At 34.8% G+C, this 120,934-nt stretch overlaps 11 protein-coding genes and 1 pseudogene across 19 annotated transcripts; 8 read left to right on the plus strand and 4 right to left on the minus strand.

The window, feature by feature from the left end:
* Positions 1–1,812: 1,812 nt before the first annotated feature.
* On the plus strand, positions 1,813–7,239 carry LOC143468219 (calnexin-like). The gene is made up of 15 exons (XM_076965270.1): positions 1,813–1,969; positions 2,091–2,173; positions 2,317–2,451; positions 2,625–2,772; positions 2,964–3,032; positions 3,389–3,591; positions 3,663–3,773; positions 3,891–4,041; positions 4,656–4,850; positions 4,997–5,137; positions 5,970–6,082; positions 6,152–6,224; positions 6,294–6,402; positions 6,473–6,569; positions 6,670–7,239. Exons 1-15 carry the CDS (start codon positions 1,883–1,885, stop codon positions 6,707–6,709), a joined length of 1,755 nt encoding a protein of 584 aa, XP_076821385.1. The 5' UTR covers positions 1,813–1,882; the 3' UTR covers positions 6,710–7,239.
* An 87-nt stretch (positions 7,240–7,326) lies between these two features.
* LOC143468220 (uncharacterized protein C18orf63-like) lies at positions 7,327–13,422 on the minus strand. Of its 3 annotated transcripts, XM_076965271.1 has the most exons (12): positions 12,579–13,421; positions 12,080–12,295; positions 11,706–11,852; positions 11,278–11,437; positions 11,091–11,194; positions 10,743–10,934; positions 9,108–9,263; positions 8,912–9,019; positions 8,681–8,794; positions 8,346–8,385; positions 8,027–8,203; positions 7,328–7,953 (listed from the first exon to the last, which is right to left on the minus strand). In XM_076965271.1, the coding sequence occupies exons 2-12, from the start codon at positions 12,185–12,187 to the stop codon at positions 7,514–7,516; spliced, it is 1,746 nt and encodes a 581-aa protein (XP_076821386.1). In that variant the 5' UTR covers positions 12,188–12,295; positions 12,579–13,421; the 3' UTR covers positions 7,328–7,513. The 3 variants fall into 3 exon arrangements, with proteins under 3 accessions (XP_076821387.1, XP_076821386.1, XP_076821390.1); XM_076965272.1 differs by lacking the exon at positions 11,706–11,852 and having other exon boundaries at positions 7,327–7,953; positions 12,579–13,422; XM_076965275.1 differs by lacking the exons at positions 11,706–11,852; positions 12,080–12,295 and having other exon boundaries at positions 7,329–7,953; positions 12,579–13,419.
* Positions 13,423–18,290: 4,868 nt separating this feature from the next.
* On the plus strand, positions 18,291–26,693 carry LOC143469067 (beta-1,4-galactosyltransferase 4-like). The gene is made up of 8 exons (XM_076966623.1): positions 18,291–19,187; positions 19,550–19,990; positions 20,670–20,789; positions 20,887–21,003; positions 21,141–21,351; positions 23,245–23,395; positions 24,770–24,890; positions 25,441–26,693. Exons 1-8 carry the CDS (start codon positions 18,984–18,986, stop codon positions 25,507–25,509), a joined length of 1,434 nt encoding a protein of 477 aa, XP_076822738.1. The 5' UTR covers positions 18,291–18,983; the 3' UTR covers positions 25,510–26,693.
* Positions 26,694–29,874: 3,181 nt separating this feature from the next.
* LOC143468218 (protein SCAI-like) lies at positions 29,875–38,640 on the plus strand. The gene is made up of 15 exons (XM_076965269.1): positions 29,875–32,826; positions 33,609–33,704; positions 33,793–33,879; positions 34,362–34,460; positions 35,056–35,152; positions 35,344–35,439; positions 35,562–35,655; positions 35,801–35,973; positions 36,405–36,506; positions 36,774–36,861; positions 36,992–37,076; positions 37,208–37,362; positions 37,465–37,638; positions 37,815–37,915; positions 38,004–38,640. The coding sequence occupies exons 1-15, from the start codon at positions 32,729–32,731 to the stop codon at positions 38,142–38,144; spliced, it is 1,686 nt and encodes a 561-aa protein (XP_076821384.1). The 5' UTR covers positions 29,875–32,728; the 3' UTR covers positions 38,145–38,640.
* Positions 38,641–38,658: 18 nt separating this feature from the next.
* Positions 38,659–51,494, minus strand: LOC143468217 (uncharacterized). Of its 4 annotated transcripts, none has more exons than XM_076965265.1 (30): positions 51,186–51,494; positions 48,636–48,808; positions 48,276–48,413; positions 48,036–48,168; positions 47,717–47,873; positions 47,288–47,429; positions 47,079–47,212; positions 46,693–46,830; positions 46,473–46,602; positions 46,158–46,295; positions 45,781–45,942; positions 44,908–45,671; positions 44,485–44,771; positions 44,172–44,284; positions 43,715–43,894; positions 43,439–43,603; positions 43,151–43,297; positions 42,814–43,041; positions 42,585–42,718; positions 42,267–42,392; positions 41,836–42,078; positions 41,569–41,739; positions 41,285–41,427; positions 41,033–41,168; positions 40,679–40,762; positions 40,347–40,542; positions 40,161–40,270; positions 39,935–40,042; positions 39,714–39,854; positions 38,659–39,140 (listed from the first exon to the last, which is right to left on the minus strand). In XM_076965265.1, exons 1-30 carry the CDS (start codon positions 51,464–51,466, stop codon positions 38,958–38,960), a joined length of 5,385 nt encoding a protein of 1,794 aa, XP_076821380.1. In that variant the 5' UTR covers positions 51,467–51,494; the 3' UTR covers positions 38,659–38,957. The 4 variants fall into 4 exon arrangements, with proteins under 4 accessions (XP_076821380.1, XP_076821383.1, XP_076821382.1 ...); XM_076965268.1 differs by lacking the exon at positions 51,186–51,494 and adding an exon at positions 50,459–51,116; XM_076965267.1 differs by lacking the exon at positions 51,186–51,494 and adding an exon at positions 49,588–50,418.
* A 5,613-nt stretch (positions 51,495–57,107) lies between these two features.
* On the plus strand, positions 57,108–64,672 carry LOC143468801 (anaphase-promoting complex subunit 2-like). The gene is made up of 18 exons (XM_076966201.1): positions 57,108–57,309; positions 57,397–57,491; positions 57,628–57,769; positions 59,357–59,517; positions 59,844–59,988; positions 60,116–60,260; positions 60,416–60,535; positions 60,612–60,729; positions 60,908–61,083; positions 61,210–61,301; positions 61,431–61,562; positions 61,782–61,850; positions 62,395–62,526; positions 62,639–62,768; positions 62,944–63,040; positions 63,156–63,351; positions 64,057–64,164; positions 64,301–64,672. Exons 1-18 carry the CDS (start codon positions 57,199–57,201, stop codon positions 64,400–64,402), a joined length of 2,271 nt encoding a protein of 756 aa, XP_076822316.1. The 5' UTR covers positions 57,108–57,198; the 3' UTR covers positions 64,403–64,672.
* Positions 64,672–69,587, minus strand: LOC143468802 (tRNA-dihydrouridine(16/17) synthase [NAD(P)(+)]-like). 2 transcript variants are annotated; one of them, XM_076966203.1, is made up of 15 exons: positions 69,352–69,587; positions 68,916–69,072; positions 68,702–68,814; positions 67,933–68,066; positions 67,729–67,865; positions 67,345–67,463; positions 66,772–66,864; positions 66,496–66,575; positions 66,312–66,366; positions 66,072–66,191; positions 65,774–65,920; positions 65,592–65,676; positions 65,311–65,457; positions 64,906–65,094; positions 64,672–64,810 (listed from the first exon to the last, which is right to left on the minus strand). In XM_076966203.1, exons 1-15 carry the CDS (start codon positions 69,571–69,573, stop codon positions 64,701–64,703), a joined length of 1,908 nt encoding a protein of 635 aa, XP_076822318.1. In that variant the 5' UTR covers positions 69,574–69,587; the 3' UTR covers positions 64,672–64,700. The 2 variants fall into 2 exon arrangements, with proteins under 2 accessions (XP_076822318.1, XP_076822317.1); XM_076966202.1 differs by having other exon boundaries at positions 65,774–65,936; positions 66,070–66,191.
* A 4,498-nt stretch (positions 69,588–74,085) lies between these two features.
* Positions 74,086–75,642, plus strand: LOC143469264 (cytosolic Fe-S cluster assembly factor NUBP2 homolog). The gene is made up of 2 exons (XM_076966903.1): positions 74,086–74,593; positions 74,910–75,642. Exons 1-2 carry the CDS (start codon positions 74,126–74,128, stop codon positions 75,225–75,227), a joined length of 786 nt encoding a protein of 261 aa, XP_076823018.1. The 5' UTR covers positions 74,086–74,125; the 3' UTR covers positions 75,228–75,642.
* A 6-nt stretch (positions 75,643–75,648) lies between these two features.
* LOC143469262 (splicing factor 45-like) lies at positions 75,649–79,242 on the plus strand. 2 transcript variants are annotated; one of them, XM_076966901.1, is made up of 10 exons: positions 75,649–75,789; positions 75,864–75,959; positions 76,068–76,219; positions 77,248–77,384; positions 77,584–77,655; positions 77,751–77,829; positions 77,909–78,002; positions 78,318–78,464; positions 78,661–78,759; positions 78,867–79,242. In XM_076966901.1, the coding sequence occupies exons 1-10, from the start codon at positions 75,697–75,699 to the stop codon at positions 79,044–79,046; spliced, it is 1,149 nt and encodes a 382-aa protein (XP_076823016.1). In that variant the 5' UTR covers positions 75,649–75,696; the 3' UTR covers positions 79,047–79,242. The 2 variants fall into 2 exon arrangements, with proteins under 2 accessions (XP_076823016.1, XP_076823017.1); XM_076966902.1 differs by having other exon boundaries at positions 77,769–77,829.
* Positions 79,243–85,510: 6,268 nt separating this feature from the next.
* LOC143468813 (pancreatic secretory granule membrane major glycoprotein GP2-like) lies at positions 85,511–95,401 on the minus strand. The gene is made up of 11 exons (XM_076966218.1): positions 95,272–95,401; positions 94,868–94,944; positions 94,206–94,270; positions 93,468–93,593; positions 93,058–93,263; positions 91,958–92,127; positions 88,341–88,473; positions 88,107–88,225; positions 87,737–87,905; positions 86,758–86,929; positions 85,511–86,354 (listed from the first exon to the last, which is right to left on the minus strand). Exons 3-11 carry the CDS (start codon positions 94,267–94,269, stop codon positions 86,173–86,175), a joined length of 1,341 nt encoding a protein of 446 aa, XP_076822333.1. The 5' UTR covers position 94,270; positions 94,868–94,944; positions 95,272–95,401; the 3' UTR covers positions 85,511–86,172.
* Positions 95,402–101,896: 6,495 nt separating this feature from the next.
* On the plus strand, positions 101,897–111,601 carry LOC143469470 (organic cation transporter protein-like; annotated as a pseudogene). The gene is made up of 14 exons (XR_013119116.1): positions 101,897–102,366; positions 107,707–107,817; positions 108,091–108,217; positions 108,295–108,398; positions 108,475–108,629; positions 108,895–109,019; positions 109,107–109,298; positions 109,432–109,514; positions 109,578–109,660; positions 109,857–110,010; positions 110,098–110,206; positions 110,355–110,473; positions 110,586–110,700; positions 110,905–111,601. The product of XR_013119116.1 is annotated as an organic cation transporter protein-like (transcript).
* A 2,549-nt stretch (positions 111,602–114,150) lies between these two features.
* On the plus strand, positions 114,151–120,418 carry LOC143469261 (inorganic pyrophosphatase-like). The gene is made up of 9 exons (XM_076966900.1): positions 114,151–114,363; positions 116,414–116,475; positions 116,667–116,840; positions 116,917–117,030; positions 117,114–117,213; positions 117,450–117,660; positions 117,796–117,865; positions 117,942–117,984; positions 120,181–120,418. Exons 1-9 carry the CDS (start codon positions 114,180–114,182, stop codon positions 120,213–120,215), a joined length of 993 nt encoding a protein of 330 aa, XP_076823015.1. The 5' UTR covers positions 114,151–114,179; the 3' UTR covers positions 120,216–120,418.
* The last annotated feature ends 516 nt before the right edge of the window (positions 120,419–120,934 follow it).

The following is a 120,934-nucleotide window of genomic DNA, read 5'->3' on the forward strand; positions in this document are numbered from 1 at the left end:
ACTGTAACACTCATTTTTTTCGTCTTTTTTATTCTTATTTGCACATTGGGTTTAGTGGCCGTGCTCACCATTGATCGTCTTTATCTTGTGTTAACATCATTCTTGCACATTTTAAGCCCTTAGACTTTGCTGCTTTTCCCGTCATTGTCTGCTGGCTGAATTGAGATATTTCTACGTTATAATGGTTAGCATTTTATTTTTTGTTCGACCACTCATAATGTTGAAAAATAAACGATACAATGTGCTACGAGGATGATTATTTGGATTTGTACAAATCTAAATATCATAAAGGTCGACCCAAATCTATCCATATCAGCACCAAATGATAAAATGCTATCATAAAGTTGCCAAATTTTGCTTGCAATGATTTTCAGTAAGAAAAGTTTACTCTAGTTTAACTGAGTCAGGAAAATAGATCATCATTTCATATCAAAGTTAATAAATTTGAAAGCAGCATTGTATTTGGTTTCGCTATTGTTATTATTTGTGTTCACCCGGTTATTCCACACAGGTTGACAAACGATATTCAGCCAATCTATTTTGGTTTAGGTTCACATCGATCTATCCCTACAGGTATAAGCAATAATCTATCTTGCAGTTTTATGAAACTGTTAAATCCCTTAAACTTTGGATAAAGTAAATATAGACAATTAGACATGAAATCTTTAAAAAATTTGGGCTACAGCACTCGGGTCTAGTACAAAAATGTGCAACCAGATGACGTCACAATTCGAATAGCTGGGATCTAGTATACAGAGGCATCATGTGGTTGTGCAGTTGTATACTAGACCTCAGCATTCTATTACTTCCATAAACCTCATTTGAATTCATGTATCATATAATACTACAAACAGCAGTTATTGCAGTATTGAGATTAACCTACATGCCATTATCCAATGACATATAATAATTAATTGATCTCTTTCTCATGAAGCCTATAGCTATTAACAGATGGAAAATCCTGGAAATTGTCCCACCCACTTGACTAATCCGAATCGATTACTTCGTTTAAACTGTTGCGAAAGATGCATTGTCAATAGCATCGTGATTTCCTTTAGTCGTTATCTCTTTTATCGTACACTGCTACACTTTTAGATCAACTGCCTAATTCGTCATAATAGGCTAGAAAACTATAACTGTAATGAAAATAGCCAATGGCGGTTTCAGAAACGGGGCCACAAATGACTTTAATAAGACCTTTAGAGATGAAACTTTCAAAAATTCTCTTGGTGGTCGTATAACACAATTTTTGATAAATTGCACGCTTTATAAAGGACAAAGTGACCTTGCTTAATCGTCAAATTAACAATGGGAGAGGACGCTGTACAACGTTAATTACAAATGTCATCGTCAGGTAGGATGATTTTCCCTAAAAAGGGTCGTGTTTTGAGACCGGTTATGATAAGAATTCGCAAAATGTACACAACTTGTAATAGAAATGACACACCAACAACGCAAGGTCTAATGAATCATTCTTTATTGCCACATGGTCTCGTGCTTTCAGTTCTTGGTAATAATGCGGTATTCATCTCTGCCGCCCTCTACGTGGCACGCATGACTGGTTACATCCATTCAGCGACCACCACGACAAAAGCAAGTTGCGCTATCGCGGAATGGCAATATCACAATGCCTTGTTCGCATCGTTTTCGTTTGGTTACTTCGTAAAGCTAGTTCAGTAGGTTTAATTTTGGAAGAAATAATTTTAATTTGAAAGGTAACGTGATTTTGTCCAAAGGCTATTTATTTCAGATGAAAATCTTAACAGTTAGCCGTCGCAAATGAGGAGATTTGCTGGCCGAATAATTTTGTCGTTTCAGTTTTTAAACAACTTCTTGTTTGTAGAATTAGGCCTATTTATCTTAACGTATGTGTATATAGAAAATGTATAAATTTATAAGTGTGGAATTTTCTTTAATCTGTCTGATTTTAATTGCTTTGTGGCAGTCTGGCTCAGCAGAAGAAAAACCTGTAAGTGCAATGTAGAATGGATGAGGACAGTGTTACATGCTGCCATATGCATGTCTAACAGTTATAACCATAAAACCTATGATCATACTATCGTTAAATTATGCAAGTTATCTTTTCACAGAGTGCCCCAAAGTACTCGACGCCTCGGCCAAGTGGTAAAAGTTACTTTGCAGAACCGTTTGACTCAGATGATGCATTAGAAAGGTATATACGTATACGTTTATATGGCTTATTTGTAGTGAATCAAAAAAAATAAATTTTTTGTATAATACAGCAACACATAATGTTGTAACTGGCAAAACACAATATACTGGTATTTTTGAGTTTGTAATTGACAAATTTTTTAGTTGGGTTCATTCAAAAGCCACAAAAGAAGGTGTTGACTCTGATATTGCCAAGTACAATGGTCAATGGAATATTGCACAATCCCAAGAAAATGCTTTGTCAGGCGATTCCGGCCTTTTGCTGAACCGAAAGGCTAGGTATGTTTATCAATATTTTGTTCTAAATGTAATATTAATTATTTACTAATAAAGCAAAATTTTGTATTGATAAATGATTTTATTATGCATCACTTAAACATCAAATGTTGTAAATAAAATGTTGAGTGTACAGGCTGCAAAGGTTCTGTGATAAATATTTCTTATATTCACAGGCACTATGCTATATCTTCAAAGTTAGACGAACCATACGAGTTCAATGGTAAACCATTTGTAATGCAATATGAAGTTAACTTTCAAAATGGCATTGAATGTGGTGGTGCATATGTCAAGCTTTTGTCACATTCAGAAGATTTTGATTTGGTAATTGTTTCTTTTGTGCTTAAACTTTGCATATGATTGTTGTATGACTAGACAAATTTATGAGAAACCCAAAAGGCGTAAACCTAAACTAAGCACATTGTGTTCGTATGAAATTGTATACGAAGATATATCCTGAATGAAATTTACCTTAAATGTTTACAATAGCCGTAACACTACATTTACTTCTACAGGAACAGTTTCAAGACAAAACTCCGTACACCATCATGTTTGGGCCAGACAAGTGTGGAGAGGATTACAAGGTTGAGCATTTAATTTCTTAAGATTAATTAAACCATGTTTCCACCATTTTTATAAATCTTGTAGTATATATTTGCCATCAAGATTTTCCACATTCATTCATTCTTAGAGGTTATCCAAATTCACTTATACTGCACTGTGTATCTTTAAATTAAGATTTGCACTTGCTTACATTATTTTTTTGATTAATGAACCAAAAACAACGAAATGCTCAAAATTTAAGCAAACATTTTTATCAAATATTTCTGCCTTAGCCTATTCATTCATCCTGGAGGCTGGGGTAAACAGTTCAACCTTATAAGAAGTATATACATATACCTTTGCAATTGCTATATTAATAATTGTTATTACTGCTTAGCTTCACTTCATCTTTCGTCACAAAAATCCCAAAACTGGTGAATTCGAAGAGAAGCATGCCAAGAAACCAACAGCAGACTTTAAGTCATACTACACCGATAAAGCTTCCCATTTATACACACTTGTTGTTAACCCTGACAGTACTTTCAAAATCTTGATTGACCAGACAGAAATCAACTCTGGAAGCTTGCTCAAAGACGTGAAGTAATTATGACACTTCTATATTCTGACCTTAATTTTTTATCATTGTCGTTTCATTTTGTTCATCATTTTAGCCCTCCTGTTAACCCACCAAAAGAAATTGAAGACAAGGATGACAAGAAGCCAGAAGATTGGGATGAGAGAGAAACAGTACCTGATCCAGATGCAACTAAACCAGATGATTGGTATGTCAGCTTGTTATATACAGTAAATATTCATTTTGAGCATGGATTGATTTCAGCAACTTGTATCTTGTTTTTCATTTAAATACGGGATAATGTGATTACATTTGTGGCTTTCAGGGATGAAGATGCTCCTCAAAAGATTGTTGATCCTGAAGCTGAGATGCCCGATGATTGGTTGGAAGATGAACCGCTTTACATACCGGATCCTGATTCTGTTCGCCCTGAAGATTGGGATGATGAAATGGATGGTGAATGGGAAGCACCAAAGGTATCTTGTTTCTGCTGATCAGTGTAGAATCATGCTCATGGGCTTAATTGTTTGTGTTAACTTTTTACGGGATTGCAAAGACCTGAAAATGGTAAATTTTTTTTTATTATGTAGCCTAGTAAAATTTCACAAAATCTATATCAATCATGTCTCTAACTTGTGTAATAGAGGCTCAAACTGAACACTACTATTTTTAGTGCAAAATGCATCTCTTATTTCCATGCCAATTTTAAAAATTTTATGTAGAAACTTGCATACGTGCCTAGTGCTAGGGTAATTAATATAGATAAAATGGGTAATACATTTTTTGTAAGTGTCTAGCATTTTCAAAGATATGTCAGCTTTTACCAATTTCATGGTGCCTTAAAAACTTTAATTTTAACTATTTTAAGGCTTGAGTATCATTAAAATAGTGTTCAAAATGCTGTATTTAATTTTTGCATGGATGCAATTTCGTGTACCAAACTAACCACCATCTTTCCAGTTATGATTGAAAGTAAAGATGGAAAACCATTTTTATTGTTAAGATGTCTTTCTGTTCAGTGTCTGTTTTTTGTTGGAATCTGTGCTAGCATTTAAAACTGAGTTCATTAAATATTCTGTTATGTTATTAGATTGACAATCCCAAATGCAAAGAAGTTTCGGGTTGCGGAACATGGGAACCGCCAATGATTTCCAATCCTGAATATAAAGGCAAATGGAAAGCGCCCATGATTGCCAATCCAAACTACAAGGGCATATGGAAACCAAGAATGATTCCCAACCCCAATTATTTTGAAGACCTGGAACCTTATAAGATGACTCCAATTGTAGGTTTTCTACATTTATATAGTAGCATTGCACAATGCTTAAACTTTTTACATTTAGTTTTTTATCTCTTTCACAAAGATAGGTCAGTGTTTCATAGATATAACCTAAAAAATTTATGAAATTGAACATTAATATTTCATAAAAGGGTGCAGTTGGCTTGGAACTTTGGTCGATGAGCGATGGCATTCTCTTTGACAATATTCTTATCACTGATGACCTTAGTGTGGCAGCAGATTATGCCACGAAAACTTGGAATTTGAAGAAGATGATTCGTGCTGAATCCGAGGTGTGAAGTGCATGTTAAATGTGGCCCACTAAGCTTTAATAGTTTAATAAGTGCAGTTTAACCTAAGTGTAATGATTACATATTTAGTAACGATTACAATAGTAATGATAACAATGCTTAGTAACAAAAACATGTATTTTGCATCAGGCAATAACTTGAAAGATTAAAATTATTCATACAAGTTTCTTACATGTTAGTTACGCGCCTGTGTAGTACAGGATGTCTAAAAATTGAGAATCCCTTATTATATGCACAAGTAGCTTCCTCTTAGGTTAGATTATCGCAAGAGCGATTCTGCGGTCTTATTTGAATAATGAGTTAGTTACAATCAGAACGCTACAGCTCCAAATAAATTTAGAAATACAAAAGAATATTGAAACAAGAAAAACTGGATAAGGTAAAAAAGAAGCGAAAACATTTGAAGAAAAAGGTGAAAAGTCACATGCATGGCAGAATTTAGTTTGTGGGTTTTTAGTGGTGTTCTTTGCTTGCCTTTTAGTTTAGCATTATACTGGCAATAACTCTTAATGATAAATACAATATTCAGAACAAAAAGAGAAACAAAAAGAAGAAAGGACATAAAAACAAACTGAAGGTTTACGAATGTAGTTTTAGTAGATAGGAAAATGGTTTGGTGTAGGTGTTTAAAGCTGAATTGTAAGTAGCGCTTAAAATGACTTTGTACAGGAGTCAGGTGTTCAGTTTATTAGGTTACACTTGAAGGGAATGCGCGTTTATATTTTTGTATTCCAAGTTGTTAAGCTGTGAGAATTTAACTTATATAGTATTAGCAATTGGATCAAAACATCCTAAAAGTTGAAACTTTTTGCAGCCTGGACTTGTAGCTGGGCTCTTGAAAGCAGCAGAAGAAAAACCTTGGTTGTGGATTGTATTCGTCCTGGTTGTTGGCTTGCCACTTGTGCTTATTTATTCATTCTGTTGCGGGTAAGTACATATGCAACAGCTTCTGCACAATCTTTCATCCTTATGATAAACAAAACTTGTTTATGGCAGTGGCAAGAAGAAGGCAGATCCTAAGAAGACCGACGAGCCAACACCTGATGATCCTCATGACTCTGAAGCAGAAGTAAGTCTTTTTCAGGATGTGTAGAGCTTCTTCGCTTACTTTTTTGTAATACGTTAGTTTTTTGAACAGGATGAAGGTGATGCTGAAGAAAAGAAGGAAGATGCATCGGCTGAGAAAGAAGATAAAGAGTCTCAAAATGAAGAAGAGGAAGAAAAATCTGGAGAAGATGAGGATGAGGGTAAGGAACTTTTGTTTCACATTTGAGTAAAACTCCATTTTTTCAAAATTTAAACTCACATGATTTTTAGGTGCTGGAGATACAAAGTCTGCGGTGACCAAAGAAGATCTGGAGAAGGATGAGGATGATGAAATTGAGGCTTTGAACGAGGATAACACTGTGGTTAGGTGAGATCTATCACTTTGACGGTCCTATCGGACGTTAAGTGCTTGTATTGGTAAAAACGGCTCAGGTGACCTTATTACGATTTTTTCTGCTATTTTGCAGAAAATCACCTCGCAAGAGGAAACCACGTGTACAAGACTGATGAGTAATGACCAATCATATTTGCAAGATTCAGCCGTTAATTATGAAAAAAAATTAATTCAGGATATTGACTTTGTCGTGGCACTGTGCATGTCTTTAAGGTTTAAGCTCTTGAATTACTTGTATACAAATGTGTCTCGCAAATTCCACAATTAACTTTTAACAATAGCGATCATAGTTTAGTTTATTGTGAATAAGGTACTGGACATTTTTCGCCGAACCATGTATGTATTCCGTTTTGTTCGTTCCTGGTTATCATGCACGGTGATCTTAGTAGGCGACGTCGAGTAAATTAGTCTCTCTATGCAACTACAAAAGTTATAGCAGTTGTTAAACGTAATTGCTGCCATTAACAGCAAAAAACTTCCGTGAATAGCAGGTTTCATAATGCATGGCTTCTTCACAAATGTATATCTTGTATGTTCAGTAATAACTTTGTGCTATTATGAATTTTGTATGTGTGGGTTCTTGTTGCCGTTGTTGTGGACATCCAGTGCTTGTTACACAAATAAATTTACCCATAAAAGTCTACCATGTGGCTAGAAAGCGATCTGAGTAATTTATAATTTCTGCAGAATTTGCAATAAAGGACTGCAACGTTTTTAGAGTCGAATATATTACGAAAAGTTCAAAAACCACTGTTCCAGAATTCTATAACTGCAAAAGAAACGATCGAAACATCTTCGAAAAACTAAAATGTTGTTGAATTTAAAACACTTAACAAACGCGTAATTTCAAAAAAGAACACATCAACGACAGGATTCATCTCATCAATATGCATTCGATTAATAAACGCCATAGTATTTCATAAGCTTTGTTTCGAAGCAGAGGTAAAAAATTGATTGAACATCGATTTTTTCTTGCAAGTTGAAGATTGTTGCGCCGCAACAGAAATCGCATTTACGTTGTTTTTTGACTTCAAGGCCGATGAGAAGACAGTGTCAAACTTGCACTTTTTTCGAGATTTTGCTTCAGGTACAGCCATCGAGCTAGAAGCGCTCGCAAACAGCTGGTCAAATTTGTGCTTCATAGGTTTTGCATTTGATGTGCAAAGAGTAGTTTGTTGTTGAGTAGACACTCTACTCCTTTTAACACAGTCTGTTCCACGTATAGCGCTAGCAACCACATTTTTCGGTGGCGCTTTGCTGCTTGCGGGGTAAATGCTCTTTGTAGAAATTTTCTCCTTAGGGGTTTTAGGAACAACTTGGTCGGGGTAAGTCTTACATGAAGAATTAACTTCTTTGGCTGTTGAAATAAAGAAGTGCGTTTATATTCTGTCATTCTTTTTTTAAACAATGTCTGCTATCGCTTTCAGTACCTTTTGACTTTTGCATGGGTATAAATTTATTTGTTGGTGGAATAAATTTAGTTGAAGTAGGTTTTTTCGTAACAAATATAGGTTTATATTTCCCTTCAGACGTCATTGGAAATTGGGACAACAAAGCTTTGGCACGCCCATTAGATGAGTTGGCCTGCGTAGGAACTCTCTGCGTGTCTAACGCAACACAGCCAGTCATAAATTGTTACAAAAAAAATAATAGCATTTTACTTACAAACACTTCGGTGGTACAACCGTAGAAACAGGATAGTACACACTGTCCGTTCTGTTATAGAGTTAGAGTATGTAAAAAGATTACCTGATTGGTTATCAACTTTCTGAGACGTTGGAATGACGTTCTGCATAAATATTATAAAATCAATGGATAAAGTATTGCCTCAATTTTCTAATCAAAAATCTGTAGTAAAAAACATTCCCTTGAATAAAACTACTTAAAATCAGCAAGTAAATGGTGTGAAAGAGTTAGAAAATATTGTCGTGCAAGCCTTTTATTTTAAACACGAAATATTACCCATTTGATTTGAACATAGTTTCCTACGTTTTAGCAACGGGACAAAATCTAAAACCATTTAAAGTTTTACAAGCTTATTGTTGTTAATGAAACACTCAAAACAGGTTTTACAGTTTACTTACCGCGTTTTTCTGACGGTCATGAAATTTTGTCACGTTTGGCACAATCCGTTGAGAAGAACTACTGGGCAACATTTCTGCGCATAACTGGACATTTTGTGGCAACCCTGGCTTTAACTAAAACACATACAGCGCAATCTAAAACTTCGTAAAAGCGTAAGCAACGTAAAAGCGTAAGCAACGTAAAATCGCACACAAATTGCCGGATAAAGCAAAACGCAAGCTTTTACCCACCTCAGCTAAACTACATAGTTTGGTGACGGCAGAACATGCTTTTGTTGAATATGTTAGAGGAATCCCACATAATCTTGGCAGTTTACATCGCACAGCAGCTATAAATTTCTAAAGAAAATTTACACATTTGACGATAATGAGCCGGCAAGTTAGAATATCAGCTAAACGCAGCTTTCAAAGTCATCATAGCTCATACTTTCGAAATGTTTTCCGTGTCACAACGTGGCATATGTTGCACAGGGTGGGTGCGGAGGCATATTAATGGATAAGTAAAACAATCTCCGCCAATGAGTTTGAAATACACGCTACAGAAAAGACCTTTGTCTCCTTGCTCAGGTACAGTATAGCCATACTAAAAACAATTGCAAAAGTCGAACAGTTATTACATTGCATCGCAACAAGATAAAGTATGAACGTCACATGGCAATGAAAGTTTGTGGGTAAGTTAAAAAGCTTAATCTTTGCAGTTGACTACCTGTATCAAAAATCTTCCGTTATCAAGGTGCGTTAGAATTTTGCTCAAGTCACACGGCCTGCAGAGTGCAGACAGTGTTTTATTAAGGTTAGACTTTGGCGATTGTTTTATAAAGTTTGATTTTGTAATTTTTGAGATATTGTCATACTTTCATAATTTCGCTCTCTCTCCGCATTGAAGCGTATCGTTTTCGTTTGCTCATTCACGCACAACTAACTCGACTAACTGTTCTCTTGTGTTCTCCTCTCGCGGTCAGCTGGTTTTCCGCACAGCGGGGGCGCGGCGTGACAAGAAAAACTTCTAGAAATGTATCACTTGTAGAAATACTTAATTTACATTAAATGCACTTTTTTAGTTTTGCAATTGTGATGTATACAGGAAGCCAGATGTTTTTGCTACTAACCTGTAAAAATTCAATCAGTTTACGATGTATAGTTTTCGAGTAATTAACGATTGAAAATTTGTGTGCAGTGTCGGTCACACATAGTTAAAATAGTAATGTCGCGCACCCAGTTTGGATAGGGTAGCGACGGTTTTGGTGCTCAAAAAGACCTTTAAAAACACTGCCTGCAGGTATGCCAATCGCCCTTGTAAGCAATAAACATCACATCTGTTTCAAGATTGACGATATCTTCTAAGTAATACACTAAACACCGCTGTCATACGAATACACCTAACCAGCCATAACGGAGTGTTACAATGCCTTCCTGTAAAACAATTTCCATATAATAGACGCTTCCCCGTTTGACACTCCCAAAATTGTAATAACAGGGCGATTCTTTATTGACCAATAAAAGTTAAAAAATTTATTGAAATTCTGTTTACAAAAATTTAACTTCAAAGAAAATACAAAAGAACTACAAAACCAGAAATACCACAAAACGACTTTAACTCCTTAAAATGTGATGTAGACACATTGGCCAAAAGTTTATTGAGCCAAACTTTATTATTATTATTATTATCAAAACTCTATTTTGATAATAACCTCGATATTCGATTAATACTTGTGCTTTTTAACCCGATTGTTATTTGTCCCTTTAACCCCGACTGATATTTGTGGTTTTTGGTAACTCGGGATATTGCAGATTCGTTTTAAGTTGTTCAGGACTTTAAGTTTTCAGTATGTCCCATAGCCGCAATTTTGTTCCAGCGAGATTGAAGTTAATAGGGGTAGTGTTTTTCGGGGTTAGGCCTACGTATAGCGCGGTGTTTTACGGAGCGCAGTGTTTTTCCGAACCTTATACCTTACTTATATATACCTTATGTCTGCCTATACCTATACCTTACCTACCTTATAACCTTACAATAAGCCTGTATGTTTGATGATACCTGTTGCTTGTTTCGATTGGGTATTACCTGACTCTTCCAGTATCTGCGTAAGCCTGCATAATCCTTAAGCACGTTTCCATTGATGTCACCAGCTGGTACTTTTCGACTGATTCCAACGAGTTCTCCTCTACTCATGGTAGGAAGGACGTGACACCAAGCGTTGTTTATCGCGCACCATGGTATTTCGTAATTGGGGTCCTGGTTAAATTTTTCGATAGCCTATATGAAGACAATCGTTCGCATGTTAATGTAACCCTTTTCGATATCGCATTTTGTTGCATAGGAGGCGACTTTATTTGTCAAAAAGTGTTCAAATTTGCATGCGCTCTTTAGTTTTTAGCAATGCTACATAGAGATAAAAACATGACAACTTACTTCCGGACAAATCCCAAAGCTATCAAGTTTCGGTGGTGGCAACCTGATACAATGTGGCTTTATTTTGAGCACTAGCTCATTTTGTGCAATGGTTAAATCAAAATCTGGTACCACAAAAAGATGGTTAAAGTTCAATTGCAAACACGGCTATGTTCGCTTTGAAAAAAGCTCGGACTTGTTTGCTTACCAACGGCGTCCATCTTGCCATTGCAATTCAAAAAGTCTTTGTGATTGACGAGCAAATTCTTTACTTGATGCCAGTCAGAAGATAACCTGAAGCAAGAGGTGTAGCGCACACATCGTTCTAGTGTTAGGCCTACATTCCTCGTAAGTGAAGCATTGGTAACCTGAAGGAATAATAAATTCCATAATGTCGACTCCGTATAAAAAATGTAACCTGACAGTATCATCTGTGCCAGTTATATCGCTTTGCGAAGCTATTCTCCTAAAACGACGCTTTTTATGGCAGTCGGTATGTTGTAAGCTAGTTCAATCTGCCAACTATTTCCTGTTTTGAAACTTTCTCTTCTGACCTAGTGCCACACTTATCTAAACAAGCAAACTGCAAGAGTCTGCACTTCTGTCTAACACTCTAACATATCTCGTAATGCTCACCTTTAAATTTAGTTTTTGACAAAAAACACCAAACTTCTTCTTATAAAACTCTACGTGAGCGATAACGTCAATGAGCGTTTTATCTGTAGTATGTGGGGCTGCAAGCACGTCATGGCAAATAAAAAGAAGTTGTCTGCATTTCACTATCTGTAAAATAAGCACAATACGTTATTTCCATCTTTCAATTTACCTAACTATGTTCGTTACTGAACCTTCGGGTCTTTTTGATGTCTATGACCAACGAAACTGGCTGCCAATCTACCCACAAGATTAGTTTTAGAATCAAAGAAATCAAAATAGACCTTGGAAGTTTTATGCTTCTTTTATTTTAAATGGGTTGTCACATATTAGTACGGGACCTTTGATAAGCTAACCTGAGAATGTAACGTTAAGCTTGCTTTTCCATCAGGAACCATCAACTGCACATGGCAAAACTGATTAACAGGTGGAAGTTTGGCAAAGTAGATTTGTGTTTCGGTCATAGCCTAATAAGTTTCAGTTACAGTAATTGCGAGGATTCTCACAAGCCAGCATCAAATACAACCAAGCAATTTTTTTTGAACAGTTGAGTAGAATAATACCAAATTTGCCTAACAAAAATAAAAAGGTTCAGGTCAAACGAACCACAAATACCGTAATTAAGATTTGTTGAATGATCCCCTGGTACTTGCGCAAATAGGTACGCACCATAATCTACCGTAACGATATAGGCTACCTGCATCACTTGCGGTACCGTATAGTATAACTTATATAGTAAGAAAAACAGGTTTAAGGCAAGCTATTCATATCCGCAAAATGCACTTATGATTTATATGGACTACATTATTGTTTCTTGGACTTACGTTGTGCTTACGGTAAATTAAAGTAACCTACCAGTAAAGACAGTAGCCATACAATCTCCATGCGCCTGTGATACCGGGACGCTGCAAATCGCTTTTAAGTTTCAATTGGTTCAAGTAAGGTCTCATATAATATGCCATGTAATTTTTGTCATACAAGTAGGCCTACGGTATGAGTTCTCAGCAAGCTCCAGCATGAGTCAGACCATGTCATATACAGTACATTTAAGTTAACTCATTTAATCTTACGGTGTTTTGTATGTTTTCATTCGTTTTCTTAGACTGAATGTTTGTGTTTCTGATACAATTTACCTGTTGGTTAAAAGTTTAGGCCTAAACATTGTTCGATCTACTGCAAATATCGCTGGGTAAAAGTTAGGCTAAGCATAAAGTCTAAACCTGGCGTTCTGGGCTCTCGTATCGTTTCCTTTTCGATATTAACTGAAATACTTGCCTACCGGTACTACGCCATTTAATTTAACAGCCAGTACTGAGTACGCGCGTCTATCGCTGAAGTGCAGAAACACGTGATGCATTTGTTAGACCCCTGCTGCCTAAATTGTGACCTTATTTCATTGTGCACTTCTGTACAGGACGCGCGTATAGGCCTAGGTCTATTTCCTGACAACTTGTCAAGTAGCGTGATTAGCCTATTCGTTAAAAATAGTTCAAAGAGTACCAACTATACAGTAGAAGTAGCCCAAACAAAACATTTAGTAACACGGACATCGTAATAGCAGCCCAATCTGTAACACCGCTACAAGTAGGTTAGCGTTACCGGCTAGCCCAACCTTTGTCCAACTTTTTTTGGCGTGCACTTAAGCGAAAGAAGAAAGACAAATTCACAGACGTCTTCTTACTTTGAACGGTTTTACCATAGACATCTATAAAAACTATTTACTATTACTATGTTGCCAACGTAAGTGAACACTGAGTTGAGCAGTAAATACAGGGCGCTGCGCCATACTATCCAATTTCAAGACTTAAAATAGACTACCAGTATGGTACTATGGTAACGGAACATTTAACCTAGCGCTGACAAATGTCTCTGCCCGATTTAAACTCTGTGGTAATTCCTCACCGCTTGGGCTCAGGTTACCCAGCTTATCTTTCTGCATTGTTTCATTAAGTAGGTTCACCGTGCAATACAAAAAAATTAGAATAGCAAAGAAGAGTTTCTGGATATATCCGGTTAGCTGGGCAGGAACAGGAACTCTTTTTTTCCCTATTACCTTCTATATGTTTGCAATTTTGGTTGCCAATTTAAACAAAATTGTACATATTAGCATTATCACAAGTACCTAGGTTATTGTGTTTGAAGCATTACTTTCAAATTGTTTAGCTTAAATGTGTATTTTGATCAAGGGGTTCCTTCAGCTGTTGAAATCCAATGGTTATGACATTGCTTGTTAAATTAATAACCACATTTTCTGTGGGAACAACTTTATAAGCTGTACTTGAATATAATTTCTTAACAACGACGTTCATTCAAAAACAAAGCCGAAACTTTTGCTCTATGTGTGATGAGTTAATTTTGAGTAAGTACAGAAGACACCTGAGCAATAAAATTAAATGTTTGTATTGCCGTATGCATATCTTGGGTGCGCAGTTGGCCACCAAGATAAAGATTGAGCTCCATACTTTTTTTGCTTAGACTGCAGTAACAAACTTATCAAATGGTTTGGTGGAAAAGTTGTGTCTCTGGGGTTTGCTGTACCAAAAGTATGAAGAAAACAGAAAGACTGCACCACAAACTGTTATTTCTGCCTCACCAAAATAGAAGGGTATAACTAGAAAACTCAAAAAACATTAGGTCTATATACCTTACCCAAATCTACCATGTGTTATTCGCCCGTCTCCACAGCCTGCCGAACTGCTAGTATCAAAGCCTTTGTAGCTGTCTGCAACGGTTGAAAGATGATGATGCCTGAAATGAAGTATATCTGACTCTATATGATGTTGAAGGCTGCATGTTTATCTCGGCATTACACTTGTTTGACAGAACGGCCAACAGATAAAACTTTATTGACAGAAATAAACAGATAAACTTCAAATGACATATGGTTGAAAACACAAACACTTATAAAGGAATATAATTAACAAAAGAACCTTATGTTAAACGAGAAAACAAAAAGTTATAGTAAAATTGTCCTATCAGGTGGTTCGACCGCCACACCTTCATCTGGTCTACCAGTAATAGCTAAGTGATACATCTGCTGAATGTTATGAAAACTCAAACACTGACGTTGATCTTTGTCTGAGTGAGAAAAGACAAAGTTACATTTCATTATTCAAGAAAATTTGAGTGATCTTGTACATGACTTAAATCTACATAAAAAGAAAGGTGACCTCTTGTCATCAGGCTAACAGCAATAGAACTTACTCTTGGAGCAAAGGTTACATTCTATCGACAAAAATTTAAAAATGTATCAAATCCAGTTTTTGCTGATGATAATTACTGCAACAACATTCCTGGATTGTTTGAAATAATAAACCATGACCAAAATGATTGAAGACTCTTTGTAGACAGTTTGAATGAATGTATGAAAGCTGTGCTTTTGCATGAAATAAACGATTTACCATTCGTACCATAAGTGTCATACTCGAAAACACTAAAAGAAGCCAATATTTCTTTGCGGCTTATATTGAATGAAATAGATTACACCATCAATAGACGGTTGGTTTGCGCTGATTAGGAAGTAGTTGATATGTTGACAGAGCTCCAATTGGGCTACACACACTGGGTTTGTAGCGAACATCACAAAAAGAAACACTAGCCCTTCCGAAATGTTGATAACTCTGGTTAATGTTATGATGTCACTGCGATACCATTAGTTTTACAGGAAAGAATAATCCTTCCCCCCATCAAAATGGGAGAAAATAATTGCATATCAAACTGGGGTTTTTCAAACTATTTGGGAAAGTTTTTAACAAAGACTTCAACTTCTTACAAGCTACCTATTCCAATTTGTCAAATGCTAAAATTAATAAAAATGTTTTCGTTGGACCACTAATACGAAAGCTGCTTCACTAAATCAAAAGCTTGACAAAACGTTGAAGGAAGATGAATGGTTGGAACTCTTTCAAAGAACTGATGCCAAAAGTTCTTAAGTTCACGTCGCTCTAGCTCAGGGGTCGGCAACCTGCGGCTCTTTCATCTTTCTGATGCGGCTCTTATTAATTTTATTGCTACAGTAGAAACAAACAGAAGAACACTCGTGTCTTTATCTCACTGAGCACATTATAGTAATCACTAGGGCAACCAAAAGTCAATAAGGTCAATTTTTTTAACCTGCTCAGAATGCTATGAAACAAGCACAAAACAAATTTCAGCTGTGTACGACGTGTGGTATAGAAGTTATTAGGTCAAATAAAGTCAAAATGTTACGTTAGGTCACAATACGGTCAATTTGTTTCTTTAGGTCTTCTTTTTAGGTCAAAATCTATTAAACTTGTAATTTTGTAACCATTTTGCAATATTGTTCTTCCGTTTTTCTCTTTTTTTGTACCGCAAACAATTCCAGTGCCCCAAATTATACTTAGAACCAAAGCCACAAGAGAGGGAAGCGTAACATCATTACTTCTTAGTTACATACACTACTTATACTACAGTTTTTAAGTTACAAATAGATTTTGAAGTATTTCAAAATCCTCGACTAAGTATCAGTTCAGTTACCCGTAACTATTAGTTTTTAATGTCCTATTGCCTCATCCATAATTTTCGTTTGTTGAAATGAGTAATTATACTTGAGTCAAAGGAAGAGAGACATATATAACCTACTATATTTTAGTGTTAATGAGTTTAAAAATGTTGCTGAAAAAACACCATTTAATCCACCCTGCATTTGTTGATGCTGCATTTTTAGATGTTGACTTCGAATCAAAAACCGTTCAGGAATTAGGTTATCATCCAGCACAACAGAAGAATCCACTGAAAAACTGAACAGCAAATAAAGCAAGTGAACATTTAAATGAACGCAGGATAAATAGCATCTCATCCTACGCATAGTGAAGCTTTAGAATTTAGATTCCCCAAATGACATATCACTTAATTATATCGTTAGCCGTTTGGCAATGCCAGCATTGATAGTAATGGGTGAGCTAATTCCCGATGATCACGACATCACCAAAGAAAAAAACAACTACATAATTCTGCAGAAGATTATTAAGCTTTTATTGGAATTATGGTCTACAACTCTACATCGACGATTCGTTTGAAAACAAAGCTTCAAAGTGCCGAGAGATACGCTTATGGCACTTATGCAAGTGGAAGAAAACGGAAACAAAAGATATGGTGGTAATTATTTTAGTGTAACCTACTAATTCGTATAAAAGCAGCAAACGGAATATTGGAGTATTTTAAAAGAACTTAGGGGAACGTGGGATAAAGCGGATCATTCAAGGATTGAACCATTACAATCCACTAAATTAAGGAAAACATCTGATTTTTCGTTATTAGTATGAACTCTGATATATTTCCCTAATATTTCAAATGCTTCTTCATTGGCTTTTAGCTTTCCTGCATAATTTTTTTGTCATTTAAATACAGTTCAAATAATCAATAGTAATACATTAGTAGACTAGGCTATAAGCTCTCTGTAACCAACCGCCCTCCCCCCAAAAATATTCTGGCGGCGCCACTACTCAGATTTTTTCTTGTATATATAGGCTAATCCTAGGAGAGTTGCTACGTAATGCTATGTAGCCTTATGCTCATAATGCCAGACGTGACCATACAACCTGAAGATCTATTTGCAAAATCACATTGCGCTCACGAGAAATTACTCAATTGCCTAGAATTATACATCTTGAGGCTTCTTCTATTATAAACCTAACAATGAAATTATCTTCTTAAAATTGCCTAGAATTATAAGCTATATATTGAGGCTTCTTATACGACACATAATTTCCTGTGATAGCCATATCACAAACGATGGTACAGTGTGTGATTTCAAGGCACAGAGACATTTTGATTTGAGATCATTATTTAGAGCTACTCGCAATAATGAGACAAAAAAGAAGATGAAAAGGGGACTGCCAAAAACACTGAGATGCAATTACTTTTGGAGGATCGATTAACATAGTTTGGTCTATATTATTGCTTTTATTTATCAACGGCCCGATATCTCTGTGGATATAACCTTTTCTAATTGATTTATTAAAAAGAGAGGGATTTTCGGCGTTATAGGCACTGGGTTTTGAAACTTAGCCATGTCTCAACAGTTCAAAAGTGTATGGTTTATCTTCACCAAGTAAATTAAACGTTTTACAAAACCTTGTGTAGTTTTTTTACATTGCAGTTAATTGGTTAGCATTTTCCTGAAATGATTATGCTTAATTTTATTGTATTAACCATATCTATAGATATGATTGGTGAGCCAAAAAATGACATTTTCTGCAAATACGAAATTTTTACGTTGCTTGTACATTAAAGCCTACGTTTAATTCAGATGAGAAACAGATATTTATAGTGTTATTTCCTTTACTTACAGAATTGTGCATTTTTTAATACTTTTGAATATTAACAACAACAACAACAATATTAACTACGAACTGGTGAGTAAAACAATTGTTTATAAGCTGTCACTATTTCAACAGAAAGAGTCGCATGTTTAAAGCTATTTTTACAATTTTTTGTTAACCGAACTTGAATGCAATAAGTTAATAACATAGTAACCTAAATCACACCCGTGTTTTGTGTTCGATAAACAGTGGCTCTACCTGGACGGAACTTGGCGCTACCGTTAGTTGCTATTACGTGGCGCTGCCGTTGTGATGTCGTTCGGCAAGGCATTGACGACGCTTGCTCCTGTTCAGTGAACCTGGTGAACAATTCTAAATTCAGGGAATGCTTTATAAAAGTATGCGAAAACACAAATAAAAAATGTGTGACAATCAGAATTGCACAAAGGCTAGCCTAGCTGAATAACCTTGGCTCGAGCGATGAGGAATCGTCGCCGGGTTCATGGTATGGTATGATAAGTTGATAACGTTTATCCTCGGTCTGAGGAAAGTCTTTGCGCGACATCCCGCGATTTTTAATCGCTTGAGCCTCTTAGCCTAAGTCGTGCAAAGAATTTGCTCAGTCAGTCAGTCAGTCAGTCAAAGTTTTATTGCCATCTACCAGTCTTGCAGTCTATCGCCTGACTGAATTTCAAAAGTAAACAATGTTAGGCTAGTTAATTCCGGCATGTCCGTAATAGGCCTATTATGCACCACGGAAGCGTTTTATTCTTTGAAAGAGTTAGACATAGATCCCTATGTATAGGTTATAGGCCTACAGTATAGGCTATCTCGGTATCAGTAAGCTACCAAGTACTGGTAGGCATTTTTATACTAGACCCCAGCTGCTCAAATTGTGAGTGTTATTGTGTTATTTCTAGAATTTTTCTATTTGAAGAAGCCATGTTCATATGCAGCATGAGCTTTCATCAGGCATATGAAAGTAGGGGCAGTTGAAAAGAGCATAATATTAAATATGCAGCCTGTGGTGATACACCCTTCTGGCTTAGAAAAAGTGAGAACGTCTGAGCCCTCATGTATTGCAAGCTTGCTTGGAAATCTTCTCAAGAAAAGGGTGCTAGCGATTATTATTATATTTTGTCTTCAATTGCCCATTTTATATTATTTATACACGTCACAGGTAAAACGATTTATCTTTGTTGTATACCGGGTATATGTGTTTATGCAATTTACTTAGTGTATTAACATTTAATTATGTTTCTGTGCTTTATGTAATGTTTAAGTTGATTTCGGAAGTCGTAGACCTACGTTGTATTGTAGTTCCATACAAAGAAAAGCGTCAGTTAGTTTAAAACAATAAGCATTTTATTGTTGTTAAACAAAAATAATAGTTGAATAAACTGCCTTAAGCTATATATTTGTGCATGTGTATAAATTTGCATGTCTTAATTTCTTATTCAATATTTTCAGCTACTGTGAAATGGCACTGCTTTTTTTACAGTTTAAGCACATAAAATTAAACTTCTATTTTTTTAACTGTAGGTAACCAACTACTCGAAAAATGTTGGTGTAGTTGGCATCTCAAATATCCGTGTGGCAGTGACAGCTGTACGTGGCGAAGCTAATGATTGCACAAACAATATTTGTGCCTTCTCAAACTCAACTAACTTATCAAGTTCCAAAAGTGATGGTGTACTTAGAACAAGCACATTAAGTAAAGCTACAGACTTTGCTAACACTACTGTCAAAACATCTTCAACTATGCACGTATTATCTTCCAAACCCAATGAAACTTCAAGCATAAAAGTTAATTCTTCATCTTCTGAAAATGCCAAAGCATCTAATACTACAGAAAATAAGAATGGAAACACTGAGACCGAGAAAAGAAAAGAGGTTGCTCCAGATAGGAAGGCTGAGGCAGTTCAAGCTGTATCCAAAAATGCTGAACTGCCTCTGTGCCCATTAGAACCACCCAATTTGCAAGTAATTAAGTTGTTTTATTTGGTGTATTTTTTATTGTTCCATAGGAAATGTCATTACAAGGATGTTTAACAAGCTATGTTGAAAAATAATTTACGACAGTACCTGATTATACAACTATATTTTTGTGGTTTTCTTTATGCATAAGCTTAAGTGATTAACAGTAACACTGTTTCAAATAAGTTTGTTATTCCTATATAATGCAACAAACAGTACAATGGAAGCTTGTTAACTCAATTTTTAGTAAATAACTCAGATTTTTGGACAAATCAAAGCAACTCAGCTGGACCTGTCAAAAACCTTAATTAAATTGGCTGCATGGAAAAAGTTGTCTAACTTAAACGCTCAAGTGGTATTTACTCAAATTTTAGATTAACTCAAAGCGCTACTCCCACTCTAAGGCATAAACAGTGACTATTTTGAAATTGGTCAAAAAACCATTCATGTCATGAACAAGTTGTATTACAGCACATATGAATAGGATTTGGTATGTAGTTCATAGTGCCAAATGTCAAGGTAGTGCCTATTCTTGTTTTCTCATATATTTCCCACCAATTTATTATTATTTAAAGTAAACCTAAAGGGTCCCTTCATCTTCAAATTAACAAGCTTTTACTATACTTGTTGGTGACAAAAAAGGGCTTTTCAAAAAGAAGTTGCAAATGTTTTGGTTATATATTAGGGCCACTTGGATGTATCATTTGCAAGTGAGCCACATACTATGGAACAAACAAAAGAGAGCAATCCTTTAGTAAAAATTGGTGGAGCATATTTACCCCCTTACTGTACTTCTCGTTGGAAGGTACCCATAACTCTTTATCTTATCAATTAATTCTTTAAAATGTTTATGAATATTTGTACAAACGATATGCTGTGATATCCATTACATTTCTTTTTAGGTTGCAATTATAATTCCTTTTCGGGACCGGGACACACATTTACAATATTTCTTGCAGTACATGCATCCAACATTGCAACGCCAGGAACTGGATTACCGGATATATATCATTAACCAGGTATATCCTGTTCTTTTGTAAATATTTGTGTTCATCTGTGTCTTCATTCATTCATTCATGCAAACAATGGCTCCTTGTATTGTAGTGTTTTAAAATAGTTTATACATCTATAATATTTAACCGACTCTGTTTGCTAGTATGGGCCTGGTAAGTTCAACAGAGCAAAGCTGATGAATGTTGGATATGCAGAATCCATAAAAGATGATACTTTTCAATGCTTTACTTTTCATGATGTTGATCTAATCCTGGAGAATGATAAAGCCATTTACAGTTGCCCAGAAAGGCCACGTCATCTTTCAGTGGGTGTAGACAAGTTCAAATACGTGCTTCCATACACTGCGATCTTTGGTAATTTTGTTTTAATTTTATCCAACCATCATGATTACTAGATACTGTTGTGCTTTCGTTGTTTGACTTGCTCCCGTAGGTGACTAGAAATTAGGTGCATATTTTGTAATTAATACAACACTAGCTCTTCACGCTCTGTTATGGCGTTCAAATGTTTAGAGACATATAAAACAAAATTTTGGTTGGTTTGGTTTTCAACTTGTTTAATATCAGGGCTTGAGTCCTATTTAGAGTTTTTCAAAAGTTGCTAATATATGTTGCCATTGTTACTGGCCATAAAGAAAGAGGTTGGTCTAGCACTCTAGCCAGTTACGCCTGAAAAGCGTTTCATGACATTCCAACCCATTCAACCGAGCATGCGTAATAATACCATAAAATGCGTAAAACTAACTTTTCGCAGGACATGGCTTCGAGTTGCATTCGCCATGTTATGTTAAATTTAGACGCGCAATAACGTTAATTGACCGGCCGGAGATTTAGTCTGGGTCTGACTTTGCCAGTTAATCAACTTTTCCCACAACATGTAACGTTTCTGTTGAAAACGTCGATTTTGTGATGCTTCATTTTATTTATATAAAATCTGCTACTGGGTTTCTTTCTTTTACTCGATAGCGAACTATCAGGAACTCGACGCATAATATTATTCATTGAACCTGATGAATGGTTTTTAGCCTGAATGGCTTACCGGTTGAAAAAATCCGTTAGCGTTTATTAAATTACGGACTAACGAGTTCAGAAGCTAGTTTATATTTTTCATTGAGTTCAATACCAAATACAACGAAACACAGTAAACAGTGCCTGTTGTTCCACTCTGGTTGAATCTTGTGATGGTAACCATACGTGATTTCGTGATCTGGCTACCTTATGCTTCACTTCCGTTGCATACTAGTGACTTGTTTTTTTAGGTCATATTTTAAGGCTAAACTTAGGGATATACATTATAGAATACCGAATTCAGGAGTTTTAATAAAGTCTCATAAGATTCGAATTTCTGATTCAGTTTTTGTCCCATTTTCCGAATCCTAGAAATAGTTAATAAATGCTTATACCGACTTTATTTACTGCCTCATTTCCTTGTGTCACTATTTTCGTATGAACACAGTTTTGCAGTCGGAAGCTCGGAATTTTGTTACTTCTAACCTCTGCTATCAGAGCATGCTGAACGTCATGCTATAGTTATAGTATGTTATCAATAATGTATACCTGTAAACTGTTGTTGTAGTTAGTGACTACTAGCGATGTTTGTTATGAAAACTGTATATAATTCGAACTTAACCTATCACGATAGATATGCGACTATTTTTGATACACTTGACATGTTTCACAGATTTATGTTAAGACTATTCGAGAACAGGATTCGAAATTCTGGATTCCGAATAAACTACTCTAGACTAGAGCATTCTAGAATCGTTATTTATTTTGTCTTGTACATCCCTAGCTACACGCAGAAGCGCAGTCGCAAGCCTTAACACGCGTTTACGATTTCCTCTGCAATATACTGTTAGTGAATCTTCCCGCTTGAAATTTTCAAAGTCAATGCTGTACGAGTTTTAAGTTTTGTTTTCCACGCATATCGTAAACGACCCCGTGCTTTTATATTTGGCACAAATACTTATTGATGATAGCAGCAAAGCGATTTTACGTCAATAGTAGGCAGTCCATTTTCGCTGGCCTTTTCTGCTTTCTTGCATGCATAGCCTAATAAACTACACAAGCCGAAAACTTCACTACAAATAAGATGATCAATCAATACGTTAAGGCAAACGTAGCGTTTGCGTAATGCGTCTATTCCAGAAAATCAAGCGCCGTGGTTCGATATTACAAACTGCTTATGTAGCACTTCAGTTTTTCTTTCGCAGTCTTAAGGGTAAGTGCTGCTGCTTTGTTTAATAGGCGGTGTCACCGAATTGACCAAGGAACAGTTTACGAAAGTCAACGGGTACTCGAACAGCTTCTGGGGCTGGGGTGGTGAAGACGACGACATGTACAATAGAGTTAAACTGAAAGGAATGAATATCATGCGATATCCCGGCGGCATATCTAGGTATGTTGGAATTTGGATTAAGATCCTGTAATAAATGCTCAATTACTCTTGTCCAGTGCCACTTATTAAGACTAAGGCGTTTTATTTCCTTTAGTTATGTCAGAAACCATTCAAGGCTGTCACAATCACAATACTGTGCGGTATTAATTCCGTAGTGTTGTTGCGTAATGCTGTAGAAACTTTTACAGGTCCAGTTTAGACAATACTACATTGAGCAGCATTACGCTTGCATACGATTTTTTTTTAACAGTACTTGGAGAGAAAAAATAGGGGAAATAGAGAAAATACCAGCATGACAACAAAGAGGAAATCAGCAAATCGTTGAAACGTGGCTTTGTTGATTTCATGTTTTTTTTTTTCGATAACATCCAGTTGCGTATTATTACTGCCATTTCACATGACGTATTTTCTACAAAGTGTAGGAAATAATGACCCTAAAAAAAGACACCGGGCTTTTTTTATTAAAATCAGGTATCAAACGAACAATCTCTAAATTCTCTTGATCAATTATTTTACAAAATGCGCTCGAGACTTTGCCAGCAGAAGTTGTAGAATGCCGACTGTGGTGCTTGGTCTATTGAAGAGAATTATGCAAACTAAAGTGTAGAATAACACGGATGTGTATCGTTTATGTCATCTGGCCACATTTGGTTTTTCTAGTTGTGTTTTTCGCCGAAATTTCAAACAACGGTTTTTGCCCTTCTTAAGTGACCGTATAGCGTACTTACCGATACACATTCACAAAGGACCACGTAAGTATGCACCTGCAACGGAATAATTCCACTCCACAAAAGATAGCTATGTAAATAGCTTCATGTAAAAATGAAAAAGTTTATAAAATTATGTAGTTGGAAGATTTTTGTATCATGGTCGGGATTAGTCTGGCGATGGGATTAAGGTTAATACGTATTTACAGCTTTAAATAGAATAACCTAAACAAAATTTACGTCTTACTCTTTTCTGTGCATGAGTAATCTACTAACTGTTAGTTACAAGTTACTACGAGCCTTAGCAGCGAAGAGGTAAAACTCGCTTGGTGATGTTTGTCTCAATAACATGTTCCTAGTTGCTGGACCAATTATGCAAGCTGTTAACGAAGGGAGGAACAACATGGCTATTCAAAAGCGTTGTCTAACCTGTCTTAAAGCCTAACTCAAATCTACATTTCAATCTGAATGTAACTTCAACAAAACCCTAAATACTGGCTAAAATTTGATTTTCGTCTGCCTACTGTTTTAACATAACCTCCTATTTTTAACAACCGGGTGTGTTTCCTACTTGCAGTGAAATAATCACTTTTACTTTTATAGCAGCCACATGATCCAATAACGCTGCACGGATTGGTTTTATCTTTAATTGTAAATGTATTTGCAGATATCGAATGATATCCCATCAGCGTGAAAAGGGAAACGAAGTAAACCCCCAACGCTTTGACCTGATCAGGAAAACTGGGAGTACTATGGCAACTGATGGCTTGAGTTCTTTAAAATACAAGGTATGTTTTAATTTTGGTGATCGTTGTAGCAAAGTTTTTCACGTTTTCTGATGAAACTGCTACCTCGTTTTAAGTAATAGGCATGCGTTGACTACAGCCGGTTGATTGGCATTTTGCTAAGATGTTTCCATTTATAGTATGAATTATTGATTACGCTATACGAAAGCAATTGAGCTCACATGAGTAATTTCATATAAGAGTGATGAGTATAAGCTACAAAATTTTCGCGGACCAATTGGTTGGAACCTGGTGGTTAAAAACGGACTTGCTTGTTAATAACATTTCCTTGTTAACTAATCTCTCACTTGACCACAACCGCAATAAGATTTTAAAGAATATCTATGTTAATAGATTATTGTCTCAATTTACAACTGATCCTCTTAGGCAATCGTGATTTAACTTGCTTTTACCAGCACAGTAGTATAATTCCCTCGTCGTACTATCAGTTTGTTACTGTTAGCGTCACTGTTTTGCCGTAAACCCTAAATAACACGTTTTAACTTTCACTAGTAACTGTGTGGCAATTTACTTGAAACGTGTTCGTGCCTAGGTGATAGCAAGGGAAGATTACCCCCTGTACACGAATATCACCGTGGACCTGTTCGGCCCGGCAAGGTAGAAGGTATGTCTGAGACGATGAGGTAAAGTTAACTCCATTGTCACAGATCAGGATATGGTGCTGCTGGTACCGTGATGGCAGTGACCTTGTGGTGCTGAACTTTTTACTTGGCTTCGTATAGTTATATTAGATATTAACTTGCAAACATGTGAGGTTTCATATTTATAACAACAATGCTTCAAATATATTTTTCGATTTTAAGTTGTTAATGGCTCGTTGCTTTTTATTGCGCAGCCTACTAACTGAGAACCTTCAACGCAACCTCCTTATTTTCTATTTCATATCTTCAAAAATTTGATTCATTTTTCGTAACATCATCCTTGAACATGCAACATTAATTTGCTACCATTATTCTATTTGAACTAAAAGTAGTGATTTTGCGAAATACGTTACTTTTGGCCTCATATTTATTTTTTATTACTTCTTCTTGGCGTATACATTGCAGCCCATTGATTTTACAACAGCAGGTTTTATTGTCCCAACGTTTTTTGGTTTTTAATGTAGTCAGCCATTTCTATCTAGTTTTATGTGCTAAGTCCGACGTTGTGTGAGCTACTTTCATTTTATTGGTCTTCAGTATTTAGCCATTGTCTTCAATCGCTAAATGTGCTTTTTTGTTCACCAATCAGACAAAGCTTTTATTTTTTATGCACTTCCATTCCTTGTGGTGGAAAAATTGCTGCTTAGAGCTACATTGTTTTACCGTTTTATTTCTTCACTTAGCTGAGCGCAAATTTTCACACACGATTTCTTCAAGTCTCCAGTCATTGTGTTATACTATTTCTGGGGAACATTTTGCCCGCTATAACCAAGTTCGTTATGTGTTTGTTTCCTGAAGCATAATATAACGGTGATTATGCTTGCAGTTTATAATTGTAGTCATATTCATAGTCGAAATGAAGCTGTTTTAGTAAAATGTTTTACAAGCAGACGTTTGTTATAAACTATAAAGCGTAGGCACGAGTTAGTAAGTTTTCATAAGTGACGTTGTTGATAACTTAAGCCTATGGGTTTATTTATGCAATCAATGCTAGATTTATATGCATACAACACCTTATTCTTCACAACCTTGAACAGGGCGATGTATCACTGGAAGATGTCGGATTGTTTTGTTGATTATTATTTAGCGCTTTAATTTGATGCGTTTGTTTTGCTGTGAAACAGTAAAAAGCCGAAACCCATCAGTCTACAAGTCTACGTCTTCATTGAACCGACGTTACCGATAAGAGTCGCAGGACCAGTACCAATCGGTAACCGCGGTACAGTAATGCACATTTGCACCCATGGGCGTGGTTTGTTATGAGGTTGCTCTTTCAATTCAATTTCAAAGGAACCGTGCTAAACACATTGATGAATCCGTTCCAGGCACCTGTTACGTGGATTGTCGGGCTAGGCAAGTAGTCAGTTTTATGACCACAGCTAAAGTTCTTGTTTAATTTCCGTAGAGATTAATCACTAGTCTACATTTGCAATGTCTAGTTTCCAATGGTGGTGCACCTACCCCCTTATTTCATTCCGAATAGGCTATAGCTTGTAGTCTAGCAGGCCTAGGTTATAGTGCAAATGCCGAAGTAAGAGATAGCTAAAATGTTATTGAAAGCAGGCTGATATCATATTGGGAATAACCGAAAAAGTCACTTTAAATCAAATTTGTTGTAAACTATGTTGCGAGAAGCAGATTTGTGAAATACGCAGTGTTGATTTTATTGCGTATAAAAATGAAATACAAAATACTGAAAACTATCAACACAAAATAAAATGCTTCTTAAAGGCAAAATCTGAAAAAAAAATTTCAATCATTTTATTTTTCATAAAAAGCATGGTGGGAATGAAAAAGTCAAGCCAGTTGTCACAGCATGTGCTTGTGCTAATTGTCATAATTAGCCCTTATTCCTTTGGAGTTCTCGTGCAGATCTGATGATATTATAATGTTATTAGTGTTCTATTTCTTGTGTTTAACAACAATCGCTGTACTACTGTATATTTTGGCCGTGTTTAGTATACACAACGCAGTTTTGACTACTTCCGAATTACGTCATTCGTACAACAGCGCTCAATGCGTTAGTTCTGATGTTGGAGTCTGTGATTTTACAGTCTACCGAATGCAGCTTTATTTTTTGCTTAGAAAACAGTAACCGTTTCGTTGAGAACCAATAAGAAATAACTATTCAAGACATTAACAGTTTGGTTCTGATACTGCGATGCTTAACTGGCTATCAGGTGTTAATGAATGCGCTATCAATGGAGTCAGATTAGCGATCAATCGATCAAGCAATAATAATTATAATTAACAACTGTTCACAACCGAACAACACGCCTAGTTAGCAGACGTTAATGAATGGGAAAAGCCGAAAAGGCTTAAAACGTGCTCAAAAATAATTAAGGTAATAATTGCTGGTAACAACTAGCACGGCCCCAAAATCCATAATTAAGCCCACAAAACGTAAGTTAAAAATTCCAAGTTAAGCAGACGAGCAGGTGATGTATTCAAGCAACAGATGATTGAAAATTACTTCAATGCAGTACATCAATGGATGGGAAAAGAAACCCTAACTCAGGCAGGAGCCCAGTTTCTGGTAACCATGATAATAATGAAGGACGTTCTTAAAGAGAGCGAGTTTGTACAGCAAAAATGCACATCAATGATGATCTTTGAAAGCTGTGATGACATTGCTCTTCGTTGCAAGATGGAATGTTTTCTGGAACAGCGACAGTGATGTACGGAGAAAGATGCCAATTCCGTCCAATAGATGATAGTGCTGAAAGGAAACCCTACTTTTTCTGGAGCTGATCACTCGAGTGATGTTGGTGGTGAATTCTCAATCCAGTAACTGGTTCCAGACTTTGATCTTGAAAATATATAAAAGCGGTCGGCAGTAATTGTAGTAAATATCCAAAACAGCTTTGAATTGAGTGTTAAAAATTTACAAGTTACTTAATAAATAACGAATATAAATTTGGTCCCCTGATCATCAATAAAAAAATGTAGATTGTTGATTGAAAAATATTTTTTACTTCACTACTGCGTGTGCAGTAGCTTTCGCGCCGCTAATTTTGCACAGCAAGCACAAAAAGGTGAGAAACTTGTGTCCCGCTTTGCCCGTCTTCTCCTACTACAATAATGTAGCCCGCTAGCGAGGTATCTGCTCGTGGACCCCGGAGGACGCTCCCGTTGCCCCGATTGAGAAATCTTGGTCTAAAGTTTGGCAACTATAAATTGGGTGGTAGGTGGTAAGGAAAAGCAGTAACTATTTTCAAGTTGAAAGATAGACACAACAAGTGAAGGTGTATAAAAATTCTATGAAACCCTACACATCAACACAATTACCGTTACAGTATTACTAATAAGCTTAGTACACAAATGTTGCCTACATTCAATAACAAGAATTTTTGCTATAATAGACAAGATTTGAAACTAAAAACAAACATGGGTCTTGCAACGTTTTGTCAAATAGGCCTAGAACGTTTTCGTGATGAACATTTCCCGCTTGGGCTTGGCACTACCTCGAAATTGTGGTGTCTAACCAGAAACAATCCCGAATGCATAAGATGCATAAAATGTAACACGAAAATGCTGAATAGTAAAATTTCTTTTTGATAGTATTTAGCTTACCTCGAAACGACACAATGCCGATAATTATTTTCTCTCAAGTCAAGAACGCAGAAAACCGTAAACAAGAATCTAAAATTTCCAGATCTCGTATAGTTTGAACTGAGAGTAGCGCATTGCAATTTTCGAAGGATGTGTTATCGGGGCCTAAAGCACTTCCCGAATCGCACCTTCCATAGTGGACATTGGAAACCACTCGAAACCAATTAAATTAAGCTTAAGCCTATTGTCTAATCAAAGTTATGATAAGCTTTACTGCTACTTCAGCTATACCTCAGGATATTTAAGATTTTTTTAATTTAACTCGTTTCAAAACTTTCTTAGTAATCTTTAGTTACGAGTTCAAAAATTATTATCTCAAAAAGTGGAGGCTGTAGCTAATATTTACGTAGAAAAATAGAAAGCCCACTGCCCACCTCTGAAAGTATTGGTAGCGGGCCGGGTAGACCGTAAATCAAAAAATTGTCCAAACAGATCGAACGGATCTTGAGATAGTATATTGCAACATTGCAGTTTCTTTTGTTGCTCCAAGTTGTGTAACCACTTAGTGATCAAAAAATTTTTTGCACGTAAATTAACACCAACACTCTAGGTATGTACTTTTCCTCAACACTGTAATATTAGCATAGAATACTAATAACAATTGTTATCATTATTCTATGCCATTCTTAGAAAATTAAGTGGAATCACTTTAGCCTAAAGGTTTCCCATTTAGTTGGGACAGTCCCGGTTTAAATGCTTTGTCGCGGTCGGTCAGCTTGGCCAAGTTTCACTTAAAATGGATGTTTGAAGGGAAAGGTGTTATAACGTAACACAGAATAAGTTATCACAATTTTCTTGAAATCGCATGCATCTGGAGTTGATGTCCATTGATGTGAAATTTAGTAGGTATAACCTACAATTTTACATTTACACAACTTTTGACAGTCTGAAAGGGCATGTAATGCACGAAGTTTTGCCAAATTTCTGACGTTCAGCATTGTTTAGCTAGAAATTGCAGCAGATTTCAGAGCATATAATGCAACAAAATGCTTCTACGTAAGAAAGACCTCAAGAAGATGAGCAAGGCTAGGCTAGGCTACAGTCTGCTAAATTTATTACATTCTGACATTTGTTTTTAAAACTATTCAATTTAACATATTGCGATATTGCTGTTTTTATAGTATATTTTTTGAAAGATGCTAATTTAAGATGCACAAAGCTAATTAGACCTTTTCCAAGTTACAGCCATCATTTTGTTTTGGGTGACAAGATTTTTTCAATTGCACGTACTTAACAACGGAAATTGTAGACCCATTTTAATTATTTTTTAAATTGCAAGCGTTCCTGGCAATGACTTGCCAAAGTTTCACTCAGGTGGGTAGCGTATGAATTCTTTTAAACAGTAAAGAAAAAATATCGAAGAAAGTTTGCCTAGTTTTTATTTTACAGCACCTTGAATCCTATGTATGGGTTTTGTTCGACATGATATCACGTTATGTGGTCAGCGTAGCATGTGACGTGAAATGCATAAAACGTTGTGTTGTATCTGCGAGGCGTTACACATGTAATTTTGCCTTGCATTTCAAGCAAATTTTAAAAAATAGACCAGCATCAGTAAATAAAAACTTAATTACTTTAATTACTTGCATCTTAGATACCACAATCTCTCACACATTTCATGTCGCATGCTTCACTGACCATGTATCTAGATGCTATATCGAACAAGTCCAGACCGTAGGATTCAAATCGCTGTAAAATAAGAACTAGGAAACACAGTTTTCATATTTTTTCTTCATTGTGTGAAGAAAGCAAAAAACTATTCAAATGAGTGAAATTGTTAAAGCTGATGCCTAGAATGTTTGCAATTTAAAAAAAATCAAGGTGGGTCGAATTATCATTGCTACCTATAGGCGATTTAAAAAAATTTGCCATTCAGACAGCTGGACTGCAGAGTATGGCTGTTTTCACCGAGATCTCAAAGTTGCAGTGTTAACTTCTGGTGTACAAGGAAGCAGCTGATGTGGTGTGACTGCAACTCATGGCCCAAGGCTGCCCTGCGTTTGTGCAGGCAAGGATGTGACCTTGTACATTAATAGTCGGGAAAAAAATTGGTGTTTCTCAATTTTTTTCAAAGAGCTATTACTTTTAAACGCTAATTTTGCAATTTAAATCAGAGCTAAATTAAGTGGCTTTGTTTTTTTTGGAGAGAGTGATTTGTCCTGGTGTGCAAAACCGTTTTGGAAAAAATTTTTAGGTGTGCTCTTGGCATACTCTACAGCAGTGATTCCCAAACTGTGTGCCGCCACAGATTCTCAGGTGTGCCGCGAATCTTTTTGGAATTTTAGAAAAAAACTGTATAAATATTTAAAATATGGCCTGCAGACAAGCATATGTAACTTAAAAGTGCTCTAACTGCTTCAATAGCTGATAAACAAGCACATCCATCCACAAGCACATCCAACATCCATCCAATAAGCACATCCATCACATTAACACATGAAAATAAATTTTTTTAAAGCAACTTTTTTCTCTTGTAAGTTTGCCGCGAGTGTTTTATAATTTTTCTAGTGTGCCACAAGCTTAAAAAGTTTGGGAACCATTGCTGTACAGTCTGGCCAAGCAGTAACTCGGAAAGAGTATATTAGATTTCCCCACCAACAGAACCTTTACGCATCATTTTGTGCACCAAGTGATTACTCTGTGTGCCGTACATGTCTAGAGTCCTGTGCTAATCGGTTTTATCCTGAACTGATTATCCTGATTAGCTTCTAAGGTGGCTTGCTAAACCCTAAGTATAGTTTGCTTTCATTGCACCAAAATATCCAGCACCAAAATTTGTGCCTTGCCAACCTAATACTGCTTTAACAAAAGATATGAGCAATACTCATAACGGCAATTACTCCCCAGTAGTTTGATGCGTAAGTCAACTTTATTTTGCCCACCATAAAAACTTTTCAGTAATTCACAAGAAAACAGTCTGGTTTCATATCGGTGTCAAAGGGTCAACATTAATCTGTGGAAGTGATGAAGTTTTGGAGGTAATTTAATCAAAAAAACTGAGAATTAAGGTTGGTGGGGATTATTTTTGGACTGATTCTGTATTGGGACTTTCACAGGTTAGTGATTGTTACTTCTGTAGATTAGTTGGGTATCCTACATCTATGGTTTTCCTATATTGGAATGTTGGGTACCCTACATTTTTTTGTGTTAGAAACCAGGTTTCTGCCTGGGTAGGTTTTCTTTTCCCCTCCGCTGATATATAGCATTGAAGCGGTTTTCAACCACCTGTTTGTTGAACACACCAGTAGTTCATCTGCTTAACTTGACTTTTTTAAGTTATGTTTTATGGGTATAACTAACTATGGTTGACAAAAAATAAAATGATTAATTGAGATCTCTGGGAATTCAGCAAGCCTTGAGTCCCCTGAAAGCCCATTGTGTTTAAAAGAAGTCACCCAAAAATATCATGGATTTTGACACAGGAATTAGGAAGGGCAGGGGTGTATAAGAGACCTGCATTAATCAACGATGTAGTTAAAAGTGTATTCGTTTAACAAGTTTTATTCTTTGAATGGTTTGGTTAATACAACACTTATCAGTATATTGGCAATATTCTACCTTCGAAAAATGTCATATGGCCAAACAACTTTAACGGATGACAAGCCAGTAGTTGAAGAGTTTTGTGATTTGTTGGAGAACTCCAAACAATTGTTTAATGGATTAAGGTAATGTATGCACTTTCGTTACAGTTTGTTTTGTTCTTTTTGAAATTTCAAATATTTTATGTTTAATTGAAGAAATATATTACCGTATATTATGGTTATGATCGTGATAATTAGTATTGATTTTTAAAGTCATTGAAAAATTATTTAAAAAGATCAGTTCACCTTTTTAACTGATAGAAATGTAATTTTTAGTAAGTATATGTCGCCTATTGTATGTACAGTTTTATTTGTTTGAAAATATTTTTTGGTAACAATAATTTACAGAATTATGAGAAACTGATTAATTATAATTTGCCTCAGTTAAACTTCCACAAAATCCTGCAGTTATGGGTTCAGAAAATAACTATTTGGAATTTATTGATATATGCTCCTTTAATGTGCAATGTGTCATGTTTAGCTGGTTGTGTGTCTCAGTAGATTTACATAAATTAAAAAAAAAATGTGTGGTTACTTAAACATGGAAGTAACCCGGTGGTCTCTTTCACATTTGACAACATTTATCATTAAGATAACTTTAATAACTAAAAAAGTAGCTTTTTTATGAACTATCATTTTGTTTTTTGAATTTTGCTGTAAAATTAGTTGTTTTTTTCAATCTAATACATCCACTGTTTTATCAATCACTACAGAGATTAAAATAACAAATTTAGTATAATCTTTAGTTTTAGTAAATTATTGACATTCCTCAGATTCCTTGTTGTGTAAATTAGTGAGTGCTCAATTTAATTCAGGGTGTGTGTAAGGATGTTTTAGATAACATTACTATATTGTTCTTAATGCAGAGACCTCCCTCAGTATGGCCAAAGGCAGTGGCAGCCCCATTTTGCCAAAACATTTGAAACATACACAAAGTTGTGGAAATTCCAGCAAGAAAACAGGTTTTTGTTTGTAACAATTTATGGTTTTCTTTGAGTTAGGTATTAAACAGTTATTAATCAATTGCTTGTTTTGCTGAATTGTGGCTAGGTGTGCTCTAGATAGATCTTACAAACTGAAAAGGTGGCAAATCGGAGAAATTGCTTCTAAGATTGGACAGCTTTATTACCATTATTAGTAAGTCATCGTACCATATAATAGGCCATGGATTGAGTCAGAATGTCTTGTTTTTGTGTTTTTCTTTTATTTCCATTGGTTTCGTCTCTCTTCTTTCTTACTTTCTTGCTTTTATCATGATCCCAGTGGACTTCCTTGAAATGTTTTTCATGTTTGATGTAGCTTAGATTACAAAATCCTGGATTAAAAGTAGACATTGATTAAGTTAAAATATTTAAATAATTAATGTTAAAACATAAGTTACTGATACGGTTTATTGATCTATTACAATATGAGCGTGTGGATTTTCTATCGACATTATCGATTTATATGTATAATTTATATAATTTGCCAAAATATTAAGGTTAAGTTTTTACTTTAAAGCTTATTTAAAGGATTGAAATCAGTACTCATTGCCATTGTGCCCTTTTCATTGCTTAAATCTCGCTTTAGTTTATACTGCTGTTTCCTACTTAATGAAACAAGCATTTTTTATTTTACAGTTTACGGACCAGTGAAACAAATTACTTAAACGAGGCTTATCAATTTTACTCTGCGATTCGATCAAGAAAATATTATAAAAGCATTGAAAACGAAGACAAGTACCAACTAATTAATATTAAAGAAATATTTCAGTAGCAATAGCTAGCCTACTGTTAATGAATACAATACAAATTTGAATATCTAGTTTTATGTTTTAGTTTTTATAATTCAGTTCAGACGAATGCATTATGTGTGTCTTGTTTGTGCCGATAAGGAGCAATGTTTAATGCAATTTCTTTGCATATATGTTATTTTAACATGTGGAACATATTTAATGCTTCACTTAAGCTCATGGTGTTTATTTTTCATTGAGGTATATACTTTTTTACTAGAGTATGTTTATTCTATTTCCCACCTGCAATGTGGGTGAAAATAGATGAATAAAAGCATCTTCTGTAGTTGGCTAGCATAACCTTATTGAGTTACATGGGCTGATTTAACCAGGTCCAGAAGAGTATGGTTAAATAAATTATTCATGATAGCACTTAGTCTGTTGAGAAAAGGAAAGTTTTTTTTATGTCAGCTAGCTTGTCCTTTTGTATGTTTATTGTTTGGTTATATCAGGAAAATAAGTTGTTAACTCGATAATGGTTGGATATGTTATATCTGCAGCACATAATCCAAAATATGAATATAGTTACTTTTGTTTTTTAGTCCAGATCTTTTATTAAAGAAACATCGTTATTATGCTCGCTTCATTGTTGTATGCTTGCTTCTAAATTACAAGCAAGATGTCTGCGAATTAGTCGAGGTATGAAAATATAAGAAGAATTATATGATTATATACAATTTAAATTTATATTTTATTGTGTAAATGCTTAAAAATTATTGATGTGTCTGCTTTGCATAATGCAGTTTTAAGTAAATGCCTTAACGTCTTTAATACCTGTTGTTATAACAGTCGTTTTGCCGAGAGTCTGCATACTGATATTGTTGTTGCAGGATTTTTCAAAACAAGTTTTGGAACATAAATCTCTTCTCCAAAATAAAGAAGATGAATGGGACATGGTGGTCATGGAAGTCAGAGAATTCCCTAACGTTAGTTTACATTCTCCCTGAAGTTTCATGATAATTAATAACTGCGTAAATCAAACGCAACAAACTTATTTCTAAGATTCATTGAAAATATCTAGTTTTAATGCTACTTGTTGTACCACCAGTCAGATCCTGTGCAAGTTCTCAATGCAGAAACATACCAACCTTGTGATTTGACGATGAGACTTTTGCCCAACAGTTTGCCACCTTTAGAAAAAGGTCCGTTGTAGCCAAATTGCAGTATATATTTCAGGCATAAAATGCTCTAAATTAATCATAAAATGTATCTTTGTTGTGAAGTTGTGCTCTATTTACCTAGTTGTATTCTTGTATACTAGTTCAGATAAAAGTGTTTATTCTGTAGGTATCAGAAGAACTGTTACATTGGGAGATGCTATCATTGTTGGAAACTCGCCATCTCAAATGAAGTTCTCTGAATTGACAATCGATATGTTTAGAATGGTGCAGGTCCTAGAACGTGCACCATGTGCTTTTCAAGACCCCCTGCAGCGTTTTCATAAACCCAATCCCTCTCAGGTAAGATTCAGTTATGTTCATAAAAATAACAATAAAATGCTACTGCAGGAGATACAAACGTGGAAAAGTGCTGGCCTAGTTTTATTGATCGGTTTTTATTTTGTTGAAGATGATTGTAAAAGTTTAGAATCTGAAAGTACAATAAAAAAGGTTACAGATAAAGTAATTATTATGTAAGCTTCAAATGTGCTACCTTTAGCATTCCACATAAAAAGAGTTTTCCAAAAAATGTTTTATTTATGTTTCCATATCAGTGGCAGACATTTACTTTCAATTTATTGGCAGGTGGTATGTTTAACTTTGAAATAGATGGAATAAAATAACTGCTTTAAAAAAAAACAATGTCCCAAATTTCGAGGATTACTAAGGTTTATTGGTGACAAAATCTGATAGCAACAGTTCCCTGCAGTACAAGATTTTTCATTTTATAGGAAAGATCTGACAGGTTGTTGAAACGTGAAAATCCACATAAATATCTCCTATATCGACCCACTTTCTTCCAAATTTTTACATTTTTATCAACTGCAGTGAAGGTAATTATTTTTTAAAGCCTTTTGGTGTGTTTGCAATTCCACTATAATGATTTGGCATGTGGTGTTTTGGTCCAGCAGTGAACGTTAAGAATGCACAGTATTAAGCTGCGTTGGGAATGGTTTGTGATATGTATTTTTACAAATACTACAATGCAATGTATTTACTCACATGTTTGGTGTAGACAGTTGCCGCTATTTGGTATGTTTGATTGCTCATGTCATTTCCAGCTGGTTTTTACATTTTAAACCAGCTTTTATTGTTTTTAGGAGCTTCCCCTAGGCAATGCATTACTTGTCTACCTCTCTGCGCATGGTTCAATGACAAGGTCTTCAGGGAAACATGAAACCACTGAAGGTCTAGCACATTTTGAAATTATTGTTAATTAACTTCGTGTTTCTGCCTGTCATTTTATTCTGCCTTATTTATATATGGTTGTCAATAGCAGACATTTTTTAAATATAGGAGGCCATAAATTTTTTCTTAGGTTATGATCTTGGTGGTATAATCACCAATGATCGCAAAGATGACAATACACCTCGAAAACAAACTGCAACAAAGAACATGCATTGGTACTATGTGTTGTAGTCTTCTTATTAAGTAGTGATTATTTTTATCATTTGAAATACGTTTTTGTTAAATTTCAATTTTTAAGTAAATTTCCCAGTTTAATTCCCATTTTAAAATTTTTTTATGTATTTAGTCTTCATCCAGGTGATTTGTATCCATTTATGAGAAAGCCCATGCTTCTGATAGTCGACAGTGATAATGCCAAAGCTTTTGGAAATATTCCAAATTTGTTTGGCCAATCAGTTGTATGCCTAATGGCATCAGATGAGCTCCCAAATTCTTTGAAAGGTTCACTGACTGTTATTTTGCATTTGTTATTGCAATTGATATTAGTGTACAATTTTATTTTTCCTTTTTCCACATTTTCTAAAGATGTTCTATTTTCTATAGATCCATTTTTGCACGGAAGATTGCTGACAAACTTTTTGTATTCACCATTGTTGTCCTTCATGCTTGTATGTGGTATTGCCCAGACCAGTGACCAGGTCTATGAAGCATGCTCCCAAGTTATGGGAAAGATCATGTCGGAAATTCAAAAGGCTTATATGAGATCAAGAACTATAGGTTTGAGAACGGAATAATTTACTGGATTGAGCATTAGACGAAATGTGGTTGTCTTTTGAGTGCATGCTGAAGTTTAGTATTGTTTCAATACGACTTACATTTTATACGTCGAAGGATAAGGAATTAAACATGTTGAAAGTTTATTTCATAAATTGATTTCATTTTTTTATGTTCAGATGAAAGTTTTCTTCATTTCTTGGGGGATGACTTCATGCGACTGATATTGCTTCGCTTTGCATTTTGTTGCTGCACTTTACGTTTGCACAAAGCTTATAAAGTAGGTCGTGGAATGTAATGCGATTTTGTTGCGATTTTGTCCTGTGTGTATGCTCTATGCAGTGTTTAATGGTCAGTCTGTTTTCTAGGAGTCCAAATTTTATCCCAAATCTTACCCAGCCCTGCCAGATGAGGATTTTATTGGTAATTTTACAATTACCAAGGCCATTGTGGATATAGCTGATATGTTGGGCGTTAAAAGCTTGTTTGTAGATTCTAGGTATGCATGATTGTGATATTTTCAAGTTCTTAATCAGAATTTTTAAAGTAAATTTTCATATTCACTTTTAGTCATATTGTCCTCCTACCATTTTAAGATCTTTTTCGTTTTACTCACAGTGTTTTTGAGTGTCAAATGTAACTTGTGTTCGGTGTGTAACATGAAAGAGCACTCGTTGTATGTAATGGAAAAACGCTGGTGCTGTGAGATCATAGTTGTAATTTGTATTAATTAGATGTTAATGTTCGCACATTATTGACATTACTAAGGTGCTAACTGATGAAGTTCAATGCGTTTCTAGGCCAACACTAGGGTTAACATTTTTTACTGGTTATACTCAGTCTGGATATGTTGCATTAAAAGTGTGAATCAGCATATTCCACTCTTGATATCCATTGCTACGTGTAATGTTTGCATGTCATGCCAGTGCAGTGTAAACATTAAATTTACTTGCCATATGTATGTTGAAAGTGGTCTACAATAAAGTTCTCTGCAGCGTAACCGCATTCAGCTCCTGTTTCTTTCATTATTTGTAAACAATTTTATTAGAATAACATACAAAAGACAACAAAAATGCGTAGACTTAGAAGTGCACACAAAACTACAGTGTGTTTTTGTTGCAGCATATAAAAACACATTTTGCTCAAGAAGTAAATATCTTGGTTTCTGCTTGCTAAATTACCGTAAACCTATTTAGAAGCTACAATAAAGTTCCAGTTACTAATCGTTACCACTTGTTTTATATCTCACATCTTGTTCACGTATTATTACGATAGACAACAAAACTTTGTGTACATCATTGAAATGTGAAGATAGCCACAGGTCATGAACTAGAAGATTGTCCCGCACCGGTTTGAAATGTTGTTAGTCTCTGATCGCCGGTGGGGTTGTCCCTACTGCCCTCGTACAGTTTGCTCTGTTCGGTAACAGCATTGTCTCTGTATGTCGTTTGCCACTGTAGTTCTTCTTCTAGCTGTAGTTTATACTTGCTCTTGAAAAATCCATACTGAAATGAAAATGAAAACTTTCATAATCTCACCTTTAATACATTGCAATGTTCATATACCATGTAATGAATGAGTATGTGTAATTTTTCATATCACTTATAAAAGTTATAATGCTTAAAATATATACTGTATACGACTTGGCAAAATAGAACACCCACATGCTAGCCAACAGATATTATGATTGTGAAGGGCTTGGTTGTAGTCTAAATGCACTAGTTACAGCATGAAAACTAGTTATAAAGTTTAATATACAGTGTATAAATACTGTGCAGGCTTTTACTAGTTGTGATCCATCTATCACGGTAATTAGATCTGATTTTTTTGTATTATTCGATGCAAACGTGCACCTGCTTTAAAGTGCTTGCGTGTGACTGCTTACTGCATCATTACTAATGAATTTACGCTGGCTAATAACAAAACTAACTAAAAACTAAAACAATTAAATTAGTTAACATTGATATTCTAATATCACCTAACCCAAAAATCTAGAATTTTGTGATAAATAAAATATGAACTAAAAACAGCAAACATTTACTTGTAAAGTTTTAAACATTTCAAAGTTAAAACATTACCCTTTTAAGCAACAGCATCACTACGACAAGAAGAAGTAAACCAACTGCTATAGCCACCACATATACCCAGAATGGTGTTTTGGGTCCAGACTTTTTATCTTCAATGATAGAAAAGTCTGCATTTAACGCTTGCGTGGCCACCTGTAAAAGTGACGGCTGGTGCTTTAAAAACTCCCACATACTGCATGCAAAATTACTTAACATAGTTTTGAGATAGCTACCGTGGCTTTTACTATTTCAACGTCTTCACCGTCGGGTGGGACAATGTACGGGGAATTTTCAGTGGAAGAACGTGCATTTGATGAAATAGTAACTTGCCATGCTTTTCCCTGAAGTTGTAATAGAGCTGTGATATTAACGTAACTCAAAATGTTTTGATGAAAACTTTATGCTCTCTCAAGTAAAAAGTACTTCTAAAGTGAAAGACGATGTAGTCTTGGAACTAACCTTTAAAAATGTTCTTTTCCATAACCTGAAATGTATCTGAAGATTTATAGTTTGTGATTCTTCAATTGACCGAAGGGTGCAGTGCAATGTCTCACAAACTGTCCCTTTCTCTAAGTGTTAAATTACAAAAGATTACAATAGGATTTTTAATAAAACTTTAATATCGTTTCATAAACACCTTATTACCTTGTTCACATTCGAATGACGCGTCTGTATATTTCTCCAGCGTATTTTTGTCAACTCTGAAGGACTTCGTTCCACGCTGAGCAAAATCTACTTCGTCCGCTTCTCCACTTAGTCCTACTTGTGTAAGATTACTTGTTGTGTTGTTGTAGTTTTCATAGAGTTTATCAGGGTCAACCAGCAGAGATAAATTTGAACACTAAAAATGTTCTTTGTTGAAGTTTCGTTTGCAAAGGTCAACCAACAATATGAAGCATTTGTATATTTATTTTACTATAAATTGACACTACGATACCACAAGATATAGCAGCAAACAAACTCTGACAAATTTCTACCAAACAAGATTGAAGCGGATCACAAACAATTTCTGTCAGATAGAGAATACCATGTCCACTGGGTGTGCTGGTAGGCCATTGAATCTACAGCAACAATGAAAAAACATAACATAAAAGAAATGTAAAACACATACCATAAACCCCAGCATCTGTATCTTTTTAAAAATTGTAAAGATTAACTTCAAGAAACAATGTGGAAATAAAAGGTGTTTGTAATTTGTTCACTCAACGATGTGTAATTTTTAGTTTTGTTTGTAGAAGTATGATTGTGGTAACACGATAAAACAATAATTTCCAAATGCTGCGTAACACAGTCAAACATGTATAAAACGTTTCTGAGTTTAAATAACTCACCGCAATTGATGTGTTGGGAATTCGAGTAGGGCCCTTGTTGAATATTTGGTAGTTATGTATGATTTTTGGCCCAATGTCTTCCCGAGTATGATTGGACACAGAAGAGGAAAACTTCACCTGATCATCTTTAGATTTTCTATAGAAACAAATCACGTCCAATAGCAACAGCATTGAAGAAGGCATCATATTATTAAATATCACCAAGTTAGAAAATTACATTTTTGAGAAATATTTCAAAGAACAAAACCCTACCCTCGAATTGCAAGGTCAGCTTTAAATTTGGTTAACACCCTTGCCGTGCAGTTGTTGTTGACAGGATTTACCTCATGGCTGTTACTTCTAGATTTGAAGGAAAAGTCTAAATACCCTCCTTTATAGTTGTCAGGAATTCCAAACTGTATAGTAAGTACAGGTATCTATAAACACTCTCTTTTTGCATTGGCATTTCATATGAATGACAAAAGTAATCCATAGTATTTTCTTTGAACCGTGACTGTTCTTTGACAATAACTTACACATGGTTTTTAAAAGCTTACTTGCACTTTAAACTTGCAAGACTCCTCTTGCCACATGAGTGGATATTTATGTGCTAATTTTAATTTTAATCGGCCAGACTCAGCTGGTTCTGTCACTTCTGAAGGTTTGGGTAGATCTTCTTTTTCTTTGATTGCATCACTTTCAATAACTCTTTGCATACAACGCTTAGTCTACCAAAAATATGTTTTTAAATTTCTGTCTTTATTACACTACCAAAAAATCAACGTCCTGATGTCTTTATGTTCTAAATTTATCATATTTCATACATTTGTTGACAAGTGAGCTATTTGAATAAAATATAGTGACGAGTGGAATTCCAAATCAATTTCAACGTCATAAGCCGGTTCCAAGCTATTTTTAAGCTCAATCTGAAAATCAATTATTCTTGTGCTTCCCAGTGTCAATGCAACATTATCTGAACCATTGATTGCAACAGATCTACAAACATCACATTGCATCGACAAATCAGAATAGCAGGTAGCATTGTTGCATGGTTTAACAAAGGAAATCTAAAACCAATATAAATGTGTTTTTTTCTTTCATAAGCTATAAGTAAGTAAGTGTAAAATTCGTTTATTACCGTGTATTAAGTTAAATGCCAAAACTGCTCAAGATACAAAGTTTGAAGTTTAAGCCTAACACACCAATTATAATTAAAAAATCATCAACTAATTGGGTAAATGTCAAAAATACATACAGAAGTGTAATGAGGCTTATTGTCAAATACATCAAGTACAGCAGATTTCCAAGATGTGGGCATTTTGTCAGAAAGCTTAAAATTTAAGCCAGTCACTATTGGTGACAGTTGATTTTTAATGGGAAGCTGTATAAATAAGACGAACGGTATTGCTTAAGGTGTCATTGGAGGATATACATCGCTGCTCAAACAATGCAGCACAGGTTTGTAAGCAATGTACATTATTGACAAAAATATTAAATTGACAGACATCGAAATTCGTAACGGTTAACTTCAGGTCAAGTACGCCACTCTGGTTTTTAGATTTAATAAGCTTGCCTTCATGTAAAGACGAAACGTTTCACATTGTGAGGAGTTTGTTGGAACTTCAACCTCTCCATGTATTTTATCTATACGACCTCTGGGTTTAGTGAGAGTTTGATTGACATCAGGTTGCAAAGAATAAGAAAAATCTGTTAAATTTCTTTCTTGGTTAACTGATTGATCTGCACCCTGATTGTGGGTTAGGACTTCATTCACCATTATCATGATAATTTGGAATACTTACTGACTGACGAAGGAATTGACACTCCACTGACCATGAAGCATACACTCAAAGTTGAACAAATGGCAGTGTCATTTTTACCACAAGAGTATGTTTCATTGATTGCATCAAAATTGTGACCAGTCAAATTGAATAAACTGGGAGTGGCACTAAAGGTTACGGCAACATGAATTACAGGTTTCGTAAGAAGAACCACAACTCGGTTGTTACCTGGTGCACCAATGGCTAAATCTGAATAAAATAAACTTGGTGAAGATAAAATGATTAGTGATTTGATCACTTAACTTTCCAGCACTACCACGATTAATTAAATGCGCAATATCAGCAACAATCTACAAACCATTATATCCATTATCATCGATGTCAAGCTGTGCGTTAAGTGAAAATCCAAAGTAAATAGGCTTTTTCTTGCGCTTTGAGGATCGAATAACTTGTGTTGGCTCCGTAGTAATACCATTAGGTTGCCCATTGTAAATAAACACAGCTCCTAACCGAAATATTTGAACATAATTCACATTTAAACTATGCATACCTATTCATACCCATTATTTATTATTTTTTTATTATATGTTAATTTCTTTTGTTGAAAGTAGCTTTTAGTTATAACGTCAACAATAGAACCGTTTACCATCTCCATCAGCTGTAGAAGGGGCACCAACAACCAAATCATTGTAACCATCCATATTTAAATCTCCAGGTGTTGCAATAGAAAATCCAAACCTTGCTCTTTTTTCTTTAAGCCCAGATAACACTATTTCTTTCCATTGCAGTACATTTGTTTTCAAATTCAGATCTGACAAATAGGCACAGCATATGGTTTATATCTATACTTACCTTTCATCTTACAATACGACAGTAAAATATTTCTTTGAGTAATTAAACAAAATTATGTAATTTAAGGTACCTGTAACATATACAAAAACCCTTCCCTCATCTTCATTGCTTCCCATCCATGTAGGAGCACCGACAACCAAGTCATCCAAACCGTCCCCATTGGTGTCAGTGGCCGCAACAGAATAACCAAAATAACTCCCCATTTGTTTGCTCCGAAATTCCTTCATGATATTGGGTTTAACATTTAGGTCTAAAATCAATTTTATTAGTGTGATAAAGTTTGTTAAGATCATGCCAACATTGTCAGAAAAACCGGCATTTCATGAAAGTTAATGTTTTGGAAATAATATACGACGAGATGTTAAAGATTTCAGAGTAATTTCACAATTTAGCGCATATAATTCTATTTCTACTAATTTAACTTGCACCACGTCGTCACAACATTACACATTTAACTTCATGGGTTGAGCAACACATCACTGAAATTTCATATCAAACTCAGAAGAACACAAAGTCCAAGGTTTTACCAGAATAATTGGTGTGAATTATAAACACACTTCCAAAACTCAAGACTCTTGGTGCCCCAAATGCAATTTCTCTCTGTCCATGCACGAAGAACATGCCACTTGTGACTGAGTATCTGTTGTTTACAATTTTAAGTAAACTGATACTTAAAGAATTCATTGTAAGGACCCTATCATGCGCAGGTTGAGGTAGTTTTTATAAAAAAGTGCATCAGATGAGGTTTTCTTGCATAATACGTCACAATCATCGAAGCCTAAAATGTCACATAACGTCAATCTTAACTCATTCTTAAACCTCGCTCATAATTACCCTTACCCCAAATATGCATTGGAATATAAATCAGTCACATCTTCCTCTCCTGCCAATGCAAACGGTTGTGATATTTTTCTTTCAGGTAAATCTATTTCAAATACATCCACGCTTCTCTTCCGCACATGCTGGCTGGATTCAATAGTTATACTAGAATTGATCAAAGCAGTGGAAGTTTTGAGCATTGTAGTTGGCAGTGCATTGGTGGGCATGTTGATTGTATCGGTGACATTTGGGTTTTCACCACTTCCTTTATCTTCAGTATCATATGTACCAACTTTCCTATTTTCAACCTAAAAATTAGAGATAGTGGTTATAAAATGTCATTGGTGGTACTCAAGTTCAAACACAAAAATACTGTAATTAGTTTTCATCATTTTTTGAGCTGACATCAATTAATTTTAATTGGATTTTTTCTGACAAACTTACTTGATTTTCATCAACATCATCAACAACATCAACATCCACAGCTGACTGAGATGTGTTACGTGCTGTAATGTTTGGCTGTGTGGTAGAAAATACTGTAGCCACAACTGATTTATTTTCTACACCTGTGTGATTAAATAGGCCTGGACCAAATGTATTCATATGGTCTGTAGTTTGTTGTGGACTTATTGAAGTTATGTTGTGTTGCTCCAGCTGAGTACTTTGTGTATATTCGCTGTTTATAGTTGTTGCAGTTGCAGAATCTGTTCTGTTGGGCTCAAATGTTGCATCATACCGTGTTATGTTATGCTTTGTTGTTGCTACATGATCAAAGAAAGTGGTTGTATTTGAAACTGAAGTGTATTCCGCAGAAGAAGTGAGAGGAGTTGCAGTTGAGGAAGCCGCTGTCAGTAAGTGACCAGTTATCGCCTCAATGGTTGTCCTGTTGGAATCAGCTGAAATTTCGGAGTAAGTGGAAACTTCAGGAAAACTTGAAACAGTAGCAGCAATTCCACTGGTAGGGGATGCTGTAGTTAAATTCATTTCTACCCTCTCATTAGACAAGTCACTTGTTGGTGTGTACTCTTTCAGTAAATCTCGAAAAGAGGTGGTAACTCGAATGTTTGGCTCTGAAGAATTAAACTGAGTATGATAAGAAACAAAACCTCCAGACCAGTCATCCAAGCCTGGGGCTCCAATAATCAATGCATTGTTATAAAAGGCAGCAGACATTCCCGCCTGACCCTGTTCATTTGTAAGAATTTTTCCTAAAAAATATAAAAAATGATCAAATAAAAAATTAAATGCTGACAATGTTTTCTTTCAATCGAATTGTTTTCTTGCCCATGACACTTAATGGTACAAAGTCTATTAAACCTTGACTTTCCAAGGCTGCAATGCTAGCTTCAAGTCTTTGTTTTATAGTGTTTAGTGCATCATAGTCATCCGTTTTAAATATGTATTCAGAACTTGATGATATATCCGCAAGTTCCATTTCATTTACATTGTTACCAACGCCAATGGCAAACATTGTTATCCCTGCAAAACAAATACTCATTGTTTTCGATATAAAATAAAAAGAACTGGTCAGGCAGTTACAAGCATTATATTATGGGTGCAGCTTCCTTAACCCTGACAACAATTCGTATGAAGATCAATGCAAATAAAGCAACAAATATTTGTGTTCCACTGAAACATCCACTGGTTGGTGTAAGATGTGAATGTATGTGGCTGACATAAGAAAAACACTTTACCTTTTTCTTTTGCTTTGGAAGAAGGCCCAGAAACATTATCCTGAGATTTGCCATCTGTCATAACAATTATAACATGCTGAACATTGGGCCTCATTCCATATTCTTCTTGAAGCATATGATTTGCCGCTAAATCTATTGCTGTTATATAAGCAACTTGAGTTAGAGTAGAAAAACTACAATGAAGTATCATCCTTTCATTAAACCAAAGTGCTTAATAACACAACTTTGTCTGTATATATGATTCATTAAAAAATCCTGTCTACTTAATATGCCCTTACACTAATTACAAACCAAAAAAAACAGTACTGCCTTTACCTTGACCAGTGGTAGTACCCTCTGAATAATAAGGCATGTCCATTATAGCTTTTCTCAAATCTTCAGTTTTATAATGCGCGTTAAGATGAAATTGAACAATAGGTCCACTGGCATATACTATTACCCCAACCTAAATCGCATCTCATTAAAACATTATGTAAATAAAATTGATATAATACTGTACAATTAGACAAAAACAAGAAGAATGAGCATTTCTTACTTGAACGTAGTTAGGACCAATAGGAATTGTGCTGATAATATTCCGCAACCAAGTTTTGACTTTTACAAAATTATCTTTTCCCACACTCACACTGGCATCAATAACAAATACAAGATCCAACTGGCTTGTACTGCATTCCTAATTAAACATAATTTCAATTTCATTCATATACTGTATCTCAAAAAATAAAGCATAGTTGTTGAACAACCGTAACATGTCAAAAAGTAATTATTTCAAAGATTTAGATAAAGTGCTAAATGGAATGAGAACTAATTTTCACTAAACCTGCTGAATGTTCTATATTTTTGTCATTGCATTCTGAAATGCTTTACACTTTAAAGCAGGGGTGTCCGATAGGCCGATCACAAACTGCGTCTGTCACTTACTTGATTTCTACAAGGTGTAAGCACTGACATTGATGTTGGTTCTAAGTCTTTATTAAAAAGATAACATACACCTGAGGAATGTATCTCCCCACTGCAGTTATACTTCCACGTTGGAGCACACGTCAACATTTCACCTGCAAAAGGTACAAGAATGTCATGCTGGAAGCTCAACATGTAAGACAAAGAAAGAAAGGAAATTGAAGTTGAACCTGAAGCAGGATTCTGAACCATTGTAGCACCAATAGATTGTCCTTTTGTATGGAGATCTTCAGCACACTGTCCATTATACAAAAATATATCATCCAGTGCAATATCTGCTGACCAATCATCAATGATTCCTTCAAAAATAATCTAAGAAAAGCAAATCTAATCAATAGAACTAATTATAGTTCTGCACAAAAACTGCTATTTAAGGCTTATAATCTCAATTAAAAGTTGGTAACCAAAGTTAATCTGCAATACACTCTTAACTAAATTTACAACATACATAATGCATGTTGTTAGTAAGATGTTAAGAATCAATGATCCTGTTTTAGAAATATTAACGGTTTATTATATACATGTCAGTTTGATGCAGAAATTCTGCACTATTTGTAAGTACAGTTACTTTTGGGATTTAAGAAAAATGTAAAACATACTTTGTATGGATATTCATTAATAACAGTAACATAGCCTTCTTTCCATTGGTTCCCTTGGTTGCCATCTTTGTTCCAGATTAGCTTCATACCCGTAGCATTAGTAAAAGTATAAGCATTTAATCCCACAATACTATCACCATACATATGGTACCAAAATCTGCAACAAAACACATTAAAAATAAATTTGTTATAGCGAAAACATAATCTGAAACAACTCTGATGCAAATTTTTTCATTGGGAAAGTAATAGAATTGAAAATGGTATTATGATACTTAAAGTTTAAGCTAACAGGATTATGTCGAAAAAGTTTTTTGAAAACCTTAAGCAGTGTCCTACAGTGCTGGAAAACATAATTGTTTCCATCATAGCTGATTTGCCAGTTACAAGGCGTGAAGTTGGATTTTGGTCAGATGCTTCTATGTACATATAATACCCATTTCTGGATGTTGTATCTGCACAAATATTAGTACTCTTATGACTATTTTTTTCATATTTGTACTTTTTCGGTCAATACATTTGAGTCAAATGTAAACAAAAACTAAGCAATAAACATTCTTACTTTCGTAAGTGTGATCTTGTGATGGGCCAGTTCCTGAAGAAGGTGTTTTTGTATTAATTTTATTCCAACTTAAGTCAAATGGTCCCGGCAACAAAAGGTTCAAATCACAAAATTCAAAATCGCATGAGTAAATAAGTTCTGAAACAAGTAAGTTATATTAAACCTAATCACAATTCATGAAGAATATTTGGTTTTAGTTAAAACTTCATTTCTTTCATTTTGCATTAATTATTTAATAGCTAAAAGTGTACCAGTAGCCTAATTATTTTTCACTAACCTTTGATAACTACTTATAAAATAAATAAATAAATAAATACTTTATGAACAAACAAAGCTTGAAGCTCATATATCATTCAAAACCTTTTGGTGGTTTGATCTCAATTGAAATTTTGGAGCAACTTGTTTTCTTGAGCTTTTTTCCTTGCAGTAAGCACTTATACATAGACCCATCATATGCTGCAAGTGCATCATCGCTTGATTTTGACTTAGAATTCTTAGGTTTATCTTGATCTTTTGGGGCTCCCACTAGCAACCTATAAAATCCAACTGTTATTTCAATTTTATGGTAAAACCGTTTAACCTTTGATGTTGGCATAAGAACTTATGAAAATAACTCTTGGTACATGTACTTCAATTTACGATATAACAGAAAGGTAGAAATGTTTTATTTTAGTTAAAAACAGTAATATAACATGCCATCAGACACCATTTAGTGTAATTTATCCATTTCTCAAACCTTGGAACATAACAATTTAACTAACATGCCACGTACACAAAATGTTCCATTTTTTTAGGTAGAGTTCAGTGGTGCATTTTATTCAGCAATACTTAAAGTATTCGATATAATGAACACAGTGAAATTTGTATAAACCCATTTATAAGGTCACAATTAACATTGCCGTACCCTCCATTTTGACTACAAGTGAGCTCTTTTTTCATTGTCGTTTCATATATTAAACAGGATTGATTTTTGAAATTTAATATCCAGAATTATTATTCAATTAATAGAATACTAAACATAGCCAGCAAAATAACTTAATTAACAAGAAATATTTCTAAACATTTTGTGTCTTCTACACAACAGTAAGAAAATCTGTCTTTAAACAATATTTTTGTTTTAATATTTTTAGTTGTAGCTCGCCAGTCAACATGTTGGTCTTGCAGCCCTCGGTCGAAAAATGTTAGAGATATTTACCATAAACACCAACAATTCTATCTCAAAAGTTTTAAAGTTTAGAAGAGATAAAATCTATGAGAAAAAATTGATGAGACAACATGCTTAACGAGAACATAGAAGATTATAATCAATCACCAGAAATCACCACCAGCATCACCAGAATCAGTTTCCAGAATCACCAAAAATCTGCAAAATGCTTTGTCCAGAAGTTATAATTATCTCAACTCTTGCCTGAGCGGCCGTACATTGATGCGATTTTGGCTATAAAGCATTACCATAAAATTCTCGGAAAAACTCTTAAAAATTATGGTGTCATTCACAAATGTAGGAGAAGGTAATATCTAATATTGCGCGGAATTTGTTAGAAAAATTTTTAAAAAGGTTTAACTAAAATTAGAAAAACCCTTGGTGTGAAGACTTAAACAGATGTTTCATTTCACTTGTTTTTTCAGGTTTGTTGTGATAATTTTAATTTCTAGTTCTAATTTGGAATGATTCACCAGAACCGAACAGAAGCAAGCATAATTAAACCCTTGAAATAAAGACGGCATATAATTGTAAAAAATCGATCTGAATACACCTCTTGCCGGTAAAATAGATATAGATACTGTATTACTGTTATCTTAAAGTTAAACTAAATTCTTTCCTCACTATTAAAATTGAGTGGACTCGACTTGGGGAAATCCCAGTTTACGACCAAAAAATGTCCGTAACTAATAGAAAGTCATAGAAATCAACAAAAGTGTTATAGTTAGGGTACTATTAATATGTTAATTAATACTTTATTACGTTATTTAATTTAAAAAATATGTGTTGTTGTCAACAAGTAATTTTTAATGTTTTACTATAGCCGAAATTCAAAATTAACAAAGCTATAAGAGCCAAAGGAATTACAAAAAAATGATACCTGATAGCATATACCAGAACCCAAAAAGGAAAAGATGAACCTGTGAGGACTGAGAAAGAAGACCGTTTTAAACATTCACTTATCACAAAAAGTTTTTACCGTGTTTCCACCAAACAAAGATTTATTAGTCAGTCGATAACCACGTTTGATCTTGAGAGACCCAGCCTGAGACCAACAAGCATATAAGGCATCGTCGATGATTCAAGACATATGTGCCGATGGATAACAAGATGAAAATATCGTTCAGGCGTCATTTTGGAGTCCATACCGGAAAACTATAAACTTATTTTAAGCAATGTTTATGTGTCTGATATGGCTGCATCATTCAAACAGACGCCGTGTCCTGAACTAACGTGACTTGACGATTGTTTCCTTTCGGAAAGCAAGTGAAATGTCTCAGATCGACAAAACCATAAAATAAACATTTGACTGTATACCATCGAACCAAAACGTTGTAGAATGATTCACTGGAGTAAAGGTTTAAATGATCAGTAGGTCTCAGTGCTTGCAGATCATTTATGGTAATAAAACTTTTTAAAGATAATTATCGTTGTATCCAAATTTTTCAAGCTTGTTAGCTACGGAGTTTACAAAAATAAAAGCATACTGTAGCATAGACCTATATTTTCATTTTTTAAAATCATTTTTTGCATGCTTCTTAAAAAAGATTTAAATCGCGACACAATTAAAAACCGCAAGGTTGTGCTGCACGAGGAAACCATTATACAAATGCGATTTTAATGTCGTTTTTGGGAAATTTTAAAAGTAACCAGTTTTTCTTCTTTAAATATCCGTTTTTTAAGATTATAACAAACGGTTGACTTACCACTTCCCTTGATGGTTTTCATGCAAAGACACTGAAAATCCAAAATAGTTGTTTCGAGTTTCAGATACCGTTACTAAGCCTTTCGTAATTTCTTGCATATTAAAACACGTGGCAATGCGGTATGCTTGCCAAAGAAATAAAAGACACTGCCACTGGCTTGTCATTGCGGTATTTCTGTACTTGTTACTCCTAACTCTATTTAAACATCTAAATAGAGTTATTCCAATGAATGTAAACGTAATAAACAAGTTGAAACCATCTTTAATTACACATACCAGCATTTAGACTTATCTGTATTTATAAGTTATAGGTCCTAAACTTCTGCCAGTAGGTATGACCTTATCTTTCAATAGAGAAGATACGGTCAAGTCTTTCTCCTTTAGCTACAGTACCCTTCAATATTTTGGAAAACTATTAGCACACTTTTAAATGTCTAAGGGTCCCAATATATGCTGTACAGTCTGTCTCAACGCCATAATTACAGTAGTTTCTTCTAAATATGGCAATTCCTACTTAACCCTTGGCACAAACCGTTCGGATGATTGATTAAATACTTGAGGACTCAAAAGAGTTTTCTCAACAATTTCCTTTTTGAGGCATTGCCTTCCTTTTCAGGATTATGTTTCAAACGCTTTGCATCTATTATAGTGTTGTTCTTGACGCCAAAGTGTATAAAGCAGATTACAGGTTTTGCAGTCGCCGATTTTGCTCTATTGATTGTATTAACTACTACAAGAAGATCTTCTTGAAAACGATTTCCAAATCGTATCCGTAAATAATCATAGTAACTCGTGACTCGTGACGTAATCGTCACAGTATCCTGTATTGAAGATCGACCAAAGCCATATTTCTAAGCGCAGTGCTGCAAACAAGCTTTTTAATGATTACGTTAGAATAACTGTCAGACGTCTCTTAACAATGACTTGCTTGCATTGAGTCGCATTTCAATAGCTTTTAAGCAAGAGCTTTCATTCAAGAATAAGTTCGATTATTCTTATCTCTGATAACGCAGTGGAATAAACATCTACGTAATTCTGACAAATAATTTTAATATCGCTCCCCTTATTCTTCACGAAAAATGCATGTTTGCAAATGTCATTCACATGATCGATGCATAATGGAGTATAACTGCAACATAGCCACCGAGCTTCCTGACCGTGTTTGACCTTGATGTTACTCAACACTTTGCTGGAACTTTGCTTAGCTTTGCTTTTTGCTGGTTTGATGCTGTTGAAACTGGAATATGTTGGTCTTAGCGCATTAATTATGATAATATTATGATCTCTATATATTGACGCAATCCAAGCAGATTTGAATATTTACTATAAATATTTCCTATATTTAAACATTAAGGCATTTTCCGTCGTATTGTGCTAGGTGTGAGTCTATCTTTATATCTCTGATGCTGCGTCTAAATATTGCAAAATCATTACTTGCTCTTCAACAACTTTCACTGTATAGTCAGCTATAATTAAAACGCAATAACACTTGGTAAATAAGATCGAAATGCGTTGGTACCAAATGGTGTGTTGTTTTTCGAAACTAGCGATTCTTGTTAATGGTACATTAATCTTTGTCTTCTGTTTGAAGAATGACTTCCGCTTCCAAACGCACCCTCTCTCACACAAACTCTTTTGCAGTTTGGAAAGTTCAAAAGTGTTCGCCAGCTGCTTTTATACGATTCATCAGAAAAAGAAAGTTACATTTTTTAGAAGCAATTCAAACGTAGTCAACGATTTCCGGATGTGCCTTGGCCGTCATTTCAAAGTTTCTTCTACTATTACTGTGATTGCAAATAGCATAACTATTACTCGTGGAAATATATGGGCCTATAGTGTACTGCGCTAAATACAATCATTTTATCCTACGCAACATATAGGACGCCGCAATATCCTCGTCAATCATGGTAAATTTTAAATACTTACAGTAACGTAAATGCCCGTTTCCTGAACATTAATTCCTTGAATGTAGGGGAAACTCGTGTAATTTGGACCCCTTAAGCAAAATCTGTGATAATAACGAAAGTCCTTGATTGATTTCTTTCAAACTTCACTTGTTTATTTACATAGGCTACCTTTACATCGGCTTCATTCAACGCACAGGCAATTTGGTGATCATACAAATTACAAAGATATGTTATCTATTGCTGACAAACTTCAATTTGTAACTTTGACTAGTATAGCCTGTATAGAACTATTTTAAAAGTCGCGTAAATTGCTCCACTATGAAAGAAAATGGTTCCTATTTAAGGTATATTTAAAGCATTGCATCGACAATATCCACCCTATTGCACTTCCTGTTTCTGAAACTAAACGGAAGCTAATCTACACTTGACAAATACCGGTGACTCATTTCAATCGACAGTTATTAATAATTTCCGCGCGATTACATGTTCTAATGCAAAACACAGCCAAGGCGGTTAAAGTAAAGTCTTTCTAATTTTTCAGACCTTAAAGATGTTTATTGAGCCTAAAAAACGTATGTGTTTGTCAAAGCTATGTAAGTTATACCAAATGTTTGTTACACAATAACAGTAGGGTATTTTAAAAAATGTAATGGATGGTCAGTGGTCACTGTTGTTCTAACCCAGGGGTGGGCAAACTACGGCCCGCGGGTCCATTTTCTGCGGCTCGCCGGCACTTGCAGAAACTCCTACTCATCACTTATTGTTTTAATTAAACAGGTTACATGACAAAATATTATTCCCTTTACGAGTGTGTTTTTCTCTTCACTTTCAGTGCGTAAACACACACACGTCAGTCGCGCATGTATTGCAACATACACTTCTGACGCATTGCTTGATTCAATTGTTTGATCATAAAATACAATTACGGTAGCGGCTACCGTAGGCCTACCGTAATACCGTAAGGCGTCAGTCGCGCATGTATTGCAACATACACTTCTCACGCATTGCTTGATTCAATTGTTTGATCATAAAATACAATTACGGTAGCGGCTACCGTAGGCCTACCGTAACCGTAAAACTGTGAACAGTTGCACAAGTCTCATTAAATTTTGTGATGATGATTGCATAGCTTTAAACGTAACTGAGTGTGGAATACAAAAATTGTGTTTAATATGAATATGCGTTTATTTACACACCGGGTAAATTTTCCTACTTTGTTATGAGAATGTACGGCCCGCCGGCTGCAACATTTTTTCAAATGTGGCCCTCAGTACAAAAAGTTTGCCCACCCCTGTTCTAACCGAATATTTATGGGAAAGTCATCCATGATGGGACTCTTAGCAAAATTTTTCTCACTCAAAAACGCAATATGCTTTGGCTAATTTCTTACGGTTTATGTTTAGATATAGCACTGTGTGAAATCAAGCGCATAAGTTTTAATAAATTTTCTTGTTATTTATGGAGCGATTTACGAAATAAAAATGACATTTTTGTCCCGTCTTGGTTACCATGGTTTAAAATGGCTCAAAGCACAAAGTAAGTTTATGTGTTTGTTAATAATATGTTAAAAGGAAGGCGGCAGTGTAAGAGACTTAAAACAGAAGTCAATTTTGTGCCACCTTGTGGCTGAAAAAAATGATCGCGCTATCCCATCTTGGTGACTTCCCTGTAGATTGAAAAATAGTTTACACCAAAAACAATTATGAGAATGTGTGTATCATAAATGCGCACAATAACAACTGAGAAGTTGAAGAGTTTAAACAAGATTGCAGCTTTTATTGCAAAGATTCGATCATCCAACTAACTAATCATCATATAAAAAAACGTTGGTAGTTGGTACGAAAGCTTATTTTACAGCTTGTTACGTTTTGTTTCTTTGCAGCGGCTAATGAAACATTGACATTGCTCAATAAATGACCAAATTAAGAGTACGTCTTTGACAACCCGTCACTTTGATAAAATATCTTACCGGGCTATTTCGTAAGGAAATTTATTTCACCGTTTTCAACATTTACATTGATACAATGCTTGCAGTATGGACCAAAACGTCTGATGTGATATATTATAGATGTGTTTTTTGCAATCTTGGTTCTAGTATGCCGTATTTTAACGTTTTTTTTTCTATAGGCCTGTTTTAATTTGTCTAGTCTTTAATCCTTATGACATAATTATACCATCAGAGCAGGCGCCATGTAATATAGACTCATGCAGTACTGTGTTAAATAATCCCTCTGTATAGTTTGCAATCGGTGCAGTGTAGGCCTACGACATGTATTCTCTTGATTAAGTCAACGACGTTTTTGTTCATTTTTTGCTTATCTACAAAGCCCCAAGAATTGAAATGGTTACAAACAAGTTTTCAGTCACTGAAATTTTGCTTTAGATTACACAAACAACTTTTTGCGAAAGTCCATAAAAAGGTAATCAGAGTTGCAGAGTTAACAAATTTTGACGAAACAAATGTCCTAATCCAGAGCGTTCATCACCTGAGTGTGATGTCATACCCTATAAGGTATTGAAAGTTGAAACTGATGTTTTGTTGTTGTAACCATAATTGTAATGGAACGAAATGCCGAAAATGGTAGTTGCAAAGGATATAATAAATAACATAAGTAAGCTAATAGGTATTATAATAACAAATGAAATTTAAAACTCTGGTTACTTTAATGCAGTCAAACATAGGCTATAGTTAAAAAGTGATTTCTACACATTTCGCCTTCTTTTTAAACATTTTTAAGATGTGTTTTTAAAAGTGATTTTTAAAGATTTTTTTGAGTATGACGACCATGCTAACCCTCCATCGTTATAGCACCACTGCAGTTAACATCAAGCACGTTTTAAGCCTTTGCTTTATTTTTCTCTGTTGTTTATTGTTTCTCAGCTTATTTCTTGTCTTATTGTACTATAAAAACACTTTCTTTTCGCTTTTCGCAATCTTGTAATAAAATATACGATATCTTAAAACAGGCAAATTAAGGTAGAGCCTTTTTATCACCCGTTAAAATAAGAAAGAGAGGGTCTTTTCTTCTAAATTGTGGAAAAAAATTTCATCAAGCTTGCGAATCATTAGACTTCAAAATCACAGCTTTTCATCAAGCTTCGAAATCACTGGAGCATAACCATTTTCTCTTTCTTATTTTAACCGGTGATATAAAAGCTCTATCTATAAGTATAATATAAACACTAGATCGCACAACTGGTTTTAGATAGTGAAGCCAAATTGAAACTTTCTCAATCCGCCACTAAGCAACCCAAAGCATATACTCAACTAGGAGCGGGTGGTGTTGGCGTTCAAAACAAGTCTTTGTGTGACTGAAGTTATATTGCATCTATGGTTCTCCTGCAAATTAAGTTATTTGTTTGGGAAAGCCCCGCAGTGCGGTTCTTTAATTGCGCCCAGCCAAAAGAACAACAGCAAGCTTTCAAAAGATAAGAAGTCCTTACCTTTTAGCTACGTGGGCTACGCCACGGCCCACAGTATCCTACTATGTAGTGTAGACTCACAGAAGAAATCCAGAATGGAAAAACGAAGTTGCTTGTATAATGTCAATATAGGATTAGTACAATAATCAATTGATGATGTACAGCATTGAAGCGATTTTCAATAATCTGTTGCCTGAACACACCACCTACTTGTCTGCTTAATTTCGCTTTTTTTCAAGTTATGTTTTGTAGATTTACCTATTTATGAATTCAGTGACCGTGCTAGTTGTTACCAGCGATTATTACCTTGATAATTTTTAAGTCTTTTCAGCTTTGCCACTTTTTCCTGTTCAATGGCGCGTGCTAGTAGCAAGTAGCAACTGACTTGATTTTTCGTCCACACCGCGCTCTTGACAAAAACTTAATTGTCTGAAATGATGAATGGTTTTTGCCTATGAAAGAATATGTACCATATTGTTTTAAAATGGTTAAAATCAATTATAGACCTAGCTATCAACACCAAACATGACATAAATTTTGTTATTGAACAAAACAAAGTTATTGAACAAATTTTTGTCCTTGGTTTTTTGATGATTATTTATTCAACATAAGCAGATTGACAAGGTTGTGTCTACAATTTATGTTCCCAACTTGAACATAATTAACACATATATTTCAAACAAAATGAATTGGCTGCCTTCAGACTGTCAGACGCTAGTGGAGGGTATGCAAGACACTGGAACACTGCATTTATTTGAAGATTTGGTGCTGTTTTTTGTGAGAAAGAACCTACAGGTTACTCATCTAAATTCCTCTGAGCTTAGTTGACTAATTTACTCCTCACATATCAGTTGTAATATTTTCTCTTTCAAACTGCAATAGGAAAAGGTGATACCTCAATTTTTGGAATCTTTTGCAAAAGTTTCTTGTGTAGAAATGCTTGATGCATTGGAAAATCTTTATACATCAATGGGATGGTGAGTCAATGTTATTACCAGTTGTTCTCAACTCAATAGTTGCAGCAAGTATATTGCAAAGATTATTCATTGTTGTTATACAATTTAACATCACTATCCTGTTTTACCTGACTCCACAATTTGGTATGCTACGAAGGTTCCATAATTATGTTGGCAACTGGCATAATGCAACAAGCTTGAAACTACAGATGAATCAAGTATTAAAGTCTATTTTAAAGTGGAATGCTCACTACAGATTAGAGGAATCTTTTTCAAAACTCTTTGCCTGCTCATTTCAGGTAGTTCTGTGTGGCTCATTAAAATATATCATTTATAGTTTTTATTTTACTATTTCCACTCTTGCAAGACCAGTATTACTTTGAAAATGCAGGCATCGTTGCATGCTTGCTTCTATTATGGTAATTGGTATTTAAGTACTGCGAACTTGCCAAAAGTAACATGATTGCAGGTAAATTTATAATTTTATTTAGACTAACTAGTTTTGGGCATGCTTAAAACTCTTTGTAATGCGACAGTTGTTAAAGCTCATTTATTTGGGTTATGTTTGATGTTTAGCTTGTGCTTTTGTTTAAAGAACTGAAAATCTAACAAATTTTTTGTGGGTTAAAAATTTACTTGCGTTGCTTCACATGTGTGAGTATGCACATACTTCTTGCGAATCTACTTTTTTAATGTTTGTAGACCATCTATTTGCTTTAACGCCCTAGTATTCATAAATTCAAAATCATTAATATTCATAGAAGTGAAGAAAATACACAGATTAATAGCATAACAGTTAATCACATAAATGGATCATTCGAGTGGAAATGTGCTATTCATTTTTCTAGTTTTATCAATAACACAAATATTTCTCTTCAAGAAGTTACCTGTTCAGCCAAGAATTGCATGCAAGTTATTCATGCGCGGCAGACACTTACGTTCACTTCTCATGACTTAACAAAGCGCTTGCTTGCTATTTAAGACATTGTAATAAGTAATGGTGCTATTATTGAAGAAGATGAAAAGAAAAACATTCATAATTTCAACTGAAGTTCCCATATTTAGAGCAATACATACTAAGACGAAGGCTCATAACTTTTAACTTATGGAAATGCTAAAACCAATTTAACCTTGGTTTTAGTTGCTACCCGTTAAAAATCAAAGAAGACGGTGTGTCACATGCATGACTTGCATGGCAATGTTTTGCTTTTGGTCAAAATCCCCAATGTGTACACTTCTATTTGTGTCATATGTAAATGAAGTACTGTAACTAACTGTCACCAAATGCTGTTGAACAGCTTTTGATTCCACTTCACTCTCTCTGATTCCTTACACAAGCTGAATTAATCTCTTAAACTGACATCAACAAAAGGGAAAACATTTTTTTATTGCATTTGTTCCACAATGGCAGGTTTCTATTTGTTTTTAAGAGCTAGCGTTATTGTAGTTATTTCATTGATTCTTTAATCAAAGCACAAATGATTGTAAACTATTTCAGAATCACGCACAAGGAAATCAGCAGAAATTTGGTCCATTGAGATGTTACACAATTTGTTATAGGCACTTACATGTACCGATGACATTGCATATTGGCAATAATGTTGTGCAAAAATGTTTTAAAACAAAGTTCAAGCTCAGACTTGTGTAATGACTGCTTTGTGAGTAGATTTCACAATGCAAATTTGTTGCATCAAAATTTTAAGCCTGGTATGATTGGAATTGCAATTTGTGCACTTAACATGAGATTGAACTGAAAGGTCATCTGAACTGAATGGATTTTTTCCATGTTATTTATTCCATAAAATTTATTTGATTCGTAATTTACATCTTAACCTTACAAGTTTGTCAACTTTATTTAGTGCTTTGCTCTGCTGCTCTTTTTTCAGTTCTACGTAACTGCAAATGAAAGAAATAACTACAGTTTTCACGAGGAGGGGAAAAGCGACAGATTGCTCGTGGAATGGAAGGGCTTTAAGGAGGAAATTGAACTTAGCACACTTGAAAATTTAATGGAGAGACAATTCAAACCCCTGGTTCAACATTGGCTGTTTGTTCAATCTCTTACTTGTTATTTTTCCATTTATACAATTATCGTTTTAACTATATATATAAATATATATATAAATCATTTAAGAAAATTAATTAATTATTATTAACCGAGATGAATGAAATTGTAATAAGATCTGTGTGATCTATCCTAATGTATACGCACACTGTAAGTTTAGAGTTGGCCTTCTTTTGTAACTTAAAATTAGTATATAAAAGATAATCTGGTAATTTCGTTTAAATATTTTATTTCAATTGATTCAAACCGATATTTATATAAATTATAAAGTTTAGCATTATATTAATTGATATTTTCTGTTTTTATAGCAGTGAGTTGGGTTTGGTGGAATTTTTTTGCGATGACACAGTGATGGCTGTGCTTGAAGTTGAAGTCGATAGATATATTACGAAAATATGTGGCGGCAATTTTGAAAAAAGATGGATGCACAGTGAAGGAGCAGAACTAGAACATGTAAGTTTGTAGATGTTTGGTTTTGCAGTTCCATCTATTGTATTAACTTAAGTTTATTTGGGAATAAGTTTTAATGTGACAGCATTTGAATTTATTAACTTTAATATTTTATTTTCTGTGTTTTAAGTGGTCTAATAGTCAGGTTATGCCATGGTTGAAGCTTATCTTTCATCATGGGTTTAAGAAAGAAGTTTGGACACAAAAGCTGCATTACATACTTTACAGATCATACACAAAACTTCGAATCAGTGAAATGCTTAATATTATAACTGGTACGTATCTTATATGTGCCTTCTTTTCCATTAATGCAGTCTAAAAATAATTGTTAAAAAGATAGAAAGCAGTAGATATTCAGTTAGGGTACTTACTGTCCACAAAAACTGCTAGCGTGTATTTTTATGTAAATTTGTTTTGTCATTATTTTAAGACTATCCCGATAGTACTCCAGCACTACACGAACTGAAGTTTTGTTTACAGCATACTCGACAGCGTCCATGTTTGATTGAGAGCTTGAAAAATGACATCACAAATAGAGTTCTTCATCCTGGCAAGTATATCCTGTCACATTAATCGAAATATAAACATATTTCATCACTGATCGAAAAATAACTGTTTTTTGTCAGGTGTGAGCACGCAGAACATAATCACTGTTTACATTGCCGCTGTGAAAGCACTGAGGGAGCTTGATCTTAGTGGGGTAGTCATGGAGATGGTTCTTGAACCTTGTACAACTTACTTAACGTGAGTTGGAAAAATTACAACCTTTTAAAATGTTTTAAGAGTGTTCAAATAACATTTTAAAAATATTTTACATAAAATTAATTAGTTTTCAAAGTTGGCATATGTAGAAGTTATTTAGTCGTTTTACTTTTTCCTGCCATTTTTCAGACAGCTTGTTTCATACTTTCGTATTTTATAGCCAGAGGGAAGATTCAGTTCGTATGATCATGCAAGGTCTTCTTTGGGATGATGGTTCAAATGACTTGGCTGCAGAATTAGCAAAGACACAGGAACCAGAAGAGGTTGCATGCTGGAACGAAAGAGTTACAGAGAAACCTGAAGACTGGATGCCAGATCCTCGTGAAGCTGACCCCAGTATAACATAATTAATTTTTTTCATTTCTTTCACCTTCACTGCCTTGTCAATTGCCCATAGGGCAGTTTAGTACATCTAATGCTATCTATTTGCTAAAAGATACATCCCGATAATTTAAATTGTAGATAAAGTCGACAAATCCACAAGAACTTCAGACATTGTCACTCTCTTCATTGGCATGTATGGGAGCAAAGAAAAATTTATCAAGGAATATCAGGTAACATGTTATTGGTTAACTATTGTGCTAATTTTTATTTCAACTGTATATATTTGATTATTTATCTGCTAAAACTATAATTGTAATAATCTTGTAAAATGTTTTTATCCACAAATTTTTTGTGTCAAGAAATTGTTGAGTAAGCGATTGTTACAAACTTGGTACGGGGAAAAGAGTGAGTCATCAGAAATACGTAATCTGGAGCTTTTAAAGAAAAGGTTCGGAGAAGAAGACATGAGCAAGTGTGGAGTGATGCTTAAGGTTGGTCAATCACTGTCAATGTGATCAATATTACTCGTTACAGCAAAGAATTCAAAAATGGTGCTGTTCACTGTGCTTTCATGGTCATATGCATATCTTTATGAGATTTTATTAAAGAGGAGCATTTCAATTACAGGAAGTAGCAACAGTAATCATTGAATGTCAAATTACATATGTCATTTTTCTATTGTCTAAAAAGCTGACAACTTTTTATTTCAGGATATCTCTGACAGTAAAAGGATTAATACTTACATAAATGAAGAATATTACAAGAAGAATTCCCTACAGGTTGCTTCTGCTTTTGTTATAGACCAGGCATGCGAAACATACGGCCCGCGAAACCTTTTCATGCGGCCCACGAGATATTCCGTGATTTCGCTCATTCAGGCATTTTCTCCACGGTTACAGCTACATAATCAACGAATCCGATGCTTTACCGCCGCTAAGCGTTAAAAACAACTAGATACTGTAGTGCGAGAGGCAACCGTCTCTTGACAGTACTAACCATCTTCTCAACGATATCTCTTATTCAACGGTTAATCGGTCACATTATATAAAGTAGGCTACACGTTAGTTACAACAACGTTAGCACGCGGCCCGCGAAAAATATTTTTTCGCTAAAACGGCCCGTGTACTGTTTTGAGTTGTGCATGCCTGTTATAGACCATGTGTACCGTTTAATGTAAATAAACTGTTTTCTATACTTACATGTACTGTGTACATTATGCAACCAGTCTAATGCATTGTACCTTGGCAGTTGACAGTTAGTAGCATTGAACTTATAAAATTTATTGCTGGTTATACATATATTGCATTCTTCTTTTTTGTGTAGAATAATTTAAATCTTAGAACGATGGTTGTTTCGTCACAATTTTGGCCAGATATTCCCAACCAAGAATATGAACTGCCAGAAGGCATCACAAAATCACTGGAATTGTTCAATAAAGGATTTGAAAACTTAAAGGTTACTTTAAGGAATGAATATATTATTAATGCATAGTTGCATTTATAAAAATGATGCAACATAAATGTTTATTGAGTTGCAACAATTTTTTTTTCAAAGTGAAACTTTACAGGCTTCTCGTAGTTTGAAGTGGTTAAGCAGTGTGGGGATGGTTGATATTGAGTTAGAATTTGAAGATAGACAACTAGAAATAAGCGTAAATCCTCTCCAAGCATCAATCATATATCACTTCCAAGATGAAGGTTGGTACTTGATAGTGTCAAGTTTATGCTCAACCATCTTGACTTGAATTTATTTGGTTTATATTAGGTTACGTCTACTAGTTTTACAATACCACACATTCTTGCATGATTGCAGATAATTGGCGTATGTAATTTGACGTGTTATTATCTATATCACAATTCTGCCAACTTATAGATAAATGGACGTTGTCAGAACTTAGTGATAGTCTTAAAATTCCTCCTACTATCCTTAGAAGGAAAATGACATTTTGGCTCCAACAGGGTGTACTCAAGTAAGTCCAAGCAATCTTGAGGACTAAATTTGTGACCATAATAGTGGTAGTTTCTCTTCAACACATTTTTCTCCTTCCTTTGGTACTTAACCTCCAATCGTCTGTGACATCACAGGGAGATTGAACCTGATAATTATGTCACAATTGAAAAACGGCCTGGTACAACATCATCAAATGCTTCTGCTCCAGCAGCTTCCGGTGGTGGCGTTGTGGATGCCTCAGATCATTTTGTAAATCTGTGTGATGAGGAAGAGGATGAGGAAAAAGCAAATTCAGATGAGGAGGAAGAAAAAAAGAAGAAAAATGAACAGGTAAGACCAAACAATAACATAGTATAAGAGGTAGGGATAAAAATCAGTTCTCAGATCAATGAATAAACTACCGGCGGTTGTCAGTCAGTAGTTTATACTGACAAGCAGCAAATATTGATCAAGATTAAATGTTTTTTGTTTGGAGGAAGTGTGAAACCCAGTGTCCTTATTCTGGTAGGTAGTGCTTAACACTAGCAAGACCGCGAATTTTGTCTACCTAAAAAGACCGCTGCGGTCGATTTTGACCACGTATCTGTTAGCGGCTATTAAATGACTTTTAATAGCAGAAATGTACTAACTTATTGGTTGTAATTAGTTTCACAACATTTCTGAAACTTTGTTTAATGAAAGCTTCAAACGTTTGAACAAAACACTATCATGGTAATTACAAGGGAGTAAAACAGTAATCTGCTATCTTGCTGACATTATTTTGATAACGTCTGGTTGCCTGGCTTAGGGAAAGACAATAAGAAAAGCAGGTAACAGTTAAAATTGACCGCTGGTCTCTTTAGGCGTATTGCTTCAATGACCTCGTTCTGGAAATTATGTCCCTTTAATTTCTTTGTTTCCTGTCACCACTAACAAAGTTAGGAACACTCTTAGGGTGACTAAGGTCCAATTTTAACAGACAATGCTATGATAAAGAAAATTGTAAAGTGGTCAAAAATGACCTCTAGTCTTTCTAGTGTTAAAATATTTTCGCAGGTATTTTGGAATTATGTGCAAGGTATGCTGAAAAATCTGGAGTCGTTGCCACTCGATCGAATCCATAAGATGCTGCGAATGTTCGCAATGCATGATAGTGATATGCAGGTTTGAAGTGCTTGTTGATCACATTGTTATAACTTGTCTTGAATGAAGTGCCAATAACCAGAATTACTTGGAGAAATCCTGTGGAGTGATTTTTACAAGGACGCACCAATAATTGAGTGTATTGTATTTTGTTCAGATTGAAATGGCACAACTTCGGCAGCTTTTAAATGACAAGGTACAAAAGGGTTTACTAGTAATTGAGCAAGGAAAATATAAACTGGTGAGAGATAATTCGTGATCATTATACTTCCATCTATATGCTGGTTGAATGGAAAAGCGCACCACTGAAGTTGGTGGGGAGCATTTTATGGGAAAATCTTTTGTCTTGTTTGGAGGATTTCCACTGTTTTTGCGGAAAAAACTTTGATTGCCCTGACAATTGTAGTATGCCATGCGTGTCAACATGAATTTCAATAAACAGAAAATGCCTTCCAAAAGTGAACACAAGTGTATATCTAGACATTACTTTATTTGGTTTAAAATGGCAATAAAATATTGACTACATGAACATCCGTGTGAAAAGCATATCCATATAATCAAGAGTCATGTCTTTCTTCAAAAATGTATCCTTTCCTTGGAGGCACTCCAGCATGTAAAGCTTTTCTCCAGTCCTTGGTTTCATGATATGTCAGTAAAATATCAAATACTGGAAGAATACAGGAATCATTTTTTTTAAATATACATCATTGGATGTATAGCATAGGGCCTTGTAATTTTTCAATGTGTTTATCCTAAACTTACCTTGATTTACGCAATATACCGTGGAGTAATTAGCATGGTGCCCAGATCTAATCATATATTCTTGTACAGGTAGTCGGCGTGTTTCGATATTTAATTTATTTGCTTTATCTAGGGTCAACTTTTTAGTGACAGTTTCATCAACCAAACCACCGAGTACGTAGACTTTTCCTGCCTCAACGGACTCTAAAGCTGTTAATAAATGTAGTAAAATATGAATGTGAGTTTTAAAATTTTGTTTATATGTGTTACTTTTTCATAAGGTCAGAATTAAAAAAGGTGACTAATGTTGTCAAAGCAGCGATAAATGTGGCAGAACTTTAATCTTACAATCCGTCCACAATGGTATTTATTTATCTTCAATTTGTCTACAATGGCATACATAGCTAATGTAACTAACATACTTACGCAAAGCGGCATCAGGAGTTAAATAAACAATATCACTGGAGTCAAATAATTCATTGTATGGTTTGCTTTCCATTTCAATTTTGTAACTCTCAAAACCATCATGTTTACGAACGCATTCATTCCAAAGATGTCCATCACGTTCAAAGCCTAAACAATATACCAGAATTCCTTACAGTTAAGGGAAAGTGCATAATATTTATTCACATAATATTTTTACAACATGAGTATAAAAAAGTTTTGAAATGTTATGCATATGATAAACAAAAAGGTTAAGGACAAACCTGAGAAATAAAGATGTGCTGGATTTTCTGAACATCTGTTGCTTCCATACATTCGACCAAGTTGACTTGACAATTTATTTATTTCCTAAAAGTAGTTTGTGGTATAAATTTCAATCATTTACCTCGATGCATTAACTTTATGGCCAGTGGACACCTATTCAGTAAACAAGTGCCCGAGGTACCTTATCATTCATCTTGTGTGTCCATGTCAAATCCAAGCAAACAACAACTGATTGACTGTCATTCTGCATCACTTCTTCCATACGATCTAGAATTGCCTGCTTTCGTTCATTGGATCTTAAAATTCTGTCTTTATGCACATCAGTATCCTGTGTACGACATTCCACTTAGAATGTAATTACACCCTACTTCAATGTGGTGATAATTATTATCAGTGAAGTGTTAGCCTCAGTGTCAAGTTTAATTAATGCTGATAAACAGATAAAAATTTGGTGGTTATAAACATTTAACGTTTCATACCAACAATGCTTTTTGCTTTTCTTTCTCTCTTTCACGGCGTCTTCTATGCTCTTCTAAACGTTTCTGATGCTTTTTGTAAAGATTCCGTTCTTTTTTTTTCTGCTTTTTCATTGCACTTTTCTGAATAGTGTAATTGGAAAATTGTATTTTTTTAATAAAATGTTTATTAAAGATATACCAGTGCTCTGGAAGAAGGATACAAATATTGTAACTACTCAACATCGAAATGAGGACACACACCGACACTGTTGTAGAGTCATTCTTGGTTGTGTCATCGGTTAAAAACCCTCCTTTACTACAAAAGCAAGTTGTAAATTGACTCTTGTGGTTAGTAAAGTTGGTCAGCTTACACATAACAAACTGTATCTGTACCAGAAAACTAAAAATTTATCACAAATCACAAGGTTTTAGATACAAAGCTTACCTTGCATGTGGACGTGTATAAGGCTGACACATCCAATGTGACATTCCAGATTCTGGAATAAGTTGTTCACTTTCGTTTTCCTGATCAAAAAGATCAAAACATGGACGTATTATAAAAAAAATACTATAGCGCTTAGAAAAATAGTTCATAGATAATAGATATATAGTTAATAGAAAAATATCAATAAAGACTGCTTCCATCATTAAATGGCCAGTTCTAACTTGGTAATGCAACGATAATAATTAATCAGAAATAGGATGTTTATACTTGGTCTACCTCATGACATAAACGCTTTAATTTGTCGCATATTCTGGTGATTGTTGCAATGGAAAGAGCACCTCCGAGCATTCCCCTCATTTGCCTGTGTTTCTGAAAAAAATTTGCTTTGTTAATAATTAAAAATGTGCCATGATCATTCCGTATAAAATAATCATTTAATCTATCTACTTCAGTTCTTTTTGATATGTCCTTCATTTAACGCAGTGATTCTCAATTAGCTTAATGGTACTGGATACTCAGACAAATCATTTTCTAGGATCAATAGCTAGCCCCTTGGATAAACATCCAAGTAAATATCGCCACATTATTCCAGAAACACCAAAAAATTTATACTGAAGGCGATAAAATTTCATAAGGTTTTTAAAATTTATATAAAAACCACATCCCAAACCTTGTGCTCAAACCTTTATGTGGGTTTGTAATGCAAAGTACCAATAACGTGGCAGCAAAGTTTGCACCCCCACAAATCCTGGCCTGTACCTCCAAGTGAAAATCAGTTATTTAGTGAAAGGTAGATATACGTTATTTATTAGGTCTAGGGAAATGTTTAACAAGAAAACTTTAAAACACCTGTAAAGTATGTGACAGAAGGTTAAAGACGTGAGTTCGAACGAAAGACATTTCTGTAGGGTACAAGTTCACAAATTCCAGGTATTCTTCAATGATGTCAAACACATTTGGATGTACATCTAAAACATAATAGCATATGATAGCCTGTTTTAACTAGTATGGCTGTAATAACCTTAATAATGAACTCAAGGTACTCTGCAGTTGTAAATTTAAGTAAAAATTAAGTTATTGCATTTAAAATAACACCACTTTAAATTGTGTCTTGTAAACACTGATCTATTAACAAAACTATTGTCATTTCATGCAAAGCTACAGAAAAAGAAGAAAATTGGCATCAACCAATGCATGTTACGAGGAATTCTCAAAGTAAAACCTAACCCTAACCTTTAAATATCATAGGATTTGTAAGATGTCCTTCTGCAACCATAACTCCGTCAACACCAGTCTCTTGCAAACAGTTTTCAACATCACGAAAATATCTTATGTTGCCATTTGAAAATACAGGTATTTTTGTGTTTTCTCTAGTAAAAAAAAGGTTTTAACATTTTGAAAAACAAAGAGCATATAATAAACACATTTTGTCCATACTTGACCGCCTTTATGTGGCTCCAACTGGCCAGGCCAGTGTTCTCCCTCTTCTGGTCTCTTGTTCTTCCATGAACAGTAAGTATATGACACCCAGCCTTTTCCAACATTTGAGCATACTCAACTGTCTTTGATATCTTGAGAAAAACACAGGAATCTCTCTTTACTATTTTATAAGAATAAGAATAGCAGGTTTAATCTGTTCTGAGAGCCAACAAGTTTTTAACTAAGATGTTTTTTCTAAAAAAAATGTTTTGAAAGAAAATCTAAACAGAAATATTAGGCTTCTGTTATAACATAAGCCCTACCCCATAAATAAGCCCATGAAATACACCGAAAGGCAGTCAGTAAAAACTTAAGTCTCATATGTTATGATGCCTTCCAGCTCCTATTTAACTTACAGATTACCATATTACTTTGAATATATGTTTGGCGTTTGCATATATGTGACTGTTTGCAAATAGGCAACAGAAAGAAAGAAAAAACATATCAAAATATTGGGGTACACGTACAGCCTATTTATATACATGTGATTAGTCTACCCAACAAAATGTTAATATCCATCACAAAAACAGGTTAAATTTAGCAAATGGTGCAAACTGTAAAAGTTCAAATTACAATTTGTTGTTTGTATTTCCAAAAGCTTGGAAACACCTACCAGCTACCTTATGGAACCTTGAGTTTTTGACTGTCGTATTAATTTAATTTTTGATAAACAGAATAATCCTTAAAGTATTATATACCGATACAATATATATACGCTCACACAAACCTCTGGAAAAACTCTAATTTTGGCGGTAACACCAACAGAAAGTCTTTTACGAGCCTCTGATATAATATCATGTAACAGTGTCCACTCATCTTGTAAAAATGACCCAAAAAAGCCTAAACAACAAAAATGAAGTCTTTTCGTTGTCACTGCCATAATCAAACCATGAAATACCATTTTTATATAATATCTTTGTATTTAGTAGCATGCCATAAACCTCTTCGTGCAATATGTTGTGGGCATCCAAGGTTTAAATCCACGCCATCACAATAGCTTTGTACAATGAGAGCAGCCTCAACAAATACTTCGACTTGATTAGCACAAAACTGAACGATCAGTGGGCGATCTTCTGCACAAGATAAGTCCTGCAAAACCTAAGCAAAAAATTTTTTCTTCTTTTGAATAAACTAAATTTGAACTTTTGTACAGTGTACATTTGAAACAGTGTTAGTACCATAATACCATTATGGTACCAACAGTGTACTAATAAGACAAAATCCAAAATTCATAATCATTTAATAACTAAGAAAAACGAGGGAACATAAAAGTTCATTTCTATTTTGATGACTTCAATGACAAATTGACACCCAACAGTCTCCATCAGTAATCTACAAATATGCAATGCCTGACATAAAAATTGTGCTTGCACTTACCTCATGCCTGTAGTGTTTAGAAGTTAAAAATGTGTTGGCACTAATCATAGGTGTATAGCAGAGATGAGCGCCATGTTTTCGAGCCATCATTCTCCATGCAAGCTCACTCTGTGCTACCATCGGTGCCACAATATATTTTGGAGATTTTAAGACATTTTTATAAAACATATATCCATCATTCATAAAACTTGATTTGCAACAATCCTGGCTCAATTTAATCATGGTTTATAAAATAAAAATCTGACAAAAGAAAAATACGAACAACACAAACATATTAAATTCTCTCTATGCAAAAGCTTTGATTTGTTTGCTTTCACAATTAATGTTCTCAGTTTGAGCAACGTCTCATGCTTAGTTTTTATTTAATCTTATGTAGGTTTTGAATAAATGAAATCATAACCGAAAATTGTTTTTTTAGAGTCAATAACTTCACACAAAGTTCTGTAACTTTTTGTCCTCAGGCAAACAGTATTGTGAAGAGTAATAAAGTATGAAGGTGTTTTTTGTACTGCTAGTAGACTAACAATAATTTATTCATTTTAATGGGTCCAGTGGGCAATTTAGTTAGAAGGTGTGTAAAATTCATGCTGACACAGTTCTGCCAGACTGGGATGCCACTTTTCAGTGAAAAATCAAGAAGATAAGCATTGGTATATGCATGATAAAATTTAGTATGCCTGATGACGACTATCGTGTGTTAGTGGCATCTAGTGCAGACGTGCACAACCACATGATGTATTTGTATGTATGCCCAAATTGTAACGCCAGGGGGCATTCCATGTGTGTTACACCAACGGTTGATTGGTGTGAACTTGGCGTGACTTCAGCGTGGCACAGAGCAAATATACGTTTTGGTCCAACCATGACAACTGCAAATTCACTTTGCTCTTCCGTTTTTTTTTAGACGAAAAAGAGCAAAGCGTCTTCAATTTTTAGAGATTGAAGTTGGCATAATGTCATTGGTGAATTTGCTATGTATGCCAAACTGACATTCGGCGTACACATAGCACGGAATGCATCTTGGTTGTGATCTCATCTGGTTGGGCATTTCTGCACTAAATCGTGCCACACTTCTTACTAAGGCTGCTGCATAGGCTGAATAAAAATTATTATTTTTTATTCATATAACTTATCAAATAAAGTGAGAATTGGTAAATTGGTGAATTTGTTGCCATTATTCTAACACTATTAAATAACTTCACAACAACACGTATATATACACTTATACTTAATGCTTCTGTAAAACACTTAACACCTAAAGCTGGCTAACTAGTAGAATAGACCATAACAGTTCACATAAAAACAGTAAACATACCAAATATTTTTTTTTGTTACTTTTATGTCAAGTTTATCTATAAGCCTGTATGGCAGTTCTGGTTTGTCACTGTTAGGCTATCTTAGTTTTGCCATCAGCCGTGTTGTAATGACTAACAGTTTTTTTTAACTTAGATTGAGTCAAATGTCTTAAATGACTTGACTTGAGTCCAAAATGTATCTGAAAATATCAACCAGATTAATTTGGAGATAACCATGACCTTATGATAACCAATTTAGGGCAATGCTCAGTGTGACGTCAAAGATATTTTAAAGTTACATTTAAATGCAGTGACTTAACTCAAAACACAGTTGAAAATAACTCGACTTGACTTAACTCGGAAAAATGACTTGGTTAGTTGGTTACAGCACTGGTTAGCTGCCCTAGAACTAGGTCAATAGAAAAAGAGAAAAGGAAATTTTACCAAAATTTAGAATAAAATTCTGAAAGCGACTGTACAAACAACAGGTTTTTAGCAGCATTCAGTATTGTGAACAATTGTGCAGTTAACACAAGATGACTATATGTAAAAACTTTTAACTGTAGAAGCTAAATTTCAAAATATATATACCATGAGCCATGCATTTGTACTAGGCTATCTAGCTACAGAAAAGCTCAATACATTTTTTGTAACTTGTTTTTTCCAAAGGGGAATTACCGTACTTAAGACCACGTTTTTTTCTTACTTTGATGTTTTTAAAATGTATCGAACAACAATTAAATTAATAAAAGTAATAAAAATCCAAAAGTAAAAATTTTAAATTAAAGTTAATAAGTATTAGATAACGCAATAAAGACTTCAAATAACCATAATTTATTTCAATATAAAATGTTTTTGCAGTTAAGATTTCTATGACCTCTAAAGACTGAAGAGCAGTGTTAGCCAAAAAGCAGAATCAGTCAATCAGTGCTTGCGCTGCGGTTTGCGGCACAATGGCGCGGTGTTGCGAAATTTTAGATGAAACAAGAGAATTGCAACGTAATTTGGTAATCAGAGACAATTTTTTTGTTTTAGAAACCTCGAAGTAGACCTTTTTCACATTATTGGTAACCACCTTGTTTATAAATAATACAAAAACAAAATGACTGATAAATCGTCGCGCATGTTGATGCATCTCTTGCTGAATCTCAGTATCTAACTTCATATAACTTATTACGTGTTTTTGTGTTTGTTGCCGTTGTTTTATTGTTGTTATTAATTTTTCAACTTCTTTATTGCATTTTTATGTTAGGTTTAGTGGCCATGCTAACCTGTATTCATTTTTATAATTTGTTTGTAAACATTATTCTTGTACGTTTTGAGCCCTTCTTTTTCCATTTTATTGTTTTGCTGTTAGAGTTGTTATTTTATCAAGCTATAATGTGAGCATTTTATATTCCCACACAACGTAGTCGAAAGTGTGACACATGCACCTACAAGATTCATCAACGTGCACGCTGAAATTTTAATATTCTTGGCGCTGATTTATAATAAATAAACAAAGAACTGAGGCTTCAGTCTGTCAGTGCACGTCATTGCACCAAATTTTTGTCTTTGCACTCTCGATTTCTCGTTGAAAAGTTCCAGTCAGGCCCACAGAAAATAATGAAAAATAAACAATATATATAATACAAAAATTATATAGTTAGCAGTTTAGGTTGCTGGGGGAATTTGTTTTTACTGAAAAGAGGTGCTGCAAGCCAAACTGCTGTTGTGGAGTGTAAATATAATACTGTCATATTGCTTATTTTTACCAATTTTTGTTTTTAGCGATTTTGCTAAACGGAAACTTTGGGGAATAGTCTATTCGCAGCTGGTACAGTTTAGCTGTTGCTGTGATGATGGCAACACCGATTGAGTGTATAAACAAGGGATTGTCAATCAAACTGTTACCACTATTGGTATAAGATGTAGCCTTTTTAAGGAGTAGGGTTGGTAACGTTATTTTTAGACCTACCTGACTGGAAAATATGACAGTTTTCGATGAGAAAGCAAAGACAAGAGCATTGACGTGATCCTAGTTGAAGCCTAATTCTTCGTTTACTTGTTATAAATTGGCATTCAAGAAACCAACCTGGGTTGTTTATTATAAACCGGTAAAACTGTAAAGTAAGACTGTAACAGTAACTGTAAGACTGTAAAACACTGGCATGCACTTGATGAGTCTAATGCGTATGCCTCACTTTCCACTATGGCTTGTATAGAGAATGAGGGCATACGTCATCGATGTACAAACTGAGGGAGGGGGTTACCAGAAAAGAGATCCTCATAAAGAGGCCAGCCGTAAACATTAATTTAATTTTTCTGTAATGTTTGAGTGAGTCAGTTTGTGTTGGTACTAACTTTTGTGTTTATGATGGTAATTCATTAGCGACGTATATAATTATATATAAACAAGCCAGTTGCTTGCTAGCTGGAAATTTTTTAAATAAAATATCTTTCCTTCTACGTGAGCATATCAAACTTCCAGCTTATTTACTTGCTTTGAGAAGTCATAACAATGTACCGGTAATAATGGGCTGGCTGACAGTATAGCCAGCAGCTGCTTGACTTGTACCCTGACATCTAGTAGCCAAATAGTGGCAATCAGTAGACAGGATCGGGCAAATGTCAGTGAAACGTTTAAGCCAGAGTTAAGATTCATTTATATTTATATGTACGGAATAAGGAAGTACGTTATTGGTTACAGGTACATAATGATCAACCAAACTGTTGGTGCACCACTGTGTGATACCATTACCATCCGACCTATGCATCAAATAACAATGGGAATAATGTGTTGTCAAACTTCTAGAATTTATTGTAATTCATCATCATCAGCTAGCATATTTAGATGAGTCTGCAGGTTTGGGTACATCATTTTGATGATTTTGATTCTTCAACTACATTAGTTTGCCAGTGAAGCATTGACATTCTAACAAAACAACCAAATTTAGATTTTTTTTGTTAACCTGCAGTTTTGAGAGAAATGTTTTACTGGTGTAGTAAGTTTTCTGAAAGTCTAAGATTTTTTTACTATTATGGATAAGTGTTTAAACCGCAAGAGATGACTATCTTATACATCAGTCGCCATGTTATTGGCTCAATGTTCCACTCTCTATGTTTCACTATTAGTTTACCTAATGTTTTTTATTTTATTAAACGAACAAAAATTAGATGTTGTTCAATTTTTACATTTTTTAAGTGATAAGAATGGGGATAAATGTGAGTATATAAATACTAATTTTGCCAATACGTTATAATTTTCTGCAAACAACTCTTACTGAGTGTTTGCATTTAACTTGTACAAGTAAAGTTAATAAAGTTTGAGGGAATTCTCCCCAGATTTCTATGTCACAAAAAAATCGTGTTTATACATTGCATATATCTAATAATTTTTTGGTGGTGAGCCCCGTACTTCTTGATTTAGGGCTAAATTGTGATTGTAGATTGAAAGTTATGGCTTTGTTTTTTTAACAGGTCAGGTTTAACAATTCTTCATGGAGAATTTAAATTTGGTTAAGAATGTCATAGTGGTTCTTTCCGGCAAGGGTGGAGTAGGAAAAAGCACACTTTCTGTCCAAATTGCTTACGGCTTGAAAGCCTTAGGCAAAACAGTTGGTTTACTTGATGTTGATCTATGTGGACCAAGCATTCCTAAGTTGTTAAATTTAGAAGACTGTACTGTCCACCAATGTGATCAGGGATGGGTTCCTGTGTATTCATCACAGGACAAGCAACTGTCAGTCATGTCAATTGGATTTCTTCTGAAACACAAGGATGACCCAGTAATATGGAGGGGCCCAAAGAAAACTGCTATGATCAAGCAGTTTGTTACTGACGTATGTTGGGGCGAACTTGATTATCTTATAGTTGATACGCCGCCTGGAACCAGTGATGAACACTTGTCTGTCATAGAAAATTTGAGAAAACAAATTACTGGTGCAATTCTTATAACTACACCACAGGTAATTTGTCACATTAAATAATTGTTTTTAATGCTGCAGCTATAATCGGGTGCTGGGCTTCATTATTTGAAATTACTTCGTAATCAGCTATTCATAGACAGTTATTAAGTTGGGCAGCATAGTAAATACGTTTGCATTGTCTGCAGGTCCTATGATTGTTTACTCAGCTATTTGTAAGCAGAAAAATTTATGTAAAACTTTCTGTACACGCTTAGCATACAAAGTATGAATCATATATATATACTGTTGAACTAAAAATTTCAACTAAACATTTTTAAATTACAAATTGTTTATTTTGACATCATCATTTTTGTAGAACGTTGCTGTTGCTGATGTTTTACGGGAACTTACGTTTTGTCGAAAGGGTTCTGTGCCAGTCCTTGGAATAGTAGAGAACATGTCAGGATACATTTGCCAAAACTGTTCAGAGTGTATACACGTATTTTCAAAAGGCGGCGGTGAAGAACTTGCTAAACAGGAGAATATACCATTTTTAGGCCAAGTTCCTTTGGATCCAAATCTAGCAATGTGTTGTGAAAATGGCGAATCTATCTTAGATGCCTTGGTTCACTCAAACACGAAGGTCGCTGTCTTAAATGTTATTGAAAATCTTTTGCAAGTTGCACACAACTGAAATTTTTTATACGTGCAAATGTCTTTCTGCAGTTTATGCTTTTTAAGCTGCATGCATTTATTTTGTATGTAATTGTGTTCATTCATTTATTCAATTAATTAAAGAATTAAATTAAAAAGTATTTGTTCCTATAATAGAATAATCATGCCAGGGAGAGTACTTTTAGGAAAGTGTTCAAGATAATATATACTGTGTGTTTCTGATATATTTTTTTGCTGGACAAATTTAGAATTTGGCAAGATTGCAGAATATCAAATTATAAATTGCTGTTGTTGATAATGTCTTATTACTTTCCCTACAAAAATTTTAAAAGATAATTTATTGGTGTAAACTGTATATATTTGTACTATACAATGCCTGCATTCGGGCATGTTTTTCTTCATAGTACTTACTGAGTATGTTACCTTTGCGACAGGTTTTTACCTAAACATTATATATATAACTTGTTTTGAAGTGCTGTTTTCTTAAGATGTCACTGTATGATGGCTTGGGTGTGGAAAGTGGTCAGCATAAAGCAGCTGGATGGTCACCCAGTTTCCAAATGCTTAAAACACAACTTCAGGTAGATGAAGCTATAAGTATAAATGTTTACTCGTAAGTATTATGTTGTTACGTTTGTATCTGTTCTTTAACTAGGCACGAAAAGCTACTTTGACAAAAGCCAAAAACGAAAAAGGTAGAACAATGACTGTGGCTCCTGTGATCGATTTCAACAAACTACGTCAGGAAGAGGTAGATATGTTCAAATGCATTCACCTTTTTGGCGTGTATCGTTTGCTATGATTTGGAATTGTATTACGGTCAAATGACTCATTTATCTAATGTCTTTAATCCATGCAGGACGAACCCAAGGACACCCAATTGAGCGTTTTCTTAGGAGGTGAAGTTCTTGAAAAATTTATGGATGAATACGATCCTTTGCGTCCTAATGATTATGAAAAGATGACAAGCAAAGATCGAGAACATAGAGAAAAACAAAAAGAAATAGACAGGTTGCTAGCTAAGAATTATAGCCTTGTGTATTAAGAAAAATGATATACTGTATGTATATATATATACAGTATAACTCGCCTAAGTTGCCTCTATCGCTTGGTCCTGGCAGAAAGTCTATTGTTTTGTGTGGTATAAAGTTCGGCTAAGTCGTCTTTGCCTAACTCGTTTATTTGCTTAACTCGCCACTGTTTTCTTGCTACTATAACCAAAATGGTTCGTATAAATAGTCAGATCTTTGAAACACTTTGTCAGCATGATTATATGGCAAACTTAATCTGTTGCGACTACACTCCGGCTGTATCGCCCAGCTGTCTACGATCCTTGTTAACGTAACACAAGCTTATTGTACTGGTATGTCACAATGTACATTTATGAATGATCTGGAAACCTTGTCATTTTAGACTGTTTTTATCAGTTTTAGTTTTCCAACAGTTAGCATTGTTACAGTTAGGCGAAGTGACCTAGCCAGATATTAAAGAATGATGATGAGTATGACACTAGCTATAGTGCATGGAGAATGTCGTTGTTATAGCACAATTTTGCTTTTGCTATCGAGTGGAGAGTTCTTTTCTGTCTTCAGAAAATCATCAAGCAGGTTATGAATGTAGCAGTCTAGGGCTGTTAGATACAAGGCAGTGCCTGTTAGGTAGATTTAGTTTGGGAGGTTTTTCTATTTACAAAATTAAAATCTTAATATCTCGACAAGCATTACGTTTTAACCAAAAACAATTTACAGAGTTTTTAATTTAAATGGAGTGTCCCAAAAAATGCAATAAAGAATTTAATTTTGTGTTGTTTGCCTAAGTCGCCACTTTTTCTGCATTCCTTAAGGAGATGACTTACATCTTATATCTTACATCTCTGGTCTCTGTACACCATTGATAACAAAACTCTTAATGCTTTGTCAAACTTAGTGAAGTGTGATTCACCATGACATTTTAGCGACCAATGATTTGTTTTGTTAGGGTGGTAGCAATCAATCTATTATATCTTTCTTTCCTCCTAATTAGAATAATTTCTTTTGCAGGGAAAAGGAAATTGAAGAAAGAAGAAAGAGAAGAGCGGCTAGACATGCAGAAAAGGAGAAGGTTGAAGAGCCCAGTGGGTTTTCTGGTCAACCTGGCCTTTATGATGACTACGATAGTGAGGCAGAGAAAAAGAAAGGTGCACAGTTACTCTCATGTCTTATATACTTTATGGTGATTTTATTAAGGCTGTACCAAGTACATGTTATTGTGGCTATGATAGTAGCATCACAACCTTTAAAACTATGAAATGTATACACCATAAGCATGCACATTTTTGAAGCACTAGGTCAAAACAGTTAAAGAAAGCTTTTCTTTTGTGTTTTTATAACTTGTAGTCATGCCAGGAAAGGCAGCCATAGCTCCACCCACTGCTCTGATAGAATCTGATGCCCAATCTCTACCTGTTGGTAAGTAGTTAATGCAGGTTATATGGGAAAGGTGTGGAAAGGATGATTTTAAACTGTTTGTAATAGTTAGGTTGGTAATTTACACCATATTAAAGGTATGGCTCCTACTTCAGATCGCCCCCTATCCCCACTGTTTAAAGGAGGAGCTGGAGTACAGTTTGCGAGCAATTTGGAGTAAGTAGATCTTATCGTGTGTTTTTTATCACTAGCTTTTTCAAATTGATATCGAGATTAACTTTTTTCATTCTATTAGAGGTTCTGTGGCTCACAAAATTATGGCAAAATATGGGTTTAAAGAAGGAAAGGGACTCGGAAAAGACAATCGTGGAATAAGTCACGCTTTGCAGGTATGTCATTAATTAGCTATAAAAATAAGGATTTTATTTTTTAGATTTTAGAAGTTTCAATTTCCTGAAATTTAAGCTACCTTTAATTCGTGTTGTACAAGAAATTGATATGATTGCTTAGTTATCATGTTGAAACGAAGTAAGGTTATACTGTATAATAGCCTTGTTTAAGGTTGTGTTAGTGCATTTGCTCTTATTTGATTTATTTATTGTCACATTTCACAACCCAAAACACGGTTTATTCCATACAACATCATTTTTTTTTAAATCGGATCAGTTGTCTAAAATGTTATCTAAAACTTGTGATGTAACTAGGTGGAGAAGACAAGCAAACGTGGCGGCAAAATCATATCCAGTGACCAGATCAAGCAACAATTGGAAGAGGAATTTGAGCGAGAACAGCAAGAAAAGAAAAACGTCACAGATCTGTTAAAAAACCCCACCAAAGTGATATGTCTGAGGGTAGGAAGAATAATTTGTTGTTTCTGTACGAGATAAAGAGCAAGACGCTTTCATTAATTTTTTTATAAAGTTTCTTAGGATTTATTTGCTAAGATGTAGTAGTTTATTCTTTTCGTTGTATGATTTACTGTGTGAACTGTGAAGTGGAAATGTGTTGTAGGTCCTATTTGGTTTAAAAAGCGATTCATTTTTTCAGAATATGGTTGGACCTGGAGAAGTAGACGCAGACTTGGAAGCCGAAACTTCAGAGGAATGTTCCAAATATGGCGCTGTTATAAAATGTCTTATCTATGAGGTAATACCTTCAGTTTTGTCAAACTTATCGTACTTTACGATGGAGCCTTCTATGCCTGAGATTGAGTTGTCAATATCATCATATTTGTGCATATTATCCTTACGTAGATGCAAAGTGTTCCTGACGACGAAGCAATTCGAATCTTCATTGAATTCGATCGAATGGAAGCGGCCATAAAGGCGCTGGTGGATCTAAACGGACGATTTTTTGGCGGAAGGACAGTAAAGGCTTCGTTTTATGATCCCGCGAAATTTAAATCGTTTGAACTGGCGGAGATACTCTCGTGAAATATTATTTATTAAGCTCCAAAGAATGGCCTCGAACGGTTGTTAAACGCTATTTTGGCGAAGTAGCTCCCGTACTTCTCATGATGTTGTGCATTTATGCGCGTGTGTATGTTAAAAGCTTGTTTTTGTACAGTGCATTAGAAATGTTGCGCTATTCAGCGTCAGATTCTAATATTACAGCCCACGCTGCGTTTTATCTTGTCTATTTCAATTTATCCCTTGATGTATTGTACTTGTAGGTCAACGTTTTTCCACACACGTTTAAATCTTTTTAGCGCTCAAGTACCACTTCTGTGCTCGCGATCACGGCTTAGGATGTACAGAAATTCCCAACGCCTGTAATATTGAAAACAAACTGATCTTTAAAATTTTGGTAGACAAAATGCCGTTATTAGTACTGTTTATTCATAATTAATTCAAGGAGACCCAAAACCATCGGGTATTTTGTTCATCAATTCTTTTATCTTGCCATCGAACGCTTTTTTGTCACTTCCGGGAAGCTTTCGCGTAAGCGACGCACAAAGAATTGTCGCGCACGTAAGCATTTTCCAAATTGACCGACTTTGGTAACTGCAGTTGCCACCATAACCAAGTTACGTTTTGACTTAGTCTTAGCTATTTATGCCGTAAAGGAAACTGCTTTGCTCTTGCGTGAACGACAGGCTTTTATCTGCGTAGACGATTGGCATTGGCTACACAATGCTATTTCTGGACGCGAGTAATTGTGTGTGAGACGGTTACGTCTCACCACCGTGTACGTGGTGGATTGTACTTTTTCTTGTGCATTATTACGGTTCATCAAGCAGTTGAACGACTTGGCCTTAAGTCTCTAACTCTTACTCAAATGCCGCGGCACCCAAAAGACCCCATTGCATTGATGCAAGAATTGATGTGTCAAGCTCAGTCTCAGACAAGTAATAATTTGCAATGAAAAAATGTCTGCTTGCCACCATCATACACTTCTCCATCGACCGGACATTAAAGGTTCCGCATCCATGAATAACACTAGAGTTGTAGAGGACTGCGAACCTGACTTTTCTACAAATGAAGTGACTTCTGCAGCAGTAGAACACGGTATATCAAAGACAGACGTGTATTTGCGTGTCGTTTTTCTGAGAAAAAAACTTCTGGCGATGAGCTTTGCACATATGCATTTTTCGATCAGTAATCATCAGCAAAGCTTAAGTGACCTAGTGCCCGTCTGCTGTGATTGTGAGATGAAAATACCCGAAATGATTGAGGCTATATCCGACTCCCCTGTGGTTGAAAGTTGCGAGTACGTCTCGGCATTGCACGTGCATTCATGCAGCAGAACGGCCATTATATAAAAAAGTAATACAACTTTATTGGCAGAATTAAAACACTTGTACTCAATCGAATGGATAATCAAAATGTAATGCAATGCATCAAGTCTTTACTATACCAACATCGATGGAAGACCGTACACATTATTGATAGACGAAAGATAGATAGTTTCCATTATCCTTACTTTTGAGACCTGGTTGCAGGCAACTGTCTGACATTGGCGGAAAAGGAACTTGTTTGTCTCAAGTCACGCATAAAGAAAAATACAAATCCACATCAACAATAAACCAAGGTAATGAAAGAATGCGTAGAGGAATGGTATATGCTTAAACAGTCCTGTATGAAGACGCTAATCACGTTGTTTGGTATAAGCCGCATCACCCAGTCTTCCACCAAAGAATAGAATCCAATAGAATCTCTTACAGTTGCTTCAGATGTGGAGGCAATGTTTCATCAAGTTCATGTTTTCCCCAAGGGTTAGAATGTATCCAGATTGCTATAGTGGCCGAATGGTAATTTATGTATTGATCCCCAAATCTACAGAATAACAGACTTCACAGCAGTCCGTTTGGTGCGAATCCGTCACCAAGCTGCGCCGCATTTTGCTTGAAAAGAGCTTCCGAGAAATTTGGAAAGGAATATCCTCAAGATATACGTGAGTTTGCTTTGAACACTTTTTATGTTAATAAATGTCTGGCGTCAATGAAATCAGTGGACGATGGAATCGGAATGATTTCTCAATTGACCAACCCTCTTGCCAAAGGTGAGTTCAAACTAACAAAGTGGTTACCAACAACAAACAACCTCATTTCCACTATTTCTCAACCATAACGTGCAAAATCTGCAATGATTCATAGAAATGACGGTTTTTTTACGAACGTGTGCTTGGCAGAAGTGGGCAGTCGGTACATTGAAAGTACCGTCGGTAACGGTACCGATACTTGGCAAAACATTTACCGACGGTTCCGGTATTCGGTACTATTTTATAAGAGTAGTTCGATACTTTGTCGGTACTCGTTACCGGTACTTTTTCTGTAAAGGATATTGCTGCAAATGCAATGTTTGCCGCTATTATGCTCCCAGTAAATGTTATTTCAGGACAAAACATATGTGACGATAATCGCTTGCAATTTTACTTCACATTATAAATTTTACCTTACTGGAACATGCTGCTTCGCTTTTCAAAATGATAATATAATGACTTTGAAAAAAAATCGGAACATTACCGAACATGTTACATTATTTCAGAAAAATAACTCATAACTGGGATAGGACGTGAGGACAGGTTTTCAGACCAGGACGTAATACTGTAAGCTTAGTTGTTTGGCCATTTGCTTACAACGCAAGTCCATACAATAACTTAATCATTTTTGTTGAAAATTCCTGAAGGACATCATCAAATCAAGTTCTTCGTTTTTTAATCGATAAAATGGACAAATTTCTTAAACAGAAGTTATGTTACACGTTGTAGATCTTAAGTAGGTGTTTGTGAATTTCAACTTGGGTCCAGAGCAGTCAAAACGATGAAATCATGCTTTTTACATAGCTTGACTGCCAAGTCCCAACCAAACCAAATTACATTTAAAATTTTGATTCACAGTAGCTGTAGCTTGTCAAAATGGTTGAACGGTGAAGCTGAATTTTTGCATTTTGCAGTATAATTGGTGGTTGGATATTATTCGGCTTATTTTTATTTTATTGTCCATTCGATCATCGTGTTATACAGTAGGTAACGCCCGATTGAGTAAAAAAATTAGAGCAATTAATTAAGCTTAGGCAACATTATTCTTCGAATTCGCCGCCCACCAAACATGCCGTCTCTTGCTTTCGGATTGCTACTGAATGGAACTCTTGGAACATAAATAGCTTAAGCAAAAGGTTGGAGTATTCTAACTATATACAGAACTCAGCGACAATGAAGTAAAATTATTATTCATTCATATATCAGTAACAATCATCATGAGGTCAGGCTGTAATGTGGGGCTGTTTCAGCACGATATATGTGAGTCGCTATGTGGAAAAGCGACGAAACTCTAAATCTGCGCTTTCGAACAAAATGCTCACAAATTGCTTAACCTAAATTCTTCAAAGAAATCGAACTTTCATGAAACAACATTTAAACCGTAAACAAGTCGAATTTTTTTGGCCCGCGGGAGTTTCGGTAACGTCTTGTATCTTCATAGAAACCTACCTATAGCCTATATAATGTTTTGTTTCCATTTTTTATCAAATTGTAGAATTGTAAACACAAAATCAGTTGACTTTATCTGACTTTAGATATAGTCACATGCTCTTGGTGACACTAAACAACATATAGGCTACATAGCACATAGCCTGCGCTACAGTGGGTGGTTTGCTGTCGCCTCGACCAACTTTGACGGATGATAATCTGTGCAGAAAGCCGTAAAACGTGACGTCATACTTTTTGAACACATGCAAGAGCTAACGTTTTTAAAAGACAAAATAACAACAGAAGATGCTAAATATTGGTTTAATTCACTTTACTGGTAAATGGTAAAGGAATATTTTTAGTAGTTAAATGCATTAATTGAAATTGATTGCCGAAAACCTTAATTGCAGCTGTATATAGCGATGGGCTGCATGAGTTCTTTTATTATGAAACTATACGTACTAAATTTACACTGCTTGTAACTTGTTTTGAAAATTAAAACATGAACTGAATATTAAATAATTACGTCCAGCGCTTATATCCAAACTGACAATAATGCAATAAGCATGTCGTGACCTAAGTTGTGCTGTATTAAGTTATTGCGACGGTACCTGCATGATTCAAAAATCCACGCGTTACCTGTGAGAAAGAGCTTTTATTTTCATAGTTCTGCTGGTATCGTTATATACGAAAACCTCGTCATTTTCATGTTGGCTTCTTCTGGTGTATACTCATCCTATCAGGCCACAGAACTTGTCGGTTATCAAGCTCAAAAAAATAAATACAGAAACAGAATAGCCCGTATGTTTAGATTTAAGAAATTATTGTTTACATCTAGTGCATACAACCCCGGGTTCAATATTGTACGAGTTTTCACGATGTAGGATCATCGATGAGTTTCTCCCAACCGCAATATTGTTAAGCGATTTTAAAAGAACTGGATTTAAGCGAACCTTAGTATGACTGTACGAGGCTAATCTGGGTAGCATGCATGTGAACAAATTTTTTCATTAGGCCTAACAATAAACTCCCATATCCTAAAACCAAGCCCAACATGAGGAACAAATACACATAAGTCATTCGAAAATAGCCAAGCATAGCCTATAACGAGCTAACTCGATATAGCAACATATAGACTATTATGAGTAAACTTCAAATACAGTAACTTGCAAAAATTTTGTTTTAGTATTTGCATTTACAAAATGATAATAAAACAAGGATATCATTACACGTTAATTGTTAGGTGTTGTTTTTCCGACATGACCCCTTTATTTGATAAGAAAAATTTCAAACGTATAGTTATAATAATTTTTGTGAAACGACTTTCAGCTTGTATGAGCATAATAAGACCAGCTTTGCACACGGTGTGCAATGGACTGGCAAAAATATAGATCTTATGATTAATTATGCAGAGAAGGGTGTCCAGTTGGCACGAGGCGAAATCAATCGCCTCTGGGTAAGGATTGACTTATAATGGATTTGTAACACGCTGTACAAATAAATGCAAAATTATAAGGCCGGGTGTGGTCAATTACAAAAATAACTATGTAGACGTCTGCTCGGTAAAATTGTGTTATTACGAAATATCCCGTTTAATCACTTTTCGGCTTATTTTACATAGAATATTACTCAATGTCGGGTCGCATGACTTCAGGCGTTTTTATATTTGAAAAATGTTATTTTTAATTAACAAAATCCTTATGTTTCTGCTTTTCTCATTGTACGTGGCTTCGGCCACTCCTATTGCAAAAGTATGTGTAGGTGGATTTAAGCCCGCAATTGTGGTATAGATTTGTTACCAATATAGCTTGTAACAAAAATTGCGACACGACGCGACAACCTGTATTAGGCTACGTATATAGAGCAACACTGAAGCGTTTTTTTTTAGCTGAAAATATTAAAAAGGATAAAATGTCAGCGCTTACGTAAAAACTCGCCATACTGGAAATGAGGTTATAAAGACTGTATATGCAATAAACACTTTCCTGAACCTTGCGTCGCAACCTTTAACGGAAAAATGGTTAGCGCTTAGCGGATAATATTTAATTGTATATCGTGTTTAAAGATCTATGAAGGAATACTTATTAGTGTAATATATGGATTTAAATTGAAAAAGTATTCACGTCGGGATCAAAGTAAAAGCATTATGCAAAGTGTTAAGACACAAAAACGAAATTTTCTATACTAAGGTAGATATCTGCGCAAATTACAATACTAAATTTTTCTTAATTGGCATTATGACAAAATTCATTGACGGATCAATTTTTAAGGTAGGCCTATGGTCGATAAATCAAAACTGCCATCTGCAAACGTTTTTCGACATAGAAGAAGTAAAAAATTAGTGCATCACCCAAGATAACTCAACTCTGCAATACAAGTAAATCTAATTTTCAACATTTAGTGTTGTTTCCAATTACCGTAAACTGGGTATAAGCTATACAAGCAAATTACCTATAAAGCAAGTAGAACAAAATTAAATATCAGAATCTTAGCATTTGTGGTTAGGCTATACATGTATTATTGAGAACAAATATTAAAAATTTATGTAAACAATTGGATTACCGTCAATTGCTTGAAATAATTATTCACTTGTTTGCTATAGCACGGTTAAAATAGCTTTACTGTCAAAAATTTAATAACAGACAAGAATGCAGAAGATCACGACCCAAGATAAACCACCAATCAAAAGTCTAGTTAAGCTCGTATATAGGATGAATATAGGTGAGACTTTCATTGCCGTTAAATCTTTGCTATACGTCTGATAGATGCTGTAATTCCTAATGTAACGCTTTCTATGAAATGAGAAAATATTGGTTTGTTAAGAACTGGAAAAAGATAGCAGAAAAAATAATTGTTTTCTTTCAACCGTTACGGGTTTTATTCTCTTAAACCACTTGATTGAAATCTCCTAAAACACTTGACTGCCTCGAGATACATATTGTTTAGAAGACAGGTTTACTGACTTCGCTTGTATGACAAAAATGACACGTTAAGTTTGAATAAACTTTACTTCATAATCTCATTTGCGACGTATTTAAGTGATGCAACCAACAGAATATAAAGAGCACATAAAAGTAATGGTTAAAACTTCCCAAAAACAACTAAATTTTTACTTGATTGGGTTAGTATATATGTCTTGCAATATTTACCAATGAAATCTATGATTCTTTGATCATTTTCAGAAATTACGTTGTCATCAGTTAGATTGAAAAGAAAAATTGCGGACACAACACACCAAAGTTGACCTTAAAGCAATTGTACGGAATCAATACCACATACAACGTCGCTATTAAGTATTTCTACATATGCTTTCATATTTTTCCAGGTCTTTTCGTATCCTGTTAATATAGTCCTTTGCAGGGTTAAACTTGAAGTGTTTTTTGTTTTTTAAAACTTTCTTTTTTTCAAACTTTTAAATAAAGGTCGTTGTGAGTAAGATAAGGTGTTTAAACCATGTAAGTAAGCTTAGCGTGAAGTGCGCACGGTTATAATTACAAGCGTTGTAAAGTATGACAGGAAGGTAGAGACGCAGCGGGAGGCTCTGTTGGCAAACTATAACGATATCTCGAAATATGACGACAGCCCAATGCAATAGGAATACAGGATTTCATTTATGCTGTTGGCATTTGGCACCAAATATCTCTGAATAAATTAAAATGATTCTGTGGTGAAATGCAAAGACGTTAAGCGTTTGTTGGAGGCAGTCTCGGCCTCTTCTCGGAGCAGTTCCGATTTTAGTTGTTGCTTCTTGCGGAAATGGACACCGGCTATAATTCCAAGCGCAACCAATATCAAACCAAGTATAACTCCAAGTGCCACTATCGGAGTATCAACTGCAAGTACAATAAGATAAATTAAAAACTTGTTTTTACAATGTTAGCAACAATTGTTTTGAACTATCTTCAGATGTGCGTGATACGGAAATGTGTAAATTATGTTTTCACCGTGAAACGGCGTTAGTTTGCTGACTAATTAAACGTATCTGTTCTTTTCTCTTAACAGCGCAAGTTGCTTTGCCCAACATACTGTAATTTTATGTTAGTCATTCAATAGACGTAATTCGTTCTTTATTTGGTGTGTAGTAGCACAAATGTACTGTAATTACTAATAACGTCGTAGAAAGCGCATACAACAACTAAAAAAGGCAAATACCTGTATTAGTCATACGCCATGAATATCTTAGTAACAAATTACGCTCGCAGACGAAACATGAAATCCTAGTATCAAAATACATACCATCTTGCTGGTCGGTAGATTGCAAGTTTTTAGACAAGTTGTCGCCAAACTGGACGTGGATGGGACCCTTGCTAATGATGTGACCCGTATGTGGTGTTAGAGAAGGGATGTATTCCCCTTCCATTTCAGCTGCTCTTTTCTTACGGAACCCTCCAAGGCCCTTGCAGTCGATCTGAGAGAGAAAATGGCGAAGTAATTCACAGCTCATCCATTCTTAGCTGCATGACTATTCAGACGTTTATCTGCTGTTTTTTCATTTAAAACGGTATTTTATCTCCGGTATTGATTTTATATCATGGACATGGCGCATTTAATTAGTGCAACATGTACCAACACAATCGAAATCGATTGTTCCACTGCGGTTTTTAACAATTTTTTAAACAGTTTTTACGATTTCTAACAATTTTTGTTCTTTCCTTTTAAACTATAGTGTAAATTTATATTAATTCAGTTTTTCACAATACATCGCTGTATACATGATACATTATACTGTATACTGTTTTTACTCTATAAACGGATTCGATGTGATGATAAGCGAACCCATCTCAACACACTTGACCTGAAAACTATTGCTATCGTTTCATCTAAAACAAAATAAGAAAACCAAAAGCCGTCCACCCACTGGCAAATTTAGGCAATTGTCGATAACGGGTCAAATAAGTTAGAAACTGGCACTTCAGGGTTTGATTTATAGCTGCGGGCCATAGTTTTAACACGCAGCTGGTGACCGATTTTGACAATCACACTGCATTTATGAGAATATTTTACTTTTAATACCTACTTAAAAAGGTCAAGCATGAAATCGCTGGCGGTAACAGCAGCCGAACACATTCAAAAAACTGTAACATGCGCTCGAAGACGTATAGCATTGACAGATGATGTAAGCATGGCAATGTTACTACAAGGTATTGCTTCACTAATACACCTAGCGAGCCTGATATGATACACAAAAGTAACCGCAATTCACGACAGGACATACCCCTTCTCCAGTGCAAGTCTCATTGGCAGAATTACAGATGTCGACCTCGCAGTGAAGATAAATGTCGTCTGCACTCCACCGCCATTTAAACATTTGAAACTTGAACTGACTCTCAGTTGATTCTCCATTATATCGAACTTGCACGGTGGAGTCGTTTGGATTCGCGCATCTGGCAGAAGTAAAATTTTTGGTAAATTTTAGCAATAAACCTCCTTGCAGAAAGAATAAATTGTATCTTTATATTCATGGTCATAATACAAGTGATAACAGGTAGGTTTACTCAAAGATTCGTTTAATATTTGCAGAGGTAGCCATATATATATATACATATATATAGGCTCAATATACAAGTGTATAAAAGTGCATATACCTGTCAACGACCAGCATGTGTTTTGTGGAAATAGGATCTCCAGGGTCACGTGATTGGGAGGCATAGCAACGATCCATGGTGACCACGAGATCTGAGTCTTCCGCAAAGTCAAGTTCAACCTAACCGGCAAAATATAGTCTATTTGTATCTGACAAGTCATTACACCAATCGCTATTGACGAAATCATTCTAATTATTGACCAAATAGTGTCACATCAAAATTACGGAGTTATACCTGAACGTAAACGTATGTTCCTATTGCAACGGTTGGTGATTCTGAATATTCATGTTCACGGGTAAAGCTGTTGTCGTCAAAGAGCCGCATTCGAACTTCGAATTTTCCATTTTCGGTGACGACTTTGAGGACACTGCACAAGATTTTAAGTGTGACAAACCAATAAATATTGTTATAAATTACTGAAAGTATTTTTCGAATTTACACCATGTTTGATTTGAGAAGCATTCGAAACAACGAAAACTGCAAAAATTTAATTCATTTACTTTTATTGCGACAACTACAACTGTCAAGAAACCGAAGCATTTCCTTATTGTTAAAATTCGTCTCGAGCTATTCTTTCATTCATGAATTCGATCTGGTTTGAAGGTCCAAGGTGGATACAAATAAAATATTCCCGCCGTGATTTACAGCTCAGGTCGGATAATTATGACCACAAGAATATTAAAATTGGACGCAACTTCCCATCGATCGTCGTAAATCAAAAAGTCCAAAATGGTTGTTGGTCAAACGGGGATATAATTATCATGAAAGCGATTTTCATTAAATAAAAAGCAAACTGATGAGAAAATGAAACTTCGTTCTTATACGCTCATGATGACATGCACTTTATAGTCTATCAAAAAGAGGTCAAAATAGAAAGTTTTTAGATATATCCGAGTATATACCACACAAAAATCCTTGTACTGCCGGTTAAAAATTGGTATTGCATTTTCAAAGCCAAGCAAAACAGCTTATAAATAAATCAATTTTACATCCAAACACAGTCTGCAATTGGAATGATCAAAGAGAACTGGTCAAATGGATGTGAATAAAATGTTAATTCAAAGCCTTCAACGAAAATAATAACGAGACGGGAAACCAAACATTCTCTGAGGTGTGGTCAAACTACTGAATAGAAAACCACGGTATCACAGTAGAAAATGTGTAACATGGGAAAGGATATGGTATGATTATTCAAATGCTGACAAACGTTATTGGCAGAAATGTGTTACATTAGCCTTGATCATACACAGATTTATCTTATAATTTACGGCCGAAAAGATTTCCCCTTAACTAAAGTGTTAGCAGTTCGACAGCACAGTATTATAATTTCACAAAATGACACATTTAACACTATATATACTTTTAGTCTGAGCAATGAGCCACAATCATTGCACTTTTGTGATCTTTAAGTATACTGACATTTCAAATTAGCAATGGATATATTTACATTAAAAATAATGCACGACAATAATACCGACGCGCTATAGCTTACACGCAAATTACTTAATTGTATATAAACTCATGTGAAAGCTTTAGTTTATTCAAAATGGAATTAAACAAATCTCATTATGACGTCAGTTTGTGTGGAACGGAGAACAATCGGTTTCAAAGAGAACAACAGCAGAAAAAACTTGTAAAGCCAGTTCGGGACGACCGCGCGCTCAGGAACAAAAGGAAGAACTATGTAGCTTCATTATCACGCGGCTTGCATGCACCGAACGCGTGATACCGCTTCAAACCTTGGAGTCATTTTCAAGATTAATCGGATCAATGTAAACACTACAAGGCTTGAAGGTTCCAAGAGCAAGAAGTAGTAAACCGGTTTCAGAAAGTAAAGAGTTCTTCGACGCTTTATAGAATCATTATGATTAGCTAATAAGAATAATTTGACTCTCTAACAGAAAAAAATTGGTCTCACAGCAAACATGGTTTATTTGGTAACAGAGCATCGGTGATTGAATAAATAACTTATTTAATGTCGGGTACAATTTAAGGAATATAAGGAACTGTATTTAATGTACACTTAATAGGCGTCGTTTTTTAGTTTGAACATAAGTGCACGGTTCATTTCTCCAACACTCGGACGCAATTTCCAAGAACTTTTAACTAAATAAATACAAATAGAGATTGTTTTTTACAATAATGTCCGGCAAAACGCTGAAATAACAACAAAATGGCATTTTCTGTGCCATCTACGTACAAAATTCTGAAAGAAACAAAAAAGTACCCGCCCTCGGTTTCAAGCGGAAAGTCCATAAATTTCTTCCGTGCCACTATAAATATCATGGATATTTCGCACGTAAATTTTTTAAGCAGTTATCACGTGATCAAACGCAACATCAGACAACGGGTCAAAAGTGTTTTGTGGTCTTAACCAAGAAGTATAAAACTTATTCTGATTATTATAAGAATTATTGACCAAAATTGGCATATAGGGTAATGGCAAATTAGCTGAATAGCAAATGCTAAATTGCTACACTCTTTCAGCGATAAACTCTGATGATCGGGTAATTCGGTAAAATTACGCAGTATATCTAGGTTACGCAAGTATATCATTGTGTAATGCAAAACCTGTGTTTGATATTCTTATCAACACAATAGCCAAAAGCGATTAGTATCTGCAAAACCACAACAAAATGCTAGCCTACGAGACTTGCCCTAAGTGTTTTAGATATGACTCAGAGGTTGCCAAAATCATTGGTGCCGCTTTGCGATTTGCACGAAGTTTCAAACGTGTGGTCATTGCACATTACAAGTAGTACTGGAACTCATTACTACACATTAGAAATCTGGAGGTATATTACTCTCCCTACTGAAGAACAACAGATAAGGTACAAAATGAAAATTGTCCAAGCCATGCATGATCGCTAAGCTATGCTTATTAAGAGGTTTTTACCTTTAACTTACATATACTAATTTTTTGCACTCAAGCAAAAAATGAGTTGGAGATTCGGCTTTTGTGTCTTAAACTTGGGTATAAATACTATAATAAAATTTGTTACGGAATTTTCTAACTCAGTCCATAATTTTTTCAAAAACAAGTTTTACTGACAATTAAAAGACTTGAACTGTGGCGTTTTTACTTAATAAAATGCCAGCATAATGTAGCTATAACCACAGTGTTTGGAACAAAACCGAGCAACTTTACGCTTGTTGCATATCAAAGCTAGCAAACTTACAGCAAACAGAGTACGCAAATTACAAACAAGAAAATTATCTTTACTTCTACTTGGTCCGATGTTAGAATTTCCTTGGTGTCGAAAAACAGGAATAGATATTTAGAATTAGTTTCTCATAAAATCATGAATTTTTTTGTAATCAAAAAATCAAAAAGGTTACATTCGAACGAATAAAAAGTTGTAAAACCAGCATTCAACTTTCGTATGGCTGATATAAAAAAATTTGTGAATGAATGCTGTTGGCAATAACATGGTCAACTTGCGAAAAACCCACTAAAACCGCACCGGCACGATATGAATGCTTTACGTATAGTCTTTTAGCCTTTTACATCAGGCATTTATTCAGTCCCACACTCGTTACAAGTCATTTACATTTTTTCTGTTTATTTAACCTATGCAGGTGTGGCGATACGGTGTTTCACCGCTGTCTGAAAAGAGATTATCGATTTTCCCAGTTTTTTAAATCTTTGACTACATTACATAGGGCGTTTTATAAATATTCTGATGCACAAATTTTTGTGCGTAAAATTTTTGAAATGTCATCTTGACTAGTGTTATAAAAGGAGATGGGTTTCTGAGAAATTTTCGAAAATTTAGCCAATTGTTTTACACAATTAACCAAGAAAAACAAATTAATTTAAGTTTGGAAGTAGGTTTCATAAGAAATCTGACCTTATTTCAGGGTCCATAGGTCCAACAGGGCCGACGGTGTATGTATCTTCGTATATACATTTAAAGTCTAATAAAACGAGCTCTCGGTCAATCAGGTTATCGGTGTTGTGAACTTCTCGATTCCATACGACTGTGTTACTGAATGTGTAATCATCTCCGGGATTTCTTTGCTAAAAACCATTGCAAGTAATTATAGTTTGTCGCATAACTATAAACTTCATATAGCAACATATAGTATCAAGAAACAAAGGTGCGTTTTCAAATATTTCCAAGCATGCAGCAAAGAACTGCATAATAACGTTGTCAAATTAAAACGTTATAATTGTTTTAGAGGGGAATCACGAAAAAGTCAAGCATTGAAATGGCTTGTATAAAACATAATAAATGTATTTCTCTTGCGGTCATATATTTCTAACTATTTTATACAATGTGTTTCGCCAGCAAGCACACGAAAGAAAAAAAAATAAATTAATTTAAGAAGGTTTACGGTAATCTAAAAAAGTTTCAGGTAAGTAATTAATACCAATCACATCAAATGCTAAGTCATTGAGATTATTAATTACTCTCGTGCCGGTCATATCGAGTTGTAAGCGCTTATAAAGTGTTACTACCTCGTAAGTAGGACGTAAATAACGTTCGGACAATCGCTATTACAGCAGTTAAACGGTCGTGAGAGTGTTTGAAAATAGAACTTAAAAAAATTGCAGTCATTTACGTCAAAGGTAATCTGCCTCCCGAAGCTAAGAAAAACCGGTTTGACCACATTCTACGCAAAACTGACAACCAAAATCAGGTTTCATCATTATCATAGCTGGGTGTATGCGGGAGAAATTACTACCTGAGCTACACAAAATTTAAACTTAGATATAATAATAGTTCATGAACATATAATAAAATCTCGATCTGGTTTTTAGCCTCAATAGAAAACACCTTGGACGGCCACCTCAACTATTACAAGAAAACTGAAAAAGTAAAACTTAGTTATATGCACAATAACATTAATGGCCTAAAGATCGAAAACATCCCGTAAAATGGAACATATAAGAAAAGAGCCAAATTTATGAACATAATACTTATTCTTTAATATTTGTGGTACTTACGATTGCTTGGGTTCCACAACTTGTAAACGGGCTTTGTATAGAAAGTTTGTAGAGGTTGTTTTCTTCGGTTGCCTGACATTGAGAGGACGCCGAAGATCGACCGAAATAAACAAAACGGACATCGTCGTCGATTTCTAGTTCTTGAACTAGTCCTTTATCAATCACGACATCGATTCTATCTTCTCCACACTGCACGGTTGGTTCAGCTAGAAAAAGCAATGCGATTCAGTATACGTCCTTGGTCAAGTTTAAAGACTTTTCGCAAAATCTCGTTGAGAAGGAGCAAATAAAAAGGGCTAGATATACACTTGCTTACGCTAATCTTGAACTAAGTTATCTACTGGTGCTACGTAGATGGATATTAACAGTAAGATCTAAGTGAGAATAAAAATTGTTTAAAATTGTCTTACGATGCAAGCAGTCCTGTCCCGCCCATCCATCGTCACATTCACACCAGTATCCTCTACTGTAAGCCGTATTCGGTACGCAGGTTCCCTTGTTATTGCACGTAACTCCGATACAAGCATCGTCTTGGCCTTTAAAAATTGTAGTTTAAAGATAAAAAATACGAAACAAATTTTGAAATAAATAATAGAAACAATTCGGTAACAAAGCTTTTTAAGAAGTATATTGATTGTGGTTAGATTGGTCAAGTACAGAGGCATTTTTAAATTAATGTTAATGAGACCAAGTCTGAAGCTATACGGTTCAATTGTTGCCGTTCTTCAGGTCAATTTAAATTTTAGTTGGATATGGATACCTTGATATTACACTTGATTGCTGGTTAAAGAATGTTTTAAGTGAAAAATACGTGTTTAACATCCGGAGAAGATATACAAAGAAAAGTAACGCTAAGAAAAAATTTCGACGTTTCCGTTCCGCTCACGGCGAGATACGAGAGAAAAAGAGTTGAATACAATAAAAGGCAATTATAAGATCGATCCAATGAATTTTAGATTAACACCTTAAATAATATTTGTATCACACGCAAAATGTGGCGAACAAAATTTTATGCATTTATTTTGCTAATAATAGCGTTTGCAACTTTATACTTAAAGAGCATGAAAATTTCCAGTTAAATTTCAAGTTTAAAAAATAATACTAAAGTTTATAAAAAGCATTTACAAGTTAGTACTAGAATTACAAACCTTGAATTTGTTGAACCGTGGTCATAAGAAACAAAGTGATCCAAACATAATGGTGATATATCATTCTGAAATAGAAACATATCGGACATGAGTGTGAAGAAACTTTCGGTATAACATTACGAATCTTGTATATCTATACACGAATATTAATTTATCACCTCGACGCCAATCGCAGCCCAAGAAAAACATTATGAAGCTATGTGGAGCCTATGGCGCTTCGCCGCCTTGGGCCAAGACTCAAAAGTGGCGAATATCTTACTTAATTGTTTGACTAACACCACGAAGCGGATTTATAAGAAATAAACTTATTCGATTAAAATCAACCCTTATATGGGAGAATGTCTAACAGGCAAAAGTACTGCGCTACCGGTTCAACAAGACCAGCAGGCTGAGCTTGCAGCATAGTTAGGAATCTACAAACATATTACATTTACAGAGTTAAAATAATTTTATTTCGTTCAATCAACTTTTTCGGAGTAATTGAAAAAACGGATTGTAATAAAGGTTCTTTGTTGAAACTCAACGCAAATGTAATGATAAGCAAAAATGCTATGGGAAACATCACCTCTTCAGCTAAAGTATTTGCCTGCTGGCTATAGACGTACGGTGTGGCGAAAGAGCACTAAAATCAATCAACTTTAAAAAAAATGTTAAAAACTTACCTTAAAAATACAAATTTTTCTGGCAAAATATATTCAACTCACGCGCCAAAGCGCGGCGTTATCTCTCGAGAAAGTCTCTGCCAATTTAAGAAGTCAATTAAATTCTGCGACATGCAGTAAACATCAGTAACGCTGTATCTTGCATATTTCAACAACCACATAACGTTGTGATAGATTCTTATGGGGTTTCAAGTTACAAATAGGAGTTAACTCTTCAAAACAATTTAGTTTAGTTTCACCAGCGGATTAAGTTATTATTGAGAAAATAAGTTTTTTATTTTTGGTAACTCTTACGCAACAGAAATTTGTCGACCTTTTCCAGTTATATCTTCTGATTAAGTCATGTCAGAAATAGTCATACGTCATAGCGCTAAAGAAGAAGTTATTAATCATATTCTTAGCACCTTATCTTTATTTGTTGCTTGACCTTTCTTGGAAGATCTAGATTTCTTTTTACTGCCGTGTCCAAATCGTATAAGTCCAAACGTCATAGCAAAAACACAAGCTACTCCATCTATTACAACTTCCCTGCACATAAGTAATCGTCATGTATTAAGCTTTTCTTTCCAATCTAAATTCCAATCATAACAAGCCAGAGCCAGATTTACTCATGACATTGACGTCGGAAAATTATACCTTCGCGATAGCACCACAAGATGGACAACTGATGAATCACGAAGACTATCGTCATAAGTCTCACATATAAAGATTAAAACAATACACGTCGCCAAAGTGCTTATAAACAATATACACAATCGCGCTTCAGAACTTTGTAATGAAAATGACGTTGACGAAAAGAGTTAATTGATTTATAACTTTTAAGTTGCCCGAAGCTCAGTAAAAGGTCACGTTTGAATGCTCTCTATATATGGGAGCAACGTCACTTATTAATGCTTTAATTGCGCATAACAATGACAATCAGTTTTATAAAATCTTTCATATTTCTTCATTAATTTTGCCTTATACATCACTGCATTGATTGAAAGCTGTTTTTAGCAAAACCCCAACGTATAGAAAGTTTGAATCGAGGTTACAAACTGAAATTTCTCCGCTTACAATCTTAAACCGTAACCAAACATCAACTGCGTGGTTTAAGTACAAATGCACTTGTGTTCTGGGAACCTTAGATCCACTTCGTATCACCAAACTAACTAAATGTTAAGCACGAAACTTCTTCTACGCATAAGAAGCTCTCGAAATTGAACTTGCTTATCTGTCCACGGCTGGTCTAAGAAGAGCGCATATAACCACGCACAGTATGATTTGATAGCATTTGCCCGCGGCCATGTAGAGCATACGTTTGCCATCGTTCGTGGCTTTCATCCAACGTCACGATCTAACATGCCTAACTGGAATTTCTAGGTAAAATAAAGTCAATGTACAAATTATAATACAGTTACTAGTATCTTAGCTATGTAAATGACCAGCTAAATTACAGGTATAGCGTGATTTAGTGATCTTAAAATAATTTCGACCTAATACACAAACGACTGCGGTAACGTGGTTACGCACAAGTAACTGTTAATTACATTATGTGGTCAAGATACATTCCTTTCCTTGACCAGGATTAAATTTTTAGTGTACCTAAGGTCAAATAATGAAAGCTTTCCAAATCCATTCAACACGAAGCCACGTATCTTTGCATTGTTATATACGTTGTTCGCAACGAACCCGAATGCCTGTCACCTTATTAAATAGCAAATTTCATTTCAGAGATTTCACTTAAAAACTGTCCCCGCATAAAATCCAGGGTTTAACAGAAGATTTTGAAAATAGCTCGAACAGTGCATGGTGGGGAAACAACAATGAGTCGTTTGACACAATAGCGGCCCCGGGAATTATTTTGCATGTAAAGGGACTGGTATGTGACTTGCATTGTTGCGCTTTGATGGATTAGTTTAAGTAGCAATAAACGTTAGGGTCATCGTAAATCAGTGAGCTCACCAAGCACGATTATAAATAAAATTTTACCATTGTAAAATTTACCATTTAAGAAAGTTTTGCCTTTAATCATTTATGTAACGAAAAAGCTATAACTGGATTTTTAACCAATTGAAATTGCAACAATTAAACATCTGCTGGTAAAACCGAAAATAAGGCTTTGAAATGAAACAGTTGTGCTGTATGACCTTCAATGAAAAATGTTCGACAAGTTATTTGCGTTAATATGTCATTGACTTCACCTATATTTAAAAAGTGTCATTTATGTTGGACTATAATAATAATAACACATATACATACCTTTGGTGCATATAGGAGTAACTACACTGGTTTTAAATGTTTGAAATTAATGATCTATGGCGACGTGCTATATCGTCATAATTACGCAAAATAACAGAAATATTAAACAAGTGTCACTTGTAGCACTGCAATAATATTTGGGATAGCCTACGTAAGAGTAGCCAAACTGGTTTTATATGTTTAAATTTATTGATCTATAAGGTGACGTGTTAAATCGTCACAAGCAAGCAGAATATAGAAATAAGGGTTGTCAACACGCAGCTTTTCAAAGCAACCGCTTGTTTTGTTTATGTTCAGCAAGTCAACTATCACCAAAAAGCGGGAAAATAAAATGAAAAGTTTGCAAGAATATAACATTTGATGCCACACGAGATAAAGGTGGGATTTTTTATGAAAACTTTTCAGCTACTTGTTAGAATTTTTTATTTTACTGACAATTAGAAAATTACATAAATGCTAAACTGGTTTTTAACTTTGGTAAACTAAAATTTTGCTTTGCTGGGTACTCTTCCACCCCATAACTCCTGCAAATAGGGCACCACCGTGGTTACATCATGGCAACGGCTTTGCATACACCATATAATTGCACCTAAAGTATTGAATCCGACATCTGCGCAAGATCAGATCGTTTTCTCCGGACTTTGGTGTTTTGATTTTAATCCTGTAATCCCTGTAATCCTTTAGGATTTGAAGAGTCTTGATATTAGCTCATAAAATTTTTTGAACGCGATGCCCATAAGAAATCGAACATGTGTATAACAATTAACATCCATTAGGGATTTCACTCTTAATGAATCACAACCAATAACATGCAGTATACCAGACAAACGCATTCATAAAGCCAAGCATTTGAAAACTTCCGGTTAATATTACCGACTGTAATAATTAAAAAAAGTGTCCATGAATTGATATGAATGTGGTGTGTGAAAGAAGGCCTTAGTAAAATTAACTTTTGGGAATATGACTTATAGCACGTTGATTTCAATACGTTTTACTGACCCAAAGTATGCCAATTGCCTCAATTGGCAATTTAGAAATTGGTGTTTGTTTGTTATACAGCTTAGGTCATAAACCTCAACTTGCATTATAATAGTTTGTCAAAAGTCGAAGGTATTACGTAGCTCTCCTCCAATTATTATGTCAATGTCAGAATGATAGATATCCGTATATGAGATTTTGCAATCACACAGAAACAAGAACTAATGATTTCAAGATAAAATAACTTAACCTTGTAAATATTTTTGTACACAGCATAGTCAGCATGCGTTTAATTATTTCTCATCAAGATATGTTATTTATTTTTCTTGATGGGATTTGTCCATTCCTCATCGAGTTGCCGACGACCTGAACTCTTTCAAAAAATTATTAAAAATGCGTTTTTTCTCTGTGCTTCTGTGTTTTAACGTTTTAAATCTTGATTTTAGCGTAAGGTTTTGCTGGTTTTAATCATTTATGTTTTGTATGTTACTAACCGTTTTATCTGTTTTCTGCGAAGCGCTTTTGAACGGCTTTTAATCGGGTATTGAGCGCTATAGAAATGCTTAGTATTATTGTTATTATCCGATAATAATTATCGCCTTGCCATACACTTGTTTGTTGGGGTTGTACAGCTGTTCAACGATTAATTATCATTCTTATATATCGTATAAAACTTACTTTGACTTTGCCGAAATTTGTTTATGAGTGCAATTTTTAATGAGTTCAATTTCTTTTAAATGCAGTAGGTTTACTCTAAATGAACGATTCTCTTCCCTTAGTGGAAAGGGATTTTCAAGCAATCAGAAAACACAAATTTTTGTTCTATACCCTGTTTTAATTGAATGAAATTCAGTTTGTCAAATCTACCAGACGGCTGTTGTATTTTGTCTGGCAGATAGTTGTTTTCAAAAAACAACAGCCGTCTGGTAGATATGAAGAAACTTTGCTGAATTTTATTTCATAAGTTTTCCGACACTAAATCAAAACAACAAAGTATATCGATTGGAAAGCATATCTTATACGCAGATGAGTTTGGCTTTTTCGAGTGATAAAAAATCATCGCCAATTAGTTAATGTTTTGTAAAGTCGTTTGTCAGTTTGAACATAAAGATTTAGAGCCCATATCGTAGACTTTATATCATATCCAGTTCGTCATACTAACCGTTTATAGTTTTCGAGATCAAATCTCAGATAAAATTTTTGGTTTTGTCTAAGCTGATAGCTGGTATGAAATTATCTCAGATCAAGCAGCATGCTATATGTCCCATCATGTGCTTCTATTCCTTTAAAAACAAACATGATCATATAAGACTAGGATATCACTATCAGTTATAGCCTATGGCCTATGCGTTTCAGTTTTGCTGCTGTTTTAGTTAACCTTTAACCTTTAGAGTTTTCAGTTCAACCGCTTATTAGCCTACATCATTATTGATAATTTCAAATTTCTCGTATCATTAGCCGACGTCTGTGCATTTGTGTGTCACTGTATTGTCTAGGCAACATGGAAAATTCGAAATTTATGGTTCCTGTGTAAGTTATTTGTATTCGCGTAGGTAATTGACTAAGATTTCGCACCAGGTTTCTTAGTATTCATAATATCTTCTCCAATCGTCCCCAGCAAAATTGTACTGCATAGGCTATGTCGCTGTATTTGCATGACACCCATCCTGTTATGTGTAAGACCTACTTAAGGAGTATTGCCGTTGCGCATGTATAGGCTACTTGTGCATAAGCATGGTATCTTAGAGAGTAACACGAACAGCTCCTCTTTCCATGTACGCTCTTCAATTTTTAACTTGGTTATTTAATAAATCAGTCAATGGACATGTCATTGCATGTGGAATTGTACTATGTACAATTAGGCTACCGCCTATGTAGGTCTACCCTATAGTATAATCTATATAGCTTAGTTTAACTTGTAACATTTGGCGGTTAGCACCAATCGTTCTTGTTTTTCCATCGAAGAACTGATAAAAAAATCTTCCTCAAAAACCAAATAAAGTTGAAATATAAATTGACATTTCATATTTTTGGGAATTCCCAACCTATGACATTATAATGCTGTAATCCATAGGTGGGCAGTACCGCGGTACTATAGTACCGAATTATATAGTTTTACTTTTATGACGCAACAATATTTATTCTGAACAGTTCATTTTTTTTCAAGTACAGTACCTAGACATTTCATGAAGAACGCTTTGCATTTCCAGAATAAAGTATATTAAAGCTAAAATAATTTTTTTAAAAACTGTTAATACCAATAATATATTCGTTATTAAATAGATACAAATTTAGATCCTGTGATGTTTTTTATCGAGTTATGAGTCTTTACAAAAAGCAATGTCGTTTTTCAATCGATTTAAAATTTAAATGTTATTTCAGCCATTTTCGTAAACTTGTACAATGAAGATTTTCGCTTTGTTCGTATGAAGCATTTAGACAATTATCAAAACTGCACTTGGATAAACATTAATGCAGTAACCTGTTATCATTTCAGCAAGTTTAAATCTCTACGTAATTTTTTTATGTATCAATCCATCTGAAAATTAAATTTGCAGAAATTTCTGTCACTTTCGACAATTTTTGCAATGTAATTCCAAATAACAGTCATTCATGTCAAGTTAAAAAGTTGTTATTATACAAGATAATACAACACGATCAACTGAAAACAAATCAAACATAATAACATAACTTGTATTATCATGATCAAAAAGGGTTGTATTGGACTACGGTCAAGGTAAAAAGTTAATGATAAAAACACGCTTACTTACGATGACTACAAATTCTTATCAATATTTTACGAAATTGCCGCTTTAATTAAACTACCATTAATTGTTTGAATTTTTTGCAACAAGTTTGTATCGCATTACATTAACCACACACAAAGTTTCATCGGGATACATTTAACATAAAGAGTTTAAAGCTCGGTCAACCTAAAGTTGGTGATGTAAATATGACTACAGTATTTCCAACGGCACCTCAGAAGTGCTCTACTTTCTGTACGTAATTGCTTGTAATAACTAAACTAATTTGAATTTTATAAATCGATTTTTTGCAACAAGTTTGTATCGCATTACATTACCAACATATAAAGTTTCATTGAGATACATTTGATATAAAGAGTCTGTTTTCAATTTTAAGTACAAAAGTTGTGTGCTCGCATTTTAATCACGCAATGAAATTCATATCAAAAATACCACCTAACCATGTAAATTTTTCTATATTAAACCAACAAAATTTCCATGTTTAGTAAGTAAATATTACAAACCATACTACGTAGATTTTACAGGTAAACATCGGAAAATTTGCGAAGAAAGCAATTAGTAATATTTACAATGTTTTTAGAGGAAAATTTACAATAATTTTTGTAAAAAGTGCTGCCAAGACTTAAGGGGTAAATTTTACAAAATTGTTTTAACAGTGTAAGTAATTACTGAAAGGAAACTGATATTAAAAGAAATGGTTTGCAATTTTGATGCAAAAACTTTGTTACTGAATTTAAAAAAAAATATAGCATCGGTTTGAGGTCGCATGGGTTAAGCTACAAAAAATCTTGCAATTTGTTAAAAATTATTCGCTATAGTTTTATAATATCAAAACTCAGGACATCAACGTGATTAATACAGACCTCCGCTAAATATACTTGCGTTCTGAGTCAGTAGTGCTTCAGTCTACATGCACAATGAGCAAAGCCTTTTGTTGTATTGTCCTTACTTCCAAAAGTGGTTCCAAAGAAAGGATAGAAATACTTGTTCTATATGCACTGTTTTGGTGCCAAACAAAGCGTTGTAGTCTTCATTCACCTGGTCAAATATTATCTTTCTATGCTGAAATTAATTGTCGTCTCGAGAATTGGGATTTACAACTAAATGAAATCGAGAAGTTTTGTCATCTTGAAAAGAATTAGCGTCATGTATTGAGATGTACCACGTTCTATTCTAAGGTTGCATTTATCCAAACAAGAAGGAAATGACGTGAGCATAAAACAGCTGTGTAGTTGCAATAATTGTGCCGGCTAAGCTTTTTCTTAACCAACACGAGTTTTAGGATTAGTAAACTCATAATAGCGTTGAAAATATCTGAACAAGATCTTCGTGCCTAGTATAGACTTCTAGTATAGATAAAAAAAGTATAATGATTCAATTCGAAACTGTTCTTGAACATGTCGGTGAAATTGGTGCCGCGCAAGTTATCTTATTGTGCCTTTATGCATATTTCAACATCCCAGCCGGGTTCAATGCGCTGGCCACAGTATTCATTGCCTATACACCAGACATGAGGTAAGTAATACAAAAATATCTCAGGGTTGTTAATTTATTTAAATCTATTTCTACTTTTATCTATTATAAGCAAGCAATTTGGATTTGGACATCGGCAGCGATACGTAATACCAATGGACAAAGCACCTAACATGTTTTACTTTTAATTATAGTATACCGGAGTTAACTCGAGCAGTATATAACTGAACTAAGCAAAACTTGTATCCGTTGGAAACAGCAGGAATAAAAGCTCATTTAACCGGGTTTAAGCGCTGAGAAATCGCCGCGTTAATATTATCGTGCATAGATTTTTATCAGTCTCTGGATAAAAATTAAGGTATCCACTTAAGCTTTTGTTAAAGTTGTAAACCTATTTGCACTCACGATCACTTATGACGATTGAATATAGACACGACAAACAAAGTTGTTTAAAATTTCCACGCTTTAAAGGTTATGGTTAAGAAATTCGAGTCGAAAACAAAACACGGAGCAGCTAAAAAACGTATTGGATTAGATAAAACTCGAAGAGAAAAACCATTTTTAAGATTTCTTTGTCCACATTAATAACACTGGTCTGCATGAAAATTTTATTTTGTATGATGCCAACGTTTTCTAGCTAATTTTGGTGCGCTGATTTCAAAAATGCCATCCTTTTTTGCCTGTCACATCAGGTTTTAAAGTTACGGTCGAAAAACCGCATAATTTTTCGCTTTTACGTTTAACTACCCACTTTTTTGTCAAAAGGATATAATTTATCAAGATAAATTTTGTTATCACAACGAGCTACGTATGTGCATCAAAGCTACGTATGTGGTACCAGAAAAAACTCAAGAGCCTTCCCTTTGGCGTCCCTACGGTATGTAGGGAGCAAAAAAAACATCGCAATGACTGTTACTTTTGTATGGTGTATTAAGGGGTTTAACAGAAGAAACAAATCCAATATCAAGTACCCTAATTTAAAGGCAGCATTGAGGCCGGTACTACATTGTGATGAAATTCCTGTGCCGAATCCTCTAACAGAGATGCAAAGCTCCTCAGAATCTGAAAGAAGTGCAGGTGATGGAGAGCACTATCAGGAAGGAATAAACAATGACTCTCCAAAGCTGTTTTCACAAACTCAGCTGAATGATCTCACAAGAGAGTTATATCTTTCAAAAGAATATGCACAACTTCTAGCATCAAGATTAAAGGAAAAGAATCTTCTAGAAAAGGGTACAAGTTTTGCGTGGTACCGCCACAGAAAGAAAATTTTATAGAATTTTTAGTAAAAAAAATACTCTGGTTTATTGGAAGAATGTTCAGGGTTTAGTTGAAACATTTAGGATATCATATTCAGCAGAACATTGGAGACTGTTCATAGATTCTTGGAAGACGAGCATGAAAGCTGTGTTGTGGTACAATGGGCAAACTGTGCCATCAGTACCTGTTGCACATTCTACTGTGATGTCAGAAACGTATGAAAACATAGAAATTCTGTTGCAAATGATAAAGTACCAAGAGCATAACTGCTTGATATGTGCTGATTTAAAAGTTGTAGTTCTCATACTATACTACACTAAATTTCCCTGTTTTCTTTATCTCTGGGACAGTAGGGCGGATACTTCCCACTTTACTCGGAAATTGTGGCCAGCAAGAGATGAGTTTCTGCCTAGATCTAAGAATGTGAAGGCACATCCTCTTGTTGCTCCAGCAAAAGTTTTTTTACCGCCCTTGCACATCAAGTTTGAGTGCATGAAAAACTTTGTGAAAGGTATGGACAAATACGGAGAAGGATTTAGGTACTAGCAAGAAAAGTTTTCGTCTTTATCCGAAGCTAAGCTGCAAGCAGGTATTTTCACTGGACCTCAAATCAGAGAACTGTTGAAGGATGAAGATTTCGAAAAAAAAGTCTATAACGGAATTGCAAGCCTGGAAGGGGTTAAAAGCTGTTATCCAGCATTTCCATGGAAATAACAGAGCCTCCAATTACAAACAGCTTATTACAGATATGCTCGATGCCTTACAAAAACTTGGGGGTAGAATGAGCGTCAAAATGCACTTTTTACCCTCCCACCTAGACTACTTTCCAGATAACTGTGGGACGTTTAGTGAGGAACAAGGTGAACGTTTTCACCGGGAGATAATGGTGATGGAGGAACGCTATCAGGGTAAGTCGAATGTCAGCATGATTGCTGACTACTGCTGGTGTCTTAAAAGTGAAGACTCTACTAAATATGAGAGAAAATCAGGTAGACGCGCATTTTCAATAAAATAGATACCGAGGTAGTGAACCGCTGTGCTTTCAATAATAATCATTTTACTGGATTATATCGTTATTGCTGTCATATTTCAAAAATCTTTATTGTTTTATCATAAGAAGACAAAGATGTGTAACAATTCTGTGCAAACTGTGAATTTTTTCGAGTGAAGCTTGTAATTTATTTGCGATTATTCACCAAAAACGCTATATGACGTGTAACAGTTATCTCAAAAACCTGATGTGCTAGAATAAAACGGACCACAGATTTGGAATCAGCGCCCCAAAATTAGCTATATTTGCATGTTTTTAGTGAAAAAAAAATTTTGAAGTTGAAAAATGCAGGCCAGTGTAATTAATTAATTAATCGACATTCTCTACATGTGTTTCCAGGATAATTTCAGATTTGTTTGCCTGGAAACACCTTTCGCAATCAGCGGAAATGTATGACGTATGATGTGGCTAAAGCCACGTGATTGATGCGTTGACCCAGATTAGAAACTGGCATTAACTTGCACGGTCAAGTTTAATTGTTAGATACCGGAGCGTGAAGCTGTAGTTACCTGTTCCCTGCCATAGTTACTACTATAGTACGAATAAGTAACTATGGGTAGTTATATGCAAAACGTGAAACCGGTTACAGGTTTCCTTGTTACTTATTTCCAATTAAAATGGTTTACCCATAAAGTCAGGTACTTGTTCTAAAAACAATGATTTAAAACAAAATCATAAAATTTAGGGTAAATTCAAATAAATTTATACCAACTTATGTGTTTTCATTTAAATTCATGTTAATTGAAAAACACTATAAAAAGTTCAAAAGAAATTTAAAAAAATTAAGATAAATTCAAATAGATTACAATTAATTTCTATCAGACCAAATACTGTTTACAAAAACTAAAAAACATTTAAAAATATTAAATATATTAATATAAATACAAAAATGGCACTGTTTTTTATATATACGTATTTGAAGCTATTTAAGCTTGAAGCAAACAATCGTATTGTGTCGATTATTGGGTTTAAAAAAGGGCCTCGCCTGGAATTATAACTAAGCTACATATAAATTTTATTTAATTGGCTGTCAATTAATCAAACCAATGTGGTATGAAAATATGGAGAATTTATATGCAATGACAATTATAGCAGACGCCATTATTTCGCAAAAAAAAAAACGACAACAATAAATCAGTAAAGTAGCCTAAAGACATAATTACCGATTTAATTATTATTAGACGCAAACTGAGTTTATATAAGCTAATTTATCTATATCACATTGAAATGAACCGTAATGCAATTTTTTTACCTTGGTACTGTTTCACTGCCTACTTTATCGGAGAAAAACTGACTCAAGAACATTGGCAGTGCAGCGAAGGCTTACTGACTATGACCTTGGTACAAAGAACTTTGGTAACGGTTTTAACGTACTGCAAGCCTGGGCACCACACAAGCCAGTAGAATTAACGACGGATCGAGTTTTGTTTATTCTTGCAACACGCTCAGCGTGCAGCATCGAACACAGGCCGGCGCTCCAGAATTACAGTGGTTTCTACAGATTAAAGCCAGTATCAGCAGAGAATACATAAGGTACACAAACGTTTAGATAATTCGCAAATTTTTATCGAGCTATTACAGGCCCAGAGTCAGTTTTCATAACATGGGCCAAAATCCTGGAGGATTCGGTGAGAATATGCCTGCCCCCGCAATACTTTTGTTGGAGGGGATCTATAGTGTAATTTTCTTTTTCCAAATATTTGTCACGTTGGATAAAATTTGAAAGCCGAAACCTATTGCACATACAGTATAATGTGTTACCTAAAACAAGTCAGCAAATTAATTACTTTTGCGGGATTAAAGCCGGTATATCACGGCCATAATACAAATACGACAACGTTTTTTATGTTTTGAGGCGAAATTACAATTATTAGTTTGGCTAGTTAATATTACGATTTTAAGAACAACCAGGAAAATTGCAATTAATGAGATTGTTTAGAACCAAACAAAGGTGGTTATGAGATGGTTATGGTTATGACAAACGAAATGCACAAACAAATCTCAGGCAGTTTGTTTTATGAAAGAAAAGCAAAATTTTATGCAGTTTAGACCATGTAAGTTCAAAATTATTCGGGGGAGCGGACCCCTTCATTAATAACTTGCGAAGATTTCCGTCATTGTTTGATAAGGTAACAGAATTACCAGCTCCAGACTGTGAATTAACAATAGGCTATAGGTAACAGTATTATAAGCCTAGCATTAGCACGTAAAGGTTCCAATTTCTAAAGCGCGGTAAAATTTCTATAATAATTTTTACACAGGTGCTTACCAGTTAAATTAAAAGGGATCTTCAAATATAAGGCATTACTGGTGAATACAGAACGTTATTGTCTGCCGACGTTTTATTGACCCATTCCGGTTAACTTCATCAGGGCAATGGGATCTGTTTTAACAATCTTTCCAAACAGACAGCCTTCAAATGTATAATTAAATGCGAAGACGAAACGGACGACTTCTCTGCTTCAAATGGAAACAAACAAAGCATCAGCAAACTCTAACGTTTACAATTACAACTACAGTACTGCACTTAAAATCACGACCACGAAGACTATGAAACTGAATAAGTTACCAAGGAACCAGTAACCAGCTTTACGTTTTGACTAAATAACTGAATAAGTAACCTGCAGGGGACCGAAAACTGTATAACTTAACGCCAGTTAGGTAGAGCTGTAACTGCTAACATTTAAAAGCAACATGTTACTGCATCTTTAATATACATGTTACTAGGCCTACATCTTTAATACAAGCTCGCAATGCAGCAGTTTATTTGTCGTAATGATATAATCGTCTACACGACCATGTTCTTATTCCAACCCACAACACCCATGAACAAGGTCTTTCTCATTCATGCTCTGAAAATCGATTATTTAATGTGGTTACTCGAAGTGCCACGACATACACATTCAACCTAAAACTAGACTAATACTTCTAACACTCTGATTGGAGTTAATTGCTCTTACCAATATAAAACTCCGAAAAAAGTTGCTTGTTTTTTTTAAAATAATAGTACAAAAAACTGTTTGTTATGCAACGATCGACTATGTTTTACAACACAATTTTTATCGTTTTAGATGTAAGGTTCCACCATTGGACAACGCAACAGCCTTTCCTAACTTGACTGAAGCTGGGATTCTGAATCTTACCACGCCTTATACTAAAGGATCGTATGACGGATGTTACAGGTAAATTAACTATAATATGATTGAAGAAGATTGTAGACAAGCGTATGTGTATCGCCTTCACAAACCTCAGTGGTTCAATTCAAATATTACTTTGCAATAAACGTACCGACAGTTTTCTGCATAACAACTCTCGTTCTTATATCCCATCGGATGCGTCGCCACTCAAATTTGAGTCTGAAAGAATAACTGGCTTTGCCATCTCCAGTTAAGAATTTTGTATTTGTATGGAGCTGAGAAAACCACTGTATAGGTCATATATTTTTTGGCTTTCAGATATGACCAGAACTTGGAATCGTGTGCTTTAAACTTAACTTGCATTAACCAAACAAACGGACTAATTGCCTGTGACAGGGGTTATCATTACGACACCACTGTTCTGACAGAAACTGTAGTTACAGAGGTACAGCATTTAGGTTTTATTTGAGTAACAAAGCTGTCATTTTCGGATACTTTTGATTAACCAAACTATTTTTTTAGTTTGACTTGGTATGTGACAACAAATACTTGAACACCCTTGCTACCTCTTTGTACTATCTTGGAATGCTTATTGGATCCTTCGCTTTTGGCAACTTTGCAGACGCGTAAGTTGTAGGTAAAAGCAGAAGTTCATAAGTTAGATTAGATATTAAGCTATCAACTATTTAAGATCTTGCTCAGGTTTGGAAGAAAACTTTGCTGTGTTATCACTTTTACCGGTTGCCTGGCTTGCATGTTTGGACTCAGCTTCTCTCACTCAGTGGCGGTATACATGGTTCTTCGAGTTGGGATTGCCGCATTTGCGTATGGCTCCACATTGGGAACTTTCGTCTACAGCTGAGTTTCTTTGACAAAGCACTAACTCAATTGAGATAAATTACTTAACTGCAATATAGTGTTATGATATATTTCATAAAATGTATTCTCCCCATTGAAATTGTTTACTTTGTTACGAAGCTTATTTAGAAACAGTTTGTGCAAGTATTCCTGTATTCCTGTCACGAATTTTGTTTATGACTTAAAACAAATTTTCAGTGATCCACAGCTAAGCTACTGCTTCTTTATAAATTTGTAAAAATATTAAATTTTAATGTTCGACAGTCATGGAGGTAACTGGAGAAAAATGGAGGACGACATTTGGTATTTGCTACCAGATTGCATTCCCGTTGGGATACATGATTCTCGGTGGTGTCGCATATAACTGGAGAAATTGGCACGATATCATGGTAGGACATTAACAACCCGTTTTTACGTTTGATGAATCACTTTGCTTTGCTTCTCAATTGCATGAAGAAAAACTGTGTCGTTTGCAGTTGGTGGTGACTCTTCTCAGCCTACCATTTCTCATTTTTGCCCTGATGATCCCAGAATCTCCACGGTGGCTTTTCGCAAAAAGCAAAACAAAGGCTGGAATTAAAGTTTCTAAACTTATGGCTCGCATAAATCGAAAAAATATTCCAGAAAACTTTTGGGAAAAAGTCGTTGATGAAAAAGACCAAAAAGAGGTTTTAACCAACTTAAAATATACCGGTTTGAATTTTGATGCTATACCCTACAATTGTCTTACCAAAAACTAATTTGATAATTTTCCACAAATTTACTTCATATATACTGTAGTGCTATATATGTTTAAAACAGGTTTCAACAAAGAAACACACCTTTATTGATTTATTCCGGGACAAAAAAACGTTGCTCATTACTTTAAACGTAATGTTTAACTGGTAAGTTTGATTTATAATATGAATACATTTATCTTCTAGATTGCAATAAACTTTTCTTTTCAGGTTTGTCAATAGCTTAGTTTACTATGGAGTGTCTTTGAATGCTGGTGCTTTGGCTGGAGACCTTTACCTTAACAATACATTAAGTAAGAGAAAGCAGTTTTAAATCATATCGGTGTTATTTTTATTAAATATTACGACAATGCCTTAAGGTTTGTAAACTATTTGAATCGTAATAGCAAACTATAGTGCCATGTACAGTATAGGTTACTCTGTTATATGAAGTTCTTGTATAATAATGCCTTTATATGTCCCCTACATAATGCCAGTTGTTTTTTAAAGATGGTGTGATGGAAATCACTTCTTTTATTATTTATTTGTTTGCTATTGCTGGACCGTCTCGGAAGAAGAATCATGTTGTCAGCTCTATTATTTGTGGCTGGAATAGGCTTGTTAGCAAGTGTAATTGTAAATGAGTATGCTGGGAACAATCAAAGTATACTCACATTTACTGAAAGCATTTGTTATTTTTCTCTTCATCATAAACAGCTGTAAAACAAACAAAAGCTTTGATCTTTTATAGGTCTTATTACGCTCGGTGTTGCTTTTGCTTTTGTTGGAAAAATTGGTATATCCGGTTCGTTTGCAGTTATTTACAATTTTACTTCCGAATTGTACCCAACCGTACTCCGGTATAAGCTACAATATTTTTTGTGTTTGCATTTTGCTGATTTATTACCATTTTTGACGATAATGCAAGTAGTTAATATAGTTTGTCAGTTTGAGTCGCGTCAGATTATGTCAAATTTCTTAAACATGTAACAATTAAACATTGGATAGGAGTAATGGGGTCGGTGTAGGTTCCATGGCGTCCCGTGTCGGAGGAATTGTTTGCCCGTTTGTGATTTCTCTACAAGACTATGTTGCCTGGCTTCCCAATACTATATTTGGCGTGTTCGGTAAGCTCGTATGTAAGAGGACTATCTACCCTATATTACACTTTAACCATTTTGTAATTTTTGATTTTTGATTGTTTTTTATAGTTTACTTGTAACGATTACAATTGTTTAGGCATTGCAGCTGCACTCTTGTCGCTAGCTTTTCCTGAAACTAATCATCACCCAATGATGGAAACACTGGAGGAAGCAATCGAGTTTTATAAAAATGGAAACAATAAAACAAACGAGTAAGACAATAGTTTATTAGTAAAATAGCTTAGATAATAGATTACTATGCTAATATTTGCATTGAAAAATCATGACCAAGGGTTTTTTGAGAATGATTAACACAGTTGTCTGCAGCAGCTTTATTCCCAAAAGCTGTAGTTATTTTATCTGCTTCAAAATTTTTTAATATTACCAGTCTTATGTTTTTTCGTTTCTATCAACAGTAAAACTGAGCCAATTTCAACTGAATATGACAACGACGCATTTCAAGATCAAATGACAAAAATCTAAGTTTCAAATGTGTCTTTTGAAAAAATAGCTGTGGTTTCTTAACGAGCATATTTGTAAATTTGTTTCGAAATGTGTCACCTTCTATTATTTTTCTATATTGACGACTCAAGTGGCACATTGATTACTAAATCATAATTTGTTATATAATTATAAACTTTCATTGAAAGACCAAGTTATTGACAAATGGATTTTTTGCTTTCAAACGGACCAACCTATTGCGGAATAGGACTTGCATTTAGGACTACTTGCCGTAAGCAAGCGTGACGTTATATAGTTGTAAGTTTTAAACGCGTATATCGAAGAAGCTATAATAATATTTTGTATTTATGTCATTATTTGCAGTTTGCACTATACGTTAGCAACTTACGAAAAAATTTTAAACTTTTACAAAGTTGCCTACATTGTTTATGTGTTCTTTTATTAATTATAAAAGAAAGTAAACGTACTTTTATATGTACAGTAGTGTATAGCTAGTCGATTAGTCAATTAGTTTGTACAATTATTAAACTTGTGAGTTTTTCTCATTACAACAACTGTTTCTGGGTTTTTTGTTTTATCTTTTCACATTTCATGAAAAGCAAAACTGACATGAGATGTCAGGCACTGGATATTTTATCAAATGATACTGGAATGATCAAATATGATGATACTGAAATAAATGATACTGAAATGATCAAATATGATGATACTGAAATAAATGATACTGAAATGATCAAATATGATGATACTGAAATAAATGATACTGGAATGATCAAATATGATGATACTGAAATAAATGATACTGAAATGATCAAATATGATGATACTGAAATAAATGATACTGGAATGATCAAATATGATGATACTGAAATAAATGATACTGGAATGATCAAATATGATGATACTGAAATAAATGATACTGAAATGATCAAATATGATGATACTGAAATAAATGATACTGGAATGATCAAATATGATGATACTGAAATAAATGATACTGGAATGATCAAATATGCTGATACTGAAATAAATGATACTGGAATGATCAAATATGATGATACTGAAATAAATGATACTGGAATGATCAAATGGTTTATCATAGCGCAAATGACAAAATATGCTCTATGTCAGGCGTGCACAACTCAAAATGGTGCAAGGACCGCAACAAGAAAAACTATTTTTCGCGGGCCTCATACTAACGTGGATGTAACCATTGTAACGTGTATATACAATGCGATATAGTCGAAGAAGAGATATGGCCGAGTTAGGAAAAATTGAAATGTTATTTCATCGTGGGTCTCATTAAAAGGTTGCGTGGGCCGTATTTTGTGCAGGCCCGTTCTATGTGGCCGGGTACCATCGATTTGAAACCGAAAATAAGTAAAACTGGGAATAATGTAAGATTTTCTGTATACCAACTTTGAACCAAACAATTTTCGAAGAAATTTTTGAACTATCGTTCAAATGTGACCAATATTAACCCAAACTGGTCGACCATTTGCCAAAATGACTTAAGCTAGGTTATAATTGATTGTTATTCGAGAAAATAATAAACCATCAATACACCACTACAGCATTTCTAAACTAACATATTTCACCAGATAAGGTGCTAACACATAAGTTATAGGTTATCAAATGCCCTTTTCCTTTACATCGTGTCGGTTCATGGTTCCTTGTTTTATGGTATATCCGTGTCATACGTCGGTGGCAAAACACTGGATGTAATAAACATAATATCCTTCACCAGCTTTGGGATGCTGGATAGAGAGATGAAACTTTTCTGCATTTAAAATAGTTGAAAATAAGGCAAACTAAGGACTCAAATCAAAATTAGGGACATGCAGATCTCGAGTCCGAACGTTCAGTACGAACGTCACCATTTTTAAGTGTTCTCATGAACCCGAGCTTTGCTCTTGAGTTCACCCGATCGTTTGTTTGCTTAAAAACATTAATAACAAAAAACTAAAAAACAAAAACAAAAACTAAACACAAAAACCATTAATTAAATATTGCAATATTTTTTACCGGGATTAGTTTTATTTTCGCTGTCCCTGTTGTTACATTCAAAAACTTAGTGCATAATACGTCATGTATATATAGGTGGTGTTGTGACGAAATATTTGTTTTTTGTTTTTGTACTTTTTATGCTTTAATATGTTTTCGTTTTTAACATTTGGTATTGTACATCATATATAACTTGTTTGTCGTACACTCACGCAAGCCAATGTTTGCTACGTATCTGCTTGTTGCTGCAAGCCAAGTTATGCATTAATTAATTATCTAATCCACTTAGGGTAAGTTTGTGGTAAGACTTTTCACATTCGTGTCTTTTTGTACCAATGTAATATCCAGAAAGCACACAGTTAAAACTGTTATTTGCTTTTAATCACGTGTTTAAGTTTTGATTGGTAGTCTCACGTTTTATTAAATGTTTTATGTAATGTACCGAATTGTCTCGAATCCTATTAACGCTTTCCCTCCTGGAGGCAAGGAACGTTCATTGCAACTCTTACTTAGCTTGGTGGGTGGCGTGCTGTTTTTATTTAATTTTACAGTTATTGTGGTGATGGTAGCGATTGCGAAAAATGAAGTTGTGCCCCAATTATAAAGGTTTTATAAGAATTAAACAAAAGTGTTGCTTTTATTCTGTCGATAAATGGAGGTATTTGGAGAATTGTAGGCTTGGCTATAGTGACTAGCCGTAAAAGCGGGAAGTTTCCTCGACTGAGAATTTTAGCGTGACAGTGTCATTGCAATGTATCTGTTCTTTTTCTATCAAAAATCTAAACACAAATAAGTTATACTACAATACAATACATAGCCAAACTTTGAAAAATTTTTGTTTCTCAAAATTGAAAAAGCAAAGACAAAACAAGTCAGCATTGTAAAAGCATAGTATACTGAAACATATACTTTAGTATACAATGGTAAAAGGTAAGCAAAATAGCCATAAGAAACCAAAAACTATCACGTGACTTAAATCTTAATTCAAGCGTTTTTTGTGAGCAAAAGCTATATTGATATGGTACAATATAAAAGATAACAAAAAATTTTTCATAGCGATTTTAAACCATTAAAATATATTTATTAGGAGAGTCCCAGGTCCAAAAAGCAAGTTATAATTTTATCACGCTTCCTCTTCGTTAACTTAGTCGGTGTGAAAATAAAACTTACCTTGTAGATCGATCATGCGTGCCAAAAGTTCCACTCGAGTGATTATCGTTTGACAATGTCCGCCGCAGCTACTAAATTCGCCACGTATCTCAACGCCTCCAGGAGAATTTGTCAAATTAACAGAGTCTTGTTCAGCCCATCAGTTACCCGTAGTTTAACTTCAAGTAAATACCTAAGTATGGCGTACCAAATAGAAGAAAGAGGGTCTCCTAATACGCTGGAATACAGGATGTATTACAGTAAGTACAATGGTATAGGCCTATTTCTTGTCAATCTTGTCTGATTAACGTTTGATATTGTTTATAACAAATGTCTATATGTTAAAAAATACGTTTGCTTTTCGGATCTTTTATAATATTAATAACTCCAGAATATTCGATCTTGATGTGGGAGTGTAAAGGTACAAGAGACCCAAAAAAGGCCCCATTGGGGAGTTGTGTGATTATGATTATAAGAAACTGATATTGACTTTAACTATATAACTATATATTGACTTTTGCGCCAATTTCTTGGCTCAGAATTGCCGTTATGCCAAATTCTATTATAAGTATTCTATATTATATAAGTATTTGGTGTATGGTAGAAATTTTGGCATTGCGCATATTGGCATATTTATCCGGCGCACTAAAAGCAAATTTTACAGTAGGAAGAAAGGCATTGTGTTTAAGAAATTAGATAAAACAAACTAAATTTAACTTTTTTTGAATCAGGGAATATTTGCTATAAACAACTTTTGCCCTCGAGGCTTTGTCATATTTGCCCGTCAAATTTGTGGAAATTATTGTCATTAACAGCTAATATGTTTGCGACCTCTTGCATCAGTACAATTTTTCATCGCCCACATTGATGACGAAAAATATAATGAATAAATGAATGAACAGTACAACATGACTGAAATGCAGTCTGTGCCATGACAAGCAAACAGTATGGTTAGTTTTGCAGTTTTCGACGTGACGGTGTGTTGCAGACATATTCAAAACATATTACCAGTCACTCAAACAAAAAAGTAAATACAAGTTTTTAACGAGAAACCGTGTGTGCAAACCCGCATAGAAAGAAAGTGTTGTACACCGGACATCCGGTGCCTGCACTTGTCATTTTTGATTGTTTATCACACCCAAAATCTTGCTAAAAACTGGCGTGCAAAGACACAAATTTTGGTGTGACATCTGAACTCAAATCTTCGTTTATTCATTATAAATTAGCGTTCAAACAAAATGATTTTTGCATGTTTGAAAATTTTGCTAATCAGTGTGACTGTCAAAACGTGTATTTAAATTCGAAAGGTATGTAGATGAGTTTTGTGCCTTCAGGTGCCACATTTTTCGCTATGACCAGTTATATACTCGCTATTATACCTACATAAGGAACACAAATTGTTGTTACAAATTTGTTTATTTAAAACAGTTGTTTGCAGTTAAGACTTGTAGGTATGACAGTTTTTGATGGGAAATCATGTTGGCAGTAACTATTCTTTGTTTATTTATTATAAATTGGCATATAAGTAACCAATATTGCTTTGTGTGTTTATAAATTGGCATAACTAATTAGCATGGAATTTTTTGATGGGAAATCATGCTGGCAAAGACACAAATTTTGACGTGTACTGTAGCCTCATTAGCGATATAGCTACAACACTTTGTAAATATTTTTACCAAACATTTGCTATAATCTTTATACCAGAATACCAGGTATTTTTTGCTCTCCCTGGTTTGACTTCAACTCCAAAACCTGGCTGACCTGACCATAACATCAAACACAGCGATGAGTAGAGGGAGTTCATAAAAGTTCCTCTCTGGGTAACATAGGGTCAAACTCTATATGACCAGAACACAGTAGCAACTAGCATTTGTAGATTATGTGTGTAAGAAGAACTAGATGAAGAGATAAGAACTAGATTGAGGTAAAACTGAATAGGTAAGAACTGATTTGTGTTTAATGGGACAGAACTGGGTCATTGTTATTTTTAAAACTCAGGAGTTATTTCTCAGCAGGAAGAAATTTTAAATTTTTCAGCCATTACCTTAGCTTTTAATATTGAAATTTATGACAAAGTAAACAATGATTTATAAGCACTGAAGTCACTTGATGAAAGTGACAGTGTACACAATAGAAGTCTCAACTGGTTTTTGTGTTTCAAACATGTTTTTTTGCCTACTTAGTGAAGTATTGTGAGAAATGATGTTTTGTGTGGTATGTTCTGACATACACGTGTAGATAAATATGTTACATTTCTACATCATTATCTGTGTGATCTTGGTATTGTATAGTCATTGTATTTTCATGCAGAAAATAATGGAAATTACATTTCACCTTTTCATGACATACCATGCTGCGCAACTGACAACCCGGTGAGAAATGTGTTTAAGTTATGACATCTTGAATTGACCGACACATTAATCATTAGCATATGATAAGACTTCTGAAATCAATAATTGACTAAGCGAATTATTCATTAGTAATGATCGTTAAAGTTGTGTGGTTAAATTTGTCTTTTGTATAATTATAAACTGATTGTAATGCATTGCTTACATTATTTCAGAAAACCTACAACATGGTTGTAGAAGTTCCAAGATGGACAAACAGTAAAATGGAAATTGCAACAAAAGAACCACTTAACCCTATCAAACAAGATGTAAAAAAAGGAAAATTAAGATATGTTGCAAATACTTACCCCTACAAGGGCTACATATGGAACTATGGTGCTATTCCCCAGGTACCATTCTGGTATGTTGTTAATGTTTTAGGCTTTTTCTCAATGTTACTATGCAGACCTATTTTGTATGTCGCAGACTTGGGAAAACCCAAAACACGTTGATCCCGATACAAAACAAACAGGAGACAATGACCCCATTGATGTTTGCGAAATTGGTTCTCGAGTTCCAAAGCGAGGCGATGTTATTCAAGTAAGATCGTCGTACTGGTATTCAGTGGTTATTTTTCTTGAAATTGATTCATCTTTCTTACTCGGATAACATTTATGTTTTAGGTGAAAATTTTAGGTGTTCTTGCTATGATTGATGAAGGCGAAACTGACTGGAAAATAATTGCAATTGATGTTAAAGACCCACTGGCTGACCAGCTAAACGGTAAAAACTTATCTTGCCTATCTGCTTTACATGTCTAGAAGTGATGTTTTTTTTCTGTTAAACGTAATTGCGTTATGTGTCAGTTATTCCTTACCAATTTTATGCTTATTGTGGTATACTCTGTCCTTGCTCAATTCTTAGCTTGCAAACTTTCAATACAATTGTAATCTACGCATCACATTTTAGCGTAGGAGTAACTGGTTGCTTTGTTGTGAAACTTTTCATCTGTCATGCAGATATAACAGATGTTGATACACTACTACCTGGTTACTTGGACGACACCAGAAACTGGTTCAGAGTTTACAAAAGGGCAGATGGAAAGCCCTTCAATTCTTTTGCCTTTGACGGTGCTTTTAAAAATCGTTCGTTTGCTGAAAGAGTGGTTGAAGAAACCCACAAATTTTGGAATCAGCTGATGGACGATCAAGCAGAAGGAGATATTGATAGGTGCTGATTTAAAGACATTATAAAATATAAATGCGTTTTTGGGGCTGGTTGGTGATTTTTGAAACTTCCTATTGTTCTATTTCTATACTTGTTATGTTTTTGACTTTTTTACGTTATTGCCAATGTTTCATGCAGGACTAACTCAACTCGCTCCGGAAAATCTGAAAACATTTCCCAGGCTGAGTGTTCAAAAATCGTGTCTGCTGTAAGTTTTAAAAACTCTACAATGTCATTTATACAATGTTTTTGTTAGTTTCTAACTTAGCAAATATATTTTCTAGAATCCAGCTTCTGGGCCTGCTGTAGAGATTACTGATGAAAAAGGTATCTTGGATATTAGGACATGTTTTCATGTCGACACATGCGACAGTTATAGCTGTTAGCTCAGGGCTTCTTAAACTAGGGTTTACCATCCCCTTGTTGGCTGCGTAAAGATCTTTTTAATTGCGCAGACCTCATCCAGTTTAAACAAAATACTTCTAATCAATTAGTAACTATTATTTGTAGCAACAAGACACTCGTCTTTGTCCTTGGTGATAATCAATACTGTATATCCACAGTGTAATGTAAGGTATTGGTAACCATGGCGCACATTTAGCCGTTATGCTTTCCCATTTGCAGAAGTCGTTTAAATGCCCAAAACAAACTGCCAACGTGTCAGTTTGGCAGATAAATGACGCTTACTTTTTCTCTAAGCTTATTTATTATTCTCTTAACACGAAATAGTGTTTTGCCGAAATTGGCTAATGGGCAAATTATAATCTTTCATTAACCGACTAGGTCTTTCTACCCCTATGGTAGTTAGCAGTTACTTTGGTGAAAAGGTTGGGCTTTCTTTATAATTTGGTTTCTATGCCCCATGTTTGCAAATCACAATGTAGTTCCCAACATACAAAATATGTCAAAACTTAGGTTTTTCTCAAATAACTTTTTTTCTAGAGCGAAAATGCAATTAAAATGTATTGAGTGGTTATAGGAAACCAGCCATTCTGCATCTTTTGACACCTTGATAATGGCCCTAGCTCAATCGGTTACCAAGATATCGCCAAATTAGAACAATGCACCTCCACTGAAACTTCAACAAGGGGGTGCAACCTCAAAATGACGTCATAAATCAAAAAAAAGTTGAGATTCTTTCATTGTGCCCAAAATACCGCCTAGGGAGACCCCAAGCTTCTTTAAATTCCAAAATGGTGAAAAAATGAAACATCCTACTAAACTCCCTAATAAACGCTCTAAAAACATTTTATGGTAAACTATGTTTGATAAGTTTTTGTGTAAAAAAATTAGTTCTTGACAGTGGCTCTACTGTTGGAAGCTGCAGATACATTAAGACCAAATCAAATTGCACTAATTTGGTAATAATTAATATAAATAAAGGAAGCTAACTCCGCTTCCCACCCTCGCATTTTCATGAAAATACCAGCCACGCGAAAGCTTTTCTTTAAACCGGATTTATTAATTAGTAAAGTGCTCGTATCGACCAAAACATCTGGATAATAACTATATATTTTATTGTTTTGGATTAGCTGTGTTATTTGTTCGGAGCAACCTTGGTTTAATTCTCCTGAATGCAACAGCATCTGAGTGCAACACCATCACCGTGTTATTGTTATTTAAGTAGTTTTTATTTATAACGGGTATTAAAAATGCCAATACTTTCATTTTGCTCGACGGAATCAATCTCAATGCAGTGCATCGATGAGCATTAAAAATGCTTTTAGGGCTTAATGAAACGTTTCGTAAAAACAGATTCGTCTGACAACATGAAGAAATGAATTGTATCACTTGAACCTTTTCACGAGCAGTTGTTGTACACACACTGGTCATGTAACTCCGACTACTGTAGTTGGCCACACTAATGTGCATAAAAGTCGTTGTTCATAATCTCTGCCATGATAAGCGTCAAATCTTGAATTAAAAAATACTATATGTGTACATTAGTTTACAAAGCATGTCGTTCGCCATGTTTGACAGATTTACTTGGTGGTTTTGGTGACAGTTAAGCGTTCACATCCACAGCGATTATGCACGATCTAGAACAGTGGTTCCCAACCTTTCGTGGTTCGTAGCCCCCTTACAGTGACCCTTAAAATCCGCAGCTCCCTGTTCATCAATAAAAAGTGTAGAATGTAGATTGTTAATTGCATAACAGTTTTTACTTCACTATTGCTTGTGCAGTAACTTTCGCGCCGCTAATTTTGCACAGCAAGCACAAAACACGAGAAACTTATCTTCCACCTTGCCTCGTCTTGCCCTACTACACTATAAGTCACTAGTGAGGCATCTGCTCGTGACCCCTGGAGACCCATTGGCCACCGGTTGAGAAACCCTGATCTGGAACCTATATCAAACGCGCTATTATTATTGATTTGCTCTGATAATATTTCATCAGTTATTGTACATAGCTTAAACATAATCTTACTAGATTAAAGAGATTGTTCTTCAATCTATTCGAGATAAGCTCGTAACTGACGTAACTACTATGTTTATATTCACTGCTGCATTTCTTGTCCTCAGCTTCAGCGTGGTATTTCTTGAAGGAAGAAGAGTGATTCGTTCAAACGTTTATTCCCAATCCATACTTGCATACTCGTGTTGTTGCCGCCGATCGTGTTTACCAATTAGAGAAATTTGTAAATTTAGCTTAATTTAAATCTTTGTAATCGTTTATTATCCACATTTGCATATCTTTTGCGGTACAGTTCACTTACCACGTACGTTTTTCACTGCTTAAGCTAATACATCTACCTAGCTATTTGTGTGCTGGTCATTCTGATTTCAACCATTGTCGTTGAAGTCAGAATCTGAAATTTTTTAACATTTACAAGTGATAGAAACAATTCTCAACTTCTCATGTCATTTAAGTATCAAGTCCCGGTTTTTCCGCGTTCGGATTAACGAGGTCTGACTATATATGTTTTGTTGTGTAGGTCATGGCTAATAAGTAGTCACAAACAAGAAAATGCCAATGACGATAAACGAAAAAGAGTGAACGTAAATAGACCTGCGGCCTAAAAAGTTGGGTTCGTGACGAGGGGCATGGCCCAATGTCCGTCAAATACGTTTGTGTTGAATAATATTTGACGTAATATTTTTCGTTGATGTAAAATAATATTTAATGATATGATAACAAACCCTCTGGAAATGTTTTAAGATTTTGCCATTTTTCTGAACGGCAATTTTACACCAATCTGCTGAAATAGGTTTGTCCTTAACATATTAAGAAAAGACCTAGGCCTGCAATTCTATAGCATGCTACACCACGATTAGT

This window comes from Clavelina lepadiformis, chromosome 8 (assembly GCF_947623445.1).
Source record: "Clavelina lepadiformis chromosome 8, kaClaLepa1.1, whole genome shotgun sequence".
Classification (NCBI taxonomy): Eukaryota; Metazoa; Chordata; class Ascidiacea; order Aplousobranchia; family Clavelinidae; genus Clavelina; species Clavelina lepadiformis.

Bases quoted from the DNA above. Each gene is read 5' to 3' on its own strand.
- LOC143468219 (XM_076965270.1), top strand. From the start codon at position 1,883: ATGTATAAATTTATAAGTGTGGAATTTTCTTTAATCTGTCTGATTTTA. The intron at 2,773-2,963 runs GTAATTGTTTCT...TTACTTCTACAG, and splicing joins ATTCAGAAGATTTTGATTTG to GAACAGTTTCAAGACAAAAC. The intron at 6,570-6,669 runs GTGAGATCTATC...GCTATTTTGCAG, and splicing joins GAGGATAACACTGTGGTTAG to AAAATCACCTCGCAAGAGGA.
- LOC143468220 (XM_076965271.1), bottom strand. From the start codon at position 12,187: ATGACCGAAACACAAATCTACTTTGCCAAACTTCCACCTGTTAATCAG. The intron at 9,264-10,742 runs GTAATACCCAAT...AATTGTTTTTAG, and splicing joins GCAGATACTGGAAGAGTCAG to TATGGCTATACTGTACCTGA. The intron at 8,386-8,680 runs GTAAGTAAACTG...ATATTTATGCAG, and splicing joins ATGACCGTCAGAAAAACGCG to AACGTCATTCCAACGTCTCA.
- LOC143469067 (XM_076966623.1), top strand. From the start codon at position 18,984: ATGAAAGTAGGGGCAGTTGAAAAGAGCATAATATTAAATATGCAGCCT. The intron at 21,352-23,244 runs GTAATTTTGTTT...TTTGTTTAATAG, and splicing joins TCCATACACTGCGATCTTTG to GCGGTGTCACCGAATTGACC. The intron at 23,396-24,769 runs GTATGTTGGAAT...ATGTATTTGCAG, and splicing joins TATCCCGGCGGCATATCTAG to ATATCGAATGATATCCCATC.
- LOC143468218 (XM_076965269.1), top strand. From the start codon at position 32,729: ATGTCATATGGCCAAACAACTTTAACGGATGACAAGCCAGTAGTTGAA. The intron at 33,880-34,361 runs GTAAGTCATCGT...TTTATTTTACAG, and splicing joins CAGCTTTATTACCATTATTA to TTTACGGACCAGTGAAACAA. The intron at 36,862-36,991 runs GTCTAGCACATT...ATTTTTTCTTAG, and splicing joins GAAACATGAAACCACTGAAG to GTTATGATCTTGGTGGTATA.
- LOC143468217 (XM_076965265.1), bottom strand. From the start codon at position 51,466: ATGCTGGTATGTGTAATTAAAGATGGTTTCAACTTGTTTATTACGTTT. The intron at 43,895-44,171 runs GTAAAACCTTGG...AATTGATTTTAG, and splicing joins AATTCACACCAATTATTCTG to ACCTAAATGTTAAACCCAAT. The intron at 42,719-42,813 runs GTAAGTATTCCA...GAAATTTAACAG, and splicing joins GTCAATTCCTTCGTCAGTCA to ATTTTTCTTATTCTTTGCAA.
- LOC143468801 (XM_076966201.1), top strand. From the start codon at position 57,199: ATGAATTGGCTGCCTTCAGACTGTCAGACGCTAGTGGAGGGTATGCAA. The intron at 60,536-60,611 runs GCAAGTATATCC...GTTTTTTGTCAG, and splicing joins AAATAGAGTTCTTCATCCTG to GTGTGAGCACGCAGAACATA. The intron at 61,851-62,394 runs GTTGCTTCTGCT...TTTTTTGTGTAG, and splicing joins ACAAGAAGAATTCCCTACAG to AATAATTTAAATCTTAGAAC.
- LOC143468802 (XM_076966202.1), bottom strand. From the start codon at position 69,573: ATGATTAAATTGAGCCAGGATTGTTGCAAATCAAGTTTTATGAATGAT. The intron at 69,073-69,351 runs GTAAGTGCAAGC...TTTTTTGCTTAG, and splicing joins CTAAACACTACAGGCATGAG to GTTTTGCAGGACTTATCTTG. The intron at 66,367-66,495 runs GTAAGCTTTGTA...TTGCTTTTGTAG, and splicing joins TATACACGTCCACATGCAAG to TAAAGGAGGGTTTTTAACCG.
- LOC143469264 (XM_076966903.1), top strand. From the start codon at position 74,126: ATGGAGAATTTAAATTTGGTTAAGAATGTCATAGTGGTTCTTTCCGGC. The intron at 74,594-74,909 runs GTAATTTGTCAC...TCATTTTTGTAG, and splicing joins TTCTTATAACTACACCACAG to AACGTTGCTGTTGCTGATGT.
- LOC143469262 (XM_076966901.1), top strand. From the start codon at position 75,697: ATGTCACTGTATGATGGCTTGGGTGTGGAAAGTGGTCAGCATAAAGCA. The intron at 78,003-78,317 runs GTATGTCATTAA...TGATGTAACTAG, and splicing joins GAATAAGTCACGCTTTGCAG to GTGGAGAAGACAAGCAAACG. The intron at 78,760-78,866 runs GTAATACCTTCA...ATCCTTACGTAG, and splicing joins TAAAATGTCTTATCTATGAG to ATGCAAAGTGTTCCTGACGA.
- LOC143468813 (XM_076966218.1), bottom strand. From the start codon at position 94,269: ATGATATATCACCATTATGTTTGGATCACTTTGTTTCTTATGACCACG. The intron at 88,474-91,957 runs GTCAGATTTCTT...AATCTTGTGCAG, and splicing joins CCTATGGACCCTGAAATAAG to TGTCCTCAAAGTCGTCACCG. The intron at 87,906-88,106 runs GTATATGCACTT...TACTTCTGCCAG, and splicing joins CACATGCTGGTCGTTGACAG to ATGCGCGAATCCAAACGACT.
- LOC143469261 (XM_076966900.1), top strand. From the start codon at position 114,180: ATGTCCGCCGCAGCTACTAAATTCGCCACGTATCTCAACGCCTCCAGG. The intron at 114,364-116,413 runs GTAAGTACAATG...ATTTTCATGCAG, and splicing joins GGAATACAGGATGTATTACA to AAAATAATGGAAATTACATT. The intron at 117,214-117,449 runs GTAAAAACTTAT...TCTGTCATGCAG, and splicing joins ACTGGCTGACCAGCTAAACG to ATATAACAGATGTTGATACA.